The sequence below is a fragment of the Equus caballus genome, chromosome 5 (assembly GCF_041296265.1).
Source record: "Equus caballus isolate H_3958 breed thoroughbred chromosome 5, TB-T2T, whole genome shotgun sequence".
Classification (NCBI taxonomy): Eukaryota; Metazoa; Chordata; class Mammalia; order Perissodactyla; family Equidae; genus Equus; species Equus caballus.
In genome coordinates, this window is record NC_091688.1 from 23,138,978 (window position 1) to 23,283,156 (window position 144,179).

The 144,179-nt window shown below is 41.9% G+C and overlaps 4 protein-coding genes and 1 pseudogene across 6 annotated transcripts; 3 read left to right on the top strand and 2 right to left on the bottom strand.

Annotated features, from left to right (window-relative positions):
• The first annotated feature begins 9,354 nt into the window (after positions 1–9,354).
• On the top strand, positions 9,355–15,461 carry SPATA45 (spermatogenesis associated 45). The gene is made up of 3 exons (XM_003364954.5): positions 9,355–9,440; positions 11,340–11,654; positions 15,394–15,461. The coding sequence occupies exons 2-3, from the start codon at positions 11,378–11,380 to the stop codon at positions 15,411–15,413; spliced, it is 297 nt and encodes a 98-aa protein (XP_003365002.1). The 5' UTR covers positions 9,355–9,440; positions 11,340–11,377; the 3' UTR covers positions 15,414–15,461.
• A 6,064-nt stretch (positions 15,462–21,525) lies between these two features.
• Positions 21,526–46,596, bottom strand: TATDN3 (TatD DNase domain containing 3). Of its 2 annotated transcripts, none has more exons than XM_005609807.4 (10): positions 46,462–46,596; positions 43,953–43,985; positions 42,670–42,743; positions 42,165–42,249; positions 33,060–33,122; positions 32,005–32,114; positions 31,785–31,840; positions 30,389–30,501; positions 26,050–26,127; positions 21,526–22,320 (listed from the first exon to the last, which is right to left on the bottom strand). In XM_005609807.4, the coding sequence occupies exons 1-10, from the start codon at positions 46,525–46,527 to the stop codon at positions 22,177–22,179; spliced, it is 822 nt and encodes a 273-aa protein (XP_005609864.2). In that variant the 5' UTR covers positions 46,528–46,596; the 3' UTR covers positions 21,526–22,176. The 2 variants fall into 2 exon arrangements, with proteins under 2 accessions (XP_005609864.2, XP_001488838.3); XM_001488788.6 differs by having other exon boundaries at positions 26,050–26,130.
• A 12-nt stretch (positions 46,597–46,608) lies between these two features.
• NSL1 (NSL1 component of MIS12 kinetochore complex) lies at positions 46,609–79,088 on the top strand. 2 transcript variants are annotated; one of them, XM_001488827.5, is made up of 6 exons: positions 46,609–46,916; positions 49,857–49,935; positions 53,901–54,031; positions 55,549–55,603; positions 75,969–76,036; positions 77,567–79,088. In XM_001488827.5, exons 1-6 carry the CDS (start codon positions 46,683–46,685, stop codon positions 77,843–77,845), a joined length of 846 nt encoding a protein of 281 aa, XP_001488877.1. In that variant the 5' UTR covers positions 46,609–46,682; the 3' UTR covers positions 77,846–79,088. The 2 variants fall into 2 exon arrangements, with proteins under 2 accessions (XP_001488877.1, XP_014595145.1); XM_014739659.3 differs by lacking the exon at positions 75,969–76,036 and having other exon boundaries at positions 46,683–46,916.
• Positions 79,089–83,166: 4,078 nt separating this feature from the next.
• LOC100053756 (serine/threonine-protein phosphatase PP1-gamma catalytic subunit pseudogene) lies at positions 83,167–84,134 on the bottom strand (annotated as a pseudogene).
• A 25,784-nt stretch (positions 84,135–109,918) lies between these two features.
• On the top strand, positions 109,919–121,676 carry BATF3 (basic leucine zipper ATF-like transcription factor 3). The gene is made up of 3 exons (XM_023640749.2): positions 109,919–110,154; positions 112,857–112,961; positions 121,193–121,676. Exons 1-3 carry the CDS (start codon positions 110,077–110,079, stop codon positions 121,376–121,378), a joined length of 369 nt encoding a protein of 122 aa, XP_023496517.2. The 5' UTR covers positions 109,919–110,076; the 3' UTR covers positions 121,379–121,676.
• The last annotated feature ends 22,503 nt before the right edge of the window (positions 121,677–144,179 follow it).

The following is a 144,179-nucleotide window of genomic DNA, read 5'->3' on the forward strand; positions in this document are numbered from 1 at the left end:
CACCCCTGGGTGTGATTTTTACTATGCTAATGGGGCTAGGGTCACTTTCAGTGGACTCCTGGGTGCTAGGGCACATGTGTAAGCCCAGGAGAGTCAGGGGGCCATGGAATCTGGATCTCGGTGGCCTCTATCTGATTCTCATATCTTGCCAATTGGTTAGGGGCCTTATCTTGTCAGGCTAGAGGCCTTGCAGACAACCCTGTCTGGTTAGGCTGGCTCCTGTCTCACTTCTTCACTTCGGGAGGGAAGGTGTGTGGTGGTGGCGGGGGCTGGGGACTGAGTTGTAGGAAAGTAGAGTCAGTAATGAATGTCACCTACTTCACTATTGAGCTCTAAGCTAGACGAGCCAGGAAAGTTTAGGAGGGGTGATGGCAAACAAAACAAAGTAGGTTTTGTGAGTAGGTTCACATTCACGTTGCTGAGGAGGACGCTCTGGGTGGTGAGAAAAGGCATATGGGTGGGAACTGGAATCCATTTGGGGGAAGTGGTCTGCCTGCATTGGGAAGAAGGCAGTCAGGGTCAGGTTGTTGGAATCCTTGAACTTCAAGTTAAGAAGCCTCAGCTTTATTCTCTAAACATTAAGGAACCAATGAAATTTCTTGACTGGAGAAGTAGAATGATCAAAACATGCTTTTAGTGTGCAAGAGGACTTCAAGGTAGAAAAGAGACAAGGCAAAAATACCTATTAGTAGGTAATATAATACATAACATAATGTATATTCATTTGTGGTTGACTGAATGCCCCACATTATTCCAACAAGAATTTGAGAATTCTAGTTAACAATTACAAGAGAGTAAATACATTTATGTAGTCTATGAATGTTTCCAGAATGATTTGAGGCAGCTCACAAGGAAACATATGCACGTTAATTGTGTTTGTCTCTTCCCTGCCCTATCCATCATTACATTTACAATACTGTTTTTAGTATTATCAGCATGAATGTCTCCCCTCAAAAAACTATAAGCTTCTTGGGGGCAGCAACTAAGTCATCTTTGAATCTCCTGCTGCTAGCATTATATCTGGAAATTAATGCTCAATATATATTCAGTGAATGAATGAATATCATTACATCAGGTTCTACAGGTTGTGGGGAATCAGAATTGGCCACCTCAAAATGTGTCTCTATAGCTTGATTATTATTATTTTTTAAAATTTTTTTCCTTTTTCTCCCCAAATCTCCCCAGTACATAATTGTGTATTTTTAGTTGTGGGTCCTTCTAGCTGTGGCATGTGGGATGCCACCTCAGCATGGCCTGATGAGTGGTGCCATGTCCGTGCCCAGGATTTGAACCAGCAAAACCCTGGGCCGCTGAAGTGGAACACGCGAACTTAACCACTCAACCACAGGGCTGGGCCCTAGCTTGATTATTTTTAAGAACAAAAGACTCTGAAAGAAAGTTTGATCTTACCCTAACTGCCTAAAAGAATTTAAGATAAAAACCCTGTCCCCAGGACAGGCCATCACCATAAATAACTCTGGGAACCAGTAGACTGGGGAGGGTCCTTGCTAAGCCCACTCTTATCAAAGTTCTGTTCACCAAACATGTGCTTTTCCATTTCCCTGTGAGGTAGAGGATTTGTCTTCCTCCTCTGCAAGGTTAAGGTCTCAGTCCTGCAAAACTGGCCCCCTCCACTGTTAAAAAACGAGATTCGACTGAGGAAATTTGAAGATCTAATTGGCTTTATTCAATGATTCATTAATCGAGCAGCATCCCATCTAACAAATAGAAGCGTGCTTCAGAAGTTGTACAGAATGGAAGTTTTTTATAGGCAGAAGCAGGGTGGGACAAGGAAGTTATTAGCAAAAGAAAAAAAAGATTGTTTTGAGGGTCTTGTTACCGAACCAAAGTGAGTCTGCTTCTTGGTGAGTCAAAATCAGAGCTTTCACCAGAAGTAGTTGTCACACAAAATAAAGTTTATTTGCTGCAAAAGAGCCCACGGGGAATTATTTCCCAAAGCCATGGCTCCTGGAGCTCAGGAAAGCAGGAGTCTTTTATTTCAGATGGGGAATGAATATTCAAAAGGTAGAGGTGGGGGCCAGCCCAGTGGCTTAGTGGTTAAGTTCACATGCTTTGCTTTGGTGGCCCAGGGTTCACAGGTTCAGATCCCAGGAGTGGACCCATGCATCACTCATCAAGCCACGCTGTGGTGGCACCCAACATACAAAATAGAGGAAGATTGGCAACAGATGTTAGCTCAGGGCCAATCTTCCTCACAAAAAACAAGAAAAAGGTAGAAGTGAGTATTCACTTGTGTAGCCTCAGTTTGAAAAACCTGCTTCCACATACATTGCGTGTTATGGTAATAAGGCTTAGGCTCCTCCTGGGGTGGAGATTTTAGTATTCAAGTGAAGCAACTGTAAGTTGTCTCTTGGCTCATCTGCGAAGGGGCTGCTCTTGTGGTGAGGCTCCATCTAGTACAGTGGTTGGTGCCTGCATCTCTTAACATAACAACAACAACAAAAAACAATTTGGAGAAACAGTTAAATACTTCCAAAACCTCCCTTGGGGCAATGAGTTGGTGACAGTCTTATCTTGCAAATTACCTCATTAGTGCTGATCAGTACATTTCAGACTGATTGGTTTAAAATTCCACTCCCAGGAGAAGCTGAAACTGCAACTATGTTGGGTATTAAGTCTTGGTGGGGCTCAGTTCTCCATTTTGGGCTTGTTGTTTCTTTTTAACATCACACACACACAGATGCCCATCGCAAGCACAGATTGTCACTAGTGCTTCTGATGGACTAGCTATGTGTAGATCCAGTTTCCCACCAACCCCTCTTGAGTTTCAATTAATTTGCTAGAGCGGTTCACAGAACTCAGGGAAACATTTTTTTTTTTTTACTAGATTGTCAATTTATTATAAAAGGATATAATTTAGGAAAAGCCAGATGGAAGAGACTCATAGGGCAAGGGATGCGGGAATGGGTGCAGAGCTTCCGTGCACTCTCTAGGCGTACCACTCCCCTGAATCTCGTGTTCACCAACCCGGGAGCTCTCCAAACCCAGTCCTTTTATAACCACAGGACCAGGAACAGAATTTCCCACCCAAAAATATGCTTCTTTGGTATAAGGATTATTTTGGCTTATTATTTTTAAGAAACAGCAGACACAGGCAAAGCTCTGAAAGCCTAGGAAAAGTTACTCATTTGTCAGGGGAATTTACATTTATAAGAAAAATCTCCATTTGTAAGGGTGCCTTCATCTCTATGCCAGGAAGGAGAGGATAACTAAATCTCTAGAAACTTTTTTTTTTTTTTTAGAAACTCTTATCCATAGAGAAGACAATGACTTAAATGTACATGACAACTTTATCCTTGCTTACTGTGCTGACCTCATCTTAACAACAGGATGTTAAGGTTATTTTTCAGGGGTAGTGAGCCATCCAGGAGCATGTGCAGAAGAGAAAATTTTGATCTGCTAATTGAAACTCATCCTACCAGTGCTTCCGAATACCAGCCTACCTTCCCTGATCCCTGAAACTTTACCCCATACCCTGGATCAGGGAGACAGAGTTGAGAGCCTGCCTCCTGTCACCTTACCAATCAACAGCATAATAAACTGCTTCTGATACCAAACCTCTTAACCTCAAGTTTGAGTGCCTGATGCACAGCAAGGCAAACACTGAGACGTTGGTGCTTGGAGATGGAGAAAGATTTATTTGAATTGGCCAAAATGAGAAGGTAGGAGCCTGGGTTCGCTCAAATCTTCCTTAACCAAAGCAAAAAGCAGGGGTGTTTTATAGAGCTAAGGGGCTTGGCAGGGGGCGCTTCAGAGAAACAAAGGGGTCACTCTTGATAAGCCCCTGGGCAATCTGCAATGGTTCCTGGGGCTGGCCATCTGGTGATCATAAGCTCCCCAAAGGCATTCTCTTTCTTCTGCAAAACGAATTCACTAATCCTTGAGACCCAGTCACCCCTCAAGTTAAACAAGAAAACAGCAAATTGACAAGATTCATAACAAGGTCAAAAGGCAATCATGTTCTTATTGAACATCTACAGTAACCCTCAGGTACCCTATTCACTTCTTCCCTCAAAGACCGGTGTACTACAGTATTGGCTTCTGTGCACATCGAGTGGAGAGAGCCCTTGCTTGGTAACGCTTTGGTGTTTTCATGGAGCCTTCATATCATTACACAGGCAGCCAGCCCCAGTGATCTAGTGGTTAAGATTCAGGGCTCTCTCTGCCACACCCCAGGTTCATTTCCCAGTCAGGGAACCACACCACCCATCTGTCGGCTGTCATACTGTGGCGCCTGCGTGTTGCTGTGATGCTGAAAGCTGTGTCACCGGTATTTCAAATACCAGCAGGGTTGCCCATGGTGGACAGGTTTCAGCAGAGCTTCCAAACTAAGACAAACCAAGAAGAAGGACCCGACCAGCAACTACTGAAAAAGTTAGCCATGAGAACCCTGTGAATAGCAGCAGAGCATCGGCTGATATAACGCTGGAAGGGGAGAGGATGGAGCAAAAAGACCAGGCAGGGTTCTGCTCGGCCGTACACAGGGTTGCTAGAAGTCAGAATTGACTGGACAACACTAACAACAACATTACATAGGCACGATTGATTAAATCGTTGGCCATTGGCAATTGACTCAACCTCTAACCCCGCCCTCCTGGAGGTGGGGGCAGGGGAGCTTGTGTGTACCTGAAATTTCCAACCCTCTAATCACATGGTTGGCTCCCCTGGCAACCAGCCTCATCTGTAGGTTCTTTCCAAAAGTCATGTTATTAACATTACGAAAGACATCTTTATCGCTCTCATCCTGGAAAACGCCAAGGGTTTTACAAGCTCTGTGCCAGAAATGAGGATAAAGACCAAATACATATTTCGTATTATAGATAACAATATCATATTAGTCTAGTAGTAGGTATTTATTAACTACCATAGCAAGACTAATTCCTGATCTCCAGGCTTGGGAGTGTGAGGTTGCTAATACTCCGCCCCTTTGGTCAGAATGTGACTGAATGTGCACGTTGGAGACAATCCCTACAGCAGAGAGGGGAAGAAATCAACCACATTAGTCTACTCGGTGCCTCCCGTATGCCATGTGCATGTTTATCATGCAGTCTTCCTCATGATCTGCTGAGAAATGCTCTGCGTCTTTCTCAGGTTAGCCAAATCCTACCCATCCTTTATGGCCCATGTCAGCTCAATTCCCTTCCTTAGTCTCTTCCCATGACTGGAGCCCCTAGAGACCTCTCCCTCTGTTACCGCACAAAAAGGAGGTTCTCTGACTGATGCACATAAAAAGCCAATAATTATATCACTGGCTTTTGAGAAAAGGCTTTATCCTGAGGTTGACCAGCAAGGAGACAGGAGGCAAGGCTCCCAAATCTGTCTCCCCAGTCCAGGGCTTGGAGCAAAATTTAAGAGGTTAGGGGAACAGGCTGGTATGTGGAAGCACTGATGGGGCAGGTTTTCACTGGAGGGTTTTGAACCCTTATGGGAAGATGTGGAAGGGGTTTCAACACCGGTGCTTCCCAGATAACGGATCCCTCAGCTTCTGATGAGAAGTCTGACTTTCAAGTCCTGGCTGGGTCCCAGTCCTTCGGCTCTGTGGGTGGGGGAGTCTTTGGTTCTAGGTGTCAAGACTTTCTCCTCGGTGCATCCTCTGGCTACGTGACTTGCAATTCTTTTGCTCACTGCCCCTGAGAAACAACTCTTCATCAATCTGTTGATAAGATGGGGTCAGTTCGAACTGGTCCTAATGGGCTCATGGTTACTGCTCTTCTGACCTGGTGGCATTGTTACAGCCATTCTCTGAGCTCTTCCTGTCAATGTTACTTAGCTTTTCCTTTGCATAGTTTATCCCTTATCTAGAGTTGAGCTTCTTGAAGCCAGGGACTAGATCTTATATCTTTTTTTTTTTTTTAACTTGCCTTTATTGTGAACAGTAGATTTTTCTTTTTTTCTTTTTTTTTTTGAGGAAGATTAGCAGATTAACATCTGCTGCCAATCCTCCTCTTTTTGCTGAGGAAGACTGGCCCTGAGCTAACATCCATGCCCATCTTCCTCTACTTTCTATGTGGGACACCTACCACAGCATGGCTTGCCAAGCGGTGTGTAAGTCCACACCTGGGATCTAAACCAGCGAACCCCGGGCCACCAAAGCAGAATGTGCGAACTTAAGCACTGTGCCACCAGGCTGGCCCCTGATATCTTATTTTATAATACTCTCAGTACCTAAAAAAGCCTTTTACTTAGCAGTTCATGCCATACAGAATCACTTGCATCTAACTCAGTAAATACTTTTAGGGAGCAGTGACTAATATTAGGAAAATGGCCATCCCTATTATTGCAAAATTTTAAATTTCAATTTATATCATAAGTTAAATTATTCCCTGTCTCCATCTGAAATGTAACTAAGCACAGTTTAAATTCATGTTACAGTTGGCCTCAATCGTACTTGGCTAGCATGGTATCCTATAACTTGTGTGGGAACAAAGTTAAGATCTTGGTAAGGTTTGAAGTGGGCAGGAAACCAGAGCAAGTCCAGGAGAAAGGAGCTAGGAATAACCTTAGAATATAGCCTGAAATCTCTGCTAGGAGAGTAATCTTTGAGTAAGGAAAAATTCTTGTCTTTTTTTTTTTTTTTAGTTGTTTTGTTTTTGTTTTAATTTAATTTAATTTTCTTTTTTTTTTGTGAGGAAGATTAGCCCTGAGCTAACTGCTGCCAATCGTCCTCTTTTTGCTCAGGAAGACTGGTCCTGAGCTAATATCCATGCCCATCTTCCTCTACTTTATATGTGGGACGCCTGCCACAGCATGGTTTGACAAGTGGTGTGTAAGTCCACACCTAGGATCAGAACCAGCAAACCCCGGGCCACCGAAGCAGAATGTGTGAATTTAACTGCTGTGCCACTGGGCAGGCCCTAAATTGTTGTCTTAATAATTATTCAAATTGGTCAAAAAATGGGCAGAGGATATGAACAGACATTTTTCCAAAGAAGACGTACATGGCCAATAGGCACATGCAAAGATGTTCAACATCACTAATTATTAGGGAAATGCAATGCAAAACCACAATGAGATATTACCTTACATGTGTCAGAATGGCCATAGCTACCAAGACAAAAAATAACAAATGTTGGAGAGGATGTAGAGAAAGGGGAACCCTCGTACACTGCTGGTGGGAATGCAAACTGGTGCAGCCACTATGGAAAAGAGTATGGAGATTTCTCAAAAAAATTAAAAATAGAAATACCATACAAGCCAGCTATTACACTACGGCATATTTATCCAAAGAACATGAAATTAACAATTCAAAGAGATTTATGCAACCTTATATTCATTGCAGCATTATTCACAATAGCCAAGAAGGGGAAGCAACCAAGTGCCCATCAACTGATGAATGGATCAAGAAGATGTGATATATATCTAGATATAGATCTATATATAATGGAATGCTATGCAGCCGTAAAAAAGACAAAATCGTCCCATTTGCAACAACATAGATGGACCTTGAGTGTATTATGTTAAGTGAAATAAGCCAGACAAAGATAAATACCATATGATTTCACTCATATGTGTAAGATAAACAAACACATGGATGAAGAGAACAGATTAGTGGTTACTGGTGGGGGTGGTGAGTGAAAGGGGTAGAAGGGCACATGTGTATGGTGACAGATAAAAATTAGACTACTGGTGGTGAGCACGATGCAGTCTATACAGAAACTGATATATAATAATGTACACTTGAAGTTACATAATGTTATAAACCAATATGACCTCAATAAAATAATTGAAAAGAAGAGGATTATTCAGATTGGATTTCTTACATAACAAATTATCGCACTGTAAAATAATGATAGTGTTACTCTTAGGCACGGCACATATAACTTTCTGAATTAATAGTCTAATATACATTTTAGAAAAAGTCATAATGCTTGTATTGTACTTTATAGTTTATAATGTCCTTTTATCTATTATCTTGTTTAACCCTCACAATAGCTCTGTACTGATATCAGCCCCATTTTACAGTTAAGGAAGCTGAAGCTCATAGATGTGGAAACCTTCCTCCGGGGCCAGCCACAGTGGCGCAGCAGTTAAGTTCTCACGTTCCACTTTGGTGGCCCGGGCTTCGCCAGTTTGGATCCCTGGTGCGGATATGGCACCACTTGGCAAAAGCCATGCTGTGGTAGGTGTCCCACATAGAAAGTAGAAGAAGATGGGCACAGATGTTAGCTCAGGGCCAGTCTTCCTCAGCAAAAAGAGGAGGATTGGCAGCAGTTAGCTCAGGGCTAATCTTCCTCAAAAAGAAAACCCAGAAACCTTCCTCCAGGTTGTACTAGAAGAAGGGAAGATTTGGCTGTAGCCCCTGGCCCTCAGGTGCCAAGGTTGTGCCAAACTGATTAGGTCTCTTGCATTATCTGGGAGCTTGTTAAAAAATTAAAAAAAGGCTGCCGGCCCTGTGGTGTAGTGGTTTAAATTTGCACGTTCTGCTTTCGTGGCCCAGGGTTTGAGGGTTCAGTTCCTGGGTGCAGACCTACACACTGCTCATCAAAGCCATGCTGTGGTGGCCTCCCACATACAAAATAGACAAAGATGGGCACGGATGTTAGCTCAGGGCCAATCTTCCCACCAAAAAAACCCCAAAACAAAACAAAAAACAAAAATAATGAAAAAATACCTTCTTATTCTTAGCAACTGCCCTGTGTTGATCTCAATAGGTTTTGTACCCCAGTCTCCCCGGAGCTGAGTGGTCTAGTTTCTTTAGCTGACCCTTTCTGAAGTTCTTTAGGGAATTAATTTCTCTGGCATTGTGAACTGCTTTCTTCAATACCGATCTTCTTTCTTCTCTCACTAATTCCTATAAAGAGAGAAAAAAAAATTATGACTTTCGTATTCCTGAAGTTTTTTTTTTTGTTAGCTAGAGGCTTCCTCTTCTGAGAAAAAAAAAATGAATACAATAATTCTCCACATAAAATACAAGGTTTTAAGAAGATCAATAAAGGAACTACAATTTACTAAGTACCTACCACAAACCCTTCGACTGTCAGCTCGAGAGGAGCAGGTTCCCATTTGCCCCCAGTACCCAGAACAGCACTAAGCACAGACTAGGTCCTCAAGAAATATTGGCATATGTAATAAACTGATGTCAGGCACAATGCAAAGAGCTTTAGATACATATCTCATTTAATTCCAACTCCTCACCTCCTACCACATACAGACAAGTGTGCAACTTAATTAAAAAGTTATCTTTATCCCATTTTACAGATGAAGGAACTGATATTAAGAGAGCTTGAGTAACTTATTCGAGGACAAATGCTAATAGGTAAATTGTCACTCTGACTCCAAAACTTCTCTTAACCAGGGTTCTATGAATAGAACAAAGTTGGAACAGCACAGATCCACCATTCCATCGCCAGGGTGACATTCCAGTGGGCTGAGCCAAGGCAGAGAACTTCAAATAGGCTTTGGGTTGCTGTATGTTAAAGGTAATTTATAACAACATACCTGTAGAAACAGTAGCATATTTTCTCTATATATACAGTTGATTCTTGTTATTGTGGTAGTTACGTTCTATAAAGTGGCTTTGAACACTGAATTAGCAAATACGGAACCATTGCTCCCAGTGGAAATACAGGGCTAGGTTCCTGTGAGCCTCTGGTCACAACATTTTTGTCAACCAATCAATACATAACCTTGTTTTATGTGTGTTTCTGTTTAAAGACACCTTATTTAATATATACATGCTTAATATTTACAAAGCCCTTTTAAAAGCTATAGTTTTGCAAATTACTTATCTCTATTTAAGAGATTGTAAAACTGGGTGAATTAACCATGAAAATTGACCTGTTCCTATGTCACAGACACAGCCAGTTTTATAGGCATGGGACCTCTACCCTTGCACAAGGCCCTCACACTCACAAGGGCCCTGCACCTGGCTTAACACTCTGCTGTCACCATCTTGAAATTCTCAACGATTTTTCAACAAGGGGCCCAGCGTTTTGGTTTTGCACTAGGCCTCACACATTACATAGCTGGTCCTGGTCACACAGCAAGTAAACAGATTAGTAACTGGAGGAACAAAAATTACTATTTATTTATCCAATTGAACCAATCGTTTTTTTTTCCAGAGTGCCTAATTAAAATATTAAAGTTACCATTTATTGAGGGTTGGCTATATTAAGCTTTCGATATGCATTAGCTCATTTTATCCTTCTGACACTGTGAGTTGGGTACTGTTGCCGTTTAACATGTAAGGAAACTGAGGCCCAGAGAAGGTCACTTAATCAGGGTGGTACAGTTAGCATAGCTTGGATAGGAACCAAGTCTTTTTGTATCCAAAATCCATGCTCTTACTGCTAGACTCTATTGCTTGTTTAATCTTAGTTGATTTCAGTTTTCGGGTGATTTGATTTTTTTTTTTAAAGATTGTTTTTTTCCCTTTTTCTCCCCAAAGCCCCCCCGGTTATAGTTGTATATTCTTCGTTGTGGGTCCTTCTAGCTGTGGCATGTGGGACGCTGCCTCAGTGTGGTTTGATGAGCGGTGCCATGTCTGCGCCCAGGATTCGAACCAACGAAACACTGGGCTGCCTGCAGCGGAGCACGCGAACTTAACCACTCGGCCACAGGGCCAGCCCCTCTTTTTCTGTACTTTTTGTAATGAAATCCCTTTGGATATTTATTGTGAAAGAAACATCCAAAATGTTAATTTGATTGTCTCTGGATTAAGAATGATTTTAGCTTTTCTACTTCATGCTTTTCTTCTTTTTAAAAATTTTCTACAATGAACATTTATATTATTTTATAATCAGAAGAAACAACGAAAATTCCTAAAAGCAAGAATCCACTCATAGTATTAATTTCAAAACCAAAATATATTCTCTTTCAATATCCTCTTTTTTAAAAATTTTTTCTTCCTGAAGAATCATCAAAAAACAAAAAAACTTTAGGAAACAGTAACAAAAGATGGAGCAATGGGGCCAGGCTGGTGGCATAGTGGTTAAGTTCACACACTCTGCTTTGGTGGCCCAGGGTTCGTGGGTTCGGATCCTGGGTGGATACCTACACACTGCACTCGTCAAGCCACGTTTCGGCAGAGTCCCACATTACAAAATAGAGGAAAATTGGCACAGTTGGTAGCTCAGTGCCAATCTTCTTCAAGCAAAAAAAAAAAAAAAAAAAGGAAAAAAGAGGAAGATTGCCAACAGATGTTTGCACAAGGCCAATCTTCCTCACCAAAAAACAAAAAAAGATCGAAGTGGAGGGTGGAGGGTGCAGTGGTGGTGGTATTTTGCAGGAGGAGAAAGAGGAACTGGTAAATACCAGGTCATGAATACTGGCTTCTAGGTTAAGTAGGCAACTAATAGTATTTTTTCATTTGTTTACAGGACAGCAAGAGTCACTTGACAACTGGTTTGTCAGCATAATGGCATCTATAAACAGACCTAGTGAAATGACTAAAAAACGTAAAGCAGATAAACAACGTCTCCTGGAGGAGATCAACGAAAAGCGTGAATCCAACTGCTTGGTGGAAAGGAGCAATGAAGTCAGCTTACTGCGAGTCCAAAAGAGGCATTTCACTGGTGTCTATAAGTCCTTTATTCACACCCAAATCAGAGAGCCTGTCCCCGACAGTGGCAGGAGCTCCTGGGTCACGCTGAGTCTCCTTGTTCACACCGAGAAAAAGCACTTTCCACCAAAAAGTAAGATGTTATGGTAGGACTCCCACTCAATCGACAGGAGGGTTTTATAAGTCAACTTAGGAAGAATTTCTGGGATTGAAAGAGGTTCCTAAGTATTGCTTTGGGACAGTTTAAAAGCAATCTGCCTGAAGGTGAAAGCAGCAGGAATTCTCATTTTCTTGTGCTGACAGAATCCCAGGCTCCACCTCCAGGCTGGCTCATTCAATGGGCTCTCCTTTGGGTCCTGGAATCTGCGTTCTCTGCGGGCTAAAGTGATTCTGATGCTGATGGCCTGAGAACCTCATTTTGAGGTTCTAGATAATTATAATAGACCACTAAAAACTCCAGAGGCCTGCTATCTCATCAATTTCTGTGGCCTGTGCATAAACTTGATGTGCAAAATTGAGATACAATGGAAATGATTTGGATGACAAATATCAAAAAAAAGCCCTGAGAAACAGGGGCCAGCCCAGTGGTGCAGTGGTTAAGTTCGCACATTCTGCTTCAGTGGCCCGGGGTTCACCAGTTCAGATCCCAGGTGTGGACTTACACGCCACTCGTCAAGCCATGCTGTAGAGGCATCCCACATATAAAACAGAGGAAGATGGGCACAGATGTTAGCTCAGGGCCAGTCTTCCTCAGCAAAAAGAGGAGGATTGGTGGCAGATGTTAGCTCAGGGCTAATCTTCCTCAAAAAAAAAAAAAAAGCCCTGAGAAATAATAATAACATGTGGAGGGAGGTTGGGGTGGGGGTTGTGCAGTGGTGGTAGTATTATTTTGCAGGAAGACAAAGAGGAACTGGTAAATACCTTGATAGTGAATATTTGTTTCTAAGTCAAGGCAAGCAACTGAGGGTATTTTTTTGTATTTATTAAAAAAAAAGAGGAGAGTGTAATTATATTAAATACAACCAACAAATGATTAAGTTAGATCAGAAACAAAAGAATCGCCATATTGGAGACTGAATTTCTTTGACGAGGGTGCTGTGACATATTTGCCCCAGGCTCTTAGTAAGTGGTGTAGAGAGGGTGACACAGAGTGGCAGGGAAAACTGAGATGCTCCATTGCATTTTAAAGTTAATCTGTAACAGTCTTGTATTTATTTTACTCAGAAAAATTCACAAGGAGGAATGCCGTCAGTGTTCCTAATGCCAAGCAAATCTGTGTAATCTTTTATTCTGATTGAGTTACTTGGAACTAGATGACCTGAGTCAGAGCTAGTAGGTTAGTTCTCAGCAGTTTAATAGTGGAGGGTAAAACCCATCTCCTGTGACAAACAGTTTACCACTTTACATGAATACACATAGTTTTCTACAAAACAGAGTCTAACGAATATCACTTCCATAACCAACATTAAGGATATCAACGGTGTAAGCCAACAATTCTGGAACATTAAAACAAACCTTTAAATATTGCAAAAAAGCTTTGTGTTCCTTTTAGATAAAGAGACGTGAACAGAAACTCAGCTTTATGATGACAAGATACTGAATAAGTATAGACTTCATTTAAATGTATGGTAATTGGTATGTAAATACATGCTCTTTCTTTATTAGTCTAAACTAGTAGTTCTCAAAAGTGGTCTGGGGACCCCTGGTATCCAAGTCTTTTTCAGGGGCCCATGAGGACAAAGTTATTTTCATAATGTTACTGAGATATTATTTGCCTTTTTTATTCTTGTGCTTTCGTGGGAATACGATGGAGTTTTCCAGAAACAGTATGAAGTGCAATGACATTTCTACACTGACCATTAATGGAATGCGGACTTGTATTCTTGAGTTTTAAATATTTTTCTCAGTTTAAATTTCTAATGTAGTAAATATTGAGAGAGATAACACACATGAACAAAAGTTTGATAGGGTCCTCAATAATTTCTAAGAGTATAGTGGATGCTGAAACCCAAAAGTTTGAGAACCCCTTGTCTAAATAAATGGTAGGTAATTGTTGACCCAGTGCTGTGTATTCTCAAGAGCTTATTACAATTTTTTCCCATGGTTTTCTCATTAATTTCTACTTGAAACTTATGGTCTTTGGTTTCAACTTTAATTCTAATCAAGGATTTAGATATGGACTTCTGGGTATAGAGAAGGATGCTGACATTTTTTTGAGTGCCTGCTTTCTTCTGAATACTGTTAAAGTTTGAAAAGGTCAACAGTAATACCCTTCTATTCCTAATCCGAGCTTACAGCATTCAAGAGATAGATGGAGGTAAAAATGTCAGCTTTGTTCCTGGAAAACAAATCTATATTGGAGGAGTTTGCTCGAAAGCAGTCAAAGGTGAACTCGCCCTAAAAGAGAACTTACCCCATTCTACACCAAAAGTCCGGCCTGCCACAGTAGATTGAGAACAGATGAGAGTTCTGTTCCCCTTCTCCCCAGGCGGCCAGCAGATGCATAGAGAAAACCCTCAATTGTAAAATAAGAACTAATAAGGCGATGGGGCACGACCTCTAAAAATTGATGAACATATTATTTTAGCCGGCCCTCAACAAATATTTAATGAATCAAATAACATCCTCTTCATATAAGATGGCCCTGTTGTGTTCTCTGAATGTTGAAGAACACCAAAGCTCAATACTGGGCCCTCTTCTTATCATCTTCACTTAGTTTCTAGGTGATCTCAACCTAGACAGATTGCTCGTCTTTGACCTGTTACAGGACTTAAAATCTCGTGTCTAGTCTGACGACTCCCATATTTCCACAGGCACTGTTCTAAGTGCTTGGCAATACAGTGATGAATAAAACCCCTGCCTCATAAAGTTTACATTTCAGCAGGTAGAGGCAGATAGTGGTAAGGGGATGAGAGCTAGGGGGAAACAAAGCAGCAGAATGGGGGCAGACAGGACATGCTGGGTAGGGATGCATGGCTGCCCATAGAGCCATATGAAGGTTAGTATCCGGGGCATGTGGGATGACCCAGGACTCCTAGGCTTCTTGAGGTACCCAATGGAAATAGGGATAAGGGACGGAATGAGATTAGTCCTAACGTCTCAAATGGTGGTGAGGCTATGAGTGTTAAAGGTGAGGGAGGTTGGGGATTTTGCTAAGAGCATTTGAAGTTCTGGGGACTCCTCTTTGCTTCTATCAATAGTGATGTGATGACCAGGGAAGGAGTTATCTTAGCTGGCGATGTCCAATCTCTTGTCTTCAATCTTCCACTTGGAGATGTGGATGCTGAAAGAGGGGCAGTCTTACTGAAACATATTAGCCTGAAAAACATGAAACTTGGGTATCTTAGTCAGTTCAGGCTGCTATAAAATTATCACAGATTGAGTGGCTTAAACCACCACCATTTCTTTCTCACAGTTCTGGAGGCTGGAAGTCCAAGATCAGGGTGCCAACACAGTTGGGTTCTTGGTGAGGGTGCTCTTCGTGGTTTACAGAGGGCTGTTTTCTTGCTCACACGGCAGAAATAGCTAGCTAGCTATCTGGCCTCTTCTGATATGGTCGCTAATCCCATTCATGAGGACTCAACTCTCATGATTGAATTACCTCCCAAAGGCCCCACCTCCAAATAGCATCACATTGGGATTAGGGTTTCAACATAGGAATTTTGGGGGGACACAAACATTCAGAACGCTGCACTTGGGTTCAAGTTCTGCTTCTGCCATTGACTACTCTCACGCTTTCAGTCATTTCGTGTTTCTAAACCTTACTTTCCATATCTGTGAAACAGTATTTATCCTCTCTGCCCTCAGACCTATTTTGAAACTGTGAAATGTATTATAAGTTATATAACAAATACTTCTTATTTACTTTTCAGATAATGCCATATTTGGATAAAGTGCATCTCCAGAGACATCCAGAAATACAATCTTTGATTTTCTTCAATGTCTGTCTGAATCATTTACAAATATAAATTATGAAAGAAGTCAAACAAAAGTATTCACTTGATCACCAAGAAAATATTTTATGAAGTCACATAAAACATATTTCATCTTCATTCCATTCCATCATTCAGATTTAGATGTTTTGAAGAGAGGATTTGAGTTATTACAGATACTTTCAAAGATGAATGACCAAAAAGTTCACTTTATAGGGATCTTCTCTTTACTAATCTAAAATGTTTAGTTTATATTTGTTTCTGTAAATCAGGGGGCTATGTTGACCAACCCCACCAATCACGTTGAAGTCTCAAGTTTCTCAGAGTTAACACTTACTCCTCTTGCTTAGTTACATTAACTTACTCTGTTAGAGCTACCATTTTGGTAATTTGAATAAGGACATCCTTGAGAAGGTAATACAAGGAGCCTATAGAGCCTTTTGTTATATTTCATTGCCCATCCTCAAAGTGGGCTTTGCTAGAACCAACTCCTAGCCAAATCCTATTTGGTTAGTATCACCTCTGTGTCATTGCTTCTTGGTTAGCAGACTTTTTTCAAATTTTAACTCGGCTTGTGTTCCTTCCTGTAGTTTGAGTTAACAGCCTATGCCATATGGCAAGCTGAGCACTGCCTGGCCTGGAACCCAGCTGCTTCCTGGCATTTGTCTTTACATTAGTGAAATATTCACCTTTTATTTGGCTGCTGTTTGCCTCCAGGGAAAGCTCAGATTCATAAGCCAAGGCATTTTAATAATGGAAGGCCTATGGATCAGTCAACTCGCCTAAAATCCTGCCTCAGGCAGGACTGTACCAGGGCACGGTGTGGACGTGATTCATCAACTCTGAGGGCGTGTTAAAAAAGCTAGACTCAAAGCTAATTGTTTGCTTCTCAAAATGGCAAACACCTCATGTCAAGAGCTGTGAAGGTTAGCCTACCACAGTTTCATGGTCATTAACAGAAGACACAAGACTGCTGGTTCAGAGGCAAAGGACTTTTATTACTCAGAGCACAGCAGGCAGCATAATCCTCATGTTCTGATTGGTTCCCTTTGCCCCCCACCCCCGACGCTGTCCCCATCCAGACTCCGGGATAATGTGGAACCGTCCAGATAGATGCCACACACACACAGAGGTTTTGCCTCACAGCTGAAGACCCCTGAGTTTAAGAAACCCAACCTTTGCCTGGAGGAAGACATTCTCTTTATTATACAGGACAGTAAATAAACCTGCCCTCTGCTCCAGTGGCAGACATTACCTTCATCTTTTGAGGCCCTTGGCTATACAAACATCCTTGAAGAGACCATCCGGAACAAAAGCTGTCAGAGCTTCTGGCACAGGACTGAATAAATGTTAGAGACCTGTGCAGAATTATCTCCCAACATTAGCAGCCCAAATAAAGACTATCAAATACAGCATCAACCTTTCTTTGGCTCAATCTAAGATGAATTGGAGATGAACACATAGTAAATGAGTGGCATGTTATGTATAATACAATTAACAATCTTTCTAACCTCATTTCTCTATAATCCCGTCCTACCTCCTCCCCACACACCTCTGGCTTTAAGGAATTACTTGTGGCCTTATTCTGTCACCCCCCCCCGACCCCCCATTCTGTTCACCTGGCTAACTTTAGTTTAAATACCACCTCCTCCTGGAAGCCTGCCTTCCCCCACCCCGTTTCCCTCTTAGGTGGTTTTACTTTGTCCTCCTCTATGTACACAACAGCAGCCTCGGGCTAAAACCAGAAACTCCAAAGTCACAGTATATATTTTGGACTCTGCCCCTACCTGAAATCACAAGTCCAGCCATCTCCCTCAACCCTCCCAGCAGTGTTTCATATCTGGGATGCACGTGTTCCCTCAGTAAACACGTGGGGACCAGCATTTTCCTCCTTTTCTGCTCTGGCTTCCTGTAGAGCTGTCTGCAGCTGAGCTCCCAAGTCAAGGCAGGAAGGCTTCCTGCGGCAGCCCTGGGGGCGCAGAAAAGACTTCAGTGTGGCCCACCACTGGTGCTGAGGCTACCAACATCCAATGCCTCTTCCCTGGAGAGGGTCTTGCGGGCCACAGTGGGGGAACTCCATGTCTGTGCTGGCACGGCAGATGTGTCCAAAGGGAGGGGCCACGCAGAATCAGGAGCCAAGCAGCCATCGGAAGCAGGACACTGCCACCAAGTGAGACCTCCCGAACAAGAAGGGCTGAGGCAATGCTAGGGCTGGATGGTGAATCCAGGGATGGAAGGGGTGCGGGTGGGCGGGTTTGAGGACACTCAGCTGTGAAAGTGTTGCCCAAACCTGCACTTCTCTGTCTTTTCTACAGCGTGACGGATGGGTGAACTAGCTCTTAAAGCGCCAGAGGAGGAGCAGAGACTAGAGGATCTGAGGAAGTTTCTCTTGGAGGTTTTAGTGCAAAAGCTCTTTTAAACTATTCCTCTCTTTTATGGGAGGCCCCTCTTCCTCACTCATGAGTCTGTGAGGCTGTTCTAGAGAATAATCTGAACCACAGGTATCATCCTGGAATTAGACTCACCCAAAGTTTGAGTCTTGGGACTCAACTCTCTTTTGCCTTGAACACACGGTGACAGACTTTCCTGATTTTCTATTTCAAGAACTGGTTTCAAGGTGATGTATCAGGCAAGGATGGCTTGTGGCATCGCCTTTTTTTTGGTGAGGAAGATTGTGCTGAGATAACATCTGTGCCAATCTTCCTCTATTTTACGTGGGATGCCGCCACAGCATCGGTTGACTAGCAGTGCTAGGTCCGCGCCCAGGATCTGAACCTGCGACCCCTGGGCTGCTGAGCTTGCGAACTTAACCACTACACCATGCCACCAGGCCAGCCCAAGACATCTCCTTTTTTAAAGTTATCTTTCCCATCAATGAAACAAACCAAACATAACACAGGCAGTTGAGCTCCTCAAAAGTGAGTCTCTCCTGTCTTAGGGCCCTGACATTTCTGCTCCTCCCTCTGCCTGGGATGCTCTTTCCCCATTCTCAGATCTGGCTCCTCCTCAGCCTGTAGCACCTCCACTAGCACATCACCTCTTCAGAGGCCTTTACTGACTACCTCATCTAAAGCAAACTGAACTCTGCCATGCAAGTAGTATGCAGGCAAAAACAAGTCATGGAATACGTTCCATAAGCTCACTGAAGTCCTTGCTTTTGCCTTGCTACTCAAAGTGTGGCCCATGGACCAGCAGCATCAGCATCACCTGGGAGTGTTTTTTTGAAATGCAGAGTCCCAGGTTTCACCCCAGATCTCCCGAAATAGAATCTGTCTTTTAACAAGATCCTCAGATGACTTATATACATACTGAAGTTTGAGAAGCACTGTGTTTTAAGGCACCCTCACAAATCCCTTTCTTGAATGAGTCACTCCATTTTCTAGCACATGCTTCTCAACTCTGGCTGCACCCTGGGAACATCTGGTGAGCTTTTAAAAAATCCCTTTCCTCAGGCCATGATTCCAGAGATTCTCATTTGAATAATGTGGGTTGGGCTCTAGGCACTGGAATTTTTTAAAAGCTCCCCTGGAAATTCTGAGGTGCAGCCAGGAATGAGAACCACTGTTCTAGCTGCGATTGAATGAGCCTTCCAGTCAAAACCGGGTGACAGGATCCTCTCTAGAGGCTGAATTCCAGACTAGAAGGAATCTTAGGCTTCAGGCACCGTAGTGGGATAGCTGGACCGTATGGTATTTCAATTTTTAGTTTTCTGAGAAATTGCCATACTGTTTTCCATAGTGGCTGTACCAGTTTGCATTCCCACCAGCAGTGTATGAGGGTTCCCTTTTCTCCACATACATCGTAAATATGCTAATTTGAATTTTCGTAGGGGTACAGATTGGTTATTCACTTTAATTTCAATCTAGAATATCTTCTTTCAACAAATCCTCAGTACCTGCTATATTCAGAAATTGTGCTGGTGCTAACATTGTGTGTAATTTGTTTTTAAATACTCCAGGTTAAACAGTATAATACATATGTTTAGTTTAGAAGAGGGAGCCGAGAGGGGAAGGAAACACCAACAGCAAGAGTAAGGAGGATGATCATGGTAGACAAGTGATGAACCAGAGAGAGGGAGAAACCAGCAAAGTGATCACATCAACTCTTGGTTGCATCATAATGAAGAAAAGAGCTGATATTAATTTTTATTTTTTTATTTAAAGAATGCTACAATTCCATCTGATTCTTACTAGGATAAAAAAGGACAAGAGCTGGAATAAGAAATGTTTCTTTTAGAAAGGAAGGTCACCATATACTCACAAGCAGGGAAAAAAGGCCCTTTTTGCCTTTCAGCTGGTAGGGAGGGCATTCCTATTGAATGCAATAAGATTTGTTTTTCCAGACCAAGAGTTTTTCCCTCTTTTTTGGTGAGGAAGATTGGCCCTGAGCTAACATCTGTGCCCATTTTCCCTTATTTCATATGTGGCACGCCACCACACCATGGCTTGATGAGTGGTGTAGGTTGGTGCCTAGGATCCGAACCTGTAAGCAAGCCCCTGGCCACTGAAGTGGAGCATGCAAACTTAACCACTACACCACAGGGCTGGACCCCAGACCAAGAGTTTAGTCATTTTTTCAGAATGTTTACCATTAGGAAATCTTTGGATAGTATTTAATACATTTACAGGCTAGAGGAGAAAAATATGCAATTCAAAAAAACCCCAGTGAAAAGGTACATAAGATCTAATATCCATTTCAGAGGGTAGGCTGAAAGACGAAATAACTGACTCTCAACTACAGTCAGTTGAACTTACTGCCTCCACTCACTTATTTAAATAAAGATATGTGAGAGCATATGATACTGCAAGCCTTGTTTCAGGCCATGTAGAAGATGCAAAAACAAAAAAGTTGGGGTGTTCTCAAAAGGTGTGCAACATTTGAGGCAAAAACACACCCAAGGTACCTCTAGCAAACACGCATCTGTGGTGAGAGTCATCAGACAGGCTTTCCAGCACTTCATCCTTCCTTTACTATAGTACTGCTCACATTGCTTTGAAATTATCTGTCTACTTGTCGATCTTTATTAAACTGTGAACTGAAGGAAGGATCCTATCTTCTTCCTCTCTGGAGCCTAGAGACCTAGACCAGCGGGCAACCCATAGGAGGGGCTCAGTAACTGTTTGTATGATAAATGAAACAAATAAAATGATGGACAAATGAAGAAAATGACTGCACAGCTTAGACGAAGGGATGGTGCCTGGCTGGGGTGATCAGGCAAGGCGAGGTCATTTAATTTGGATACTTAAGGATTTAAGGCGAGACTTTGACAAAGGGAATGTGGGCAGAGGAGGTAGGAAATAGGCAAAAGAATAGCGAGTTGAAAGAGAGCTCGAGTCTGGTTTTAACAGGAATTTCACCTGTCATGACTGATGGGTGGGTAAGCAGCTCACAAAGTGCACTATTGTGCTTCTTAGCTAGTCTAGTTTAGTTTGGACAATCTGCCCCAGAACTAGTTCTGGTTCTTCCGTAAGTGAATTGATTTCAAAATACTGAAGATTATTTAAAATCACTTTGCTTTTTAGGAAGTTAATTTTTTTCTATGACAGATACTTTTTCCAGTATTTGCTGCTTATATAACTTAACAAAATGAAATACTCAGGTTTTGGTATGGATCATAACACCTGGTAAACTACACATAAGATTTTTTAAAAATGTGGTAAAATACACATAACATAAAATTTACCATCTTAATAATTTTTAAGTACATAGTTTAGTGGCATCAAGTACATTCACATTGTTGTGCTACCATCACCACCATCCATCCACAGAACTCTTTTTACTCCTAAGACTTTTTTTTTTAAAGATTGGCACCTGAGCTACCATCTGTTGCCAATCTTTTTTTTTTCTTCTTCTTCTTCTCCCCAAAGACCCCCAACACATAGTTGTATATTCTACTTGTAGGTCCTTCTGGTTGTGCTCTGTGGGATGCCACCTCAGCATGGCTTGATGAGCAGTGCTAAGTCCGTGCCCAGGATCTGAACCGGCAAAACCCTGGGCCACTCGGCCAGGGGGCTGGTCCCATACACCAAAGATTTTCAAAACTTAAAAATATAAAATATTACTGCATGCAAAAAAAGTTAAATACATTTTTAATAAAGCTATTTATATCTTAAACATGTGACAAAATTCAGACTGGAACTTAAAACCAGTTTATTAACTAAATTCTTGGACTTGGTATCTAATGGTGAGTATACAAACCACCAGCCTCAGTAAATCAAAATCTAAGCTCGAAATGAAAACCGTATACATTTTCCCAGTTAAAAGTATTACAAGTTCAGTTTTACAAACTCAGAAAAGAGAAGATTTCTGATAAGAAACCAGACGCCCTCCTTTCACTGGACAAATCCTATGGAAAGTAAAACAAGTGGGGAAGGGCCAACCTTGAGCCTCTTCCACGTCATCACAGCAGCACTTATTCCTTACCTGTTGGAGCACCTTTGCCAGCAAGAATGGTTTCCGATCACGCACTGGTTCTATTCAATGGGGAAAGGTAAGAAGCAGCGGCATTTCCCAAACCCCTGTCAGGACTCTGTTAACTGAAAAGCGGCGCAAGGTGGAATTAGAGCCCAGGGTTTCAGAATCCAAGCCCAGCGTTTTGCTAAGAGAAATATTTCTCTAAAATTACGATCCTCTGCATCCCTAAATAACGGCTTCTGCAGTTGACTCTTAATCAGAACACTTCTTCTTCTCAAACGCTGGCCCTGCAGTCGATTTGGTTTGAAGCTATTTCTGGAGCAGGCGCCGAAGCCTGGGGAACAGTCGCAATGCATTCTGTGTGGTCACTTCTATAACTTCTTCCACCGAGATCCCTTTCACCTGGGCAATATATTCTGCTGAAATGGAGATGTTTTGGGGCTCATTCCGTACCTGCAACAGAACAAAGCAGACACTAAATCAAATATGACACCCAAGGGGAGCAATTCTTGGAGACCACAGATAAAACAGAAAAAAATGAGTTGGTAAAAACAACTGATGAGCTTTCTTTTTTTTGTTGAGGGAGTGAGGGTGGGGAAGGGAAGCAAGGCTGGGGAGAAGGCCCTGAACTCCAGCTTAAAAGCTATGGCTACAACATGGATTCTAAGTCTATGTTGTTCTTGAAAAGAGCCCTGGGGTACTAACAATCGAGGTCCCAGCACCCAGCAGACAGAGCAGTCTGCAAGTAGCGAACACTTGGTGACCGGCCTGACTGCTGGATTAACTAACTGTCCTTTGGTTTGTTGCTTAAGTGAGCGCTTGTAAAGGTCGCTGTTCGGCTGCTTGGCCCCTTCACCTCAAAGGCTAAACTACAGTTTGACTCAAGAAATGCCATCGTGTGTCTGGAAGACTAAATAGATTATGTACTGGCATTTCACTGATTCTAAGATGCATTTCCCCCCTATTTTAACATCTCTGGAAATGATAAATATTTTACTTAAATTTAGTGGCATGTCATAGTATAATTGGCAGTGTTTTTTTCTTTCTTAATGGTCACAAAACACTGACGCATCTACAATCAGTAGCATGTAGGTTTGATGAAATATGTTATCATCATTATTATTATAAGTTAGATACTCAGGATAATAACGTTCAGAGGATTAAGATAACTGTTAAGGTTAAAAAAATAACCTTGATAATGTAGCTTAAGACAACAACAAAAAATGTGCACCAAGATTTATGTTCAAGGCCATTTATCACATTGTTTGTAAGACTGTGTTGGAAATAACCTAATTGACAACATTAAGTAAAATATATTATGGCCACATTCACACACTGAAATATTATGCAATTATTAAACATGATGAGGAAAAGCATATTTATTGACATATACAGATGTTCACCACATACAAGCAAGTTATGAAACAATGTATTCAGGCTAATTCTATTTTTATAAAAAATATATATGTATATATATATGGATATAAAAATGTCTGGAAGGACATAAGAACTTACATTTAGTTAGTGCTTATTTTTTTTTTTTTTTTTTTTTTATTTTTTTATTTTTTTTTTTTATTAATGTTATGATAGATTACAACCTTGTGAGATTTCAGTTGTACATTTTTGTTAGTCATGTTGTGGGTACACCACTTCCCCCTCCGTACCCTCCCCCCACCCCCCCTTTTCCCTGGTAACCACCAATCAGATCTCCTTCTCAATATACTAATTTCCACCTATGAGTGGAGTCAAATAGAGTTCGTCTTTCTCTGACTGACTTATTTCGCTTAACATAATACCCTCGAGGTCCATCCACATTGTTGTGAATGGGCCAATTTCGTCTTTTTTTATGGCTGAGTAGTATTCCATTGTGTATATATACCACATCTTCTTTATCCAATCATTAGTTTCTGGGCATGTAGGCTGGTTCCACGTCTTGGCTATTGTAAATAATGCTGCAATGAACATAGGGGTGCAACGGACTCTTGAGATATCTGATATCAGGTTCTTAGGATAGATACCCAGTAATGGGATGGCTGGGTCATAGGGTATTTCTATTTTTAACTTTTTGAGAAATCTCCATACTGTTTTCCATAGTGGCTGTACCAGTTTGCATTCCCACCAACAGTGTATGAGGGTTCCTCTTTCTCCACAACCTCTCCAACATTTGTCGTTCTTGGTTTTGGATGTTTTTGCCAATCTAACGGGGGTAAGGTGATATCTTAGTGTAGTTTTGATTTGCATTTCCCTGATGATTAGCGATGATGAACATCTTTTCATGTGTCTATTGGCCATATTCATATCTTCTTTTGAGAAATGTCTGTTCATGTCCTCTGCCCATTTTTTGATCGGGTTGTTTGTTTTTTTGTTGTTAAGCAGTGTGAGTTCTTTGTATATTATGGAGATTAACCCTTTGTCGGATAAGTGGCTTGTATATATTTTTTCCCAATTAGTGAGCTGTTTTTTTGTTTCAATCCTGTTTTCCCTTGCCTTGAAGAAGCTCTTTAGTCTGATGAAGTCCCATTTGTTTATTCTTTCTATTGTTTCCCTCAACTGAGGAGTTACAGTGTCCGAAAAGATTCTTTTGAAACTGATGTCAAAGAGTGTACTGCCTATATTCTCTTCCAAAAGACTTATTGTCTCAGGCCTAATCTTTAGGTCTTTGATCCATTTTGAGTTTATTTTGGTGTGTGGTGTAGTTAGTGCTTATTGTGGGTGAGGTTTTGTTCTAAGGTTTTCATGGAAATTTTCATGTAATCCTCAAAATAACTCTATGAGATAAGTGCAATTATTATTAGCATCCTTTTCTTGTAGATAAGAAGGGATCCTAAGCAGCTAGTAAGTAGCCTGACTGAGGTTAAACCCGAGCAATCTGACATCAGCGTTTATGCTCTTAAACACTGTATCACAGTGGTAACCTTTTAGTGGTAGATGGTTCTATTTTCTTGTTTACGATTTTCTGTGTTTTCTAATTTTCTAGAACAAACATAGTTTATTTAACAAAGAGCATATTCAGCTAAAGAACTCATTTATTCAATAAATATTTTTGAGTATCTACTGTGTGCAAATCACCATACCAGAAACTCACAATTTTTGTCAAATCAACTAAATAGAAATATAAAACTGAGTTACAACAGCATTTGAAATTCATTTCTGTTTAGGGAAAAAAATGCTACGTCCTTTTCCTTCTATTTTACACTGAGCAAGAAGGTAATTTTGTACCATTCTGTTCTACATCCAAACAAAAAAATAACTGGAGTTGTGACATCTATTTTCTCATTCCTGTCTTCTACATCCTTACAACAGCCAATGTATAAAAATATGTAACTAATTGGACATTAATTAACAAAACTCACACTGCAATCACAAATAATCATAGTTTATTAGCAATCATATCACCACTGCTCCCAAACCTCTGAATCTTGAGCGCCAGTCCTCTGAATCTGGGAGGCACAGAGACACAGATCTGATGGGAAGTTAGGGCCTTAGTAAGCTACACATTGGGAGGTGACTGCAATACGTACTGTCTAAAGCAAATAAAGCAGATACTGTGGCTTTCTTTCAGAAAATAATTTAAAGTAGTAGCAATATTTAAAATATGACTCTGTGGCCTACAATAACAAAATGTACAGCAAAGATCACATAAATCTATGACTATATCAATACTTGTACTGAAGGAAATAGAGCCTCATTATAACATGCTAATTAAAAGAAGAAAAATAAACATTTATTCAGCATCTAATACATATCAGATACTGCTAGGTACTTTCACATACATTATTTCACTTAATCCTCACTGTCATACTTTAAAATATTTTCTTACTACTTTGTTCACATTTTATAAGAAACAGTTTCAGAGAGATTAAGTAACTTGCCCAAAGTCACACAGCTAGTGGGTAGCAGAGACAGGATTTGAATTCAGGTCTTTCTGACTTGAGACACTGAGCTTTTTACTATACTGGTCTGGCTCTCATTACATAAATTAGGACATGGCCCATATCAAACAATATTCTGTAGCACAACAGTGATATTTAGAAAAGACCTGAAATTAAGTTAACATAACCTCTCAACCTAGAATTAAAACAGGATTCCAATGTATTTACACTGTAAAGAGAAACAGAGCTAAACTAAAAATAGCTCAAAGGAAAGACACAATCTAAATAATGTAGAAATTGGAAAATTTACCTGTTTTTCTGGTCCTAGGGCAGGTGAATCTGTTTCCAAGCAGATTGAAGTCAAAGGCAACTGTTTCACAAGTTTCTGCTTCTTAAAGAAAAGAGAAAGCTAGTAAGTTTAAAACATGAGAAACAAAGACAAAAGAAAAAAAAAAGGAGCATTAAACCATGACAAAGAACATGCCAAGGAATCCTACTCTGCAAGAACCCAAAATTCATGCTTTAATATTCAATTAATAAACGTTCACTCTGTTCCCATCATTCCACTTCTAACAGATTAAATAGAAACATTCACTGCCCCAAATTATCCAAAGCCTCCAGGGACCCAAGGAGTGGTAACTAACAGCAAAAAACGAGGTGCACCCAGCAAGAAAGCCAAACATCTGATATTCGCACGTCCACTGAGAGACCCAAGGAAGAGGCTTCCGTTGGTTCTCCACCACCACACTCAGCGTTTCCTTCAACCACCCACTTTACGTCACTCAAGGCTTCAGGTTTATAAACCCAAAGCTCATATGCACATTTTAAATGTCAGGTTGGGTGGTAGGTAGATGGTTTTATTTTCTTGTTTATGATTTTCTGATTGGATTGTAAGGAAAGCAATTAACTCAATGAGTTTTTTATTTTTTAAATGTTTTAAAAGATTTTATTTTTCCTTTTTCTCCCCAAAGCCCCCCAGTACATAGCTGTGTATTTTTAGTTGTGGGTCCTTCTAGCTGCGGCATGTGGGATACTGCCTCAGCATGGCTTGATGAGCAGTGCCATGTCCACACCCAGGATCCGAATCTGTGAAATCCTGGGCCGCCGAAGCAGAGCGCACAAACCTAACCACTCAGCCACAGGGCCGGCCCCTCAATGAGTTTTATACCAATTCTATTTTTATATACTAGCAATGAATAATTGGTAAGAAAATTTTAAAACCAGTACCATTTAAAACACAATGAAACCTATGAAATACTTTTCAAATTTAACTAAATCTAAATTAACTATACATGTGTAAGAAGATTTATGTAAGAAGATTTATGTCAAAAATTATAAAACATTGATGAGAAAAACCAAAGATCTAAATAAAGAGATACACTGTGTTCATATCAATTATCCCCAAATTGATCTACAGAGTCAATACAATCCCAATAAAAATCCCAGCCAGCATTTTTCGTAGAAATCATGAAGCTGATTCTGATATATATGGAAAAGCAAAGGACTTAGGATGGCCAAAACTATTTTGAAAATAAAGAACTAACTGGAGGACTCCAACTATCTGACTTCAAAACTTAATATAAATCTAACGTAATCATGATAGTTTGATACGGGCCTAAGGACAGACATATGTCAATGGAACAGAACTGAAAAATGAGAAACAGACTCAGATACATGGCCAATTTATTTATTTTTTAAAGTGCTAAAGTAATTTAAGAGAGAAATGATGGTGTTTTCAACAAATTGTACTGGAACTGGACATTTATAGGCAAAAATAATCTTGACTCATATCTCATATACAAAATAGATCACAGACCTGAATATAAAATTAATCTATAAATCTTCTAGAAGAAAACATAAGAGAAAATCTTTGTGACTTTGAGTTAGATAGATTTCTTAGACGAGATCAGGTACGTTCAGGGTGGTATGGCTGTAGACGATAGATTTCTTACATATGACATTAAAGTACAAATCCTAAAAGAAAATATTAACTGTAGCTCATCAAAATTAAGAACTTCTGCTCTTTGAAAGACACTGTTAGAAAAATAAAAGACTGAGAGAAGGTATTTGCATAACACACAGCAGAGAAAGGACGTGCATCCAGGAAAAAGAACTCTGCCAATTCAATAATAAGAAAACAATCCAAATAAAAGGGGCAAAATACTTGAACAGAATTTCATTAAAGAGATAAGGATGTATGGATAGTAAATAAGCACATGAAAAGATATGTTTTCAAACATCATCAGCCATTGAGGAAATGCAAATAAAAACCACAATGAATGTGACTACACGTGTATTAGAATAGTTAAAAAAATCACACCACCAAGTGCTGGCAAGGATGCAGAACCAAAACTTTGCCATATTGCCAGTGGGAACTCAAAATGGTACAGCCACTTTGGAAATCAGTTTGAGTTTCTTATTAAGGTAAATACACACTTACCTTACGACCAGCAATACCACTTCTAGGTACTAACGCAAGAGAAATGAAAATACATGTGCAAACAAAGATCTGTACGTGACTGTTTATAGCAGCTTTACTCACAATAGCCCCAAACTGGAAGCACTCCAAAGGTTCAACTGGTAAACGGATAAACTGTGGAACATCCATATGCATGTCATTCAGTAATCAAAATGAATGGGCTACTTATACACCCAACAATAGGGACGAATCCAAAAGGATTAAATAAAAGGAGCCAGACTCAAAAGCCTATATAAATGATGTCACTTATACGACATTTTAGAAGAAGCAAATCTGTAGGGACAGAAATCAGATCAGTGGTTGCCAGGGACTAGGGGTGGAGGGAGCAATTTACTAGAAAGGCACAAAAGCAACTTTTTGGGATGGTAGAAATATTCTCTATCTTGAATGTGGTGGTAGTTACAAGACAGTGTACATTTGTCAGAACGTACAGAAATGGATACCTAAAAAGGGTGAATCACTATAGATATATTCCTCAATAAACCTGACTTTAAAAACTACAATTCAAAAAACAATAAAACAGATAAAGGATTGCTATTGGAGACATTAAAAAATTTTTTTGGCTACACCTCAATTCTATACTTTCTTTACTTATGTTAGTTTTTGAATACTGGTAGACAACTTACTGTATTTCATAGAATTTAAGGTGCTATTGATGCAACAAGTATCTCAATTTCATACATAATAAGAAAAAAGAAGCGTCCTTTTTTTTTTTGAGTAAGATTAGCCCTGAGCTAACACTTGCTGCCAATCCTCCTCTTTTTACCGAGGAAGACTGGCCCTGAGCTAACATCCACACCCATCTTCCTCTACTTTATATGTGGGACACCTGTCACAGCATGGCTTGACAAGCCGTGCCATGTCCACACCAGGGATCTGAGCTGGCGAACCCTGGGCCACGGAAGCAGAACATGTGCACTCAACTGCTATGCCACCGGGCTGGCCCCCAGGCGTCTTAAAATTGATGAAATATGGTAAATTATCTAAGATTAGTTTCTGCTTCATTTTTTATTGATATAATTCACATACCATAATAGTCACCTTTTGAAAGTATACAACTCATGGTTTTCACTATATTCACAAGGTTGTATAATCGTCACCACTATCTAATTCCAGAACATTTTCATCACCCCAAAAAGAAACCCCCCACCAGTTAAGAGTCACTTCTGTTTTCCTCACCTTTGGCAACCACTAATCTAATTTCTGTCTTTATGGATTTGCCTAGTCTGGACATTTCATATAAATGGACTGATACAACATGTGGTCTTTTGTGTCTGGCTGTTTAGCATAATGCTTTCAAGGTTCATCCATGTTTTAGCATGAATCAGAACTTCATTCCTTTTGAGGACTGAGTGACATTTCATTTGATGGACATATGGGTTATTTCCACTTGTTGGCTATTATGGATAATGCTACTATAAACATTCACGTACAAGTTCGTGTGTGGATATGTTTTCACCTCTCTTGAGGATCTGTCTAGGAGTGGAGTTGCTGGGTCATATGGTAACTCTATGTTTACTCTTTTCAGGAACTGTCAAACTGAGTGGGTATGAAGTGATACTTCATTTTGGCTTTGATTTGCAGTTCCATCTTGGCTAATGATGTTGAGCATCGTTTCACATGCTTATTAGCCATTTGCAGGTCTTCTTTGGAGAAATATCTATTTAATTCCTTTGCTCATTGTTTAATTGGGTAGTCTTTTTATTGCTGAGTTATAATGGTATTTCATATATTCTGGCTACTAGGCTCTTATCAGATAGTATATGATTTCCAAATTTTTTTTATGGGTTATCTTTTCCTGTTCTTGATAGTGTTCTTTGAAGCATAAAGGTTAAAAACCTCTTTTATTGTGGAAGTTTTAAATTTTGATGATGTCTAATTTATTTATTTTTTCTTTGGTTCCTTGTGCTTTTGCTGTCATATCTAAGAAATCACTGCCTAATCCAAGGTCACAAAGGTTTAGATCTGTTTTCTTCTAAGAGTTTTATAATTGTAGCTGTTTTTTTAGGTCTTTGATCCATTTTGAGTTAATTTTTACATAAGTGTGATGTAGGGACCTAGGATTAATTTTTCTAATGTAACTAGAATAGTATCACAAGTACGTAATAAAAGCTTATCTTTTAAAGCGTATTTCACAAAGTGTAAGATGAGGTTTAATGAAAGAATTTACCTGTCCGCTTCTTATGATAGAAGGAGGAATTGAGAAGAAGTACCCAGCTCTTATTCCTTCCATGGCTACAGATGGCCGACCGTCAAATGCATGTAGCAGGACTTTGTCAGCACCTCTCAAGAATTAAAGATAAGTCAGAGTTCCATTTTATTTCCTTAATGAGAGGTATTCCCGTTAGTCAAATTGAGCAACAGAAATCAGAAATTCTAACTAAACGTTGGTCATTATGATATAAAGATGAGGTTCTATGACTTCTAATGGGTGGATAAATGTAGTGTTCAAACACTGTAGAATAAAAACATAGCAAATTCTTAATCTTCAGAATAAAATTAAATAAAATTGAAATATAAACTTTTAAACAATTATTTCAACTTCCTGTACCATCAAATCTTTTCCAGAAGTTTGTGAACTATTAAATTATTGTTCCTAATAGGAGGGTTTTAAGCAGTCAAATAGTCCTTAACAAGAACGCTAGTGGAAGAAAAAATGAGGAGCTAAATGACTCACAAACTCAATAGGTAGAGTTGGCTTCATAAAATCACCTCCAGTTCTTAAAGGATGGCAGCTAAGCCTGCATAAAAATCATGCTCTCAGTGATTCCAAAAGGGTTCAGTACTCATCACTGAGAAATGCAATGCTTTCTAGTTGCAGGCAATTATATTTACTTCACTGTTTCATACTGCTTTTTCAAACGGTAGGTGTGACCATTAGTGGATTACAACTATGAGTTAGGAAATCAATTTAGTAGATCACAACCGACCAGGATGTGTTTATACGTGTGTGTGTGCATACACACCCACAGTTATATATGCTTATACATACATACACATAGATATCCTGCTTGTTAAACTTTTCTGTTTTCTGTATGTTTACATACCGAGTCTCAAAATAAAGTATATTTCTCACTGTGGATAGCACTTCAAAAAGTCTGGAATGTAATGCTATATTTTTCCATTAGGAACAACTGGTGAAGATGACAGTGCATTTTATGTATGATGGCCACAATCCGTATTACCTCATCTTCTGAAGCCAGAAGATGCAGCCAGAAAAAATGCAAAACAGTAACCCAATGTGATTGTATTGGCTTTATTTTTTCCACTCTCTCATTAATCAGCTAGTTAAGCTGATTAAGAAACTGCTTCTAATAACTTTTAAATTAAGGAATATAAATAACTTGATCCAGTTTTTCATTTGCTCTATCCTGGCCTGATAAATAGCATCATCACACTAAAAACCTTATAAACAGTAGGCTGACTTGCAAAATCACCTTAGTTGATTTCCACCTCCACCCTTACTTCATTCCCTTCCCTTTAAAAGTCTAGCTTGCTCTACAAGAACGTGGACTGGAATTGTCAAACTTAAACATTAGGCACATTTCTCTCAGGAACCTAAATACCTTGCTCACGTAAGAGGCTGATGGTGGGTCTTCCAGCTGAGCGTGAGTGAACATTTCTGTTTAACAAAAAAAAATTCCTTTTAAGTACTTAATCTGAAAATATTATTTTTGTTGTAATAAAGTAATTGAGAGAAAAATAAATGTGGAGTTCTACTTCAGGAGAACTGTTATTTAATGTGCTCTATAGCTATTAATATAGAAAGATGATTAATTAACCTACAAAGGCAAATTTAGTCTTTTGGCTAATTGGACCTGTCTGATTAGGACTTGTCTTTGCTCTTCCTTCTGTTCATCAGTGCCAGCAAATCGGGGAGAGAAATCTAGTCCAACCTATAACAGAAAAATAAAACAGAAGTACATGTTTATGTACACAGTCCCCAAAAGATGGACTATGGAGCTACACCGTCCAATAAAAATATAATGGGAGCCATACATGCAAGCCACAAATATAACTTTACATTTTCTAGTAGCCACATTAAAAACACTAACAAGAAACAGGTGAAATTAATTTCAACAACATACTTTTAATCCAATCAATAATTTTAATCAAATATATTCAAAACATTATAATTATTATTATATACTAATATTATTCTTTCAACACATAATCAATATAAAACACTGACTTCTTTCACATTCTTTTTTTGGGGGTTTGAAAAGAGTTTGAAATCCTCTGTGTGTTTTACATTTATAGCACAGCTCAGTTTATACTAGTCCCATTTCAAGTGCTCAACAGCTGCATGTGGTCACCACATTGGACAGTGACAGTTACAGATGACTGCTTCCCCTGGTACTATTTCAGCACGCATCGCTATAGTCTGTATTCTGAATTTAAGTGTTAGTCTTATCTTTTATCTTCAATTAGAAGTGGAATTTATTACCAAGTGATAAAAATGTTTTACAAATATAATTGAAGTTAAAAATGTTATTTAATTACAAACTTTGGCCTATTTAAAGTATGTTTGTATATGCTATTTTAACTAACCAGAGAGATGACTTATATTTAAGCAAAAGCAAAAAAAAAAAAAAGCAAAGTATATAGAAATGTTATTAAAGTAGTTTTCTCCGATTAACATGAGCCTAGAATGAGGCTTTCTATTGTTTCATCCCTACGTTCTTTTGCTTACTGAGGAAGTATCAACAAATTATCATTTAGCTCAACAGGAGGAACGTAATTACCCAAGTTAGTTATCACCAACACCGAATTAAGGACTATTTTCATACATCATATGAAAGCCTGCACGAGAAGTCACTCATCAGCTAAAGGGTATTTACCTCTCCAATTGCCAACAATTGATCCTTATAATTCTCAATAATGGGCAAAGCTACATCCAAATCCTAGGAGAGACAAAAATAAACTTGTTAAAATGAAAGGAGAAGGAAACTGACACTTTATAAACCCTTATTATATGTCAGGCACTATGCTATATACTGGGTCCTTTACATACATTCAATACCTTTAATCAGTTGAGGAACTAGGAATAATAATCCTTCTTTAATGGAAACAAGTAGAAAAATTCCACATCCATTCAACTTACAAGAATATGACTTTTTTTTTGAGGAAGATTAGCCCTGAGCTAACATCTGCTGCCAATCCTCCTCTTTTTTGCTGAGGAAGACTGGCCCTGAGCTAACATCCGTGCCCATCTTCCTCTACTTTATATGTGGGATGCCTACCACAGCATGACTTGACAAGCGGTGCGTAGGTCTGCACCCAGGATCCAAACCGGCGAACCCCAGGCTGCCGAAGCAGAACATGTGAACTTAACCACTGTGCTACCAGGCCAGCCCCTGCACGGCCAATTCCTTTGTAGCATTCAGGTTGCAGTTCACAAGTCATGGCTTCAGAGAGGCCTTCCTTGACTACACAATCCAAGAACCAGCATCCACAACCCCCTATTATATAATCTTGGTTTATTGCCTTCAAAGCTCTTACTGCTCCCGAAAGTTTTCCTGTTCATGTATCTAACTGTTGATGTCTGTCTGCCCCCATCTAGAATCTAGCTTCCATGACGGGAATCCCACTCTACGGTGCTTAGAGCAGTACTTGGAATGCTGTAGGTACTCACTAAACACGTGTTGACTGACTAAAGAAATATGTATTATAAATCTCTACATAAATGAAAGAAACGCTGTTCTGCTATGATCCCCGACATTTTGGGAACTGTAACTCTCTAGCAATTCAGCTAATTTTTTCTAACCTGACACCTCAGGAGAGCTACAGGATAGGCATTTATTTTAACCTGAAGTGAATTAAAAGTAATTTTGTTTCAAAATTAGCAAGGGTAACCCTTGGGTATCCTAATGTAGGAATACAGATTCATTATTATAAAAAATGATAGCCCTCATATCTTAATTTTTTTATAGGTAACGAAAAGTCTTCACATCTTCAAAATAGGGCTATCAATCCCATGATGTGATAAAGCACCTCCCCGATGCTGAGTCAGGAGGCAAGCATGAAATGTAAGACATATTGACTGTTGTGAGTCAGTGAGACCTTGTGGGTAGGATTTTTTTAGAGAGAGTATAAAAGCAATGCAGTTTAATGGATCGAGAGCACTCCTATAGTGATGGTTCTATGTTCAAAGAAGATACTGGGCACTTGAACTCATCTGTTCCCTTATAGTACTGCATCTATGAATTTGTATCTTTCTTTTTTCTGGATATTTTATAGCTCCTTATCAAAGTAATATGAGAGATCTTGTCAAGATGGCGGTGTGAGCAGACGTTGAACTCATCTCCTCCCACAAACACAACCAGGATACAACAATTTTTGGAAGAATTACCCTGGATTGAAAACTGAAAGCTGGATAAGAACCCCCAAGATAAGAGACAGTCCTGACGAAGGCAGAAGAGGCAGTAACTCCTGCTGGAGAGGAAAAAAGCCACCTTTGGGAGCAGTGGATCTTCTCAGCTGGCCAGGCGGGAGCCACCCTAAGGTACACAGCCCTCCCTGGAGGAGTGAGGTCCAGAGCAGGGGCCGATACTGCTATAAGCATCCTTTGGACTCAGCCCAACTGAGACTAGGGTCTTACTGTCTTGCTTTGCTGGCTATTGACTGCAGCGGGGACACCCCCAGAAAAGCTATAGGCCGAAATAAAAAAGACCCGGGTTTTAAAGGGCCCATGCACAAACTCACTCATTGCAGCAAACTAAAATCACCAGAGAGAAGGCTGGCAGTCCTTTGGTGAAACGAGACTCACCTGGTGGACTCTGGGGGCATCTTGGTGAGAGACGGGACCTCTTTGGAAACTGAGACATTGGTGGGGGCCATTGTTCTGAGCTGGTCCAGGAGTGCTAATACGACACCCAGTGGGGGCCATTGAGGTGCATCCCTTGGCCTGTTAGGCCAGGGGTCTGCCATGCCCACTAGAGCACAGATTTAATCCAGTTCAGCCAGGGCAGGCAACCCGCCCTAGGGACTGGCCCCTCCTAAGAGCAAGCCCTCAGGCTGCTTTTCAGCCTGCATTGACTGGGTGCCTTGATCCTCTACAGGCAGGCAAGGGTGTCTGCCTCTGTGGGGCAGGGCCTGTGTGAGGACCAGGTGAACTGTGGGGGGCCCTGGTGGAGAGGTGGGGGCCTCTGCAGTGTGGCATCAGGGTACACTCCAGGGGGTTGAGAAGGGTGTATGGACCAGGACTGTGTTGACAGTGTATGTGGTCCAGTGGGGGGTGAGGCTTATCAGTAGCAGAAGACTTGTGCTTCACAAATAGCCATAAAAAGGATCAGCCCCACCTTCCAAAGCCTGAAACAATTGAGTGCCCCCATGCCAAGGGCCAGCCCCACTCAGCTGCACTCCTAAGAGAACTGACAACAGCCTTGTTGGCCTCAGGCCTATCACAACTGTAAGCCCCTGAGCCTAGCAACCAGCTACACTGGGTACCAACCCAATTAAGAGGAACACTGCAATAAGAGAGTGCTGATAGACTTTGTAGCCAACAGTCCTGAGGCCCCCCAACCCAGATTTACAAACAGCTGGCCAGGGAAGGAAAGATCAGACTCCCTGGGTACCTGCAGTGGGAGCAACCCTGCCACAGCAGAAGGACACAAGTAGCCCACAAAGGGGTCACTCCTGGTTCTTATGGTCTGGTGACGAGAGGGAAGCACACTGCTGGGCCTCATAAGGCATCTCATACATAAGGCCACTTCTCCAAGATCAGGAGACATAGTTGACTCACCTACTACAAAGAAAATAGCACAGAGAAAGAGGCATAATGAGGAGACAAAGGAATACTTTCCAAGCAAGAGAACAGTAGAAAACCCCAGAAAAAGGACTAAGTGAAACAGAAACTAGCGACCTCCTCAACAAAGAGTTCAAACAAAATATCATGAGGATGCTCACAGATATGCGGAGAAGAATGGATGAACACAGTGAGCACATCAGCAAAAAACTGGAAGATATAAAAAAGAACCAATCAGAAATGAAGAATACAATACTCGAAAGGAGAAATTCACTAGAGGGACTCAATAGCAGAGTAGAGGAAGCAGAAGAACAGATCAGCAAGCTAGACGAAAGATTAGAGGAAATCACCCAAGCAGAACAGAAAAGAGAAAAAAGAATTAGACAGAATGAGAACAGTGTAAGGGAACTCTGGGATAATATCAAGTGTGCTAACATTCGGATTATAGGGGTCCCAGAAGGAGAAGAGAGAGACAAAGGAGCAGAAAATTTATTTGTCGAAATAATAGAGGAAAATTTTCCTAACCTGAGGAAGGAAACAAGACATCCAAGTTCAGGAAGCACAGAGAGCTCCAAACAAAGCCCACCAAAGCCCTCCAAAGAGGCCCACACCAAGACATATTATAATCAAAATGTCCAAAATTAAAGACAAAGAGAGAATCCTAAAAGCAGCAAGAGAAAGGCCACAAGTGACATATAAAGGGAAGCCCATCAGGCTATCAGTGGACTTCTCAGTCGAGACCCTACAGGCGAGAAGAGAATGGCACAACATATTTAAAGTGCTAAAAGGAGGGGCCGGCCCAGTGGTGCAGTGGTTAAGTTCGCACGTTCCACTTCTCAGCAGCCCGGGTTCACCGGTTCAGATCCCGGGTGTGGACACGGCACTGCTTGGCACGCCATGCTGTGGTAGGCGTCCCACATATAAAGTAGAGGAAGATGGGCACGATGTTAGCTCAGGGCCAGTCTTCCTCGGCAAAAAGAGGAGGACTGGCAGTAGTTAGCTCAGGGCTAATCTTCCTCAAAATAAATAAATAAATAAATAAAGTGCTAAAAGGAAAAAACCTACAGCCAAGAATACTCTATCCATCAAGGTTGTCATTAGAATGAAAGGAGAGATAAAGAGCTTCCCAGACAAGCAAAAATTAAAGGAGCTTATCACCAAGAAACCAGTTATGCAAGAAATGCTGAAGGGACTTGTTTAAGTGGGAAAGCAATGATCACAAATAGAGATAAAAAAATTATCAAAAAAAACCCAAAACAACAACAAAATACCAGGCAATAAAATCACTTGTAAGGTAAAAATATAGTAAAGGCAGCAGATCAACTACCTGTGAAGATAATATGAAGGTTAAAAGACAAATGTACTAAAATCACCTATTTCAATGATAAGAGGGTAATGAATAGACACACACTAAACAAGAGACTATATATGATGTGAAAAACATAATGCGGGGGGAGGGGAGTGAAAAAGTAGAGCTTTTAGAAAGATGTCAACCTAAAGAATCTATCTACTCAATATAGACTGTTATATACATAGTATATTAAATAGGATCCTCATGGTAACCACAAATCAGAAACCTATAACAAGCAGGAAAAAAAGTAAGACAAAAGAAATCAAACATATTACAAAGATAGCCATCAAACCACAAGGGAAGAGAGCAAGAGAAAAAGAAAGGAACAGAGAAGAACTGCTAAAACACCCAGAAAAAAAAAAAGTGACAAAATGGCAATAAATACATATTTATCAATAGCTACTTTAAATGTCAATGGACTAAATGCTCCAATCAAATGCCATAGGGTGGCCAACTGGATAAAAAGACAAGACCCATGTATATGCTGCATACAAGAGACACACTTCAGACCTACAGACACTCACAAACTGAAAGTGAAAGGATGGAAAAAGATATTCCATGCAAATGGCAAAGAAAAGAAAGCGGGGGTAGCAATACTTATATCAGACAAAATAGACTTTAAAACAAAAACTGTAATAAGAGACAAAGACGGGCACTACATAATGATAAAGGGAACAATCCAACAAGAAAATATTACACTTGTAAATATCTATGCACCCAACATAGGAGCACCTAAATACATAAAGAAATTACTAATGGACATAAGAGGAGAAATAGATAGCAACACAATAATAGTAGGGGACTTTAACACTCCACTTACACCAATAGATAGATCATCCAAACAGAAGATCAATAAGGAAACACTGGCCTTAAAGGACATATTAGACCAGATGGACTTAATAGATATATACAGAACATTCCATCCAAGAACCACAGAATACACATTCTTTTCAAATGTCCATGGAACATTCTCCAGGATCGATCACATATTATGCCACAAAACAAGTCTCAATAAGTTTAAGAAGATCGAAATAATACCAGGCATCTTTTCTGACCACAAAGGTGTGAAACTGGAAATCAACTACAGAAAGAAAACCAGAAAAGTCACAAAAATATGGAGATAGAACAAAACGCTACTGAACAATGATTGGGTCAATGAAGAAATCAAAGAAGAAATCAAAAAATTCCTAAAGACAAATGAAAACGAAAACACGACATGCCAAAATCTGTGGGATACAGCAAAAGCGGTTCTACGAGGGAAGTTTATAGCAATTCAGGCCTACCTTAACAAAGAAGAAAAATCCGAAATAGGCAATCTTAAAGTGCACCTAAAGGTACTGGAAAAAGAACCACAAACATAGCCCAAAATCAGCAGAAGGAAGGAAATAATAAAAATCAGAGCAGAAAAAAACGAAAGAGAATAAAAAAAAAAAGAAAAAATTAATGAAACCAAGAGCTGGTTCTTCGAAAAGATAAACAAAATTGACAAAGCCTTAGCTAGACTCACCAAGAAAAAAAGAGAGAAGGCTCAAATAAATAAAATCAGAAATGAAAGAGGAGAGATTACAACGGACACCTCAGAAATACAAAAGATAATAAGAGAACACTATGAAAAGCTATACACCAACAAATTGGATAATCTAGAAGAAATGGATAAATTCTTAGAAACATACAACCTTCCAAAACTGGACCAAGAAGACATAGAAAATTTGAATAGACTGATCACCAGTAAGGAGATCGAAACAGCAATCAAAAACCTCCCAAAAAATAAAAGTCCAGGACCAGATGGATTCCCTGGTGAATTCTACCAAACATTCAAAAAAGAGTTAATACCTATCCTTCTCAAACTCTTCTAAAAAAGTGAAGAGGAGGGGAGGCTTCCTAACTCCTTCTACAAAGACACCATTATCCTGATACCAAAACCAGACAAAGACAACACGAAAAAAGAAAATTACAGGCCAATATCACTGATGAACATTGATGCAAAAATCCTCAACAAAATACTAGCAAATCGAATACAACAATACATTAAAAAGATCACACATCATGATCAAGTGGGTTTCATTCCAGGGATGCAGGGATGGTTCAACACCCGCAAATCTATCAACATGATACACCATATTAACAAAATGAAGAATAAAAATCACATGATCATCTCAACAGATGCAGAGAAAGCATTTGATAAGATACAGCATCCATTTATGATAAAAACTCTAAATAAAACAGGTATAGAAGGAAAATACCTCAACATAATAAAGGCCATATATGACAAACCCACAGCAAATATTCTCAATGGAGAAAAACTGGAAGCTATCCCTCTAAGAACAGGAACCAGACAAGGATGCCCACTGTCACCACTCTTATTTAACATAGTATTGGAAGTCCTAGCCAGAGCAATCAGGCAAGAAAAAGAAATAAAAGGGATCCACATTGGAAAAGAAGAAGTGAAACTGTCACTCTTTGCAGACGACATGATTTTATATCTAGAAAACCCTAAAGATTCCACTAAAAAATTTTTAGAAATAGTAAAGGAATACAGTCAAGTCGTGGGATATAAAATCAACATACAAAAATTGGTTGCGTTTCTATACACTAACAACGAAGTAGCAGAAAGAGAAATTAAGAATACAATCCCATTTACAATTGCAACAAAAAGAATAAAATACCTAGGAATAAACTTAACCAAAGAGGTGAAAGATCTGTACACCGAAAACTATAAAACATTGTTGAAAGAAATTGAAGAAGTCACAAAGAAATGGAAAGATATTCCGTGCTCTTGGATTGGAAGAATTAATATCATTAAAATGTCCATACTTCCTAAAGCAATCTACAGATTCAACGCAATCCCTATCAAAGTTCCAACAACATTTTTTACAGAAATACAACAAAGAATTCTAAAATTTCTATGGAACAACAAAAGACCCCAAATAGCCAAAGGATTCCTGAGAAAAAAGAACAAAGCTGGAGGTATCACACTCCCTGATTTCAAATTATACTACAAAGCCATAGTAACCAAAACAGCATGGTACTGGCACAAAAACAGACACACAGATCAATGGAACAGAATTGAGAGCCCAGAAGTAAACCCACAAGTTTATGGACAGCTAATATTCGACAAGGGAGCCAAGAGCATACGATGGAGAAAGGAGAGTCTCCTCAATGGTGTTAGGAAAACTGGACAGCCACATGCAAAAGAATGAAAGTAGACTATTACCTTAAATCATGCACAAAAATAAACTCAAAATGGATTAAAGACTTGAATTAAGACCCGAAACCATGAGACTTCTAGAAGAATACATAGGCAGTATGCTCTTTGACATCGGTCTGGGCAGCATATTTTCTAGTCCCATGTCTGACCAGGCAAGGGAAATAAAAGAAAAAATGAACAAATGGGACTACATCAAACTAAAAAGCTTCTGCACAGCAAAGGAAACCATCAACAAAACGAAAAGACAACCTAACAACTGGGAGAGGACATTTGCAAACCATATATCAGATAAGGGGTTAATACCCAAAATATACAAAGAACTCATACAGCTCAACAACAAAAAAACCAACAATCCAATTAGAAAATGGGCAAAAGATCTGAACAGAGATTTCTCCAAATAAGATATACGGATGGCCAACAGGCATATGAAAAGACGCTCAACATCATTAGCTATCAGGGAAATGCAAATCAAAACTACAATGAGGTATCACCTCACTCCGGTCAAAATGGCTATAATTAACAAGACAGGAAACAACAAATGTTGGAGAGGATGTGGAGAGAAGGGAACACTTGTTCACTTCTGGTGGCAGTGCAAACTGGTGCAACCACTATGGAAAGCAGTATGGAGTATCCTCAGAAAATTAAGGATAGATCTACCACACGATCCAGCTATTCCACTGCTGGGTATTTATCCAAAGAACTTGAAAACACAAAGGTATAAAGATACTTGCACCCCTATGTTCATTGCAGCATTATACACAATAGTCAAGACATGGAAGCAACCTAGGTGCCCATCAAGGGACGAATGGATAATGAAGATGTGGTATTTATACACAATGGACTACTACTCAGCCATAAGAAATGACGAAATCCGGCCATTTGTGACAACATGGATGGACCTTGAGGGTATTATGCTGAGTGAAATAAGTCAGAGGGAGAAAGTCAGATACCATATGATCTCAATCATAAGTAGAAGATAAAAACAACAACAAAAAAACACATAGCATTGGAGATTGGATTGGTGGTTACCATATGGGAAGGGGGGAGGGGGGAGGGCAAAAGGGGTGATTAGACTCACATGTGAGGGGGTGGACTATAATTAGTTTTCGGGTGGTGAACATGATGTAATGTACACAGAATTTGAAATATGATGTACATCCAAAAAAAAAAAGTAATATGACATGATAAAAATATGTGAAAACAAGTCACCTTTAATCCTATCAGATCATCACAGCTACTATCGTTTCTGTGTTTTTTCCTCTCCAGTCTTTTCCTTATAGAATACATTTTTACATGGATGTCATTCACAGCAAACAAATCATTTGGTATCCTACTTTTCTCCCTACACTAAATTGCAAATGTTTTCCATGTTGCTACATAAACCTTATAATCCTCATTTTCTAGAAATGTATTATTTTTAACACTCTACAAGTTAACTTATTATTCCTTTATTTCTGAACCTCTAGGCTGTTTCTACTTTTTCTCTATTACAAATAATTCTGCAACAAATATCTTTGTGAAAGAAGGTAGAGTTTCCTTCTTTTGGATTATTTCGTTAGAATATAAATCAAAAAGAAGAGGATTACTGAGTCAACAGGTACTATCATTTTTTTATGGTTCTTGTTTTATACGCCTGTTACCTTTAATGTGACACTTCTTTGGTCTTCTGGTGAAAGTCCTTGAACAGGGTGAACACCCAAGCATGGCAGGACAAACCCATTATACCTAAAAATGTAGAATGAATTAAGAAAGCACGAGTACTAGACAAGTAGACTACAATGTTACTCTAAAGAACAAGTAGAAAAGAATTTCTTTTTAGGGCTGTGTTAATATGATTTTTCCTTTTCATTCTCTTTAAAAATGTATGGTCTTTCATATTATAAATATGACATCATAAGTGTGTCCTTATTAACAACTCTTTAAATGCTTAATAAGTAGTACTCTTTTTTTTTTTTTTTGCTGAGGAAGATTTGCCCTGAGCTAATATACGTGTCAATCTTCATCTATTTTTTAGTCTGTGGGCCACCAGCATGGCATGGCTGCTAAGAGAGTGGTGTAGGTCCACAAGAGGGAACCAAACCCGGTCTGCCAAAGCAGAGCACGCTGAACTTAACGACTAGGCCACCAGGGCCGGCCCAGTAATACCTTTCTGAAAGTTGCATAATCTTTTCAAATTCTCCTGAATGTTCAGCAACCACCACAAGGGCCATAACATTGGCCTGAAACAAAGAAGAATAGAATAGTTAGAGTCTCAAACTATATGTATATCTAATATAGTTAAATAAAATTGTAAAGTTTTCTGTGCGTTTAGTTATCCTTGCTCAGCCAGACTGCATCAATATAATCATAATGGATACCAATGAGTACTTATCATGTTTCAGGCACCATGTTCAGTGAATATAAATGTTACCTCATTTAATCTACACAACCCTATGAGGTAGGCATTGCTGTAATCCGTTGTACAGATCAGGAGACAGAGTTTTGGATGGAGTAAATAACTTGCCCAAGATCATTAGGCGTGTGTAATTCCAAAGCCCCTGCTCCTAATTAAGCTGCCATAGTGAAAGATGGCTGTATATAAAAATGTATTGGCAACCTTTTTTTTTTTAAACATTGGCAGCTGAGCTAACAACTGTTGCCAATCTTTTTTTTTTTCTGCTTTTTCTCCCCAAATCCCCCCAGTATACAGTTGTATATTTTAGTTGTGGGTCCTTCTAGTTGTAGCACATGGGACACCACCTCAACGTGGCCTGATGAGTGGTGCCATGTCCTTGCCCAGGATCCGAACCAGAAAAACTCTGGGCCGTCGTAGCTGAGAGCGCGAACTTAACCACTCGGCCACGGGGCCGGCCCCATGGCAACCGCTTCTGACTATCACTTTTGGGAAGACAGCAAAATACTCGTTATAATGAATTTCATAAACACTTTCAAAAATTAGTAACTTTTTCTCAAACAAATCAAAATCTTTCAGAAAGCTTCTATCATTTATCCAAGTTCTCCAGAATAATGGTAATTTAAGAACTGATAGATGGATCAATGTTCCCTGTTGCTGGTAAGCATGGTGGCTGTGGGAACATGTTTTGCATTCAGAATATCTAGTTTATATCACTGTACTAGCAGTGTGTCTTTGGACTAATTATTAATCTCTAGGCCTTAATTTATAAAGTTTATAAACCTCTATAAAATCGGGATAGTTAGCTAGAAAATAGAAGTTCCTCCAGAGGCTTGTTGTTAAACGGTAAACGAGATGAAGTACAGAAAGGGCTTAGCTCAGTGCCTGGCACACAGTAAATACTTAATAAATGCTACTTATTATCAACTTATTATTACTGAAGTGACATCAATACAGTATATCTGAATTTCAAGCTGTTTTAGCTTGAAATTAGTAGGAAAACAAACAAAAAGGGCTATTATAGTTATTAACTTACTTTCTTGGCTTTTTCCAACACATCGTCCAGATCCTAAAACAAGGGTAAGTAATCACAATTATCTGAGATGAATAAGTAACTGCTCGTTGGCTGAGTAACATCAATGCGGTTGAGGCACCACAAAGAACGACAAAGATAGCGAGGAACAGGCTGGTGGAAAGGGAAGAGCCTACGCTGACCCACCTTCTGTCTACTCTTTCTTTCCCTCAGAAAAATTTGGCTCCTGTTCTTACTCCACTAAAATAGAAACTGTTATTGTCAAAGAATAAAGGGCACTTCTCTGACCTCCTCTTACTCTACCCCTCGGCAGCATCAGCAGCTCCTCACTTGTCACTCCTTCCTCTTTCCTGAAATATTTCCCACTCTTGGCTTCTGCAATACCACTCTCTCACTGGCTGCTAATGTTCAGTCTCCCTAACTGGCTCTCTGTCCTCTACCTGATTTCTGGACCCTATGCTCCTCTCTCTGTACTCACCTTAAGTGATCTCATCCACAGGTTTAAATATCATCATTATATTAGTGAGAGTTATCGCCAGCCTAGAATTCTCTCCTGAACTCAGAATTCACATTTTGAAGCAACTATATGACATTTCCACTTGGATAGATATTAGGCTGCAACATGTGCCAAACATAACTCTTTGTTTTCTCCCCAACAAATCCATTCCTTCTGCCTGTTCTCCCCAACCTCAGCCTTCCCTGTCTCAGTAAACAGCACCACCATCCTCCCGACAGCATCCTCAAGTCCTCTCTTTTCCTCCCTCTCCACATCCAATTCCTCAGCATGTACTATAGATTCTGCCTCTTGGGGCTGGCCACCTCTAAAATATACCTTGAATCCATCTGCTTCTCTCAAACTCCCCTGCAACCACCATCATCTCTTGTCTACATACTGCAAAAGCGCCTAAACTGGTCTTCTGGCTTCCACTCTTGCTCTCCTCTATCCCTTTGCCACACAGCAGCAAAAGAGTTTTTAAATGGATATCAGATCTTGTCACTCTCCTTTTTGAAAAAAAAACCCAAAACCCCAAAAACCCTTTACTGGATCTGCCTTGTGTTTCTAATGAAATCCAAACTTCTCACTGTAGGGGAGGAAGACATTTCCTCTTCCCAAATGTGGGTTCGTCTGGCCGGAGAACGAATTAAATTCACATGAGACAGAATAGCAAGAGAAAATTAAACAAAGCTTTATGAGGAACCATGTCCCGGGGTCTTTCCTCCCGAAGGAAGAAAGGGCACCAAAGAAGTGGGGTGCACAGAGTGGTTATATACCCCCAAACAGGGTGTTTCACATGTGATTGAAATGTCCCTCCCACAATAGTGACAAGATTGCCCTGTCGGCACAGTGCTTGATGGACACAGCAGGTAGTGGTCTGCTATCTCAGAGGGCGTAGCCGGACAGCAGGTAGTGGTCTGCTATCTCAGAGGGCGTAGCCGGAGGCAAGTCTACCCTCTGGAGCTGGGCGATCACAGGTGAGCGCAGCAATCAGTTCCTAGCCTAAGGAAAGATGCTTAATCCTTAAAGAAATGCCAACATGGGGGGTGGGGGGGGGGGGAGTCAGTTACAGGAGGTTACCAGACAAGCACAATAAAACGCAGATTTAAGTCCTTGCCTTTGGCATTGATTAAGAGTTTCTAGAGAGAAGGTCATCTCTTTCTTCTTCCTGGTACAGAGAGGGAGGGACCTTTTAGCCTCCTTCCCTGTCCCAGTTTATCAAAAGCAATCAGCCTCAAATAATCCTGATGCCAAAGAGACACATCTTGGGGTGGCCAATTCCAGGTCCCCACATCACTGACCTGCCTCACCTAGTCCCTACGGACCTCTTCAGTCTTGTCCCACGCCTCTCTCTTTCTGGCTCATCAGGCTCCATCCAGCCTTTTGGCATCTTGAATGCGCCAAATTCTATCCTGTGCGGGGGACCTGCAACCTGCCTGCTTTCCTCACCACCAGAGACCCCCTCCTGGCTTGGCTGGCTCTTTGTGTTTCTAGTCCTAATTTAAAGGTGACCTCTTCAGAGATTTTCCCCCCTAGCAACAGACCCCTCTCTGCGTTCTCTACTATCAGCCTCTAGTTTCCACTGTAGCGGGTAAAACGTTTCGTAACCCCGATTTCGCGTGCGCTGCGTTCTTCTGTTCGCTTCTCTCTCCCATTAGAACCAGGGCACGCGGCGTGTGGGAGCAAGCCCGGGTTCAGGGGCTCCTGGGGAAAGGGGCATTTCAGCCGTCAACAGCCGGGCCACGGAGAGGTGGGGGAAGGCCTCCAGGAACCCGGACCGTAAAAGCACTGTGGATGGACGGCTTACCGCCACCCGGGATCAGAAAGAAAAATCAGAAAGACTGAGGTTAAGTAGGGAGCCGGGAGCAGGTTCCACAGGTTCATCGGCAGGAGCGTGTGTGTGTGTGTGGGGCGGGGGGTCTGGGGTTTCGTCCTAAGGGAGGAGAACAAAGATAACCTGAGGGAAAAGGACGAGGGCCTCCCCGCCCCCACGGGCCCCGCCGCGCCCACACGTACGCGGTCAAAGTCCGGGGCGGAGAGGTGGCAGTGACAGTCCACCAGCCCTGCGCCCACCGCCCCCATCGCCGCGCCGCCGCAGTCCGCCACTCGCCGCGAGGCCTCACCCGGAACGAGGCTGCGGCGGCGGACCGAGTTTCCGGCCGGACGCGAGCTCCTTCCTCCAGTGGGAACCCGCTCTTCCGTTCCCAGAGTCCCCGCCCACAGTTCAAACTGGAAAAATGGCGGGGGCTCCCGAGTTGGTGGTCGTAGCTCCTCTGCGGGATGTGGAGAGAATGGCCGGGACAGACGACCGGGCCTCGGTCCCTGCCACTGCCCGAGAGGACTTCCGTGTGCGCTGCACCTCGAAGCGGGCCGTGACGGAGTTGCTAGAACTGTGCGGCCGCATCGTGCAAAAGCTCGGGGAAGCGCTGCCAGAGAAGATCCGAGAGCCCGCTCTGCGAGATGCGCAGTGGGTACGGGCCCAGCAGCCATCTCTTGTCTTATCACCCCCTCACCCCACACCCCGGGTCTTGGGGCTCAGAAAGAGCCTAGGCCAGGCCTCGGCAGAGTTAACGGTGCCCCGACACTGCCATAGCAGCAGCCTGGGGAATTAAACAGATGCTAGTGTCAGCTGGGTGGTGTTAATTACTTAGACCAGCGCTATCCAGTGGCAATCGGAGAGCTACGTATGTTACTTGAAATTAAAAGTAAGAAGAAACAAGTGAAATTAATTTTAATAATAAATTTTATTTAATCCAATATATTTTAACGTTTGTTAATATAAAAGTGAATGAGATAGTTTATATTCTTTTGTTCGTACTAAGCTTTTAAAATCTCGTGTCTTAAATTTCCAATACATCTCCTTTACCTCCTTTACGACTAGCCACGGGGTAAGTCCTCAGTAGCCATAAAGTGGCTAGTGGTTCCCCTCTTGGACAATACAGACAGATTCTATGAAGAATTCTCCAGGAAAGGGTAATCCTGGCAGTCAGTCAGTCACCGGGCTAGCTTTTCGTCTTTCCTCTTGCCTTTTTAAAAACATCTTGTAAAGAGAGTGAATACATCTTCCTTGCGAGTCTAAAATAGATAAGGAAGCTGTCATCATTATAAACTTCACTAAGATCAAACACTGGCCCTCATAACACATTTCCCCTTCCTTTCTCAAATATTTTGCAAAGTCCAGAAGAAGAGAGTTTTTGGGGGAAGGACACAATAAGTTGAGGGATTGGTGCCTGTCATAAATAAGCACACAATCTATATGTAGGAAAAAAACGTTTAAAGCTTATAATGCAGCACACTTGTGTGAATGACCACAATGTGAATGAAAATAAAGGTTAGTGGAAGAAGGGTGAAGAAACACTTCGTGGGTTGTGATTCTGTATTCCAGTTTTGTATACAGTGGCTCATAATTATAGCGTTCCCTCCTGGCAAACAAGGCAAGAGTAGAGACATACTTCAGGACATTTTTAGTAGTTTTTTGGGAGAAGACTGTTTTGTTGTGTAATGATCTTAGAATTTGCCCCATTTTAGGAAGTACTAAGGAAGTGAGAACGTTTAATTGCCTTAGGGAAAAAGGAACTCAGCTTAATCTATTATACTTTATTTAATGGTCAATAAAGTGAATTAGAAGATAAAGGTTTGAAGACTTACCAAAGGAATTGATTTGTGTTTTATTTTAAATAAGCGAGCAGGTAAAAGGCAGAGGCTGTAATTTTGTTGACATATCTATCTAAAACCACATAATATAGAAGATATGCTAAAAAAATTAGTATTGGTACGTCTGTGCAATGAATATTAGGAAGACAATTTGTATTCTCAGATAATCCTTGGAAGTCTATACGTAAATAAGGATTTTACTTTATAAAATCTTTGAAGTGTAGAATATGTACTTTAACTCATAGTTATATCAGTCATTATTTGATTTAATTATACAAAATGTACAAAATAATTCTCATTGTAAAAAATTCAAAATAGTGTAAAGGAAAAGTCTGTGAATTCTCCTCCACCATCCCTCTTCCTTCCATTCCTTCCTTCCAAAATAGTAACTTATTTTGGAGGGTTCTTGGAGGGAGTAATCCGTCTACACCCTTTTTTTTACAGCTTTACCTCTCTCTCTCTTTCTCTTTCAGTTTTTGTTATTTTTTACATTAATAGTGTCATGCTGATGTATTGTCAGCATCCTGCTTTTTTTTTTTAAACCAATGTCTGACTAATATTTGTCTATGTTATATAGAGATATGCTTCATTGTTTAGTTTATTTTTTATTTTTTTTTTAAAGATTGGCACCTGGGCTAACAACTGTTGCCAATCTTTTTTTTTTTTTTTTTTAAGGATTGGCACCTGGGCTAACAATTGTTGCCAATCTTTTTTTTTTTTTTTTCCTGCTTTATCTCCCCAAACCCCACCTGTACACAGTTGTATATCTTAGTTGCACTCCTTCTAGTTGTGGGATGTGGGACGCCGCCTCAACGTGGCCTGACGAGCGGTGCCATGTCCGCGCCCAGGATCGGAACCCTGGGCCGCCGCAGCGAGGCACGCGAACTTAACTGCTCAGCCACGGAGCCGGCCCCTACTTCATTCTTTTTAAGTGTTGTGTGGTATGGATATATTATATATTTAGCCATTCTCATAATTTTGAATTTAGATTTTGTATTTTTCCCTCACTATTTTATAATTTCAAACAGTGCTGAAATAAACATTCCTAGTACATCCTCTTTATGTTTTTAGGAGAATAGTCCTTTAGGATACAGTACTAGAAGTGAAATTGTTAGGTAATAAAATTTTAGTGGTACTCCCAAATTTTTTTAGTCCTTTATTTTTCAACGTATTCTGAACATTTGCAACCTTACAAAAAATAGACTAATACAGTTTACACCCATGTATCCATCACCCAATTCAACAGTTATCAGAATCTTGTTACACTTCCTATTTTAAAGCAAATCCCAGATCTCATGTCATTTCATCCTTAGATACTTCAAAAAAAAGAGACTAGTCCTTTATAAAGTAGAAGTAAATTTAACTTTCTGTCAGCTTGTATATTTTCTCTCTTGTTAACGTTGACACTCATTCAGCAGCATATATAGTTTTTACACCCTTGAGATTCAACTGAACCCAGATTTGTTAGCTGTTATTTTTTCTTTCCTTTAGGAAGTAGCATTTTTTGTTTGCAAGAATATTCTAAAATTTTGGATCAGATTTTCTCATAGGAAGCATAATGGTTATCAGAATAAATGTATGTAGAATCAGTGATGGAAATGGAATCTTCGTTGAAAAGAATAAACATACTGATAGACTAGTCTGCTACTTTTCTGTATATTCTCTGTCACAAATCTGAAATTGTTACTTTGCCGAAATGTTTGAATTCAGTCTTTAAAGTTATTTTTAGTGACTTGAGTATTGTGAATTTATTGCAGACTTTTGAGTCAGCTGTGCAAGAGAATGTCAGCATTAATGGGCAAGCGTGGCAGGAAGCTTCAGATAATTGTCTTATGGGTATGTGACTTTTTCCTTCTGTCATAAATTTCTGAGTTGTTTTTGTAGCTAAATTTCTTCTGAGTGCTGTTTTTAATCCCCATTTTCAGTGTCACTTCTTTTCTTAAAAAAATCCTTTCCCGCGGCGGTGGGGGTGGGGCGGGGAGAGAAGAGGAAACTCATCTAGAAGACCGTTGAAGTTTAATCTGAGGCAAGCAACACAGTAGGTACCTGATCCTTCATACGTGCTGTCTGGCATTCTCAACAGGACTTTTATCTGATTAATCTTCAAAAGTACCGTTGTCAGTAGTTTATTAGATAGTACTGTAGACTGTCCCCAGATGAATAAACAGGCCCAGAGAATTCCTGTGATTAATACCTTATAAATCAAGTTGTCTTTTCACAAGTGATCCTTAGAGTAGATAGTGAGGTACCCTTGGAATGCAAAGTTAAACTATAAGAGTGCCATGTAAAGGATGAGGTCCATAATTGGAGAAAGCTCCTTAAAAAGACAGTATTTTCCTGTTGCGAGGCAGACTTGACTATACTCTGATTGATTGTACCCTAACTAGTGGTGTTGACATATCTAAAGAAGTCAAAGCTTTAATAGAAAGAAAATGGTCAATGTAGGAAGGAAAAAATTTAGTTGAAAAGGAATGATCAGTGGGGGAAGAGGGAGAATTCCCCAGCAATGTCCAGGGGAAGGGCTACCCTGATAAAATGGCCAGAGTGTTTTGCCCGTCCCCACGGTGATGTTACAGAGATCCGACCAGCATAGCTTGATGTCACTGAGAGCTGTTGAGTTTATCCGGTTATACGCTTCAACTGATTGCAGGTCTTATCAAGTAACCCTCTGTGGGTATAGTTTTTCTTCTCAAAATTAAGATAATACTTTGCCCAGAAGACTTCACTGTCTGATCCTTGGGATTATTATAGTTCTCTCTTCACAGTCACAAAATTCACTTTCCGGTTTATATGTTAAAACAGTAAAAACAGGGCCAGCCCAGTGGTGCAGCAGTTAAGTTTGCAGTTCTGCTTCAGCAGCCAGGGGTTCGCCAGTTCAGATCCTGGGTGTGGACGTGGCACTGCTTGGCAAGCCATGCTGTGGCAGGCGTCCCACATATAAAGTAGAGGAAGATGGGCACGGATGTTAGCTCAGGGTCAGTCTTCCTCAGCAAAAAGAGGAGGATTGACGACAGATGTTAGCTCAGGGCTAATCTTCCTCAAAAAACAAAAAATAGATAAATAAAAAGAATAACATCAGGTTTCCCAAATATTATCAGAGCAATTACCAATTAGTAGGGGAGAGGGATTGTGTTAGAATCACCTAGGAGTATTTTCAAACTACACAGCCTTTTACTGTGTCTTCATCTGACTTCTGTGAAGTCACGTTGTAATTGCCTTATTGTTTGGTCACTGCCTTTAGCAATATGATTCATCTATTTAGAGATTAAGATATGTATTTTCTGACAAGTTGGCAGCCTGGGTGGAGTACAGCTATTTTTTGTCCCTTGTTTCCCTTATAACTATGAGGAGAAGTAGTTGAGAATACTACACTATTACCTTCTTTCATGGGCACCTGATAAATGCCAGGCACTATGCCAAACGGTGGGAAATAGATGAAAAGACATGGTCCTTCCCATTTAGGAACTCATTGTTCATGGGAGGAATGGACAAGGAATCACAATATACTTTGGGAAGTGGGAGAAGATATAACAGAGTAGCTTGTTGTTAAATGCATTTAATAATGAGAGTGTGCTAGGCAGAAAGAAGGTAGTTTTTGAAGCAAAAACCCAGCATGTGCAAAGGCACAAAGGAGTGACATGTTTAGAAAAATATCAGAAGTGAATTGGGAAAACTAATGGCAGATGTGGCCAGAAAGATAAGTTGGGGCCAGATCACAAAGAGTTTTGTAGGATATGCTAAGGAATTGGCATTTTATTCTGTAGGCAGTGGGGAACCAGTGACGGTTTTTAAAGTAGATGGCATGAAAAGGTTTGTGTTCTAGATTGCTAAGTGCTGGCTGTGTGGGGGATGGATTGGAGAAAGGAGAAATTCAAGGCAGGCAGACCTTAGGGAGGTAATTGCAATAGTACAGCAAAAAGATGGTCAAGACCTGTACTGAGATGGTAGAAAAAGACAGGGTCAAGCAGACAGAATTAATAGGATTTGCATCTGATCTAATACATAGGAGCAGTAAGTAAGCTTCACTAGAGCAGAGGGTTTTGTCTATTTTGTTCACTCACATAATTTATAAGTGAATGAACAAATGAGTCAATTTCTTCCTCTCTGCCCTGTAACTACTCTGAAAGGACTTGATTTCAGGAGGCTTGACCAGGCACATTTAAGAATGAAAATGTAAGCTCCTTGAGAACAGGGACTATATTTGTTTTTCTCATCACTGTTTTCAACACTTAGCTTGGCACATAGAAGGCACTCACTAAATGTTTGTTAAATTAATGACGTTCTTCCCCGCTCAAATTGCTTATACGTTTCAGTTTTGTAACTTTATCATTAGGTGGCGCTAAGAAACTGTTTTCCTCCCTACACAGATGATTTAGCTAGGAGACTTCTTTTTTTTTTAATTGATTGTGAAATACTACGTTGTTCCTTTCAGATTAGTGATTTAACTTTTTTAATGGATAAATTAAAATTTAGGAGCAGCTCCTCATTTAAATGAGTATTTGAAATAAGAGATGACGGTGTCTCACAATACTCTCAAAAGAAATAATTTAGTTGGACTTAATGAATATTTGTTACACGAATGAAAGACCATACCTGATGTACCTTATTAATCTTTACCTGATACATACATATATGCTGATATATATCAGCAGTTCTCAAAATGTTTCCAAAAATATGTATCAGGTTTCAGACTTATCCCTAATAAGACTTCTACCCAATAAAATAAATTTGATCCATTTCTAGCATAGATTTGGCATAGCAGAACACTTATGATATAGACCAGTTAAGCTGAGGACCTAGCTCTTTAGTATTTTTAGCTAGTTCATATTTGTTATTCTTTAAAATGATTTTCAAAATAAGGTTGGTATGTCACCTGCATTCATTTTATCTGGGGTGCTTAATTTCTGGTCTCCATCACAGAGACCTCCTGACTCTTAGTTTCTGCACTTCTGACAAGCTCCCCAGGCAATGATTCATTCTGCTTAAGTTTGAGAATCACTATTTTAAAACAGGAAACTATGTGATAAAATAGTTTTAGTTAAGTCAAAGAAACTCTAAAGTCACTGTATCTTTCACTTTTTCCTGTCATCTGTCCAGTTGAGTCCTATTTCAGATCCAGCTACTCCACTCACTGCTACTGTCACAGCTTTGCTTCAGCACATAATAAGGTCAAAACTTGTTAGCATCCCTGATATTAAATGCCCATTACTGTCTAGTTCTTTTATATTTTATCATCCTTCTTTCCTTATACTTTATCCTGTGGCCATTTAGAACTTTCTCTCTTTCCCAAAGGCTCTGTGATCTTGCAGATACTGTTTCTTCTGCTTAAAATGCATCTAGCATTTTTTTTCCCTGCCTTTTTTTATCCAGGGGATTTACACTTAGATTTCAAGGCCCAGCTCAAATGTTACTTTCTCTTTAAAGTTTTAAATTCCCCAGACAGAGTTAGTGTTCCACTTTTTGTGTCCTGATGGTATTTGTTCATACCTCTATTGCATTTATGAAATTGCTTTGCAATTATCTGTCTGTTTCTTCCAGTGAACTGGGAGCTCTTAGAGAGCAGGGATCATGTTGTGTTCATCTCTGTATTTCTCTGATTTAGGCCTGGCTTCCCATAGGTGCTCAATAAGTGATTGTTCACTCAGTGAATGAACCAATCACCAGAGTGGGGGCGTCTGTTAACTTACCATATTTGTTTTCCTTAATTATTTTGTGTTATATAAATTTAGTTTACTTATATTACATTTCCATATAAACAATGTGTTTTAAGGAATTTTTTTGATATTTTTTTCTTGAAATAGATTCCGATATCAAAGTACTTGAAGATCAGTTTGATGAAATCATAGTAGATATAGCCACGAAACGTAAGCAGTATCCCAGAAAGATCCTTGAATGTGTCATCAAAACCATAAAAGCAAAACAAGAAATTCTGGTAAGACCATTTACCTTTAAGATAGTAAATTTTATGTTATGTCTATTTTCCTACAGTAAAAAAATAATAAAGCATAAGATACATGTGGAGATAAATGACATTTTGTTTTCTTTATCTTTCCTACCTCGATTACTCCCTTTCGTCTCTTGTAAGACTTTTTCCTGTTCTAAATCACAGTAGGTTAAAATCGCATTTGAAGAGGGAAGACTGACAATGACTTCATAATTCTGAGACCAGAAAGGAAAAAGAAATTTATCTTCTAAGCCTTTTGTTTCTATTTGTCCTTTGTGTTTGGCACGTTATTTGTATATGTTTATATGTTTTGGAGAACCCTTTAGTTAAATTGATGGTGAAGATTAAGTACCTGTTTATAGTACTGAAATTTGCTTTGTGAACTGTGTGTAATTTGTTTTGCTCCAAAAATCATGACAGGGTGGAAGTAGGTTTGCTGGGAATGGCATTGCCTCTAGAGTGAGAAGTACATTTTGCTTTTAGATTATGCTATACTGTTTGTCTTTAGTTTTTGAAATTAGCATAGTTTCACACATAAATCTTCCAGTTGCTTTCCTTCAAGGAATTGTTTTAGGACAGTAAAGGCAGGTACTTTATCTAAAACATTTTAATCATTCTAAGAGAAAAAAAGTATTTGTAAGCAGAATTTTTCATTTTTTTCTTCCATAACACTTAGTCTTCAAAGAAATAGCCCATTCTATCCCCTCTTCCCTTTAAAGTTTCTTCAGGAGAAACATTCAGAATGTATTTATTTTCTGGTGTCTCCCTCCTTATTACTACCCCTCTCTCCCTGAACGAAACCTAGTAATCAGTGTTGTGTAAAAGCAAGGAAGTTCACAGGCCTAGGCGAGGTGCTGCTCTGGAGAGTTAGAAAGGGATGCAGAAGGGATGGAGTGAGGACACTACAGACAGCTTTGGTAGGAAACCTTTTGGCTCCTGCCAGCTCTGGACAAGAGTGAGAAGGAACATTTTCCTCTTTTTTTTTGCCTGAATTGTGGATCCTGTTCCTATGGTTGTGCTCCCATAGTGCCAGTGTATCACAGGATATACAGGCTTTAGTGTGCTGACATGGTGGTGGCCTGGCCACTTTTCAAAACAGAGTTTCTGTGAGAATATGAGTTCTGAGTTCCAAACACTTGTCTTAAAGTGAACTTTTGAAACACAGTCCATTTATAATATGGAGACTACTCTGTACTTAAACACAAAATTCAATCCCGTGCCTTTAATTTGTTTGATTGCTTTTTCTTACACTTTTTTATTGTGCTATTTCTTAATGTATGCAGTAGGTGGCAATATTGTAAAAGGTATAATTCACACATAGTAAGATTGATCTGATCTTCTTTTCCCCTCCCTTCCCTACAGATTTCAAGACCTAATTCTTTTTTTTTTTTTTTACAAATGATGATACTGCTATGTAGTATGTTTACTTACATTAACTGAAGGAAATGTTTATATGAGGCATTAAGTGGTTAAATTCAATCTGTTTTAATTTATGTTACATTTAGAAGCAGTACCACCCTGTTGTACAGCCATTGGACCTAAAAAATGACCCTGATCCAGGTGAGTCAGTGTTCGTTTGTGGTAGAAATGAAGAAACAGCTGGTAATTTTTACGAGTTCCTGATATTCTTCCAAGGGTGTCAGCAACAAAAGTATCTTCTCTGTAATACTCTAACTCACTATCACTCATCCGTGTTTGGCTCTTCACTTGGAATTATGAGAACTTGCCGTGAACCTACTGACTCAGAATCTCCAGGGCTGGGACCCAGGAATCTGGACTTTATAAGCTCTCTCCTGACTTAGACTATTATAACACCTTCCCAGTCTCTAACTTTTATTGTAATACCTTTCCATCTCTAACTGCTATTATAGTATCCATTCTTTGCATTTTAGCCAAATTATACTATTAAAGCATTCTCTCATGGTGTCACTCCCCAGTGCAATAACCTTCATTAGTTTCTCATTGTTTACAAAATAAAATCCAATAAAAATATAATGTTGAACTTAAGAAGAGAGATACAGGCTTGTTATGCCTTTGAACTTCATTCTGTGTCCATTTACATGCATCCTCTAAAACAAATAAACTTGATAACAAACTTATATAAATCTAGCAACAGAGCTGGCATTGCTGAAAATATGGATTAGACATATTTTTAAATGGCTCTACTCTTGCATTTTAAAATTTGTAACAATTTTCCTAAGAGACCTTTTGGAATATGCCTTTGGCACTTAAAATTACTGTTTCTGAACTATTAGAAAGAAACAGTTAAGACCTTGATTTATTTGTTTGGGATATTTATAGTTAGGGCTTTGAGTACCTTACCTTTGTCGAATTCTGAACTACTTTCTGACACACCCCCCTGCCCTCTCCAGATCTCCTAAACCAATGGGATAAACTGACAGGGGGAAGTACAGGCATAAAGATACTGTGAAGTGGGTTAAGATCACAGCATTCACTGAGTTTGACAATAAAAATTTACCTAGGGCCCAACACTTAATTGGCTCACCAAAAACAATAGTTACCAAAAGGCAGTGGTTGACATATACTTGTTTTTGTTTTGAACAACATAAAAATAAAAATTGAAACTTGTGGTATCGTAATATACTCAAGAATTACTTTTTAGCTAGTTAATTCACCTCTAACGAAAGTTGGTAACCTTTTTATCTTAGGAGGGAAGACAAATTTAGTTAAATGATCCTTTGAAAATCTACGTGATTTTACTCCCACCATTCCAGTCATATAGTATTAGTGGAAGAATCTTCTGTATCATATGATTCTGATTTCAAAAGCAAAGGAATAATTAGAATCTATCTTTTGGATAAATTTTGAGATTTTGTCATTATACGTTTTCATAATGTTTATAAGCTTAGAATGGGATCAGCTCTTTACAGCAAAGTTAACTTATAGTTATTAGTCATATATCCTTGGGCAAGTCTCTTCTACTTTGAAGTCAAAGAAACTTAACTCACTTTCTTTGTGGAGAATCCTAGGGGCCACCCCAGTGGCACAATGGTTAAGTTCGCACGTTCCCCTCCGGCGGCCCGGGGTTCACAAGTTCGGATCCTGGGTGTGGACATGGCACTGCTTGGCAAGCCATGCTGTGGCAGGCATCCCACATATAAAGTAGAGGAAGATGGGTACAGATGTTAGCTCAGGGCCAGTCTTCCTCAGCAAAAAGAGGAGGATTGCTGGTAGATGTTAGCTCAGGGCTAATCTTTCTCAAAAAAAAAAAGCAAGAAGAGAATCCTAGATTTGGAGGCTGATGCTTTAGATGTGAATTCCAGCTCTGTCATTAAATATTACAGAATGTCCTGCCCACTTATCAAGGTTGTGGTTTGAATCAGATGACATAAGAGGCTTTATACACACACTATAACTAAAATACATTAAGTAGTAGTTTATCAGGAGGTGCTATGTAATAATAACCCTATTATAAATCTTAACCCATTTACAGTAGTATACCTTATAATATTACATAGCTTATAATACATCTAACTGGTAAAATCATGAAACTAATTAAATGGCTTGGGAGGAAAGTGGAAAACTTAAATTTGTAAAGGACCTAACAATCTGAATAAGCTGCATGGGAAAACTTTTATGGGAACTTCTTGAAAATTGTTTTCTTTTTGTTATTGGAATATTAAGTGATATCAAATTTGTTTGAAAGCTGACACTTGAAGAAGGTTGTCTGGGTTTCAAAACACAATATGTAGGCAATGTGTATAACATTGATTTGGCAGAGTTACATTAGGAACTTTGGGAGATACAGGGATGAAACAGACAGTTTCTCCCCATAGAGAGCTTATGTCTGAATAGAAAAAATAAGAGATGCACATAAAGTAGGATTCTTTTTTTTTTTTTTGAGGACGATTAGCCCTGAGCTAACATCTGCCACCAATCCTCCTCTTTTTTGGTGAGGAAGACCGGCCCTGAGCTAACATCCATGCCCATCTTCCTCTACTTTATATGTGGGATGCCTACCACAGCATGGTTTGCCAAGCGGTGCCATGTCCGTGCCCGGGATCTGAACCTGCGAACCCCAGGCGCCGAAGCAGAAGGTGCCCACTTAACCACCGGGCAGGCCCCTTTTTTTTGTTTAAGATTGGCACCTGAACTAACATCTGTTGCCAATCTTTTTTTTCCCCTCACTTTTTCTCCCCAAGGCGTCCCGTACGTGGTTGTATATTCTAGTTGTGAGTGCCTCTGGTTGTGCTATGTGGGATGCTGTCTCAGCATGGCCTGATGAGTGGTGTCATGTCCGCACCCAGGATCCGAACCGGTGAAACCCCGGGCTGCAGAAGCAGAGCTCGAGAACCTGACTACTCGGCCATGGAGCTGACCCCTAAAATAGGATTCTTTCATGCCTCCAACTGATTCCTTTCCTGGTTTTTCCTATCTGAATAAATGGCATCTTCTCCTACGTATTGCTTTAGCCAGAAGTCAACCTTGATTCTTTCCTCTCTTGAACTCCTCATATCCAGTCCATCAGTAAGTCCTACAAATTATTCCTTTGAAGTATAATCTCACATTCATCCACTTCTCTTGCTGTTGTCACCTCTATTCCAGGTCACCATCTCTCTAGCCAGCATTTCTACAAATGCTTCCTAGAAGGTCTTCCTGTTTCACTCTTGCTCTTTTCCAGTCCATTCTGTATATATCAGATAGAGTTGATTTTTCAAAAAATTCTTTGAAATATTTCAAACATATAGAAAATAAAAAGTATAACGTAATGAACATCTCTGTACCTACCACCCATATTTAAGGGCTATTCACATTTTGCCAAACTTGCTTCAGACCTTTTTAGGAACTAAAACGTATAGATACAGTTGAAAGTTTCTTTGTACCCCTCTACCATCCAATTTTGTTTAGAAGTAACCGCTATCCTCAAGCTGTGTGGATCCTTCCTATCCATGTTTTTATGCTTTTACTTTATAGGTATATATCCATAAATAATGTATGGCATTTGTTTGTATATTTTTATGTAAATTGTAACATACTAATCATATCATTGTGTAACTGATTTTTTCATTTGAAAGTCATTTTCATATGACTTTATGTATTATATGTTATAAGCTATGCTATATTATAAGGTATACATTGTATACACACATAGCTCTCTATTAATTTAGCTAATATATAGTATTCCACTGTATAAATACACCAGTGTTTATCGATTCCTCTACTGAGGAACACTTAGATTGTTTCTTTTTTTGCTGTTATCAACAGTATTGCAATGAACATTCTTACACCTGTCTCCTTGTATAGTGTAAATATGCCACAGGTTCTCTGGAGTAGATTTCTGGAAGCAGAATTTCTAGGTCATAGACTTTGTTTATGTTCAGTTTTAGTATATTTGAGCTTTGTTACCCCCCCAAGGTAGTTGTATCAGTTTGCATTCCCACCAGCAGCGTATGAAAGTTCCTGCTTCCCCACATTTTGCCAATGATTGTTACTGTCAGGCTTTCTGTTGTTTTTTTTTTTTTTTTTTTTTTTTTTTGCCAATTTGATGGGCATGCAGTAGTATTTAAAGTGAGGTTGAGCATCCTTTCTTATGTTTTGTGACCCTACAGTTTCTTCTGTCAGTTGCCTATTTATATTCTTGGCCCATTTTCCTACTGAGTTTTTTGAACTTTTCTTGTTTTTTTTTTAAAGATTTTATTTTTCCTTTTTCTGCCCAAAGCCCCCCAATACATAGTTGTGTACTTTTGGTTGTGGCTCCTTCTAGTTGTGGCTTGTGGGACGCCACCTCAGCATGGCCTGTTGAGCGGTGTGTAGGTCTGCACCTGGGATCCAAACCCACAGACCCTGGGCTGCGGAACCAGAGCATGCAAACTTACCCGCTATGCCACTAGGCCAGCCCCAGAATACCATTGATTTTTATTTGCTGAACTCTTATTAGTTCTAATGGTTTATCTAGTTTGAATTAGATTTTTTTAATGTAGCTAATCATATCATTTGCACGTAATGATGGGTTTTGTCTTTTTCCTGAGTTTACACATCTTCTTTGTCTTATGTTGACTAGAACCTCCAGTATAATGTTGAATAGTAGTGGTGATAGTGGTCATAATGTTTTAAAATTGTGAATAAATGTTTAATTTTATTGAGCACTTCTTTTGCATCAACTGAAATAAGATATTTGTGTAACCAACTTTATTGAGGAATCATTTACATATGATAAAATACATCCATTTTATGCCTACAGTTTGAGTTTTGACAAATATATACAACTATGAGCTATCACCACAATTAAGATATGGTGGAACATTTTCCATCCCTCATCAGGTTTGCTTGTGCCCGTAAATCATAAGCTTTTTCTCTAACTCTGTTAATATGGTAAATTAACACTGACAGATTTTTCTGATGATTATCTTTGCATTCATAAAGAAAACCTGTTACTCATCAATATATTTTTTACTTTATATATTGTTGAATTAAATTTTCCTATACTTTATTTAGTATGTTTGCCAAACTATATTTGTATCTTCAGTCATAAAAAAATGAATATGTGGTATTTTTGAACATACTGTCCCTTTCCAATTTTTCATCAAGATTATGCTGGTCTCATAAAACAGTTTGTAAAGATAGGGGTTGTTTATTCTTTGAAGAGTTGATTCATCTAAAAAGCAGTCTTAGCCTAGTGTCTGGGGGGGTGATGTTGATTTAACTGATTTAGTATACTTAATGGTTATTGATTTCTTCAGGTTTTTAATTTTTTCTTGAGTCAATTTTGGTAATACTTGCTTTGAAAATCTTTTGATCCATGTGTCCAATATATTGCCATAAAACTGTTTGTAGTAGTTACTTTAATTTTAAAAATCTCTAGTCCATATATGAAGAAAAAGAATATTTTCTTAATAGTATTTATTTGTGTTTTCTTTTTTTCTTGATACCTTTTCTAGGTTTCTTTGTTTTTATTGATCTTTTCGGAGAGTCAGACTTTAGTTTTGCAGGGTTTATTGTTTTTTTAGTTTTCTGCTTCCTTGAGTTCTGATCTTATCTTTAGTATGGTCTTCCTGCTTTCTTGAAATTTCTGTGTTATTTTTGGCTTCTTGAGTTAAACATTTAGTTTATTTCAGTCTTATTTTTTAACAAATGCATTTAAGGCTACAAATTTTTCTCTAAGTCCTGCTTTAGTCCCATCCCCAAGTCTTGACATGTAGAACTTTCATAGTTCAGCTCTAAATGCTTTTTGGTTTCCAAATAAAAGAGTTTTCTTTTACTATCCACCCCCCCCTTTTTTTTTTTTTGCCTGCTATCATGTTGTAGAATTTTCTTTATTCTCTTATTTTTCTTCTTTCTGGTTTGGAAGCTATATGCTATGTTCGTATTCCTTTGGTGTTACCTATAAAATTTTAGCATGCTGTAATTCTAAAATTATCGAACCAAATCTGGAATTATTCAGTATTTTGTGTCCCCTCCTGAGCAAGACAAAGACTTTAGTATGCTGCTCCCCTGAACGAGCACTGTCCCTCCCCAATTCCACTTCTTATTTGTGTCTAGAATTTTATTTCTCTTGTTGCAAAATACATTTAGTGGTTACACTCTTTTGCACTGAATGATTAATGAAGTTTATCAACAAAATATTCCACCTTCTGTAATTACCATTGTTTCTTGAATCTCCTGCCTTCCTTCTAGGTTCACTTTTCTTCTTGCTGAAATGCTGCTTCAGGTACTTTGAATAAAAATCTGTGGGTGGTAAACTCTTAATTTTTATTTCATCCTAGCTCTTGAATTTTGTTTTATTTGTGTTCATTCACCATATCGAATATATTATGCCATTATTTTTGACACTCATTTTCTTTGATAGCTTTATTGAGATATAATTCATATAGCATACAATTTACCCATCTAAAGTGTACAACTTGGTGGCTTTTAGTTTGTTCACAGAGTTATGCTACTAACACCATAATAAATTTTTAAATATTTTCTTCACTCCAAAAAGAAACTCCACACCCTGTAGCCGTTCTCCCCCAGCCTCTCATCCCTCTTGCCCAGTCCTAGGCAACCATTAATCCACTTTCTGTCTATAGATTTAACTATTCTGAACATTTTGTATAGGTGGAATCATGAAATATGTCTTCCTTTGTGACTGGCTTCTTTGAATTAGCATGATGTTTTCAAGGTCCATTCATGTTGTAGCATGTATCAGTACTTCATTTCTTTTTATTGCCAGATAATAGTCCATTGTATGGATATACCACGTTTAATTTATCCACTCATTAGTATACGGACATTTTTTAGTTGTTTCAACTTTTTGGCTATTATAAATATGCTGCTATGTATACAAGTTATTGTGTGGACATGTTTTCAATTCTTTTGAATATATATAGCTAGGAATGGGATTGCTGGGTCATCTGGTAACTCCATGTTTAGGTTTTAGAGGAATATTGAACTGTTTTCCTAAGCAGCTGCACCATTTTACATTCCCACCAGCAATGTATGAGGGTTCCAATTTCTCCACATCCTTACCAACTCTTAAAATTATTGTCCGTCTTTTTGATTATAGCCATCCTACTAGATGTGAAGTATCATCTCATTGTGATTTTGATTTGCATTTCTCTAATGACTAATAATGTTGAGTATCTTTTCGTGTGCTTATTGCTCATTTGTATATCTTCTTTGGAGAAATGTCTATTCAAATCTTTGACCATCTTTTAATTGGTTGTGTATTTTTTTATTGTTGAGTTGTAATGATTCTTTATATATTCTGCAAACTAGTCCCTAATCAGATATATGATTTGCAAATATTTTCTCCCATTCAACAAAGTTTTCTAGTTTTTAGCACTTCTTTTGTTACACTTATTCCTAGGTATTTAAGTCTTTTTTAAAAAATTCTCCCCCCCGCCCCCCCCCCCTTTTTTTTTTGGTGAGGAAGATTGGCCCTGAGCTAACATCTCTTGCCAGTCTCCCTCTTTTTGCCTGAGGAAGATTGTCCCTAAGCTAATATCCATGCCAGTCTTCCTGTCTTTTGTATATGGGACACTGCCACAGCATGGCTTGATGAGTAGTGTGTAGGTCCACGCCTGGGGTCTGAACCCATAGACTCCAGGCTGCTGAAGTGGAGGGCACAAACTTAACCACTACACCACCAGGCTGGCCCCCTAAGTATTTTATTCTTTTAATGCTAATGTAAATAGAGTTTAAAAATTTTTATTTTTGTTTCTTCATTGCTACTGTCTAGTAATAGAATTGAGTTTTGTATATTGATGTTGTATCCTGCAACCTTGCTCAACTCATTTATTAGTTCTAATAGTTTTTTAGTGGAGTCTTTAGATATCTGTGTAAAAGATTATATTGTTTCATCTGCAAATAGAGATAGTTTTACTTCTTCCTTTCCAATCTGATTGTCTGACATTCATTGTTAATGAGAAGTCTCCTGAGAGTCTAATTGCCATTCTTTTATAGATAATCTAGTTTTTCTTTCTTGATTTTTTAGATTTTTGTATTCTTAATGCTCTGCAGTGTTACCACAATATCCACAATATGTCTAGATGTTTATTTTTATTTCTCTAGCATGGTGTTTGGTGTGTACTTTTTTCTTATACTTTTTACATTGAAAATAACTTTATTGCTTTTTCTTGATTATATAAAAATACCTGCACATTCCGAAAATATTAAAAGCATAAGAAACAAGCTTAAATCACATGAAATCACATACCCAAGAGACAACCACTATTAAACATGCTTATGACCAGTGACCAGTGTTATGAAGTATTTCTTGATGCCTACACCTTCAGTCCTCCTGCAGATCCTGTTGCCTTTACCATGGAACCATATTCCAAATCCAGTCACTTCCCAGCAAATCCATCTCTACTGCTCTTACTCATGTCACCATATTCTCTTAGCAGGACTACTACGAGAGTCTCCTCACTGGTCTCCTTCCTTCACATTCCCGTTTTCCACACAGCATCCAAAGGATTCCTGTTAAAGCATAATCAGATTATGTCACTCCCTTTTTAAAGCCCTCCGGTGACTCCCCATTGTTCTCCCCATGGTCTACAGGGTCCTCTCTGACCTGGTCCCTGGCTCCTACTTTGATTTCATCTCTGACTCTGGCCTCTTACGACTCTTGCTTTTGCTTTCTGTGCTCCAGCTACATTAGCATTCTTGCTGTTTCCCCAAGAATGTGCCAAACACACACTGGCCCTGTGCCTTTCATACTTGCTGCTCCCTGGTTCCTATTTGAAACTACCTGTCTGAGTCTCACTTCATTCAGCTCTCTGTTCAAAGTGTTGCCTCATCAGAGAGGTCTTCCCTAACAACCTGTGTCGGATCCCCCTTCTGACCCCCTTGGTCGTACTCTGTACCCTTAACCTGCTTTTTTTTTCCTACCAGTTAACATTACTGTATAATTTCTGTTTATTTTATTGTTTCCGTCTCCCCCCTCCACCACTGAATTGTAAACTCCCTGTGAACAAGGACTTTGTTTTGTCCACTTCTGTATCCTTTAGCTGACAGATCATTATCTGACATAGTATATGCCGGAAGTATTTGTGAAATAAATACATAATTTTACATAAATGGGATCATCTTATACATGCTCTTTTTTTTTTTTTTAGTAAAGATAGCATTCTATTTTTTACTTTTTGTTTTTGGCTATCTCTCTCCTTTTCCATCTTCTACCCCTTCGGATATCCAGCATTAACTTTGTATGAATCCATTTATTTATTTTTTTTCTGCTCATATAATAATATAAGAATACATATGCACTGGACATTCTGGAGCTGTATTTGTTTTACAGAAAATTGATTCATGTGTTCAAATTATCTGCTACTTACTCTTCTAATCTAAGTATATGGTGGAAATTTTCCAACTAAACTGCCATAGATCTAACCTTATTATTATTTTAAATTGTGATTATATTTTAGATTTTGTTATATTTTAATAATTAGTTTTTGTGCTTTTAATAAAGGTAAGCCTAATATAAAATTTTAAGTAATTAGTGGTGTATATATGTCTAGTAGAAAATGAAAATCCACCATAATCTGGCCTCTCAAGTCTACCTGATCCCACACACCTTCCAGCAGGCGACTGCTGTGACAGCTTGCCTTGCCTCATTGGAGGTCTTTGTCAGTGCGTTTATACCCAGGCACACAGGGGCTTTTGAGTTGTTCATTTTGTTATGTAAGTGTTATACAAAAATGTTTGATTCTGGGACTTTTTGTTCCATTCAACAGTGTAACATATAGTTCAACTGCATGCTTTTTATTGGTAATGTCTCCATGCTTTTATTCAAACACACACCCACACACACCCCCCCCCCCCCACAGTTTTATTTAAATAGATTATACACATATTTTTTTGTGTTGGGGAGGGGATTTTTGGTTTGTTTTGCTTGCTTCCTCTTTGCTCCCATCTTCTTCTCACATCTCCATGTATACTTTCAATCTGAGGGCTCCTATCTTCTAGAAAATCTTTATCCTAATCCTTCAATTTTGCTTCTCTATCATTGCTTCTATTTTTATATTATTCGTTTTTATTTCACAATTTATTTTTCTTTTTTAATGTCTGTTACTATTTCCTTTAGCTAGCAGAGGATCCTAAACATTTAAAAATTATTTTCAGATTTCTCTGTTTTTATTCCGTCTACAGTAAGTTCCTCTCCTTAACATTGGTTATATTAGCTGTCTTTCATGCTTACCATTTCTTTATGTATTTTAGAATTTTGATTTGTACATACTTCTTAACTAAAGGTTTTTCATGTGCTTATTTTCCTCTCGCTGCTTTAGCACCCCCTTCCTGTCTAGTAGTTTTGTGGTTGCCTTCCATCTGGTCCAGGCGAGAACCATATCTTAAATTAGCAGTGTGAGCAGGGCCCCTGTTCCACTGTAATATTGGAGATAGTAGATCTAGTCATTAAGTCAGGAGACAGCTTGGTCCAGGCCCAGGCTGGGAGGCCTTATCTGCTTCCCATCACTTCTGGTGTAGCTTTAGATATGCTTCAGCTCCTGGCAGTGGTTAATGGCAGGGTTTTTTTCAGCCTCCTTCTCAGAGTAGGAAAACTCCATCTCAGCCCTTAGTTTCATACAGTGAAGCTGACTCTCCCTATTTCCTGCTCCTCTGAGGGACTTTGAGCCCCTTTTCTATTGTGGGAAGCAAATTCCTGGCTACCTACTGCCTGCCTGTCATCTGCCCACCAGTGGGTCTGCAGCTGTAGCCTGACTTCATAGCTTTTTCTCTTTTGCTTTTTTTCTGGTTCATAGAAATGTTTGTTTTGTATATGCTTCTGGATATGTCTCTTTAATTTTCTATATTTATTCAATGATGTTTTGGACAAAAGTGGAGAGTTTTGTGAACTTCCCAGACCAGCTTGACTAGAAGTCTAGGGTACTCTTAAAAACTCAAATCAGCTTTCATTCTTCTGCTTAAAATCCTGATATCTTCCAATTTTAAAAAATATACTATATGGCCGGCCTGGTGGCGCAGCGGTTAAGTGCGTACGTTCTGCTTTGGCGGCCCGGGGTTCGCCGGTTCGGATCCCAGGTGCAGACTGGCACTGCTTGGCAAGCCATCCTGTGGTAGGCGTCCCACATATAACGTACAGGAAGATGGGCACAGATGTTAGCTCAGGGCCAGTCTTCCTCAGCAAAAAGAGGAGGATTGGCAGCAGTTAGCTCAGGGCTAATTTTCCTCAAAAAAAAAAGAAGTATATACTATAAACTTCAAACTTCTTAGCCTTCCCTTACATGATCTGGCCCCCACCTGCCTCTCCAAATTCATGTCAGGCACTTTCCTTTTTGCTCTAGCCCCAGATGCTGTAGGCCCATCTTTCAGTTCTTTGAAAGTGCCTCACTTTCACACATGCTTTCCCCCAAGTCCTTCTAAGGTTGGCATCTTCTCACTTTTTCTTTCTCATTTAAATATTACCTCCTCAGAGAGATCTTCGCTAACTACTCTAGTTCAAATAGCTTCTCTCCAGTTCTCTTATCATAACACTTGTTTATTTCCTTAATAGCATTTCTTACAGTATATAAGTGTTTGTGTATTTCCTTATTTGTGGTCTCTCTCAAAACTGAAAGCTCCATGAGCTTTTTTACTTTGCATTTGTGTTATATGTGGCCAGCATATAACACCATGTGCAGTAAATACTGACTGAGAGACTGTTATTCATCCATGCATTCAGCATGTTTGTTGAATGTCTGTTATATGCCAGAACTGTTTTCAGTATGGAAGACATAATGGTGAGCAACACAGACAAGGTCCTTGCTCTATGGAGCTTACATTCCAGTGGGAAAAGAAAAGTATAAACAAATATAAAAATAAATAAGTAACTCAGTGCTAGGATGATGTGTTTAGGTGATGGGAAATACTTTTCTGAGGAAGTAACAAGAAGGAATGTATCTTGTGATATTCATGAGGAAGAGCTTTTCAATTAGAGAGAAGAGCTAGAACAAAGTTCCTAAGTCAAGAATGAGCTTGACTGTGGAACAAAAGACCACTGTGGCCATAGTAGAGGGAATAAAGGGAAAGAGCATTACAGGACAGGTCAGAGACGTGGCTGAGGCCAGATAACACAAGCTAGGAGTTTGAAAGTCTGTGGTCCCTTAGGAGAGACGCAGCTCTTCAGTCCTGAAGGAGGTGGTGAGGTGCAGGTGGGAGTGAGTGTGGAGGATTATACACTTGCCACCTAGCAGATTTGCTCAACAGATCTCTTAAAGTTGTACTAAAGAGTTATCTTCTAGAAAGTCACAAATCACTGCTCAGTTTTTGGTTTCATTTTCGCCAGGGATGCTGCTTTCTGATTCATGGTTCTTATTCTTGCCTTTGGTTACCCCTTTGGAAACCAGTACAAGCCAGACATCTATGTTACACGTCCTTGCTTGTTCGTATTTGTAAAATACATTGGAAATAGAAAGGAAGGACTCAGTTAATGCTTTTTTGCTGAATTTCTGAATTCTTGCAGTCCTTTGGAAGTTCATGTTTCCTACTTTAGTCAGTGCAGTGACCCGAAAGCAAAACCAGGTTGATTACTCAATCTTTCATTTCCACTTTTTCATTTCCCTATGTTTTAGAGAGCAAGTGACTAGGGAAGGCAGTGTACTCAAGGGTGCCTAACTTCCACATTTTTAAGAGCAAACTGTTTTGGGGTTTTTTTTAGTATCCTTGCAGCAATCTTCTAATTAGCTGTCTATCAATTAAGTGAGTTTGCATTTGTCAGTTATAATTTTTTTGTGATCCTATTAGTAAAACTAATAATTGCTTCCAGGTTGTCTTCTTTTTTAAAAAGTTCTTTGAAGTCAATTGAAGAGACTCCTTTTATTTTTCCTGTCCACTAAACGTGTGGTGATGACAAGGAGCTATTTTAAGTCTCTCTACAGTAGACTTAATGACACTTCCAGTTCTTTTGCTGACCCTACAAGCAAAGGACTTAGAGGCAGTTCCTCTTCTTTCCTATTAATGCCAACTTGCTTAAGCCGCTGCCAGAAGATTTACAGGTAGTCACCCACTTACAAATGGTGATGTTTCAAAAATTCATGTTTAATATGAGCTTTGGAATTGGAAATGCCTTTCCCCCCTGAAAACAATTTACAGTGGTAATATAAATGGGTAAGTTTCTCTGTTACCCTTTGAAGACTTATTTAACCTATGATGTAGCTGAAATACTACACATTTGTAATGAAAAACATAGGAAAATCACATTTCAGATGCACATTATGCTACATATTTAAATAGGATTTTATGGGGAATAGTTTAGGTCCCTAAACACCTTTGTTTGTGGTGAGAGGGGTAAATAGTGGTGCCATGAAGATGTTCTCATCAAGGCAATAGAGAGAAAGTCATTGGGAATGCTTCTAAAGGAAGCCCGTCCCCATCTCCTGCATGGTGGGGACCCGCCATCTGCATGTGAGACAGTCGTAAGTCAGATGTTTGTATATCAAGAGTACCTATGTGCTCTTATGAGTTATAAAAAGTGAAAAATTAATTTAACCTTGAGTGAGAGTGAAAAGTTTATGTATTTTGAAATTTCTTCAGCAGATGTTAATGTTGCAAAATGCTTTTTTGATGCATTTATAGACAACATATTCACGTATTTAGTGATCGTTGTTAATTGTGTGTTTGTTTTTCCCCACTTGTTGGGGTTTTCTTCTTATCTTTATGTGTGGTTTTATTCCTAAAATTATTGTTACTCCTTAGTTTGCAATGAAAGGAATTTAATTCACTTAACTAAAAAAAAAAAAACAAAGATACTGAAATGTTAATGGTTGAAAAAGATTTAACTCTAGAATTGTTCTATTTTTAATTCTTTACCAGGATAATTTAGTTTTATTTCAAGAGATTTTCATTATGTTGGAGCTAATTTTTGACCATTTGTTAACTTATATTCTAATAGTATAACTCCTGGCAAAGTGATATAAGTTACCTATAGAGTGTGCTTTGGATTCTAGGAGATGTGGGTTCTAATTCTGTTCAATTCTAGATATGTTTCTCAGCTCTCAGTTATAAATAAGGAGATGTAGATAAGGGGACTATAAAAGGAGGCTGATGACACCTGCTTGCCTCACGGGGTTGCTGAAGGTGCTCCGTCAGGTTGATTGGCAGCGTATGCCAGCCTCTGCTGCTATGGGAATGAGCTGTCAGAGGATCAGGTAGGGAAAGCTTTCACCTCATTGTGCTTCTCTCTCCTGAACTCTCTTTTTCTTTTTGTAGCCAAGTTTCACAATATAATAATCTACACTCATCAGCTTCACTTTCATTTTTGTCAAAACATCAGTAGCATTTAGTATTATATTGTTATGACTCTGTAAATGTTCTTCAGTATGAGTCAGGTAATCATTAGTGTATTTTCTTTCTTGAACAGCTTTCCATCCGCTTTGGAATAATTGCTTTATTTTTTCTGTTTGCTTTGTTTGTTATTGTATCTATCACTAAATCTTTCCCAAACACTTCAATAGAACTGTAAAATTCCTTTCAATACGGTAAACACTTCAGGTTATCCATCAAATTCATTTCTGAAACCTTTTCCTTTTTCTTGGAGATATTCCTCTGGGAGCCTTTTGTCTTCCTATTCTAGTCTGGACTGGTTGCTCTCTAGGCCTGCTGGAAAGCTTTCGTCCTGTCTGTTCCCTTCCTCATCATCCTGGGCATTTCCTTTGCTTCTCTTCTGTTTTGAGTCATGTTCCCTGGTTCCTGTGTGTTCTTCTTTCTTGATTTATTCCCTTGTTTTGGTGTAGCACATCCTCTGCCACCCACCGCCTATTCCCACTCACCCCCGGCCACTCAGCACCAAATCCTCTTTTAAGGCAGCTGTTTTATAACATCGTGAAGCTTTTAGTCTCCTTTCAATTTCCCTGTTAGATTAGCCTCACCCTCCTTTGTGCCTCCACAGCACACTCTCTCATAGCCTTGGTCCATCTTACGTGTCGAGCACCTACTCTACATGTCAGGCGTTATGTTCAACACTAGGGAGTCCAAGAGTTGGAGAAGGAGGGTCTTGTTCCCAAGGATGTTCTGAAGGAGAAATAACACCATGGTTCTCACTGGAGGCAGTACTGCCCCCTAGTGGCCATTTTGAAAAAGTGTGGGGAAGATTTTGGTTACCAGAGTAACAGGAAGGAAGAGCTGGCATTTTGTAGTTAGGGGCCAGGAATACTAAATGTTTTCTGTCTCCAGCACAACTTTAGGATATTCCACCAGACATTCATCTGTGAAAATCTTTTTATAATGATCCAAGCCTGGGACCTAACTCCATTTTATACACAAAACCAAACTACTCTTGGCACTTTTTACATTGTCATTGTGCAACAGAGAAGACAGCTATTGTTGTCCATCAGTGTGGGTTTATAGACAAACTTTTTGTAAGTAACATGTATTTCTAAAAAGAAATTAAGAATCCCTTGGATGATAGATTATTTTGTAAATCATGCAATAACAATTGCATGAAGAATATAATTGCCTTACCCTATATATAAAAGTAAGATAACTTCCTAGAATAAATGTTAAAAAAGATTTTGTTCATTATTGTGTGTATGTGTGTATATATTGAGGTATAACATACAGTACGCAGCTTGATACATTTGTAATACACATTGTAATACACATTAATACATGTAACTGCCGCCGTGATCTAGATATACTGAGTGTCTACATAGTTGGGAAACAGGATAAACTTATTTTTAAACAGTATATTAGTTATATTTTCAAATAATGCGGCCATTATGTTTGCATGTATACAATAATTACAATCCGACGTGTCCCCAAAAATCTGAAAACATGAGGAAAATAGTGTATTTATTGTATTTTTTGCGTATTAACAAATGGACCCATTGTTTTAAATTTAGAAGTATTTTACCTGAAAAGACAATTTGAGGTTGAAGAAACGGATAGTGAGTATATTATTTGGTTATGTAACTAACACATTTATCCTGCTTCCCAACTTTACGGACACTGTATAAAATTTCCAGTACCTAATAAAGTTTCCTTGGACTCCTTTCTGTTCTGTATTCTGCTGCCATCAGTGGTAACCACTATTTTGACTTACATCTTCATATTTCTTCAGATATTCTTTCTATCTCTGTTAGTTAACATGTGCGGGAAAGATAAACTAAAAAGGAACAAAGTAAACAAGCAAACCTTTGCAAACAGAGCTACTTTTTATCATCTAACTATGAAAATGTTTTAGATTCAGTTACAACGTTCATACTCCCTTTTTTCAAAAGGCAATGAATTAGTTAGAGCATATCCAACATTTTAATTGGAAAGGGTTTTGGTACAGTATATAGTTATTACAAAAGCAACAAAGCTGATCGGAAATAAAGGTTTGTAAGTCCTTTTAATAGTGTTAGAACCAACGTTAATGAATAGAAACACAAAATCTAGGAATCTCATTTTTTTATTAATAGAAATGATTTAAAATATTTCCTATGGGGGTTGACCCCGTGGCCGAGTGGTTAAGTTCTCGCGCTCCACTGCTGCGACCCTGTGTTTCGTAGGTTCAAATCCTGGACATGGACATGGCAACACTCATCAGGCCATGCTGAGGTGGCATCCCACCTGCCACAACTAGAAGGACCCGCAACTAAGAATATACAACTATGTACCTGGGGGTTTTGGGGAGAAAAAGGAAAGAATAAAAAATCTTTAAAAAAAATAAAATAAAATAAAATAAAATATTTCCTACTGGGGCCAGCCCGGTGGCACAGCAGTTAAGTGCGCACGTTCCGCTTTGGTGGCCCGGGGTTTGCCGGTTCAGATCCTGGATGCGGACATGGCACCAGTCGGCAAGCCGTGCTGTGGCAGGTGTCCCACATATAAAGTAGAGGAAGATGGGCATGGATGTTAGCTCAGGGCTAGTCTTCCTCAGCAAAAAGAGGAGGATTGGCAGCGGATGTTAGCTCAGGGCTAATCTTCCTCAAAAACAAACAAACAAATATTTCCTATTATTGCCACACTTAATATTATAAATTATATTTTTGTACAATAAGACATGTGAATATTAAAATTTTAATATTAAAAGTCTATTAGAAACTTAGTTGTATTTTGGGTTGCTTGTCTTTAATCTTGCTTTGACTCTGTCCGCAGAGGTCAACCGTATATCTTCTCTGTAGTTTCTCATATTCATGTTCTTGCCTAATCCATCCTTCATTCTCCATTGCCTTTTGACACATTGATCTCTAAAGTCTTTTTAAGTGAATGCATATACTGAGAGTACTCTGAATAAAGGTGGAATTCCAAAGTAGAACATAAGTTTTCTGTAGGGTTTAATCTTACACCTTCCTATGTTATAATGTAGGGAATTACTTTGACTGACACTTTTTTTTTCTTTTTTAGGATTGGCACCTGAGCTAACATCTGTTGCCAATCTTTTTTTCTTCTTCTTCTTCCCAAGGCCCCCCAGTACATAGTTGTATATTCTTGGTTGTGGGTCCTTCTAGTTGTGGCATGTGAAACACTGCCTCAGCATGACTTGATGAGTGGTGCCACGTCTGTGCCCAGGATCCAAACCAGTGAGACCCTGGGCCACCGAAGCAGAGCACATGAACTTAACCACTCCGCCACGGGGCTGGCCCCAACACAACACGTTTAATAAGGCCATCATATTTGGAGAAATGCTGTACCTCCTAGTTTTCATTATTTTAACAGCCTGTACTTTTTCTTGGTATGTTATCTGTACTCTATTAAGGTTATTTCTTCTTATCATAGTCACATAAATCTAATCCATTATTTCTTATATAACACTAGTTTTTCTAGTTCTAGCCATACCTCTGATCTTTTCTTTTCTATATAGAATGGCTTGTGATATAAATTTTCTTAAATCCAGATTTCCTTGGTATAAATAGGTACGAGTATCTGAGTACCTCATTATGTCTTCTGATATGGGTGGATCTAGGCATATTAAACATTAAATAATATTCTATTATGATAAACATCTGTTTCTCCATTATATTTCTATTTATGTGTATAGAAATATTATCTATGAGTTTTATTTTAGAATAGCAAAGGAGTTTTACAAAATGTGTTTTGAAGGGGGAGATTGGGTCTGATAGGGTTGAGAAACACTATTCTAAGCAAATTAATGCAGTGAAATCTTCCCGGTGTTGTGCTGGAACACAGCGGGACACAGCGGGACACAGCAGGAGCCTGTTGTAGCAGGGCAATGGTCAGTGCAGGCAAGGGGTGGAATGTGGCAGGGCCTGTGGAAATGCGAGACTGCCCAGGAAAATTCGAGCTGACTTTGAAAAAGTACCGACTTGTTTCGGCATGTTTCTATGTGTCTCTCTCTTCTAAACTGACAGTTCTTTGAGGGACAAAGACCATTTTTCCTTACTCTGAGTCCCTAGTGCTGGGCCTAGTCCATGGAAAATGCATAATAAACATTGGAAGAATGGGCAACTCTCACATAGGTGTGCAAGTTTGATGGGGAGAGGATAAGTGTGGGCCTGGCTAAAAGCCAGACTGCCACAGAGCACCAAAGGATGGATCATTTATTTGCCATACCCAGGAGAAAATAATTGCCTGCATACTTTGGAGGGATCTCCCCAAATCTTAAAAGAATTTAAATTAAATTAGCATATTATTCTAAGGCAAGGGTCCTTAGAATATGGGGGGACTATGAACTTGGATAGGAAAAAGATAACATTGTTATTTTTACTAATCTCAAACTGAAATTTAGCATTTCCTTCCATTTTGAATGCAGGTAATAGTGGTAGTATTAATAGTACTTGTAACTTTTTTTGCTACTAGAAGCCACAAATATTTTCAATTTCAGTTGTTGCAGATATATCACAATATTGTTTATACTCATTATTTTCATATTATGGTAATTATTAGACCTGCCACCGATCTTGGTATTTCAAAGAAGCACATGTATTACCTATCACAATTTTTTAATAATTATACTTTTAAATTTTATTTTAAAACATTATCCTGGAATTCTAGAGTAAGCAAAACTAATGTATAATGATAGAAATCAGATGAGTGGTTACTTCTTGTAGGGAAGATTGACTGGGAAAGGGGCACAAGAGAACTTCGCAGGGTGATGGAAAGTGCCTTGGTCTTGGTGTCCCGTGTCTTGGTATACATTTGTCAAAGGTGATTGAATGTTAAACGTAAGGCTGCATTTCACTGCATGTAAATTATACTTCAATTTAAAAAACAAATACATTAAAAAATATTCTCAGAAGGGGTCCATAGGCTTCACCAAATTGCCAAAGAAATCTCTGGTAACAAAAAAGGTTAAGTGGGGCCAGCCCAGTGGCGCAGAGGTTATGTGCACACGTTCTGCTTCGGTGGCCTGGGGTTCGACGGTTCAGATCCCGGATGCGGACATGGCACTGCTTGACAAGCCATGCTGTGGTAGGCATCCCACATACAAAGTAGAGGAAGATGAGCATGGATGTTAGCTCAGGGCCAACCTTCATCAGCAAGAAGAGGAGGATTGGCAGCAGTTAGCTCAGGGCTAATCTTCCTCAAAAAAAAAAAAAAAAAGTTAAGAACCATTTTTCTGAGGCCATCATGATGCCTTTGGCTTTCCCCTTCTTTGAGTGCCCTTTTTCTCTCAGTTGCTTTTGCTATTCATTTCCTTTTTTTCTAATTATGTTCTCACTTTTTTGAGCTAAGGAAAGTCAGAAAAGAAAAACAGCAGCTATGAAAGAAATCCTTTGCTTGGCTTATTGGCCAATCTCTTGAGGCCAACAAAGCTATGGCCCTCCTAACACAGTTATGTACTTGCTTAGACTTTAAGAAATTTCTGGTGAGAACTACTCTTCTCAAAACTAATTGGTAGATGATTTTGTAATGAAATGATTTTTCTTATCTCCAGTTTTGCTTGGAGTTTTGGTAGGATTGTTATCCCTCTGTGTTATTAAATATGCAGTTCTGTTATGAAGTAGCCATGAACATTTGTAACAAAGATTGGAAGAAAATGAAATGTATTAGGAATCAGAAAAGATCAAGGAAGTAAGGAAAGAAAAATTAATATTACTGACAATCCAGTCTAGGTGTTTGTTTCCCAAAAATTCCATCTGGGTGTCCTCAGTGCAGTGTGATTGTACATTCTAAGTTCAAATATGTTTTACTTGTATAAAATTCAGAGTAATACAAATATCAAATATTAGCCTATATTTATTTTAAAATGTGATGATAGTGCTTGGGAATGTTAAACATAGCGGTAGATGATATATAGAACAAACAGTCTCTCTTTTAGGAGCACACGGTGTTAAGACTACTTGCAGTCAACTCTTGTTATCTGTTATCTTATGCTTATAAGTATTAGTTTTACTCTACTGTTCTAGTATTTTCCCAGTCTTTTTATTTATCTGGATAAATTTAATAGGACACTTGTTTTGATAGATTACAGAGTATTCTAAGAAAGATTGAGCTAAAGTGAATAGTCCTAATAGGTTTTTCTCCAGATAGCATCTGCGCATCTGTTATGAGTTGGTACTAGGTAAAAAACCTAAAATACTGTTTGACCATTTCTTTGCAGCCTCTTGTATGGAAAATTTGAAATGCAGAGGAGAAACAGTAGCTAAGGAGATCAGTGAAGTCATGAAGGTAAAAGCTACACGCTAAAAAATCTTAAAATGACCAATATGTATAACTAGGTATTTGCTTTCAACATCCAGGTGTGTTTAGTCTGTTGTAACAGGAATTCTCAGTCTTTTAAATAGATCTTTAATGAATCTATTAAGTGATAGTAACATTCAGGATAACTACCATTTATTAGGCACCTATTTTGTGCCAGCATTATACCTGGCTGCTTTAAAGGTTGGTTGTATATTTGAGTTCTGAGAGTTAGCAGTCCATCAAACAATTTTGGATAATAATACCAGCTAACATTTAGTGAGCATTTAGTATGGTCAGGCAGCATCCAACTGCTTTACATATATTATATTAGCTCATTTAATCCTTGCAGTAACCCTCTGAGATGGGTACTGCTATTTCCCTGTTTTACAGAGGCTAAGTAGATTGCCCAAATAAATAACTGAGCCAGGATTTAAGGCCTGGACGTTTGGCTCCAGAGCCTATTCTCTCAACCACTATATTATACTGCATATCCAACTTGGAGTCTTAATATTATTACAATAAAATTGTTTATATTCTTGACATTTATGTGACCCAAACAGGAAAACATTTGGATTTCTAGTATATGAAAATTATTTTTAAACTCCTTCCAAATTTCGCCTGTTGTGATAATTTTCTCTAACATTCTTTTGTGGTTTGTATTGATTCCAGGATTTTCTGGTGCTCATGCTTCTCTCTTAGCATGTTCTCTTTTTTTTGAGGAACATTAGCCCTGAGCTAATATCCATCACCAATCCTCTTTTTGCTGAGGAAGACTGGCCCTGAGCTAACATCTGTGCCCATCTTCCTCTATTTTATATGTGGGACACCTGCCACAGCATGGCTTGATAAGTGGAGCATAGGTCCGCACCTGGGATCCAAACCAGCTAACCCCAGGCCGCCGAAGTGGAGCGCACAAACTTAACCACTGTGCCACTGGGCCGGCCCTCTCTTAGCATGTTCTTGATCAGGAATGGGCCAGGCTAAAATCCAGCCTGCCACCTGTTTTGTAAATAAAATTTTATTGGGACACAGCCATGTCCATTTATTTACTTATTATCTATGGCTTCTTTACGTTACAATGACTAAGTTGGATAATTGTGACAAAGATGTAAGGCCCCCAGAGCCTAAAATATTTACTGTGTGGCCCTTTACAGGAAAAATGTGCTGATCCCTGCTCTCAATGATTAAGATTTCTAAAATACTACTATCCTGAAATATGTAATCTCAGACCTTAAATCCTTAGCTCTGAAATTCTGTCTCCTGTTCTGCCAAAGTGTTATTTACTACCAGGCATTATAGGAATAGAACTAATCTTTTTGGTCTTAGCTTTTGGCTAAAATTCCTCAGCCAAAACTGATATTTTAAGGTATAGTCGAATATCTATGATGCGGAAAATTAGGTCTTAGAAAAAGCCTTGACCCAAAGAATTAAAATTTTAGAGTGTTGTGTCTGTCTCTGTGTGTTTGTTTGAGATTAATGTTGCATATGACTTTTTTTGGTTTTTCTTTTTCTTTTAAGTCCTTGCCTGCATTAATTGAACAAGGAGATGGATTCTCCCAAGTTTTAAAGATGCAGCCTGTTATCCAGCTCCAGAGAGTCCACCAAGAAGTCTTTTCCGGTTGTTATAGGAAAGCAGATGTTAAACCTGAGAGCTTTATAACACAAATAGAGACCACGCCAACAGAGACTTCTACCAGGAAAAGCACTGACATAGTCCTGAAAAGAAAGCGAAGTAAAGACTGTCCCCAGAGAAAATGGTATCCACTGCGGCCAAAGAGAATTAATCTTGATACATAAGCTCTTTTTGTTTATCTGAGGAGTTGAAATTAGGCACTATCAGCATTTAGATTATAGCCTAATGCTTAGACAGAACTCCATTTACAACGACAAATAACTCTTTGGTGATTCTTTATAGAAGTATAGTGGCTCTGTTCTGGCATATGATGTCATATTGTGTTTCTTTCCTCGCTATTTCCTCTATAGCCAATGAAAAGAATGGTTTTTGAATATTGGCACAAAGCCCATCAGTGGGCATTAAGAGTGCAAACTTTTGCTGTCCTTAGATGCCATCCATTCTTGGCTGCCCTTCAGCTTTTATGGAATTTCATGAGTAACATATTCTGTTGGGTTTTTTGGATATACGTCTTTCTTAAAAAGAACTGTGCAGCAGTTGTCTGTCTTTAAGTGCTGGCAGTAATCATTAGTCCTGCACAGGAGCCAGTGCAGTGGTTTTTTTGATTTTGTTTTTGATGCTGTTTGATTTATCAAGTTAACATGGAGATGACAAGATTGGTTTTGACGTTGTTACTCCAAATTCAGCTAATTTGGATTTGTAGGATTAATTTTAGGATTTTTAATTTTTGCTTTGTAAGACAAAGAAGACTGTCATTTGTGCAAGACTTTCTCTTAGAAATAAAAATTGGCATGTAGCCACTGGTTCTGGCCCACCTTTTGTTTTCCGTAGACCTTTTAACTTTTAAACATAATTTGACTTTGGGACTAATATTTTCTTTTCAGGATTTCTCATTAATTCTTTTAGATGATTCCAGTTCAAAAATATATATCAGGTTAATGCATTAACAAATTGTCATTGTGGAGTAACTGTAGATGCAGTCACACTGAACTCTTTTACATTTAAGGATGTTTCTATGTCAAGGATATAATCATTGGTAGAAGTCTGAGAAGGCTGTGTTGCCTCTACTTCTAACATTTAACTAGTTTCTTAGAGCTCTTATTGGGTCTGCTGCTCACATTAGTATAGTGTAGGCAGGGCCGTCTAACTTGCCAGCTCTTTCCCCTTTTGATGACTGTGTACCTTCATTCATTTGCAGAGGAATTTGCTAATCATGAAGTTGGGAAATCTGTACTTCTCTTGTTTGTTATATCTTAATAATCATAAATGTCTAAATGTGACAGAAAGTCTGTCTCGGTGAAGAAGACTTACAAAGCCACTTTATGCTCTCTGTATTTTAATGTTACAATTTGAGATCTTTATATTTGTACACCGCAGTGTGTTTTTAATTAAAATAATGTACGAAGACTGAAGTCTTGATACTGTGTGTTTTTAGGAGCTGTCTCAGGCATTCTCAGTCAGCTTTAGTTGGATGGCAGGTCAGGACCCTGCATTTCAGCACATACTAAATTTCACTTTAAAACTGTTTTGAAGCTACAGAGTGTTACTATTCTAATTCAGTGCCTATTTTTAATAGTATAAAATTCTATATGAATTGGTTCACTTCAAAAGCCTGTAAATGAAAGAATTATTAATTCTCCTAGCTTAGATAATTGCATTGTGATTATATAAGAAAATGTCTCCCTTTTTTAGAGTTTAATGACTTAATGTCTTAGATTTGCTCTGAAATATGTCAGCAAAGAAAAAAGAAGAGGAAAAGAAATAGATTAAGCAGATGAGGCAAAAATCTTGATAATGATGGATCTGTGTGATATATTCTTTCTAGTCTTGTGTTTGGAAATTTTTATAATTGAAAAAAAAGTTTATTTTATTTTAAAGCCCCAGACAGTTGAAACTTGAAATCCCTGAGAGCCCAAAGTTTCACTGCACAGTTAGAGCAGAGTTCCAAATGAAATTGGGAAAGACAGTATATTAGTGTTATTAACTAGGGTAGACATGGCTAATGTCAATAGTAACATTGGATAAGTATACACTTTTAAGGAGAGAAATTGAATTTCTGCTTAGACAAAGAACTAGCTAGCTAAGATGATGAAAAGTAAGAAAGTCTGTAGTCGTAGGGAATGTTGAAGGAAGAAACAGAAAATCAAATGTTGACCTCCCTATGATAAAAAGAAGGCTGGCTTGGATAGAGTCTTAAAATTTCTTTTTGACAAAAACAAACACAAAAATATAGCACAAGAAGGTCAAATCCAGTTCCAAGGGGGAAGGGACACCATAAAAGCAGCTGGTTCCTGAAATCAGTGAAGGAAAATCTGTGTAAGTCTGCTTGAGTTGCTGTAACAAAATACCCCAGACCGTGTAGCTTAAACAACAGAAATGTAATTTCTCACAGTTCTGGAGGCTTGAAGTTCAAAATCGAGGTGCCAGCAAATTCGGTTTCTGGCAAAGTCTCTCTTCCTTCGTGTGGGATGGGGGATGGGGGAGTGCTAGTGCCTTCTTATAAGGATATTAATTCTGTTGGATCAAGGCCCCGTCCATATGGCCTCATTTAACTTTAATTACTTCCTTAGAGGTCCCATCTCCAAATACAGCCACACTGGGAGTTGGAGCTTCAACAAAGGGTTTTTGAGAGAACACAAACATTCAGTCCATAACACTAGACAACAGGAATCTTACCCTAGACCTCTTTCTCTGGGTCTTTATGGCTTGGGCTGCATAGAGAACAAAGTCAATAAAATCAGACTTTTTATTTGCTTCAAAATGTACCTATCTCTAAGACTGAGGTTTTTTAAAAGATTTTATTTTTCCTTTTTCTCCACAAAGGCCCCCAGTACATAGTTGTGTATTTTTAGTTGTGGGTCCCTTTAGTTGTGGCATGTGGGATGCCGCCTCAGCATGGCTTGACGAGCAGTGCCATGTCCTCGCCCAGGACTCGAACCGGCAAAACCCTGGGCCACCGAAGCAGAGCGCGTGAACTTAACCACTCGGCCACAGGGCTGGCCCCTAAGACTGAGTTTTTTGCCTTCTGTTGAAGCCTTGGGTTTTCCCTATCTGCCTTCATTCATTTATTCATCCATTCAACAAATACATGTTAGGCACCTACTCAGTTCAAAAGTCAGAGAGGTTCAGAGCATAGTCTCTGAGCCACAGATCTTCTGGGTTCAGATTTCTGCTCTACCTTTATTAAATGCTATTGGGCAAGTACTTAACCTCTCTGTGGTACCGTTTTCTCATATGTATCACGGGGGTGATGATACTACCTACTGCATAGAGTTACTATGAGAAGTAGATGAATTCATAATATAAAGTCCTTAGACTAGTTCTTCGCACATAGTGTACATAGCATTCTATAAGCACTATTATTACTTGGTTTGATAAAGGAAATGAAAACTCATGGGGTAAACATTGTCTTCAAGAAGCTCATATTCTAGTGAGGAAAATGAGCATGTGAACAATGATCAGGCGACGCAGCAAATGCTATATGGATGTCTGCATGGGGAACTTTGGGGAGAAGACATGGAAATCTCATTGAGGAAGTGACATTTGAACAGTCTGAATATTTTAGGCAAATAATCAGGGGGGAAGATTCCCAGGAGTGTGAAGAGAATTTGCCAAGGCAGGTGGTTGGGAGAGAGCGTGGTGTGTTGGAGGACCATCAGATACGTCTCCGTTATGGGTCTCGCTCATCTAAAGAGACTGGCTACAGGTGAACCTGAAGAGATAGGTTCAGCTCTTAAGAACTTTGTACTTCTTAGGATTGGTGATAAGGAACCATTAACTTGAACAAAGGAGGGGAAAGGAAGTGGAAATCTATTGAATCCATTTTCCTCTGTGTAGCATTTACCCGAAAATAGCAATAACAAGAAAGAGGAGGGGCCGGCCCCGTGGCCGAGTGCTTAAGTTTGTGTGCTCCGCTGTGGTAGCCCAGGGTTTCGCTGGTTCGGATCCTGGCACGGACATGGCACCACTTGTCAGGCCACGTTGAGGCAGCGTCCCACATGCTACAACTAGAAGGACCTGCAACTAAGATATACAACTATGTACTGGGGGGATTTGGGGAGATAAAGCAGAAAAAAAAAAAAAGATTGACAGTTGTTAGCTCAGGTGCCAATCTTTAAAAAAAAAAAAAAGAGGAACACTCATGTTTTGATGAAACCAGGAGGTATGTCGGCCCAAACCATAGCATATAAAGAAGGAAAATGTATGGAGGAAAGAATAATAAATTATCAGATCAGGGAGAAATCAAACTTAAATGTCTGCTGAGAGACATTGATAAGAGAAATCCAATTTGCCCCTAGAATCTGGACAACTGAAAAATGGAGGACACCACAAAAGGATGACGTGAGGTGGAGGAGCCTGAAAATGAGCTAGTGTCCTCATCCCTTCCACTCACTGTCAGTAACTGCCTCTGCCAAAGGAGCGTGTGTTCCAGAACAACTGAAAGAGGCCCTAGAGAGTAAGGGTGAAACGCAGAGCGAAAAATGGTCAAAATGAAATTCTGCATTGGAGTGGAAAGACTTGAGGTTCCAGAATACTGGCCGCCCCGCTCACACACTGGGATGATCCTTCTTTCGAGAGACTGAACAACCCCAGAGAAAAGATTTACAGGGAGTGATATTTGGAGGTCCCCAACCACATGCCCAGCTGGCTGATCCAGTCACTCCGTGGTGCAGCCATCTAGTCGCTAAGCCCCAGTCCCTTAGAGCTTCCGGGAGCATTTATGTATTTCACTCTCAAAAATGAATGGGCATACTGAAAAAGTGGAAGCACCCTAAAAATCCATCAGTAGTAGAATGAAAAGATAAATTGTGGCATATACACATAAATACTACACAGGAATTTAGAAAAAAATTATTTTTAAATAATGGCTTTAATCATCATCTTTAGTATACAGTAGGGGAAAGTGTGCTTTAATATACATCATACTAGAGATGCTGGCAAGGTTGGAAGTTACTCCTAATGTTGAGAGCTATAAAAGCTAGTTTGTACATGACAAGACAATGAGAGAAAAAAAGCAATCCCTTTGAAACAAAATTTAAAAATAAAAAAAATATGTTCATAGTGGTTTGTATCAACAGTATGCATTTTGTGACAATAACATGTAGAGATTGAGCACCCTAGGGCTCTCTTCATATCCTAAAGAAAATTAGCATTTACATTATTCATGGGTTGAACTGAATTAAAAAAAGATCAGTTGTACACTTAGCCCTTAGGATAAACTGCCCTAAGGTGTACAGCTTTAACACCATCATTAAAGTTGTTTGCAAAAGGAATAGAGAATCAAAAAACTAAACATTTTTTCATGTGAGTGGAGAGTCTGTCATTTGCTGTTATAACCAGCAGATGCCATTCATCAAGTCAAAAATGGAAGGGGGGCCCCAGAAACACACTATCTGAGCAAGCTGACCAATACACATGGCAGTTTTAAAATGGAGATTATACACTGTATGTTACAAGTCCAAACCAGGCAGTGTCAAGATGACATCTATTTCTTTGCTTGCTTTGTGATCGTACCTTGGAGGTGTTACGGGTCTCGTGGCATTCAGCTTCTTTTTCTCTGCAGGCTTTAATACCTGAAAAGAGCACATTAGTGTTTTGTCCACATTCATCGTGGCACCTGCGTTATCAAACTTGCCATAATAACTGGGTGCAGAAAACAGAGTGACCAACTGCCTCTTTGCAAAAAATTCATATCCATCTTCAGCCACCTGATGGGCTCTACATATAAGATCCAAATCATGCTTAAGGAGAAATTTTGCAACTACTTCTGCATCAAATGTGAAGGACACTGCTCTGTCATTTTCACCCCAGCCTAAGACATCTTTATTGGGGTCAGACCACAAAAGATTGCAAAGAAGACCTTGATCCAGTACATCAGTTGGTCACATAATTCACCGAATCTCCTCCACAGTTGGAAGATCTGGTGATAAACCTCCATGACAGCAGAATATTTTCTCATCCACGATGACTGCTATTGGTAAATAATTAAAGCAGCCTGTGAAAGTTTTCCACAGTTTAATGTTATATCTTCTTTTACATTTATCATAAGATCCATAAATTCTATTGATGCTGGCACATTCGTGGTTTTCTCTGAGAAGAAAAAAATTCTCAGGATGTTTGATTTTGGAAGCCATTAAGAGGCACTAGTCTCTGACGACTGCTTCCCCCTGTCCACATAGTCCCCAAGAAACAAGTAGTTGCTTTCTGGTGGGAAACCACCGTACTCGAGAAGTTGAAGCAAATCATAGTATTGCCCCTGGATATCACCACATATTTTGAGTGGCGCTTCAAGTTCTAGTAGGATAGGCTGGCTGAGAAAGATCTCTCGAGACTTTAAGCAGAGTCCTCTGATTTCATTCTCCTGTAGCTGGACATTCTTGCCAGGCTTGGACCTCTCACTGCCAGCAGCCGTTGGATGACGCTGTCAAAGTTGAGTTTATCTGTTTCCGCCATCACCTTCCCACCCCAGTCCCTCCTGGCGCGGTGTGACCGCTGGCTCGCACCCGGGACTCACACCTTCTTTCCCACGACACAAGCACAGAGGCAGTGGTGGTGGCTGTGGCAGCAACCATGGCGAGTCCCCTGCAATCACCCGACTCCTTGCTCCCTCCTTCTCTCCTCACTGGAACCACGAGCAAAACCCAAAATTATTGATACACACAACAACATGGATAAATCTCAGACGTTATGTTGAATGAAAGAAGCCAGGCACAAAAGAGTACATGCTGTGCATGAAATCACAGAATAGGCAAAATTAATCTATAGTGGTTACTTACGGGGGGGGGGGGCGGATATTAACTGGGGATGGTCACAGAACACTTTTGGGTAAAGGAAATGTTCTTCATCTTGATCTGAGTGGTGCTCACATGACTGTGTACATATGTAAAATTTCACTGAGCTATGCATTTAAAATTTCTGCATTTTATCTAAGTTTTATCTAAAACACACGCACACACACATACAAATTGAGTTTCACCAGATATTTGAGGGAAGTCTCCAACAACAGACCAAAAATCTGTGAGTCCCACAAAGGCAGGAATGTTTGTTCTGTCCTCTGATGTATCCTAGGCACCTAGCATAGTGTCTGGCATATGATAGTTTCTCAATGCATATTGGTTAAGTGAATGAATGAAAACAAACACTAGCACACAAAAACCAAAGAGAAAATAGGATCTCAAAGAAAACAGAGATAAAAACAAAACAAAGTGCCGGAATAATTACTGTCCTCCCAGAGATAAGAGAAGATGCTGCATCTATTTAAAAAAAAAATGCTATTAAAGAATGTTTGGTAGACAAGAAAGAGTTCTTGAAAACCAAAAGTGTAAAAGTTGAAATAAATTCAGTAGGAGGGCTAGAAGATAATATGAAATTTCCCCAAAGGTAAAAGAAAAAGATTAAGAAATGGCAAATTAGAAAAGAGAAGAATAAAGAGAATAAATGCAGAAGGTGCAATGTCTAATTGATATCCTTTCCAGAAGGAGAGCGCAGAAAAAAAAAGAGGAGTCAAAATTATCAAAGAAACAATGCACTTACCGTATGACCCAGCAATGCCACTCCGAGGTCTAAACCTAAGAGAATTGAAGACATGTCTACACAATAACTTGTACATGGATGTTTTTAGCAGCAACCCAAATATCTATCAACTGATGCATGGATAATAAAATGTGGTATATCCGACTGATGGAATATTATTTGGCAATAAGAAGTATGGTACATGCTATAATGTGGATGAAACTCGAAAACACGCTAAGTGACAGGAGTCGCTTACAAAAGACTCTTTTCTGTGACTCCATTTATATGAAATGTCCAGAATAGGCAAATCTATAGAAACAGAAAATAGATTAGTGATTGCCTAGGGCTGGAGGGAGGCAGAGGGTGGGAGGAATAGGGAATGACTACTAATGGGTATGGGGTTTCTCTTGGGGGTGATGAAAATGATCAAAAATTGATAGTGATGGTTGTTTTGTGAATGTGCCAAAACCCATTGAACTGTACATTTTAAATGGGTGAATTGTATAGTATGTGAGGTGTATCTCAAAGAGAGTAAAGAAATAGAAATAATACAAGAAACATTTTCAGAACTGAAGGATGCTAAGACTCCAGATGGAAAAAGCCACTGAGCGTTCAGCATAAGAAATGAAAAAAGACAAGAAACAAAAAACCAAAATCATCCCCTGCCCCAAGGCCATGTTACTGAGATATGTTCACTGAGAGCAGTTTGATAAAGAGAAGTTCCTAAAAGTTTCCACTAAGGGAAAAAAGTCATAAGGAAAGGGGAATTGGGGGCTGGCCCTGAGGCCGAATGGTTAAGTTTGCACACTCTGCTTCCACAGCCCAGGGTTTTCCTGGTTCAGATCCTGTGTGCGGACCTGGCACCACTGGTCGGGCCATGCTGAGGTGGCATCCAACATAGCACAACCAGAAGGACCTGCAGCTAGAGTATACAACTCTGTAGAGAGGGGCTTTGGGAAGAAAGGGGGAGGGGGAGGAGGAGGAGAAGAAGAAGGAAGAAAGAAGATTGGCAACAGATGTTAGCCCATGTGCCAGTCTTTAAAAAAAAAAAGGCAGAGGGGGGAATTGGAATGGCACCAAACTACTAAACAACAATTCTAGAATCTAGAAGTCTCTGAAGCAATACAATCTGGAAATTTTCAGTATAAATGATTTGCACCTAGGATTCTATACCCAGCCAAACTATCAATTAGGTGTGAGGTTAGCCAAAAGCCATTCTTAGACATGCAAAATCTCTTAAAAAAAAAAAATTATCTCCAAAGCATCTAGTTTGGGGGCACTGCTAGAGAATGTGCTCCACTTTAAAGGGTAAATCAAAAAAGAAGAAGTCATGGGATGTAGGAAAGAAAGGCTCCAAGATAGAGAGGAGCAGACTCAAGTCCACAGGACACTAACTATTCAGCAGATCTGCAGAACCGTCTAGTCAGACCAGGCTGGAATATGAACATGTAGGACACCAAAAGAGAGATGGTCAGGAGGAGAAAATATAATTCACAACACAAGAGATAGTTTTAACTACCTGGAAAATTGTATAAAGGAGATATTTTATCATTTTCAGATGTTCAAAGAAACAAATAACGAATCAGGCCATTATTCACTATAGCAACAGCAGAAAATTGCACAAGAAAAGAAATGTAATCATAGTTACAAATTGCCTCCACGGTGTACAATTTTTATATACACATAATAATGAAGACGCCAAATCTGAATTCAATAAATAATTGAGACAGTTGTATGAGGAGGGGAAGAGGACTGGGAATTCATCCCATACAGCACAGACACGGGACAGTCAGAATGGAGAGTGGTCAAAGCACTGGAACAGGGTTCTGGAGGGCCCCCTTAGCTGCTGGGTCCTGCGGAAGTCCAGGGTATCCCAGTGCAGGAACTGGAGCAGCCAGGGTGGCAGGGATGGCGCACGGAGGAAGCTTCCATATCCACCAGTACAGAAGTTCATTTTGCAATAGCGAAACAACTCATATGGTTGTAACTGTGTGACCATCTGAATATCAGCCACGAAATGGGAATGTTGGAGAGTGAAATCTTTGCCATAGTTGAAAGTCAGTGCATAATCTCTAAAACAGCTGAATCAAGAGATAGCACACTATGGATATTATTCAGTAAATATCAGAAAAAAACAGTTAAGAGAGTGGGCAGTGGTTAACTTTCTGGATGAACCTAGGCTGGGAAAGTGGGCCAAGAAACTGATATTTTTTGTTATAAGCCATGATTCTTTAAATAATGTTCATATACTACTTGTGTAAAAATAAATTTGATTTTCAAATGATTTTAAAACTGTAACACATATGCAAGTGAACATGAATTACCATTGACACTGTCTTCCACTTTTCTTATCATTGAGAATTAAGAAACAAATTATACCCCAGAGGCTGTCACAGGGTTTCAGTTCCATTATCTCAGTATATTTCAGATAAAACTTGTAGTTTCTGTTTTTAGCTAAGAGTTTTAGTTTTGGTTTCTTTGGAGTTTTTTTTTTTTCCTCCCCCTGACCATTTGTTTTGCAAATAGATTCTATTATCAAGCCTCTGTGTACAAAAATAAAGAAAAAAATATCTTTCTAGAGAACCACTGAAGGGCTTGTGGGGATTTTATATGAAAAGATTTGGGGAGATTAATATTATATTCATTTGAAGCCTCGGGGGTGAAGAATCCTCCCATAATTCATTGCTGTTATCTCTACGTTGCTTGTACCCTGTGGGCCCTTCGCTAATATTAGTCAAATGAATAAATGATTTCATTTTGCAAATTTCTAACTTGTCACTTCCCTTAGATCACAATCTCAGGCATTAATGACTTGTGGCTTTCGTATTCGTTTTTAATTGAACTTAGAAGATGGACTTACTATTTCGGGGTGGTGGGGAGAGGGGTGGTCAGGGATTGGGATTTAAAGGATTGAGGGCAAATCATTGGGAAACTCGGCTGAATCAGAATTCGAGAGTCTCCTGGCTCCTAACGCTTAAGTCTTGTCCCCATATCCCTGAGGACATCAGAGCAGAGGATGACATTCATATCCCTCAGATTGACTCCACGGTGCTAGCAGATGCATTTGCTCTCTGACCCTCTTTTCCTCTGATTTCTGAGTGACGTGGGGTAGCCGCAGAAAGAAACCTCTCTCCTCAGGGTCCCCTGCTCCAGCTGGTTCCCGTGTCTGTGGAAAATTAGACAAGACTGTCTGGCCTTGTCATTCTGTCTCATTCTGTCATCACCTAAACTGGCCTCATTGAGAGAATGGCTCCCATGCCTTTGGGCTCATACCTAGTCACGGAATTTAAGGCCTTCCCAGCTGCCCCCATGTGTGGCTCTGTGGCCCACATCTGCCATGATGGCCCTGGAGCTCTCTGTCCATTTCTGCCCCTGGTGTCTCCTCGATGGGAATCCCCTCCGTGCCCCTCTTCACCGGTCAGTAAGTATCTGAGACTTGAGCATTTCATTCTTTTCGTTCCTTCAAACTCTTCTGAGGTTTAGTTCCTCCACGAAGCAGCCTGTGGTTACCCTCCCCCTTCAGGGTCCTTGCTGCCCACTTCACCCCAGCAGCGCTCAGTCCTCCCATCCCTGCCCCCTGCAGTACCAGCTGAGTCAGTGGCTTTTTCCCAGGCTCGAGCACGCTTGTTCCTTTGTTCCTGCATCGGAAGCTCCTCTTCTTCTGAGCCATTTTACAGTTGAGCATCTCCACCAGAAGAGTAGGTCGGAAAAGGAGAAGAGGGGAAGATTTGACCTGCGTGTCTTGGTTCATTTCCTCTCCTGTTAAAAAAACTTAGTGGGAAAAAGGTTAAAATAAGTGGGGGTATGAATTCTCTAGGCTTTGTCATATTCTATATCCACCGCGTCTGCCCACCTCTGATCCTGTGAGGGTGTAGAAATTAGGGGATGGCAGGGGTAGAAAAACATTTGGCCAACTGGTAGGACACCTCTCCTCCAGGTTCCACACATCCCAGCTCCAGAGCCTCATGATCACGTTCCCAATCACATTCCAAACAATATTTTAAGATCATTTTTTGTAATCACGCCTTCTTTTATTCTATAGATACTCAGTGAATCCAAACAGTGTGCTAAGCTGTGGGGATATACAGGTGTAAACTAAGGCACAGACCCTGCCCACAAGCAATCTGCCACTCATGAGAGACGTCAGTGGCAGCTGGAAATCCAATAGGGTGGAAGGAAAGGCCCAGAAGAGAGGGGGGCAATCCTGTACTGTTGTGGGGTTCCAGGCTCCCAGAGGGAAGATTAGGGTGAAAGTCGTGGGTTTTGAGGTGTCTGTGGAAATAGCTGCTTACAAGAAATTGTTTTGTCTGGTTTTGGAAACTACAATGGAGCACTAAGAAATTCCTGTAATTTACTGGCAAATCTTAATACTCACTTCAATTTCTCTTAGTTATAAGCCCAACCCAAGAAGTTTTCTTTTAAAGGAAATTATCAGATTTGATGAACAATTGCTTCTCTAGAAATATTCCATACTAAAACAAATCCTCATTTCTTTTGTCTTCACACTCAAAAGGAACAAAGGTTCAAAAACATAAATAAACACTGCACAGCTGTCTGTGCGTGATGGACTCTGTGAGCCCCACCCTCCACCCCTAGCACTCCCAGGCTTGCTCTCCCGGAAACACTGCAATCAGTTTGCTGGGGGCTTTGCCCTGGAACCCCTTTCCCTCCCAGCTCTTATCCAAGTCAGAGAGAGAGGAAACAGAAGAGGGACGGACTGAGATGTGGCCAAGAAAGGGACGATGATCAAGTTTGCCCCATGTTGTCTGGGAAGCATCGCACTCTCCGGAGATCTCATCGAATGGCCTAGAAGATGTGCAGATAAGCCTGTGGTTCCCTTCACTATTTAATGCATCAGATCAGAGCCTCAGAATTCTCAGAAACCATTTTTCTAACAATACTCTTTTTCTCTTTCATATCTCCCTATAAATCTGATTTGAAAAAATTGTTTAAACAAACCCATAATGTCAGATTTGTGCTAGCTGCATGAGCTCACCATTTATTCTACTCTTGGTAGTTCAAGATAAAAGAGTACCCAAAGAAAAGGAAAAGATGAAGCAAAGTCACGGCTGTAACAGTGTAGCAAATTTGGGTGAAAAGCCATTAATAAATAGCGTGAATTATAAAGCTGTTTAAAGCAGCATATTTTTAAAACAAGCACACAACGAATCCACTATATGCCCAGAATCGTACAAAAATACTTTCTTATACGTGTTTAAATGGAGTCTTATCACCTTATTTGCTGAAGGTAAGAGTGATAAAATACTAGTAGTTGCCCTCTGTTGAGTGATTCCCATGTGCCAGGAACACGCTAAGAGCTTCACAAACGTCATCTCATTTAATGCTCAAAACAACCCATGAGGTGGGGCTGTTACCATCTCCATGCTCAGGATGCAGAGATGGAGGTGAGAGAGGGTATGCACCGCTACCTATGCCCAAGTCTGCGGACTACACCCAGCAGAGCGACATGGCCTGACTCCAACCCCACCTCCAGCCTCTTCCGGTAGTACACAGTAAAGGCCCTTGCCCTGGGTCTCAGATGTCCTCGCTGTTACACCGCAGCCACCTCTCTCTCTCTCTCTCTCTCTCTCTCTCTCAATCTTTTTTTAGTGACGTATGGTAACAACAAACATTTCTAAATTTCCCAGGAGTGAATGAACAGCTAATATTCCCAGGTAACAGCAGCATCTAAGAAACTGCCCAAAGTGCTTTCAAGCAATTGATTATCTTAAGGAGATTCAATATGTCCTTTTGCTGTTAATTGCTTGGGAACTGTACATCCTCATAGCCAACCATTCCTTCATTGTGGGGAGCTAACAGTCCTGCCTGTTCAGGATTACGGTTAGAAGAAATTCTGAATGGGCAAGCTCTGAAATAGTAAGGTTTCAAAGCAACCTCCAGACAGTCAAGTCATCAAGTTTTTTGGAGAAATATGTGCGACTCATTTTATTCATCATCCTTCTCTTTGGTGGCATGTGTATGATGTTAATCTAAATTATAAAAGAAATAATTTTAGTTTTCTCCTCGAAATTGTATGTTTTCCAAATTTATGCACTGTCTGTTACAAGGTTAATGTTTTGAAAACATTTAAACGGACTTATTTTTGTTTCCCCAGTTAAACCTTGTCCCCTCCTGGCCTTCTATGTCTAAGGCTGAGCTCTGAGGAGAGGAGCACGGCCCTGCTTGGAAACAGAGGGCTGTGGCACAGCTGGGAGTCTCCAGGCCAGTCCTGAGCGCCATATATAAATTTTTTTCTGAGGAAGATTAGCCCTGAGCTAACATCTGCCAATCCTTCTCTTTTTGCTGAGGAAGACTGGCCCTGAGCTAACATCCGTGCCCATCTTCCTCCACTTTATATGTGGGACGCCTACCACAGCATGGCTTGCCAAGCGGTGCCATATCCGCACCCGGGATCCGAACCGGCGAACCCCGGGCCACGGAAGTGGAATGTGCGCACTTAACCACTGGGCCACTGGGCCAGCCCCTGGGCTAGTTCTTTTAAAGGCCTATTGCTACCATAACTCTGCTTGATTATGAAATTTCTAAGCATTTGGTTGATCAAAATATCTTGAAGCCACTTTGGAAGATCATATACTCTTCTCCTGTTTTCAGGAATTATAGGAGGTTTTTTTTTGTAATCAATTGCTGCATAACAAGTCATCCCCCCAAATAGTGGCTTAAAAAAAACAATCAAATGGTTATTTGCTCAGAGTTCTGCAATCTGAGCTGGGCTCAGTTGGATGGTTCTTCTGCTGGTCTTGCTGCTGGTCACTCACGTGGCTGCATTCAGTTGGTGAGTTGGCTGGAGGCTGGGTTCAGGTGGACTTGGGATGGCTAAGCGTCTCTCTCTTTCCCTCTGGTCTCAGGGCCTCTCCTTTTCCAGTGGCCTCTCCACATGACTTCTCCAACATAGTAGCTGGATTTCTTACATGGTAGCTCAGAGCTCCCCAAACCACCAATGCAGAAACTGCTGGGTCTTCATGGGCTTAAGCCTGGAAGCAACACAACATCATTTTTATTACTTATTATTAGTTTTTTTTTAAAGATTGGGCCTGAGCTAACATCTGTTGTCAATCTTTTCTTTACTTCTTTTCTCCCCAACCCCTCCCAGTACGTAGTTGTATATTCCAGTTGTAGGTCCTTCTAGTTCTGCTATGTGGGACTCTGCCTCAGCATGGCTTGATGAGCAGTGCTAGGTCCAGACCCGGGATCCAAACTGGTGAAACCCTGGGCCACTGAAGCAGAGCGCGTGAACTTAATCACTCAGCCATGGAGCTGGGCCCTACTATATTCTATTACTTAAAGCAGGTGACAGGCCAGCTCAGACGTAAGAAAGAGTAGGGGTGGGGGCTACACAAGGGCATGAATGCTGAGAGGCATGGGCCATTGTGGGCCACCACAATGGTCTTAAAAACTTTCAATGGGCACTACATCCCCTTTGTCTAACACAGTGCTTGGCTCACAGTAGGTTCTCAGTTAACATCTGTTGAATGACTACTACCGAAGCATCTGGCTAATGCTGCACATATAAGCAGCATCACTGGAAATGCAGATGTTCAGGTTCAGAAGGCAGAGTCTGAGAAATTACCTGCCAAGTCACACCTGTAGCCCTAGCACTTATTGGCTGCTCTGATGTGTTGGGGTCATTTGCACATCAGTTAGACACCATCCTGCTTCTCGAAAGGCATCACCTATTCTTATATCTTTCCTGAGAATGTACTCAAAACACACATTAAACTAATAGATAAGTTGCACTATTCAGGTTCTGTGGAAACAAAGGGGAAGTTCTTTGAGGAGAGTGGTTAGTGTGGAGGGAGGCGAGGAGGTTTCATTGTTCTAGTTATTCAGGGAACACTTCCTGGAAGAGGTGGTTTCTGGAAGCCTATGAATGATGGGAGAAGATAGAGGTTGACTGGGTATATTCTGGGCAAGTGATATGACCTTAAAAAAAATCCAAGACACAAGAGCCAGATGGATGAAAGGGGTAGTGAATAACCATTCACAAACAATGGAGGGCCAATTTGGGAAGGTGTTGGACAGAAGAGTCCAGCCACTGTCTGCAAAAGCTTGGCAGTGCCCAGAATTCTCAAAAGGTTGAGCATTTACTGAGTCTGAGACTCACTGTCCTTTCACCACTCAGGCTCCCAGTTACTCACCCCCTCTGGCTTCCCAGTTACTTCTAGAGGGGTTCAGATTGAGGCACAGGACGAACAAGGCTGTATCTCCCAGGTTCAAGGGTACCAGGGTGCAGTGATGCACAGCCTCAATGCCGCCATGTCTAAAAGTGACTTCCTTGGAAAGAAACAAGGAAGCCAGGAGGAGGAAACCCGGGTGAATCCCAACTGCCTAGAGCTCCAGTCCACATTGAAAAGCATCTCCTATGAAGCCTGAGCTCCTTGAAGAACATAATCCTCAGGGTGGGTCCCTCACCAAGGAACACATTGCAAGGGGCAAGGACTGTTCTTTGGGATCATTCTTTTCGTGATGAATGTGGGGAGCGGTGAGTAGGAAATGGGCAGGAGGCCTGGGTTGTTTCCCTGCTTGATCCACCACCACTGAGTAACCCACGATTTCCTGGAACTGCCTTTACTGTTGGTGGCTCTTATTAGGAACTACACTCTTGAGTCAGACAGCCAGTAAAGCTTGCTAAATATTTTCCATGTGCAGAATCCTAAGCCAAGCCCCACGAAGAGATACATAAAGTCAGAAGGGAAAGGAAGCCCCCAAAAGTCATCTGATCCAGCCCCCTGCGATCAGGAAGGAGAGTGTCAAATAACCAAGTCAACGAGTTGTTAGGAGAAATAGGCCTTGCTGTCAGCCTCTGAGAAGGTTGCAAGGAGACCTCAAAGTGATCAGATAATTGGAAAATGAGACTCAAATGCCAAGGAGGAAGACACTTGATTGATTCACTCCAGAGAAGAGCAGGCTGAAGGTGGAGTGTGCCAGTTCTGTGGAAGATTCTTAGGCAGACAAGAGAGGCCAACACTTCTCTGCCTCTGCTGGGGAGAAAACCAGAGGAAACGGGTTTGAAGAACAGCTTGTGGAACTGAAAATAAACATGAAGAACTGCTGATCGTCAGCATTACGAAGTCCTGGAACAGTGAGGGTGGGTCCAGACTTTTCAGTAAAAAAAAAAGAGCAGGTATAGCCTTGCCTGGATAAGAACAACAAAGATCTAGAACAATCTCACCAAGGTCCTTTTATGTTATTGCTGGGTCAAGGGATTATGGATGGTAACAATAAGTATTTTAAGGATTTATTAATTTAATGTATAGTTTGTTATAAATTATCAATGATAATTATTTTTTTAATTTTTCTATAATAAATGTTTCATTTTTATAATTAGATGATAATCTTTATTTTAAAAAATGTCTCCTAGTCTTCTGTGACTTAAAAATTTATAGTTTGATTTTTAATAAAGACTGGAATTTCCTGGTACACGAAATGGCACCCATATGAGATATAAAAATTCAGGGCTACTTTTCTGTAGGTAAGTTTTATGAAACTTGCCTGGAAATTCTTACTTTAAAAATAACATTGGTAGGGGCCGGCCCCATGGCTGAGTGGTTAGGTGCTCGCGCTCTGCTTCAGCAGCCCAGGGTTTTGCCAGTTCGGATCTTGGGCACGGACGTGGCACCGCTCATCAGGCCGTGCTGAGGCGGCGTCTCACATGCCACAACTAGAGGGACCCACAACTAAAAATATACAACTATGTACTGGGGGGCTTTGGGGAGAAAAAGGAAAAATAAAGTCTTAGAAAAATAAATAAATAACACAGGGAATTATCTAGACTTGTTTTTTTAAGTCTTTTTATATTATACAGTGTTCTGAAACTATCACCTAGCTTGAAGAAATTTAAGTTCAAAACTCAGTGGAGTGTTGCCCACTTCCACCTACAATAAAACAAGTCAGATTTCTTAAATATCTTTTTTCAGTTGTTTTGCTATTGACAGAATAGTTCGTCTCTCATATCCAACTGACATGTGTATAGAATTCACTTCGCAGTATGAATTTATCAGTATTCTGAATCTGTTGTGTAGGTGATACATGTTTCTGTTCAACAAATTGGCAGTCTGTTTAATATACCACTTTTGGTGAATTTGAGACAGAATGTTAACAATAATGACCGTGAGCTAGAATATTAATAAAGAGAGGCACTTTGCCTACAAGCCAAGAAACGGATGGGAAGAAACACAGGACAGTCCTGGCCTGAACCACTGACACGAGGCCACCCAGTAGTTTCCTGGATGTGTGCATTGTGACACCAAGTCATGCACCTGTCCTATGATGGATGTTATAGGATAATAGGAAAGGGCAATCACCTCCAGTTGGAATGACCAAGAAAGTCTCCACAGAGGGAGCATTTGAGCCACATTTTAAACATAAGTAGGATTTTGGTTGACCAGGACCTCTCAAAGCAGAGGGAAAGGCATGGGCAAAAATGTGCAGGCAGGGACCAACTCAACAGGGGAAGAGCGAGGCACTGACACAGCTGGGTTATTTAAGCCAGAAGTACATCACATAGGTTTAAATGTTAGGCTAAGGTTTAGAACCATATCTGTCAGAAAATGGGGAGTCATTGGAGGTTTTTGACCCAAATATGTGTCTAATTGCTTGTGGCACTGTGCCAAGGGGAAATACACAAGGAGAATTACCCAGAGACGTATTCCTGGCTTCTCTATTCAGATGCATCAGCAGGGGTCACTATGTATGTAAAAACAAAAACAAAAAACAGAAACAATAGAAAAAAGCAATACGTTTGAATAATTGGTAAAGTCACAACTACATGTTTTAAAAAGTGCAATTAGGGAGGAAGGAAAATATTTAATTTGATCCTCAATCTTACTAGTACTCAGTGAAATGCAAATCAAAACCACAAGAAGATAACATTTTCTACCTAGCAGACAGGCAAATGTTAAGATATCTGACAATGATTGATAGAACAACTAGACAAAAACCAGCAAGGATATGGAACTCGACAACACCATCAACCAACACAATCAAATCGACATTTATAGGACCCTCCATACAACAACAGCAGAATAAGCATGCATTTCAAGTGGCCATGAAACATATACCAAGATAGACAATATCCTGGGCCATAAAACAAATGTCAACAAATTAAAAAGAATTAGAATTATATAGAAAGTATTCTCCGATCACATTGGAATCAAACTAGAAATCAATAACAGAAAGATAACAAGAAAATCTTCAAACACTTGGACTAAACACTCTTCTAAATAATCCATGAGTCAAATAGAAATTTTAAGGGAAATTTTAAAAATACCTTGAACTGGGGGCCAGCCCCATGGCATAGTGATTGAGTTCCCCATGCTCTGCTTTGGTGGCCCAGGTTCGTGGGTTTGGATACCAGGTGTGGACCTACACCCTTCATCAGCCATGCTGTGGCAAGGACCCACATATAAAGTGGAGGAAGATTGGTACAAATGTTGGCTCAGGACTAATCTTCCTCAAGCCAAAAACAAGGTAGATTGGCAACATATGTTAGCTCAGGGCTAATCTTCCTCAAGAAAAACAAAAACAGAAACAAAAACACTTTGACTGAATGGAAATGAAAATACAGTGTATCAAAATTTGCATGACATAGCTAAAGCAGTGGCAAGAGGAAAATTTATAGCACTAAATGTCTCGAGTTCTCACCTCAAGAACCTAGAAATAGAGCAAAATGAGTCCAAAGTAAGCAGAAATAAGGAAATAAGAAATATCAAAGAAATTAAAAACAGGAAAACAATAGAGAAAACCATTGAAACAAAAAGCTAATTCTTTGAAAAGATCAACAAAATTGATAAACCTCTAGCAAGACTGACCAAGGAAAAAAGAAGATAAAGATTACCAAAATCAGGAATGAAACAGAGAATATCACTAGAGAAACTTTAGACATCAAAAAAAGTGATAAAGGAACACTGTGAGCAATTATACACACACAGATCTGACAACTTAGATGAAATGGACCGATTCCTTGAAAAACATGAACCACCACAACTTACCCAATGTGAAATAGATTGTTTTAAAAGGCTTATGAACTACTAAAGGAGTTGACTTAATAATTTTAAAACTCCCAAAAAAGAAATCTCCAGATCCAGATGGTTTCACTGGAGAATTCTACTAAATGTTTAAAGCAGAATTAACACCAATTCTGTACAGTCTCTTCCAGAAAATAGAAGATGAGGCATTTCCCATTTCATTTTATGAAACGATACCAAACGAGACAAAGGCAGCACAACATAAAGAAAAATACAGACCAATATCCTTCATCAATACAGGGAAAAATTTAAAATATTAGCAAATAGAATTCAGCACTATAAAAAAAGTATTGTACAGCATGACCAAATAGAGTTTATTTTAGGGATACAAGACAGGTTCAATATTTGACAGTCAATCAATATTTTTTACCATATTAATAGATTAAAAAAGAAAAGTCACACAATCATATCAATTGATGCAGAAAAAGAGTTTGACAAAATTCAACAGCGATTCATGATCAAAACCCCTAGATATACAGGAATAAAGGGGAATTTCCTCAATTTGATAAAGAGCACCTACAAAAAAACTACAGCTAACATTATACTTCATGGTGAAAGACCAAATGCTTTCTCCTCTAGGATCTTGCCGGAACAAGGCAAGAAGATTTGCTCTCACAGCTCTTATCCAACATAGCACTGGAAATTCTAGTCAGTGCAGTAAGGCCAAAAAAAAATAAAAATAAAAAGCATACAGATCAGAAAGGAAGAAATGAAACTGCTCCTCTTTGCAGATGACATGATTGTCTACATAGAAAATCCCAAGGAATCTACAAAAAATCCCTAAAACTAATAGGTGAGTTCAGCAAGTTCACAGGGCACAAGATAAACCTCCAAAAATCAAATGAAGACAATGGACACTGAAATTTAAAATATAACGCCATTTACAATCACTCAAAAAAGAAAGGAGAAAGAGATGTTAACCTAACGAAACACGTACAGGACGTGTGTGCTAAAAGCTGCAAAACGCTGATGAAAGAAATAAAAAACCTAAATAAATGGAGAGACATACTGTGCTCATGGATTGGAAGATTCAGCCTAGTAAAGATGTCAATTCTCCCCCAATTTGTATATAGATTTAAGGCAATTCCTATCAAAATCCCAGCAAAATTTTTTTGTAGATATACACAAGATTATCTAAAATTTATATGGAAAGACAAAGGAACTAGAATAACTAAAACAATCTTGAAAAAGATGAAAGTGGGAAGAATTAGTCCATCAAGCTTCAAGACTTATTATATATCCGTAGTAATCAAGACTATGTGGTATTGGCAGAGAGACCAACACATATATAAATAGAATAGAACAGAGAACCAAGAAATAGACCCACACAAATATGCCCAGCTGATTTTTGACAGTGATGCAAAAGCAATTCAATGTAGGAAAGATAGTCTTGTCAACAAATAGTGCTGGAGCAGTTGGTCATACATGGATAAAAGAAATTTGAACATCAACCTAAGACTCACACCTTACAGAAAAAATTAACAAAGATCACATGCTTAAATATAAAATGTAAAACTATGAAACATTTAGAAAAAAATAGAAGAGAATTTCAGGATGTAGGGCTAGTCAAAGAGTTCTTAGACTTGATACGAAAAACATGATCCATAAAAGGAAAAACCGGTAAATGTGACTTCATCAAAATCAAAAATTTTGTTCTGCAAAAGACTGTTAAAGGATAAAAAAGACAGGCTACAGAGGGAAAACATTTGCAGATCACATGTCTGACAAAAAATTGGTATCTAGAATATATAAAGAGCTGTCAAAACTCAACAGCATAACAACAAACAATCCAATTATAAAAAGACAAAAGACATAAAGAGAGATTTCACTGAAGAGCATATGCAGACGGCAAATAAATACACGAAAAGATATTCAACATCACTAACCATTAGAGAAATGCAAATTAAAACCACAATGAGATATCACTACCCACCCATCAGAATCACTAAAATAAAAAATAGTGACAATGCCAAATGCTGGAGAGCATGCAGAGAAACAGTATCACTCATACATTGTTGGTGGGAATTTAAAATGGTTCAGTTACTCTGGAAAACACTGGCAGTTTCTTAAAAAAATGTACCATTCAATTACTATATGACCCAGCAATTGCACCCCTGGATATTTTCCCAGAGAAATGAAGACTTATGTTCACACAAAATTTTGTACACAAACGTTTATAGCAGTTTTGTGCATAATAGCCAAGAACTAGAAACAACCCAGGTGTTCTTCAATGGGTGATGGTTAAACAAACTGTGATCCAGGCATAGCATGGAATACTACACAGCAGCAATAACAGCAACAAAAATGCACTATAGATATAGGCAACAACGTGGATGGTTCTCCAGAGAATGATGCTGACTGAAAAAAAGTCAATCTTAAGAGATTATATACTGTATGACTGCATTTATACAACATTCTTGAAATCACAAAATTGTAGAAATGGAGAACAGACTGGTAGGTTAATTTGAGGAGGGGCTGGGCCAAGCATGAGAGAGCTGTGGTTTTGACTACAAAAGCTATTGGCAACATGGGTGATCCTTATGGTGATGGACATGTTCTGTATCTTGACTGTATCCATGTCAACATCTGATGTGACACTGTATTATAGTTTTGCAAGATTTTACCATGAGGGAAACTGGGTAAAGGGCACATGGGATCTCATCGCAAGCGAATCTACAAATATCTCAAAATAAAAAAGTTTAGTAAAGAAAAACAAGAAAATGATAAACACAAAATTTAGGATTGTGGGCAGGAGGTGGGGGATGGAACAAAGGGGAGCGTAGAAGTAAATGAAAGGGTTTGTTGTTGTTCTTGGGTTAGGCGATGGGTGTCGAGATGTTTGTTATATTATTAATGAATAAATAAATAATAAATAATTAACAAAGTCCATTCATGAACCAGTGATGACAGATTATAAGGAACCAAGAATAAAGGTTAATTCCATTTTAAGTACCTGAGGTCTATTGGATGGAACTAACAAACTAGGTCACTCGTTTGGAGAGGCTGACTTTGGGCCATTGTCTTACACAAACCTAAGGCTCTCTTCTGCCCTAAACAAGCCAAGAGCATGGACAATTGTTAAGAAAGAAAAGAGATTTCTCAAAACAGCCTCAGGCACCTATCTTGAGTGTTTGGGGAATACCAAAGCTATTATTCTCCTTCTAATGAAATCTAACGCATTGCCAGTGGAAGTCCTTCATAGTTTATTTATTCAGCACATGTGTGACCAGTGTTGTGAGCCCAGCTCTGTGCTAGACTCAACAAGAAGTTGGAGATGCTGCCAAGGAAACTACAAATCAGTAGTAGATAGTGATAGATACTGTCAGAAATGAGAGAAATTATTTCTTAAAGTGAGTCACAAATGTCTTACTCATTGCTTTAAAGAGAATAATGAGCAATCTCTTCAGATACTAGGTTATTATAATTCCCATAGTATGCCATAATTTAGGGCTGTGCTAGATACTAGCCCTTCACAAATAGTTAAACCCCTATTTTACTAGGGGTCTTTCCATAGGAAACAAAGTTGGGGGAAAAAAGAAAAGTTAATTACTTAATTTTTGTGTGAAGTATGCTAACATCATGCTTACATAAGTCATTAAGCACACTCACACCTACTTTGATGGCATGTGTTGGGCCTTCTATGGGGGCAACCCTTGTGATTCACATGCTACTTGTCCCAACGTAGATCTCAATCAATTAAACCTTTAGTAAGTGCACGCTCTGCCTGAGTTTGAATGCTAATTCTGCCACTTTTCTGGGTTACCTGGGCAAGTTCTTTAGCTCTCTGAGCTTCAATGCCCTTATTTCTAATGCTGGTTATTCCTATAACTAGGCACTGGTTTGGGAATGGGGAAAGAGTGATGAATAAGGCCTCTCACAGGGCTATTCTACGGTTCAGATGGAAGAGGATGTGGTGGGGGCGGAAATGAAAGGACAGAGGGATTCCAGAGATGTTTGGAGACAGAGGCAGAAAAGGATTTGCTCTGAAGCTAGTGAAATGTAAACTTCAGGCCCATCACTTAGACCCTTCGAAGGCCCTAGGAGGGGTCATAGCACTGTGTTCATGGGGTCATATGTTTTTGTAAAATTTGCAAAGAAAAATATTTTAACTGCAATTAGTTAAGATTGTTGTCTCTTTCCACTCTGACTTCCCCTTTGACGTGTTTCCTCTCCTGTCAGTGGCAGTGCGGTGACCATAGCATTTTTGAGAGAGAACAAAGGGGGTAGAGTTGGTATATATTTAGTTTGGGAGTATTGAGTTTTTATTGCCGATCCTGCTGTAGGAATGGCTTCCAAGATTCCCCTAATACCTACCATGCCAACTCACCCGGCATGGCGATGCGAAGGTGCAGAGAAGAGGTTATTGTGATATGAATGTGTCCTACAGTGCCAGCACCAGAAGTAAGCGAGCAGTGGAAGTTTGAAATGTAGAGTCAAGGCTAGTCAATGCAGATTCTTCCAATCATTGGCTATGTAAAAGTGGAGGATTCAGTTCTCGTGGAAGCAGGGTCAAAAAGGAAGTTCTCATTGTCTGAAATGTATCTGACAATGCAGCTGACACAATTACACATACATAGGCTTATTGATGGGAATCAGACAAAACAGAATTGACCAGAATTTCTGTATTTTCAGGGAGTGAGAAGCAGGTGTATCTCTGTGTAGAACCACAAGATTTATGTCTCTCAACTATCAGTAATAAAATAATTTCAACCAAAGAAAAGATTGAATGATCTTTCTGTTCTCTCTATAGAAATAACTTTCAAAAGCAATGTTATATGAAGAAGTAATCAAAGAGTAGGCAGTCAAAAAAATATATGGAATAAAAGCACACGGAGTATGTTAGCCATTAATGAAAAAATATGCCATTTTCTGAATTTTTGTGGCATTTTAAGGTTTATTTTCTTATAAGTAAATTTTAGTTTTAGCACCATCACCGTCAGGTTCCTATTGGTTCTGTTTCTCTGCAGAACACTGACTAATACACATATATCTCTTTTCCACATTTTTTTAATGCAAGTATATACACAAATACGCATTTATGTGAATGAAACCATACTCTAACTTGCTTTTTCACTTAAGAACATCATAAACCTCTTTCCATGACAATAAATATGCATCTACATCATCATATTAAATATGCATAATATTCCATTGTAGAGATATACCATGGCTGATCTAAGTAAGTATCTATTACTCTGTTGGTTACAGTTTTTCCATATGTGTAAACAACATCGTTATAACTATCATTGTATTAGTCTGCTCAGGTTGCCATAACAAAATGCCACAGACTACGTGGCTTAAACAACAGAAATTATCTATCCAAAAGGATATAGAGATATATACATAAGAGGGGATTTTGTTATAGGAATTGTCTCACGTGTTATGGAGGCCGAGAAGTCACAGGATCTGCCATCTGCCAGCTGGAGAACCGGGAAAGCCAGTGGTGTAATTCAGTCTGAATCCAAAGACCTGGGGAACCAGAGGGGCTGCTCATGTGAGTCCCAGAGTCCGAAGGCCTTAAAACCAGGAGCTCTGATGTCCAAGGGCAAGGGAAGATGGACGTTCCAGCTCAAGAAGAGAAAGGGGGGCCCGCCCGGTGGCACAGCGGTTAAGTTTGGCAGCCCGGGGTTCACTGGTTCAGATCCTGGGTGCGGACATGGCACCGCTTGGCAAGCCATGCTGTGGTAGGCATCCCACATAAAAGTAGAGGAAGATGGGGATGCATGTTAGCTCAGGGCCAGTCTTCCTCAGCAAAAGAGGAGGATTGGCAGTAGTTAGCTCAGGGCTAATCTTCCTCTAAAAAAAAAAAGAAGAGACAGAGAATTCACTCTTCCTCTGCCTTCTTGTTCCATCTGGGCCCTCAGTGGACTGGGTGATGCCCGTCCACATTGCTGAGGGTGGATCTTCTTTCCTCAGTCTACTGATTCAACACTAATCTCTTCCAGAGACCCCCTCACAGACACATCCAGAAATAATGTTTTTTCCGCTATCTGGGTGTTCCTTCGCCCAGCAAAATGAACACATAAAATTAAGTGTCACAATATGCCAAAATATTAACAGAGTTATCTCTGAGTGGGTGGGGATAATGGGGAGTCTTTTTCTTCTGTATGTTTTTCAATTGATTCTAGATTTTACTATCATGTATGACCAAGGATCATAAAAATAGTTAGGTAGCTAACTATTAGATGCCAGCTATCTGCTTAGCTCTACCACGATGTCATGATGGTTGAACAACAGGGCTGGAATTAGGAAAGTAATTTTCTCATTCTAAAAAGAGGCCCAACAAATTTAAAAAATTGACAAACACCAAAACATCAGAAAATTAAGAAAAACACCATATTTTTATTAATGACCTTCCTGACATACCTCTAATATACTTTTTTCTGCATACTCTTTGTTCTCCTGTTCATAAGACAATGATTCTGTAATATAATTTTTCCACAGTTAGACTAGAAAGATAATTCAGTCTTTCCGTGTAGTGGATGAAAATTTGATTTAAAAAATATTCAGATAATTTCTTTCAGCCTCACAGTGCATTATTGGTAATGTCATGTCATGTCATTTTTTAGAATTGTTGTCAGATTTGGAAAACCTCCAAGTTTTTTAATGTGTGAGTTGTAATATGTCAGGGCAGTTCATGTTCTCTTTTCCAGTGATTCATCTTAAATATTCCTAGAATTGATGACACTCATTAACCAATCTGTTAACCAATTTGTTACCAATGTCCTCATTGTAGTAGTATACTGTTCTCATCAATGTTAATATCTCAGATGAGAGCAGCAAGAATTGTAAATGTTTTCCCATTATGGTTATATGATCCACTCTACCTCATTATTGGATCATCAGACAGTAAAAGAACCTGTTCATTGCTTCCATTTGTTTTTCTTCTGAATGAATTATTGATTGTAATATAATCTGAAATTTATTTTTACAATTTGCTTATTGATGTCAGAAAATTTTCGATTGATTTTAATGGCTTATTTTTTATCTCCTTTTTACATTTCATTAATTTTATATATTTTTTCTGGTGTGTGTGTGTGTTTTTGCTGAGGAAGATTAGCCCTGAGTTACCATCTGTTGCCAATCTTCCCTTTTTGCTTGAGGAAGATCATCCCTGAGTTAACATCCATGCCAAACTTCCTCTACTTTATATGTGGGACACTGCCACAGCATGGCTTGATGCATGGTGTGTAGGTCCACACCTGAGATGCGAACCCATAAACCCCAGGCTGTCAAAGTGGAGAGTGCAAACTTAACCACTATGCCACCAGGACAGCCCCTTCTCAGTTTTTTTAATACATAAATAAATTTAAAGCTGACAAAGGATGGTGCCCTTCATCCACGATCAAATCAGGAGTCTGTACTTTCTAACTTTCATCGAAAACGTTCCACAAATATTTCCAAACACCAGTTAAAATGTCATAATCAAGCTTTATCAAATATGCCACTCCCATTAACAAAGAGAACAAACCTCCTTACAGCACATTTGTAAGTGTATAAGTTGTATTGTTGATTTCATTCCTGGCAGGAGCGAATGCTGTTTTGACAGGACATAGCAAGAACTGAACGTTCTATTTATAACTTTACATGTGACGATCTGAAGAATTTTCAGAGATTAACTTCTGGGGCCATATCTTTCAAACCTTGCCTCTCTTCTGCCATCCATGTAGGTTTGGTGGCTGGCAGTGTAGGAATGTTCACGTCTCAGAACAACGTACCTTGTCAGGTGAGTTAGCACAGTGGGCAGTGGGCATGTTCCTGGAAGCCATACAGCTAGCAATAACATGACTAGGCGGAAATGACTGCAAACCACATACATGTATCCCAATATATAATATAGCTCTGAATAAACTTTCCTTCCCAAGGTCCCCCAAATGCCCACAACCACTTTAACACCACCAGACACAAAGGGATTGAGGAGACGTTGCAGAGAAAACAGACAGTGGTCTTAACCATCTACGGTTAAATTATTCCACTTTTGCAAATTTTATTACAACCTATCACCACGTGAACACTTTGCTAGGACCCCTCTGGGCCTTGGAGGGGGCCTGTGCAAGGGAGGGGCCTTGATGATTACACTCAGTGACTTCCTGGCAAATTTCCCTCCGCCTCCATTGCTGTCAACATCTTCCAAACGCTCACTCCTGCTCCCCTGGATTATTGCCACCACCTCGTTTCCTCCTCACCCTTTCAGTCTGTTCTTTACACAGTGCCCAAAGCGATCCTGTGAGAACTTAAGTCAGATCATGTCACACCTGTGCTCAAAAGTCTCCAACGTTTTCCTGTCTCAATTTGAGTAAAAGCCGCTAGTTCAGATGGCCCTGCATGACCTGGTCCTTTGCCTGTCTGACTTCACCTCTTGGTAACCAGCCCTTCCTCACTCCACTCCAGCCATGTGAGTCTCCTGCAGTTTCTGGAATGGCCAGGCACACTCCCATGGGGCTCTTGCCTTTGCTGCTGTTGCAACCTGGACCACTGCTCCCAGATGTTCACATGACTCCCTCTCCCACCTCCTTCAGGGAAACCTGGCTTGACCTCCCTATTTCAAAATGCACTCTCCTCGCCCCCTCCACGACTCCTTATTTCTCGTTCTTGTTTTATATTTCTCAGTAGAATCTGTCACCATCTAAATACTTTTGTTTATTGTCTGTCTCCCTCCCCCAGAACGTGAGCTCTGTCAGGTGTGGATCTGCTGTATCCCAGTGCCTAGAACAGTGCCTGACACAGTGACGGACTCTGGCAAACGCAGGGGTCTCTGCCTTAAACTTTTCTTTCTCTAGCCCCACCAGAAGCCCGCAGGACCACCTCCTGAGAAAGAGCAGCGATAGTTCCATTCCTGGAAGGCCAGTTTCCCTAAAAGAGAAAAATAAAGGTTAACTGGTGGCAGTGTTTTCTAGCATTTGAGCAACTTGTTTTTATAAAGAACTGTCTTCTTGGCGCCGGCTCCATGGCTGAGTGGTTAAGTTCGCGTGCTCCGCTGCTGCGGCCCAGGGTTCGGATCCTGGGTGCGGACATGGCACCGCTCGTCAGGCCACGTTGAGGCGGTGTCCCATGTCCCACAACTAGAAGGATCGGCAACTAAGATATACAACTGTGTACAGGGGGGGTTTGGGGAGATAAAGCAGGAAGGAAAAAAAAAAAAAAAAGAACTGTCTTCTCGTAAAGTGAATCACCAGAGGATTTGATCACTGAGCAATAAACCTCTTACACCTCCTCTTCCTGCCTCCGAAGATGGAATCCAGGGTCATCGTGGTGGTAATAGGAAATTGCCAAATCATGTAATATAATTTATCTTCCCCAGTTCAAAGGGAAAAAATACAAATAAAAAGTAGGCAGAAGAAGAAAAGGAGACATTTGGAATGTTTGTTCTTGCTTATCTTTTCTTCATTTTCATTTTTCTTCCTCCTTTGACTTAAGGAGAATAAAACGAACCAGGAAAAATTACAGAAAAGTAAGAAAACAGGCTGTAATTAGAGCGTTCCACTTGGTCAGAGAGGTGCTGGCATTCTGGTGTGACAAATGAGCTCAGGGCCAGGGAAGACAATGTCACTTGTAAATATAAAGTGTTTGAAGACGTGAACACAATAAAACAATTTTTCAAAAAGTTTAAAAAGACAAGTAAAAGTAATTATCTATAATCCTACCACCAAGACAGAGAATTTAGCATTTTGGTGTATTCCTTTCCAATTTTTTCTTATATGTGCACACTTTCTCATTGTGGTAAAAAACACACAGCATAAAATTTACCATCTTAACCATTTTTAAGTGTGCAGCACAGTAGCGTTATGCACACATTTTTATATACATGTTGTGCTTTTTGTCTTGATTTTTTTCTCACTTTACCTCATATTAAATAAATCTTCCATGTGGCAAATTTTTCTGCCATATAGTTTTGAAGATTCAAAATATTCTACCTATGACTATAACATTTTATTTAGCTATTCACCTGTAATTGGAAATTTATATTGCTGACAATTTTCCACTCAAAAATATTATTATGAACTTCTAATGTATATTGTATTTTTTCTCTTTAGTAATTTCAATGATCTTCCTAGGATGACTTTCTAGGGAAAACTCAGTCAAAAGTAATTAGTTTTGCATACTTTTTGCAAGTTACAATAAAGTTGCTTTCCGATAGCTTTGTACCAAGTTACAATAATGCCAGTGAAATATGAGAGTATCAATTTCACCAGTCTCACCTGCATTTGACACAACTTTTCATCTTGCTAATTTAATATTTTAGGTTTCTTATTTTAATATGTATTTTTCCTCTATCTATTTTCCCTGATTATTTCCTCTGTTGAGAAATGCCAGTTAGTGTCACTTGTTCAGTCCACCTTTAGGAGATTGTCCCAATATTTTTCTTATTCCTTTTCAGGGGCTTATATATCAGAGAGATGTTAACTCTTTATCATATTTACTGTGAATATTTTTCCCAACCTGTGTGTTTTTAATTTCTGGTCAATACTGCCATCTAAAGCAATTTAACATTCTTTTTAAATTCAGATCTTCCAATGTGATTTCTCCTATCACATCATCTTAGAAAGTTTTCTCCATTTTGTCTTATCGTCAGGGCTTTAATAAAAGATTTAACTCTACTTTACCCCCTGATTTTATTTTCTATATTTAATTATTCAATCTACTCATTTTGTATTAAATAATTGTGTATGATATGTAGGTCAAATCGATCTGTTTCTTAAACGCTAACTAGTTAACCAAGACTCTTCTTTTAAATATATTTGAAGAAACTCTTGAGTAACAAAGACAGCAGGCTTATGGCTATATGGCTATATGAAGAGTTCTTGTGTGCTGGGGGGAGGGTTCAAGCTCCTTGGGTGGAAGGTGCAGCCCCAAAGGACTTGGAAGGCGGTGTTGCTCAGTGAGAACAGGAAAGTGGCGATGACCAGAATGCGGTGTGGGAGTGCACCTAAATGTCCGCTGTGTTTTTACTTTGCCCTTTGCACTCATAAACAACATTGCGGAATGAAAGCACTTCCGAAAACTCAAGACTACTTTATCCAGAGGTCTCCCTATCTTGGCAGAGTCCTGTTAAGTTGCCAAGAATGAGGGCTCTGAGGCAATAAATTTCCTGAGCGCTTGTGCATGGAGCGATGGGCTAGGCACCTTGTGGGAGCCTGTGTGGGATCCAAAGTAGTGGCCCAGGGGCAACCATGAGTTATGTTGAAAGACGAAAAGGATAAAAGAGAGAAGAGAAGAGAAAGGCAGATAACCGAGCATGGAGGTGGCTCCGCTGTGCTGCCTTGATGGTGTGGGGTAAGGCAGGGCCTCTTAAAGGGCTGCGCCCACCCTTCGTCCTCCCGCTGCCTTGCACCTCCCCCCTCCTCTCGCGTGGCTAGTTGAAGACCCTGCTCACACAGACAAGAATCTCCACCTTGCTTTTCTGCCCTCTGCCCGGCAGCCAAGTTCAGCAAGCTGCGTCTCAAAGCTTTCGCAAGGGTCTTAAATCCTAGCTCCGTGCACTTGACCGGGAGTCTGAAGTGCCCGGCCCGCATCCCTGCTGCTGCCCACGAGCCTGAAGGCTTAAGCGGCCGCCCTCGGAAGGCAAGTCTCATCTCGTGGTCTTGGTTCCCACCCTCCCACCTAGCTTCGCGGTTATCTTTCTTTCGCCGGGTTCACGGTATGCAGACCACAAACCCGTAACCCGGTCGTTGTTTCTTTGCTGGGACCATGTACACAACTGCTTGACTTCGCATCCTTTAACTGGCAGGCAGGTGGAGAGGAACGCGCGGTACCTCTCCCCCGTCCCCAGTTTGGCATGAAGTCACTCATCTACCACTTCAGTCTTGAAAAGGAGGAAAGATCTGGCCCATTTAACTTTAGCACGGCCAGTCCAGATCCCCGAACCCCTCAGTAGTGACTTCCACGGTGGCAGATTCGCTCTCAGGGAAGTCCGGTCACTGTTTCTCTCCCGGACAACCTCCTCCTCCCCACCCTCCACGGAGGGAATTCACCCTCGGGGCCGCCCCACCTTGCTCCCTCCCACCACCGGGCGGGACCAGTGAAGGAAGAGCAGGTGCTCCCCGCAGAAAGGCCCTGGGGCGCCCTTGGCTCTCAGGGTGCGCAGTGGGACTCGGTAAAGCCGGCTGCCCCCTGCCCTGGCCTGCGCCTCCCGGGCAGGAGAGCCGAGGGCCGCCGGAGTGAGAGCGGCGCCGGCATGACTGATCTCCGCGGAGAAAGTCCCCCGAAACTGTGACCCCTGCGCTAGGAGGAGGCGGGGCTGATGCTCAGGAACATGCTGTGATGGGACCCGGGGGAAAAAACCACCAACCCCAAACCACCCACTTGTGTTTCTCAACCTGAGTTCTCCGAGAGCGGCTGAAAGACCCCAAAAGCTGCGCCGCGCCTCCCTAACCCGCGCCCGCCCCAGCGTCGCCTCTTGTGGGTGGGCTTCGCGTTCTCTCCAGGGTTTCGGAGCCACCACGTGACTTCCACGAAGAGTGGGGCCCCAGCGGAAAGCCGCGACAGGGGTGGGATTTGGGACCCCGAAGTGTGGCGAAAGGGCGGGGAGAGGAGGAAATGAAGCGGGGGTGGGAGAAGGAGGGGGCGGGGCAGACTTGGGGACGGGAAGGACCGCGGGCCCGGACCGGGGGGTGGGGAAACCCGGGCGACGCGCAGGGGCCGCACGCGCCGGGAGAGCGGGAAGCCCGGGGGGCGGGGCGGGGCAGAGGGCGGGTGGCCGACAGGTGCGGGGGCGCGAGGATGCTGGCGGCGGGAGAGCGCCGGTAGGCAGCGCCCCGCGTGCAGGGCGCGGCGGGCCGCGCGGCCGCTCCTCCGCGAGGCTGCGCGGCGGGGCGGGCCTGGCCGGAGTAGCGCCCGGCATGTCGCAAGGGCTCCCGGCCGCCGGCAGCGTCCTGCAGAGGAGCGTCGCGGCACCCGGGAACCAGCCGCACCCGCAGGTAGTGAACTAGAGGCTCGGGGAGGACCGCAGGGATGCGGGGGGGAGGGCGCCGGGGGGCACGAGGGGCTGGGTGCTGGGTTCCCGGGTGGTGAGCGCTGAGGGCGGGGTTGGAGGGCGCTGCGGGAGCCAGAGACCAGCGGGAACGGGGGCGCGAGGACGGTCTAGGGGCCCGGGCGCACGCACAGTGCCCGCGGTGTCCGGGATGGTGACCCAGCTCCTGCGCCCCGGGACGAGGAGAGACTGGAGGGAGCCGACGCCTGGGTGGGCCGGGCACAGTCCACGCTCCCCTGCACGTGTTGTCTGCGCTGCCCCGGGTGTCGCGCCATCCTTTCGCCGCCGCCTGCTGCCATCTCACTGCCGGCGCGCGTGGCCCTTCCGGCCGCTTCGAGGGGGGGCCAGGACGCGGAGAAGGGAAATTCAGCCCGAAGGGGCAGCTGGTGGCCAGGAACTCCCAAATCTACCTTCCTCCGGCTGCCGCCCGAATGGGGAACTCGGGACCGATCAGCCTGGGGTGCAGGGTAGGGGCTGCAGTGGCCGGACTCCACCCCTCCGAACCCCCTGCGCTGGTGGAAACCCCTCGCCCGCATCCAGGCCTGCGCTGTCCCTGGCAGCATTTCCAACTGCGTCCTCTGAGACAAGGTTGCCCGCAGGAACAGCCGTCCGAGAACATCCCACTCAGCTGCTTTGAGATGGAGTCCTTTTTTTCGTCGTTAATGCCCTTCTTCCCATCTCGGTGCCTGGTCCATAGTGTCATCGGGTGACGCTAGAGAGTCACACAGATCTGAGTTTGGGCCTCGAATTTGCCATACGCAGGATGAGTAGCCTTGGGCAATTTGCTTAACCTCTCTGAGCCTCAGTTTCCCCACCTGTAAAATGAATATAATATCAACCTCTCATGATTTTTATGAGGACTGATTGAGATATGGTTAATAATATCTTAATCCCCGCTTCCTGTCTTCATTAAATGTTTCTGCTGTGCTGTCAGGTGTGACCATATGCTGTGATCAGTCCAGTTTAGCGTCAGCTCCCAGAGAGCAGGATGCCGGCTGCTTCCTTGTGTCCTGTGACTTTCTGATTATGAACAGAGAGGCGTCATTTGGTGACAGGCACTATGGGGGACTCCATAAAAAGTAGTCACAACCTCAACAGAGGTTATTGAAGGCATACAAGGTGCTAGGAGCTTGAGGATAAAATCTCATTTTCTCTTCTGCCAGGCCCAAGCATTAGGCTGTTAGAATGCTCCCCACAGAGACTACTGACTGTTTGTTCAGGGGGTGTGGATCTGCAGCGCCCAGGACAGTGCCTGGCACATGGCGGGGACTCAGTTAGTACTTACTGAAAGAATGAATGAATCATACAATAAATGAGAAAATTGAAAATTCAGAGAATTGAAGCTGCATCCCCAAGGCCATGTGACAGTAGAGACAAAACCAGGAGCTGTGCATTTCTACGGCTAAAGTTCTGCCCTCCACACCACATTTCCCCGCTGTGGTATTCTGGTTATGTTTCTGAAGATGTCTTTGCCTCTGAAGGGCTACATTTTAACACCTTGTGTCTGTTCCCTTACACGCTGTCTCCAGGCCTCTTCTATTTATGTTATTGCTGTATATGTTATTTATTCTTCTCCTTTTCCAGCTTTATATTCTTGCATATGCTGAAAATTCTTTACCTGCTGTAACTTGGGGAGATGATATGTGTCCTTATTTGGAATACAAGACCAGATAAAATGATAACTGAAAATACCCATTATTTTATGTTATCAGTATTTGCTTTCCATTAATATGAATAATTGAGTAGCTTTCCTGTATTTGTATCCCACTAACCTCTGGGCTTTTAAACTCTTTAAAGGTAGAATTTGCACCCCCGACCCCTTAGTATCTTCTCACAGGGTTCTGGAAGCAAATACTGCTGTACTGCTCCATTTGCTATAACCGAATGAAGTGTTTTTAGCGTGGTAGGTGTATTTTTCTGCCTGTGTGTTTCAGGATAACTCATGAGGGATTTGGCTAGGTTTGGTTAAATCTCATAGATGGCTAAGAGCTTTCAAGACACATCATAAACTTGCTCTCTGATTCGCTCTGACCTGTGAAAGAAAATGCCAGTCAAGCATTGTTGAAATGAGCGTATTGTCTGTGGTGTTTAAGGTCATTTGGTGTGTTGGTAGCGTTATGTGGTTGCAGTTAGTCACGTGTAATCGTGGTTTGTGAACAGTATCAAAAGTACCTGTTTGTGTGTGGTGGTGTGAGGCCTGGCACATAGTTCCAGAGAACCCGTGCCTTCTGCCTTTCCCCTTCTCAGATGAACACTGACACCACAGCTCTTCCAGGCACACACCCTGTGGGGTGGAGTTTTATGAACGTTGGTTTGGAGTCCAACAGACCTGAGTTCCACTTCCCATTAGCTGTGATACCTGGAGCAAGTTCCTTAACGTCGCCGAGTTTCTTATTCCTCATCTTTTAAATGGTGGTCACCCCACACACTTCTCAAGGTGGTTGCGGGGATTAAGAGCTCAGCACAGCCATGGCACGTGGTGAGTGCTCCTTAACAATGGGCTACTGTTCTCCCACTGATGTAGCAACAAGCACCCTGTGACTACAAATAAGATGGGGAAGCTGGATGAGCAAGGCTGAGCGAAGAGAGGGCAGAGAAGGGTGAGGCGAGGGGCCTCAGCGTCACACCTGACCGAACACTTTCCCCCAGAGCCCTGAGGATGATGACAGGAAGGTCCGAAGGAGAGAAAAAAACCGAGTTGCTGCTCAGAGAAGTCGGAAGAAGCAGACCCAGAAGGCCGACAAACTCCACGAGGTGAGACTGTGGTTGGGGCAGAGCCACGTTAGGGCCACAGAGAGGAGCCGTCTTCCACCCTCGCACTGTGGTGGTGGCCCTGAGGTCACATCCTGGTCATCAGCCATTGGGCCACATGCGCGTCTAATTCTGCTGTGTGCTTCCAGCCCAGCGTTCTGATTCTTCATTCACTGGCACCTTCCTTTCTCCCTCCCACGCAGGTTGTGTCTCACGCTCGAGTTTCTTTCATCATAAATCAAAACAAAACGAGACCGCCTCTGATCCTTATTCCCTTTCAAGCTGGTGCCTCATTTCTTTTCATCCCTCACTTTCCTGCCCCTTAAAAAGAGACCTGCTGTCTCCATGTCCTCAGTTCTCCTTTATTCCCCAATCCTTTGTGATTTTGTTTCCGCTCCCCTCTCCCTACCCAGTGTGCACACACACATGCACACACATACTCTCTTCCTATAGCAGCTGCTCTCACTGAGGCCACTAGTGCCTGGCACTGCTTGATCCAGGGGCTTCTTTTTAGTCTCAGCATCCTTGACCTTTCTGAAACATTTGACACCATTGTCCCTCCCCTTCTTGAAACCTCCTTTCAAGGTCTTTAGCTTCTAAAAGACCACATTTCCTACTTCCCCTGACCCTCTTAACCACTTTTTTTTCTCAGTTTCTTTGTTAGCTTTTCTAACTGTCTGTTTTCTTAAATGTTGGTGTTGACCAGGGTTTCAGACTTGGCCCTTTTCTCTTCTCACCCAGGAAGATTTGATCTGTTCTCCCAATATCAGCTCCCAACATTGATTACTCTCAGGTAGGCATTGCTTACTCCAGGCAATGCCTCTGTCCTGGGCCCTAGACCCTGTATCTCCAGTGTCTGCTTAGATGTCTCCCAGTGGGTCTGCTGCGGGCTCCTTGCATGCAACAGAGGCATCGTGGAGTGTCTGCTTACCCTGAGACTTTCTCTTCTCACTGCCTTCAAATTGTAGTTAATGGAGCTACCCATCTTTCTTATCATCCAAATCAGGAACCTGGGATTTATCCTAAACTCTTCCATTTCCCTTGACCCCTATGCATAATCCCACATAATCTCACAGCCAGCACATGGGAACTGCTCCATATCAGGACCTGGCATCCAAGGGTCTGTCCAAGGAATTGGTGACAGTCCCATGCTCTTGTCTTTGCACAAGTTTGGTGTGAACAGTTAAGGATTTTCATCTAGGTCTCTCCTGCCACGCTTTCTTGTCATGGATTGTCTCAGCAAGGCCAGTCTGGGAGCGTTGACGGCATAGGAGATTCTGCGATGTTATGCAGGGGCAGGACAATCACTGAAAACCCTTTAACAATGAACAGAGAACAGATTTAGGATGCACAAACTCTGAGGAGAGGTGACCCACTGATAGAAACTCATAGCATGGGCTAGGTTATAAATGTCAGATTCTTTCCTGGAAGTAGGAAGGCTGGGCCCTAGAAAGGGACTGGGGTATTCAGACTAGGGTCAGGGAAGATCCTCCCCAGCCTTTATTAGTTCTGTAAAATGTCCACAGGAAAGTTATGATGCCCCCTGCCTCCTTTCTTCCTTCCCCCTTGCTCCTGAGGCAATCCTAGTTCTAGCTTCACGGTCCCGAATAACCCTCAGAGAGCAAGTTTCTTGCTGCTCACACTTAGTGTGTGGCCCTGGTTCAAACCTCACGTGCCAGCTGGACAGCCAGGGGCTTTCCTCTCATGAAGCTTCTAGTCAAGCCAGGTGCATTAACATCAAGAAACACTAGAGGATACTTCGTTGTAAGTGCCGAGTGACTGTGTGTAGAGGTGACTGAATGACTTGGACAAGGTCTTTCACGGAGCAAGATCTAGTAGATTCATTCCACAAATATTTATTAAGCACTGCCGTGGGCACAGCATTATCATAGGTCACAAAGAGGAGTAAACTCTCATTCCTGTCCTTGGGAAGCATAGGAGTTCCTGAGGAAGACAGATTCATTTCCTATGGCTGCTGTAACAAATTATGACCAATTTGGTGGTTTAACAACAACACAAACTCATTATCTTACAGTTTTGGAGGTCAGGTGTCTGATGGGTCTCCCTGGGCTCAAATCAAGGTGTTGACAGGGCTACGTTCCTTATGGAGGCTCTGGAGAAGGATCTTTTCTTGGTTTTTCCAGCTTCCAGAGGCTTATGTGTTCTTTGGCTTGTAATCTTCTCCCATCTTCAAAGCCAGCCTTGGTCAGTTGAGTCTTTCTCTTGCTGCATTACCCTAACACTATTTCCATTGTCACACATCCTTCTCTGACTCCTGACTCCTTCTTTCACTTATAAGGACCCTTGTGATTACATTGGGTTCACCTGCACCATCCAGGATAATCTCCTCGCATAAGGTTCTTAACTTCATCACATCTGCAAAGTCCCTTTTGCCGTGTAAGGTAACATATTCACAGGATCCAGAGATTGCATGTAGACATCTTTGAGGGCTGTTATTCCACCTACTACAGAAGGTAATATGAATACTACAGGGTCAGAAAAGACCAGTCTCTCTTAATTTCTGTCATTGTTGGGTTTGATAACCAAATGAACCAGGTGCCCGGGAAACTTGGGGGTGGGGTGCCCCATTTACTCCTGCCGAATCCCTCTGAGATGTGTGAAGGGCCTAAGATGAAGGGCCCTTCTGTAGGGTTCCTAGCCTGTTCTGCTGTCTAGAGACATGACTAATTATGCCAAGTGCCTCTTCCAGAAATGGGGCTGATTGAGCTGAAGCCCAGTCCCTCTGGGAAAAAACACTCCCTTCTTCTCTTTCTCTGTGGAGCTAGAACAATGGATCAGGATCTTGCACCACTGGCAGATCACCTCAGCAAGGCCAGTTTTGTTGAGAAACACAGTGTCAAGGAGGCCAGGACAGTGGCTCCATCCAGATACAGACCTCAAAGCTGTGGCCCACACCTTTACTGTCACTAGCTACACACAAGTGTCATTGGTCACAAGATTGTGTGAGGGAGCAGGTGGCTGGCTCAGGAAAACGGAAATACATGTAGTGGAAGAAGAACATCATCTCTGGACTGAAGGGCACCACACGAATCATCCCTTCCCTGTTAATTCCTTGCCTCCTTCCAGAAGGGCATCATAGTTATGGGGATCTATGTTCTGTATGGCCAACATACTAAAAAAAAAAAAAAATAGTAAACACAGGGAAAAAAAGTGGCTATTTTTCAAACTTTGAAAAAATCTCCATATTGAGAGTGGGTATCTGGTTAAAAAATGTGGTGAGGAATAATTTTACTGTGCTCTGGTGAGTTGAGGACAGAGCACCTGGCACACTGTTGTGGGTCACAGCAGAAAGCCCCTTGGGCCCCCTGGTTGCTCCCAGGCCACATCTAGGATGGGGAAAGCGGAGAGCTGGTCATAGTACATGGAAACTTCCTCAAGCCCAGAGTGAGGCCAGCTAATTGGGAGACACCCAAGGGCTCAGAAAATGGCCACCTGATAGCCATGGCTGCCTGCTTCTCCCTGGGGAGATGAAGCCATCAAAAGAGCTTTGAGTGAGGCCTCTATCCCACAGATTCATCTGTCCCATACTGTAGGGTAGTGTTGCTAAATATCTCAAAGTACCTCAAGATTTTTGTTTGCCTTTCTTGAATACCATGAAGGGGAATATTTAGAGCAAGGGCCTTGTTTAAAATTCCCACCTTTCTCTCCTACCCACCTTGTTCACTCACCCCAGCTATTCCTGAGCCTCTCTCACCTCCAACACCCTGAAAAACCTCCTCCAGTGTCAGCTCTTGGAAGTCTCCCGGCTGCCTCCCTTTCCTCCCAGTTCTCCAACTCCAGAGCCAGAGGAGCTGTCCATCAAGACGGGGCCTCCCGGGAGGGCAGCGCTGGGGGAGGGCCGAGTGGGCCAAGCCAGAGAGGCTGAGCTCACTCTCCAGTCTGAGTTTCCCCTCAGGGCAGTGGTTCTTGGACGTTGGACTGCAGTGATGAGAAGCGGTTGCTAATGAGTATCTGTGTACCTCAGTGTTCACGGTGACTTTTCAAATCATCCCTTCAAAGCGCTTACACCTCTCATGGGGATTTTGACCCCTATTCATCTCTGAACATTAGGCACACGCCTGAGTCCACGTTCACAAATGGGAGCCCAAGGGAACAGTCCAGGTCTTTAGACAAGCTCAGCAGTGGCTCAGAAGTGGGTCAGACTGGTTTGAGCCAGGCACCCCAAGGTGTAAGACTGAGAAAGAATTTTGAGTCAGAAAAGGAAAGAAGCGATGCCATCCTCGGGAGCCCCAAATGTCACAAACTGACAAACTTCTTGGGCAATATGGTTGTGGGTGTTGCCACGGTGTTTTCAGACATTGCATATTCTCAGAGAATGCTTCATGTCAGGCCCCACTTGGTTTAGAAACTGATGATGACACTAATTTGTACAGCCCTTGCTGGTGACACAATTTTTCTGCTGGGAAGTGTATTAGCTGAAGGCTTGGGAATAGGCTTATTGTAAAATCCTGAGCTCTTACAGCCCTTGGCTTCTGGTAACCACCATGGGGAAATTTGGGCCCAGATACTGCCAAGCAAGAGCAGAATTGCTGTCACGGCATGAGAGTTGCAGTTGACCTTGAAATCAGCAATCATGTCCCAAGTCTGCATGACCTTGGAAAAGTCACTGTACCTCTCAGGATTTCAGTTTTCTCGCTGGTGAAAAGGGGTCTGCGTGTGGCTGTGACCTCCTGATGGCCTTTGCCTCCCTCTCATTTCTTTCCCCACTTAGTTCTCATGTCTGGTTCCTGGTACCCACATTAGCTTCTTTACCAGTCTTTGATCTTTTCCTCTGCCTCAGAGGCATCCTGGACCCTGAATCCTCCCAGACAGCCCCTCATCCCTGGATCAACCTCTCTTAAATGCCCCGATCAGGGCTTCTCAACACTGGCATTGTTGACATGTGGGGCCGGACAATTCCTTGTTGTGGGGGGCTGTCCTGTGCTCTGTAGGATGCTGAGCAGCATCCCTGGCCTCAGCCCACCAGATGCAGTAGCATTGCCTTTCACTGTTGTCATAATCCTAACTGTCTCCAGACGCTCCAGATGTCCCCTGCAGACTGCCCAATCACCTGAGTTGAGAATCACTGTCCTAGACAGGTTAATATCTGAGGCAGAACCGAGATTTGCAGTGATTCCATCACCTCTAATTTTTGGGTCTCTATTTTGTGACTCTGTCCTGGAAAATACCCAGAGCAGGCAGCAGGGTAACCTCAAACGTCCTGGGGCAGAGGATTCGAAACCCAGCAAGATTTGGGCTAACCTGATCATCTCTTCGGAAATCACAAAAGGTCTAGTGGCCGCTGCTTATTTTTCCCAGGTGTTAAGTCCAGATCATTTCTTCTCGGTGTGGAGTGGGTCTTCCTCGTTCCCCTCTGCTCCCTCTCAGTGTTCTCTCACCTCCCCTTCCTCTCCTCCCAGCTCCTCCTTGTATTTTCGTTGAACTGGTCTCACCTGAAGGAGATTTCGACTTCTCTCCTTTTTATTCCTCAGCTCGATAAAAGTCCCTCAGCAGATTGATGAGTAAAACTTAAATTCCAGGAGAGAAAGTCCCTACAGAGAAGGCCGACGAGGGGCCTACTGGGTGACCTGTGCCAGCAGCCCGGGGCCTCTCTGAACTGGGGTTTGGGGAAAGCATGGTCCCTTGGGAAGGCTTTAGGCTACATGGCCCTCATGGAGTCCAGAGATAAAGCTCAGAAGCTCACAGTGGCTTGCCACACAATTCAGTAAATACAGAAAGGCAGTCTGGAACATTCTGCCACAGGAAGAGAATTTCCTATTCTTTGGAATCCAATTGACATGTTAGCTCATTGGAACCATTCAAATCTATTCTCCCTTTTCCTTGGAGGTGAAGAGCATTTCCAGTTGCAGGGTGGGGAGTGTGTGTGTGTGTACGCGCTACACAGAGCTTCAGCCTCTCTCACTCCTCTGCCGCAGGCGGGCTTCCTGTGCTGCCTAGGCCTCCAGCCCTATCCTTCCATGCAGACCCTCCCCTTGCCCCTGGAGGGCTTGTTGCTGGTTTGTAGGTGGAATTGTGACTCTGGGACTAGAGCTTGTCAGAGGCTGGAGGAAAGCATTAGGAGTTGGGATGCTCGGCCTGGAGGAGGGCTGCAGGCAGAATGGGGCCAGCGCACTCCTGATGCCAGATTGACCCAGGATGGTCTGCGTGGAGAAGCTGGGAGCCCTGCTGCCTTGGAGGGTATTCCACACCACCCCGAGAGCCTACTGAGGCATTGGGGGGTGGGGAGGCAGAGGCAGAGGCAAGGCTCAGATGGCCTCTGAAGAGCCCCTTGTTCTGAGACAGAGGAAGGTGCCTGGAGGATAGATGCACATAGAGGCTGGCACTGGGGCCTGTCAGGCGGAGGTACAGGAGAGGGTAGCAGAGGCCCCTAGGTCCTATGTATTTCTGATCTTTGGGGAGAGACCTTATTTAATATAAGTAAGATAGAATATGATACCAGACAGTTTAGAACACAGAATGAGAGATGGGGTTCCATCAGGTGCTATGATCAGGGAAGCCTTCTTGGAGGTGGTGGGCTTGAGCTGGGCCCACACAGAAAAGAAGGAAGGCAGTTCAGTTGAGGAGAACAGCATTAGCAAAAGGGCAGAGTTGAGAATTTGCTTGTGCCTTCAGGGCCTGTAAGAAGATCAGACTTTTTTGGTGATATTTCTTAAACAATACCAGTAAGAGAAAAGATGTAATGGATAATAAGCGTGGGTCCCTAATTCCGGAAATGCGTGGTGTGCATGGTACAACAAAGCCTAACCATGTGAATCAATCTAAAAATGATTGAAAACAACATTTCAGCAAGGTTTAAATGAGATTGTCACTTTAAGAGGGTCTCTATTGGTGTACCAGAGGGCTCTGCTCTTGGCCAGGTATTGTAGAACTTATTAATGACTTGGATGAAGAGAAAGAAGACCTGCTTATCAAGTTAGTGCACAGCTTATAGCTGTGTGGTATCACTAATCCATGAGCTGACACAATCAAGACTCGAAAAGATTTTGCTGGGCTGGAAGATGCCTAAGCAAACAGGGTGGAATTCAGTAGAGTGTAAAGCCTGCCCTTAAGCTTCGAAACATCCATCATAGTCCAAGTACAGACAGGGAAGCAGCAGGTGCAGACGAAGCTTGCACTTCTCTGCAAGCTCAGGGAAAATCCCCAGAGCGAGGTGGCTGTGGGCTTGGGTGCAGAGCCCACACATCTGTCGTCTGCACAGTCAGGCCATCCCCGGGATCATGCGCTACGTTTTGGGAATGATATTTTCTCAGAGCTCCGGGCAAATTGGAGCATGTGTTGGGGATGGCTTCCGTGAGGGCAAAGGGACCAGAGGTCCTAAAACCCAAGGAACTCAGAGGACCTGAGACAGCTGAGCTCAGAGGACACCTAAAGGGAGGTGGTATGGGCCTGTCTCCTAATGTTTCAAGAACTGTGATGTCGAAAAGTATTCATTTACTCTATGTGGTCCATAACTGGAAGCAAGCCCAACAGGTGGGTTTGAAGGAGAGAGATTTTGGATTAGTACAAAGAGGAGCTTTCTAGGAGAGCAGCTCAGAAATGGCAAGGACTGTCCTTTCAAGGAGAGTGTGCCCAGCATGAGTTGGATGTTGGAGCTAAAATTACATAGGGAAGGTTTCTGCATTGTGCGGCTTGGACTAAGGGGTTTCCATGATCCCTTCCAGTTCTAAGGCTCTATAAACTCTGATATAGTGGAAGCTTAACAGATGAATGTTGGAGCAAAATCAAGGCGAGGGGTATTTTCATTCATTTACTCAGCACTCCACAAATGTTTGTTATATGTTCTAGGCACTGTTCCAAGAGCTGGGGTTGTGGCAGAGACCTTTAGAAAGCAGAACAGCAGTGGGAGGAGGGGGAGCTGACTGCAGAGGGGACGCGGGAACTTTTCAGCGATGGAAACGTTCTATGTCTTGATCAATAGAGTTGTTTACGTTCGTCAAAACTCATTGAATTATACACTTAAAGTAGATCTGTTTTATCTAAATTACACCTCAATAAAGTTGATTCGAAAATCAAAGTCCTCATGAACCTTTTCATCCTGGCGGGAGGAGAGAGGCATTAAGCAAAGGCACACGTGAGTGGCGGAGGCGGGCACGGTGGACCGGAAGGCTTTCCTGGGAAGGAGACAAGCATCTCGGCCCTGGTGAGATGTGCCGGGAGGACAGAGGAAGGGAATGTGGTTTCAGAAACAGTTTTGCCCATTCTGTCTTCCCCAGGAGTATGAGTGCCTGGAGCAAGAAAACACAGTGCTGCGGAGAGAGATCGGGAAGCTGACGGAGGAGCTGAAGCACCTGAGTGAGGCGCTGAAGGAGCACGAGAAGATGTGCCCGCTGCTGCTGTGCCCTATGAACTTTGTGCCCGTGCCTCGGCCGGACCCCGTGGCCGGCTGCCTGCCCCGATGAAGCCCAAGGACCGTCCTCCTCCGCCCAGCAAGGAACCTTGGTCTTTTCCACACCCTTACATCTATGTATAGGGGGACCTGTGGCAGGGCCACCTCCTCGGAGCTCCGGCCGTGTCCTCAGCTGACTGGGCTCAGCCGGACGCTCCCGCAGGCGCCTGACTCTCAGAGCCTTGAGCGGATCCAGGGAGGGTGACCACCCTCAGGAGTCGCTTCTCATCCACTTTGGCAGCTAGTAGGTTCCGCTGTTATGCAGAATCACTTCCTCTAGAATTTGGATAATAAAGATGGTTGTTATCATCTCTCCTTTTGCCAAGTTCTTGGAATTTAGAGGCACAATACATTCCCTCTTCCTGAAGAGGTCATCTTCTGTGTTTTTGCTTCTCATAGGTCTTGCTTACCCCTCCTCGTCGTCTCCCCTCATTCATCTTTGGGGGACTGCAGAGCAAAGGCCCATGGGACTTCCCTGCCACCCCAGCTGGGTCTCGAAGGGGCATACTGGGAGTGACTTGTTCTTTCCTTTGTTTTTTTAAGATTGGCCCTGAGCTAACATCTGTTGCCAATCTTTTCTTTTTTTTCTTCTTTTTCTCCTCAAAGCCCCCTCAGTACATAGTTGTATATTCTGGTCCTTCCAGTTCTACCATGTGGGATGCCGCCTCAGCATGGCTTGATGAACGGTGCTAGGTCCGCGCCCAGGATCCGAACCTGCGAAACCCTGGGCTACCGAATCGGAGCACAAACTTAACCACTGGGCCACCCGGCCAGCGCCTGTGCTTGTCTTATGCTTTGCGTAGCCCTCCATCTTGGTCAATTCTCCCACCCATACTGGACCATCATAGAAGATTTTCGATTCCAGGCTGGTTTTCCCAACTGCTGTGTACACTCCCGGGTCACCTCCCCATTCCATAAGTAGGCATAGGATCAGGGGACAAATTTTCTTTATATTAGTCTGAAGCACAATTGAATGGGGGAATCTGTCTCCTTGTTTAAACAAACATTTGGGTAGATGAGGAGAGGAGAGCAATTTCCTTTCAAAAGTCCCATCCAACTGTATTCTTTAAGGAAAAGCAGAACCAAGCCAAGTTGATGGTGGCCCCAGCGAGAAAAGCAGAATGGGAGAGCACTCCCCATTCCTCTCCAATTCTCTTTTTCCTTGGAACAAAGGAGTTCTGGAGGGTGGAGCCATCGCATCCTAAAGGAAACAAGAAACGGGAACAGAAAGGAAAAGTGCTTTGTTGTAAATGTACATGTTAAAAAAGAAGAAAGGAAAAAATAAAGAAATAGAATGCAGCCCCTCCCAGGGGTGATGGAATTGCTTTTGGCTACTCCCACAAGCCTCCTGTTGAAGGCTCCCTCTGCCTGCCAGAGCTCTGCCTGGTCCCTAACTCTGCAGGCTGACGGGGGCAAGATTTCCCTCCTGTGAGGCATTGAGGCATCGGAAGGCCGCTGCTAGAGAGCAGGGCTAATGCCTGCAGGCAGTATGAAGCCAAAGCTTCCAGAATGCAGCCGCCTGGGGGGGGGAGGGGGCGGGGGGATGGTGGAATTATATAGCACAAGAGACTTTATTTTTTTGAGGAAGATGAGCCCTGAGCTAACTCTTTTTGCTGAGGAAGACTGGCCCTGAGCTAACATCTGTGCCCATCTTCCTCTACTTTATACGTGGGACGCCTACCACAGCATAGCTTTTGCCAAGTGGTCCATACCTGGGATCCGGGCCAGCAAACCCTGGGCCACTGAGAAGCGGAACGTGCAAACTTAACTGCTGCGCCACCGGGCCGGCCCCCTGCACGAGAGACTTTAAAATCATCCAGCCTGACTCCTTCACTTTGCAGATGAGAGGTGCATCAGGGGCAAGAGAGTTGCTCAAGGTCATCCATGGGCCCATAGCAGAACCAGGTTGCCACCCCAGGTGGTCTGACTCGTGATCTGCTGTAGAATTGATAGCCAGGCTGAAGCCGTGCCACAGGGGGAGTTACGACAGGGTCCTGCTCAGCTGACGTCTAAATGTGGCATGACCCCCTGTCAGCACCTCACAAGGCTGGCCAGGACTGCACGGTCCAGACGAGCAGACCGTCCATGAAGGCTAGACTCAGAGCCACGTTCCAGAGGCTTGGGTGGCTGTGAGTATGAACACACAACGTGTGTGCCTCATACCTGCAGGCATCGTGCTGCTGTCGTCTTTCAACCCCAGCACTTCTGTCCCCAAAGGGAGCGCTTTGCACTCTGGCTGAGTCTCCGCCTGATCCTGCAGTACTTCCGTGTTCTCCTGGCTTCAGACCTCTCTAACTGTCCTGACTGCTCATCTGTCTGACACTTAATGTCACTGCTGTTCATCTGGCTGCTCCCCCACTCCACTGCTAATCACAGGGTGTCCATGCCTGCTGGCCCCCCTGGCCTGAGCCCCCTGGCTCCACACAATAATTCAGGGAACACCCTCCCATTTAGGTGCTCTGTGCCCCCTTTCTTGGAGTCCCCCTGGATCCTCTACTCTGGCTGGGAGTCTCCGGAGGAGGGGTCCATGGAGGGTGATGGGGCGGGCTGTGTCTTGGAGATGATAGTGTATCATTTTCTGCCACAGTCTGCAGACCAGACCTCAAACACAGAGCGTCATCCAGCTATAGGGAGGCTGGGAAATGAAATTAACCATGTGCCCAGGAGGTGGAGGAACTGGGTTTGGTGAATATCTGTCAGTGTCTGCCATAAGAAGACCTGGCTTTTGCTCCCACTGTCTCACTGAAATGGTCCCTTAGAGGGGATGTCCCCAGTAAGCCCCAGATGCTAAACCAAATGGGCGAGTCTCAGGTTTTATCTTCCTCTGCTTCCCAACAGCCTATGACACTGGCTTCTGCTTGTCTTCCTCTCTCTACTGCTTCTCAGTATAAAGGGGCTCCTCTTCTTGGGGCCTCAGTCCTCACCTATCCCTGGGCTGATAGCTCCCACATCTGTGCCTGGAATCCAGCTCTCTCTCCTGAGGGCAGACTTGTCTACAGTTGCCCATCACGTGTCTCTGAGAGGACATCTCACAAGCATATCCCACTTACCATGTTCAAAGCTGTGCTCAAATCTCATTGTATGCCCTTCAAACATGCTTCCAATCTGTTTTTACCTGTTTAATAAGGGGCTCCATCATCCACCTGCACAGCATCATATTTGACTCCTCCAAGCCCTTCAGTTCTTCTTCTCAAAAATCTTGCAGATCCAGCCACTTGGCTCCAATGTGCTAATTGCCTTATCTGCTATCAAGCACTCTATTCAGATTAGCTGCTCATCACAAGGGGTTTCCTCCATAAACTGTGTATTCATTGAGGTTGAGCTCACGTTTAGGGAGAGTTAGGCCTCCACTTTTGATGTCAAAACAGTACATTTGGAGTCAGGGAACCAAAACTAGGGTAGCCCAGGGTGGTGAGTCATGGTGCTGGGGCCAAGAGAACTGGAGACGTGACGAGAGTTCTGAAAATCAAATGTACCCTGTGCCTGGCTGCTAAGAACATTCTTATCAAGATTCTAGTAACATGAGGGGCTGTCTCAGCTCCCCAACTCCTACTCTGAAAAAGTAGAAATTCTGTGTAAATCTGAGAAACTATATTATTCCTGGAGGGACAACCGTGTGAATACAATGGCAACAGTTTGCGTACAACCAGGCAATGCAGATCCCTAGCAACTTGTCTGCATTAAGTCTGAGAGTGACTGTTTTTTGGGCTGAGGGGAGGAAGGCAGGCTGAGAAAGGAAGGCCCCTTCGGCATAGAAAGTGTCAAAGACGAGGAAGCCCTTCCTTCCCACCCACGCAGCCACACCACTTCCTGTCCGCAATCCCGCCCGGTATTGCACCAGCCCAGCCTTGAAACCTGGGGTTTCCATCACTGCACCAGGCCCCAATTTTGGCCCCAAATTTTGGTTGAGAATGATGACTCTCACGGTCAGGAAAGCGAGACACCCAAAAGCCCCTCTCCTCTTTCCCATCAATACTAGGGTTTCCACAGTCCTGGTGTACTTACCCAGGCTGCGGGCCCTGCCCTAGCAGGAGCTAGAAGAAAAGGGGCAGCCCCAAATGTCACTGACACATCTTCCCTCTCATGATATCCAGGAAGTCCTGACAGAGTCATCCATGCTACGGCAAGAAGGCTTGTCACAGAATGCCAGGGAGCAGAAAGAAGGAAGAATGGAGAGGAGGAAGGAAGGGAAGGAGAAAGAGAAGGAAAAAAGGAGAGGGAAGGAGGAAGGGAAGAGAGTGATGGGGATCCTTGAGCTCTGAACTAAACCGTCCCTGCTTCTGGGGAAGTTACACTGAATCCCCAGGAGGGTATGCTGTTGGAAGCCCCCTAATAATGACACATAACTTGAGGTGTCAGAGTGGAGCTGGCCAAGGCCAGAGTCTCTGAAAACTGCTCTATGGTTGGAGTCAAGGGACCGTTCCTCAATTGCCCACTTGGAAATTGACCACCTTGATGAAATTGTCCCCTCCATCTATTCGGGAACACAAGAGATCAATGTAGTCACCACTGTTGCCATGGACATCGTCACCGTTAGCATGACCCACAGTGAAAGTCTGTATTCAGCATGTGCCAGTGTGTTTGGCATGACATGCTTGAAGAACTGGTGTCCTAAGTCTGGGGCTGTGTTCAGGGCAGACTTTGCCCCTGGAGACAGCTCACCTGCTCATTTGAGTGTTCTAGCATGACCTTTTCTGGTACGATATTCTTAAGAAGATCAGAAACGTCATCACAGATCAGACCAAAGGCCACAAGCCCAGAAGTCCAACACAACACGGGGGAAGCATGAGGGAGAGTCCGGTGTTTGCATTCTAAGACACCATCCCGAAAGGCCAGAGTTGTTCTTGGAACTTCCCTGATTTTCCTTAATAACACACTATTTATCTATCCATCCACTTATCCAGACTCTTCTTGAACTGGGTTAAGTTCTCAGTCACCTTGTGCCGGGCATCAGCTTCTGCCCCGCTCTGAAACCACCCTCAGCGCTATCTGAATCCAGGGTGACTCGTCCATGAGCCGAGCAGGTGCCCTCGCCCGGGGGCATGGAGAGTGGGCCTGTTTTCCCAGCATCCCTGTGCTCACCGAGCTTCCTCAACAGCCTTTCCTCTAACCCAGTGGCAAGGCAAAAAAGTACCTTCCAAAATGTCACAAACCCACAGGGCTCAATTCGCCAGGCAGTACTTTTTGATATTGAGAAAGTAAAAGAGTTGGAGAAACAGCAGTGGTGGCCAGCTCCTGACGCAAAAGAAGGGAAAGAACCAGGGCCGGCCCGGTGGCACAGCAGTTAAGTCCGCACGTTCCGCTTTGGGGGCCCGGGGTTCTCCGGTTTGGATCCCGGGTGCGGACATGGCACTGCTTGGCAAGCCATGCTGTGGTAGGCATCCCACGTATGAAGTAGAGGAAGATGGACATGGATGTGAGCTCAGGGCCAGTCTTCCTCAGAAAAAGAGGAGGATTGGCAGCAGTTAGCTCAGGGCTAATCTTCCTCAAAAAAAAAAAAAAAAAAAAAAAGGAAGGTAAAGAACCAATGAATGCACCGCACTGCAGTTCTTGAACTGTTGCAGTGAAATTGCGAATTATTAGTTAATTATTACTAAAGTTTATTTGTAGTTACTTATTTTAATTAATTTATTATTGCATACACCAATACATTTATTTGTGAAAATAATTAATGAAATATTTATTTAAAAGTAATAAGATAATTATTAATAATTATTATTACTAACTTATGAATTAGCTATTGTCAAAAGAATTAGTAGTTAAGTACCCATTGTGTGTATGGGGGTGTGGGCAGGACCAGCAAGGGAAAGATGCTCCCTGCACACATCCTAAAGGGCTGCCTTATCATACAACTTCTGAAATCTCACCGTCAGACCTCAGTTTGAGCAGAGGAAAATCTAATGATTTTCTCCATCTGGTTCAAACGGAATACCTCTGCTTAGATTGTACGTAACTACAGGACAGGAATCATGTTTTATCTATCCATATATTCCTGGTTGCTTAACAAGGGGCCTAGCACATGGTAAGCACTAAAAATATCCGTTTGAACAATTGATTGAATGAACGGCTCCTCCTTGCCTAAGCCCTCAACCTCATTCCAGCTCCCAGTGGGGGATCAGAATTGGCCACCCCAAAATGTGTCTCTTTGCCTGGATTATTTTTAAGAACAAAAGACTCTGAATGAAACTTTGACCTTCCCCCAATGGTCTAAAAGAATTTAAGATGAAAGTTCTGTCCCCAGGACAGGCCATCACCATAGATAACTCTGGGCATTGGTAAACTGTGAGGGTTCTTACTAAGCCCACTCTTATCAAAGTTCTTTTTACCAAACATTTGCTTTTCCATTTTCATGAGAATTGCCTTCCTCCCCTTTGAAATCCCAAACCACTACCCCCAACATCCTCCTTTGTCTTTGGCTGAAGGTGATATTTAAGGTGGCAGCTTTGGCCATTCTGGCGAATTGCTCAGTTTTCCTGGGTTTCTCCCATGTATACATGTTATAAAGCCTTGTTCGATTTTCTCCTGTTATTCTGTCTCACATCAATTTAATTCTTAGGCCAACCAGAAGGACCTAGAAGGTAGAGGAATGTCTTCCTCCTCTACACCCCCCAAATCACTTAATGTTATTTTATTTGTGATGTAAGTTTCTCATTGTTGTTTCCCTCTTCTAAGAGCATGGCCCTAAACTACCTCCTTTCTTCCTATAATTCTTCATCTGGGTTGGTCTGCCTGCTGTAAATTAGGAATTCCCATAAATCAGCAGTAAAGTTGCTTCATAAAGGCCTTGTAACAATAATGTTGAAAGTGACAATAGGTTGATGATGATGAAAGTGGAGGAGTGGGGCAGAAATACACACAGGGAACAAATCTCTTTAGCTGTTATCTTTAGTTTTATTCAGATGTAAATATAGTTATTCTATTGTTTTTCAACAATCATTACTACTTCTTTAATATTTGCTTAGGGTTGCTTAACTTACCAGGTGCGCAGAGAGGAGTTGGCTACACAAATACCTGAGCCCCTGGCCTGGAGGGAAAAAAGGAAGAAATTTAGCAGATTGGTCTTCTAGGGAAAAAGTTCCAGGGAAAACTATGCATTGTCTAGGGGAGAGTCCTCAGTTTATCCAATTATCTTTCAATGTTTAAGTGATTTGACAACTCAGGAAATTGTAGCTAATTGATAACAATGCAAAATAATTCTTATCTATAGATATGCAAATTATGTCCTATACTTAGACAATTTGCTTTCCTCCCTCCCTCGAAAAACCAGTTTGCTTTCGTTTGCTCATTCATTTCGATATTTCAAATCTGTAAATCTGCCTGTTTTTTGGATTTTCTTTTGAACTGCTTATAATTGCTCAGCTCCACCATTGATTAATCTGCTAATTGCATATCTGAGTAAGAGCCATGATTTTGTCTTTTTTTTTGAGGTTTATCTTACACAGGGTCAAACGATCCTAGTATTGTTGAAAGATGTTCACCTCCTGTGGACAGAGACACTGAGAAAACAGGCAGTATATTGACTTTGACTGTCATCCCCAAGGAGAGGTCTTCAGGACGCTTCTCCTCTTCTGCTGTCCTGGGCTGTGTTGTCCCGAATCAGGTCCTCAGATTTGCTGTTCCTTCTCCTTAATTTTTCTCCAACTCCTAAGCAACCTTTACGTCACAGGCTAAACGTCACTTTCTCCAGCAGCCTTCTGTGATCCCCGACAAATTTGATTAGATGCTCTGACTATGTGCTTTGCTTGACTCCGTCCATGACTCATAGCACACATCCATTCTATTGTTGTTACTCATTTATATAAACGAATATGCAAACGAATGGATCCTGACGTGAAAAATTCCACAGTACCTAGTATCTACCCGTTCTGGTGTCTGACTTTGGTGAGAAAACTTCTTGGGCTGAAACAGAATCTTTGTGAAAACATTTCCTTTTCCTCTTTTTCAGTGGACACATCACCTTTTTTTTTTCCTTTTTTGTGTATTTTCACATGCTTGGAAACCCGTACTAACACCTGTTTCACCATTTTTTTTTTCATGTTTTCCTCTTTGTCTTTTTTTCCCTCCTCTATCCTCTTTAAGAAGCTACAGAGCCCACAAAACTAATAACAGATAACTGAACCTGTATTTGCAAATAAATGCTTTGAAGGCAGTAAGATCCTGACAAATTTCACCTCGGGCTGTTCTCCAGCAGCTCTGGACACTTCATAGGCACAACAAAAGAGTGGCTATCTCCCAGAGGCCACCCCTGGAGTGACTGAAGCCAGCGTGCACAGATATTCCCACGCGCTTCCCTGAGTCATCTGACCCCGTAGAAAGCCAGGAAAGTAAAAAGCCTGAGAGGCCCAGATCAGACGGAGTATATCTGCGCACCTACCCAGACTAATTCTTGGTGTTAATAAAGAGAAAGATGATGACACATTTCAGAAATATCCTGACCCCCTTTCAAACCCGGATTTCAGAAAGGCTCTGTGGTGCACTTCCATTTCACTCCAGGGCCATGCAAACGTGGTTGGTGGTCACTGGAGGTTCTTTGTCTTCCAGCTTATTGGGTGAGAAAATATGGAATCCTGTGTCTGTAAGAACTGAAACTGTCTAGAAACAGGATTTGATACCCTGGGGAGACGGGAGACTTCCCTTTTGCTGTTCAAGTTTCGTCTTCAGTTATCAGGAACTGAGCTGGGGGCACCAGGACTCGAAGCGGCAGGAGCGCAGGTCTGTGAAGTTGCTGCTCTCTGGAGATGAATACACCGTTCTTTCTTTTTGAATGTACCTCATTGCAGTGAAAAGTACGTTTTAGAAAGTCCCTCGTTGACTCTGCATGTCCCAGGGGTTCGCTGGAAGAGAGGAACACAGGTCTAGTCCCACGTGCTGGCCAGTCCCAGGATTCCCCAGTGCTGCCCTTCGTGAGGCACAGCGCAACTGGCTGGAGGTGGAGCCCAGGCAGCAGGGAGCACAGCGCCAAGCCCGGTCTAAGCTCAGCGAGAGAGCAAGGTGACTGACAGCAGAGTCAAGGGACCCTACAGTGAAAGGCTTTGAAGGTCACGTGATCCAACCTCCTCATTTTACTTTTGAAGCAGTCAAGGCCCAAGATGCCAGTCACATGTCCCTCAGGACGATTGGTGTGTGGCAGGGTCGGGCCTGTCAGGAATCCAAATATCTTGACTCCTTGCACTGTGGTTTTCCTGCCCTTCCCCAGTTGCCTATGCCACTGCCTTACACAGGTTGTGTTGGTGTATCTTGCTTGCCCCCCAAATGCCTGATCCATTCTCCACCCTTCTCTGCCTCTCTCTGTGTCCATGAGGCTGACCCCCACATATTCCATCCCCTGCTCCCCTGATGGCCAGTTTCTAATTGGCATTAGCCAGTGGGAGGCACCCGTAGGAGACTGGAGAGTGAAAGGAGAGAGAGGTCGGCTGGGGTACGTCTTGACTGTCCCTCTCTGTTTCGGAGCCTCGCTCCTGGCAGTGGCTGCATTCCTCCGTGACTGTAGCCTCTCCTGCAGTGGCAGCCCCTCCACCACATCTCATTTCCCCTGGCTCCCAGTGGTACCGTCCTCTCCCTCTGCCCTTTCAGGCTTAGATGTGGTAACATCTCCCCACTGTTATTGTCTGTCCCTTGAGTACCAAACAACCTTTGCTGGTTCCCTTAATCCTGCCCACATCCCTGTAAATTGCCTCTTCACTGAAATCTCTTCAGTGGAACAGTTGGCGTGGAATCCTGGAAGCTTATTGATATGCTGGCCAAATTTGCTCCTGTATTTTTTTCAGAATTGCCCTGTATCAAGTTGAAGAAGTTCACTTCTATTCTGAGAGTTTTTATCATCAAGGAATATTGAATTTCTTCACTTTTTCTGCATCTATTGAGATGATTATTTGATTTTCGAACCTTTTATTCTGTTAATGTGGTCAGTTGCATTGACTGATTTTCAAATGCTGACTCAAACTTTCATTTCTGGGATGAACCCCATTTGATTGTGGTACCTTATTCTTTTTACATACTGCTGGATTCAATTTACCAAAATTTTGTCAAGAATTTTTGTATCTACGTTCACGAGAGATATTGGTTTGAGATGTTTTTATTGAACTGTTTTTGTCAGATTTTGGTATATAGGTTTGTTTTTTAAATTAAAATTTAATTTTTAATCAAACATATGCATAATTTTAAAAAATCAAATAGTGCTGGATGGCTTATGGAGCAATTAGAATTAGTTCCAACTACAAATAACAGGAAAACCCACGGTATGTGTGCTTAAAAATATATATATAGGGTGCGGCTTGGTGGCATACTGCTTAAGTTTGCATGCTCCGCTTAGGCAGCCTGGGGTTCGTGGATTTGGACCCCGGGCGCTGACCTACACACCACTCATCAAGCCATGCTGTGGCAGCATCCCATATACAAAATAGAGGAAGATTGGCACAGATGCTAGCTCAGGGCTAATCTTCCTCTGCAAAAAGAGCAAGAATGGCAACAGGTGTTAATCATGGCCAATCTTCCTCACACACACACACACACAAAAAGATATATATGTTTTTCATGTAAAATCTCTCTGGGAGGAAGGAAGGGGGTCAAGCTGGTATGGAAGCTCCATTGTGTCATCAGAAACCCAGGCTCATTTTCTTTTTCTGCTTATCTTTAGTCACTTCATATTCCAAGTGGCTGCTGGAGCTCTATGCATCAGGACCATATTCCAGGCCAATAGCCAGGGAAAGAGAAGAAAAGAAAAAGGGTGTTTGTCTCTCAGTTTTACAGACCCTTTCCAGAATTCCCACATGACCTTTCTAATTATGTTTCTTCCGCCTTCATTTTATCATACGACCCCATCTAGTTGTAACGAAGGGTGGGAGACGTAATCTTTTAGCTAGGTACGTTGCCTAGGATTCCATTCCTAAAGAAGAAAGGGAGGATGGATACAAATGTTATGCTGAGCAAAAAAAGCCAGGACACAAAAAGAGTACACACTGTATGACTTTGTTTATACGAAATTCTAGAAAAGTCAAATCCAATTCATAGTGACAGGAAACACGTCACTGATTGTGGGCCGGGACTGAATGGGATGGGGTACAAGGAAACTTTTTGGATGATGGAAATGTTCTGTAACTTGATGTCGGTGACGCTTATATGGGTGTATACATTTGTCAAAGTTCATCCAAATGTACACTTAAAATGGATGCATTTTTGTATATAAACTATACCTCAGTAAAGTTGATTTTTATACGTATGTAAAATCCTAGGACTATAACAAAACTACTCTTAAATTTTATTCATTTCTGTCAAGTCTTCTTTTTTTGCTAATCTCTACGTGGTTGAAATTGGAACACACGTAATGACTTTGGATCTTGTTTTTTTTCACTTAACATTACATCATAAAATTTTCCACATTGCTCCATTAATCTTCATCATCACCATTTAAAATGACTGTATAATCCTTCGGGAATTGAAAATGTAATATATAAACACAGTAAAAAAAAAAAGGAAATTCAGAAATGCCAAATAGTAAGCAGTAAAAACTAAGTCTTCCCCATAATTCTGACTTTTAAGTCTCCTTTCTTTGAAGCAGTGAACAATCCAGTTTCTAGTATGTACTTCCAGAAATATTCTATGCACATACAGACACGTATGTGAACATCTCTCCCTCTCCTTTTAGACACAAATAAGACAACACCATATCCTTTCTTTTCCACATAATGCATCTTGGACACCACCTCATGTTCACACATTGAGACGGACTCCGTTGTTTTAACCACTGCATTATATTCCACAGACAGATGTTTCACAGCTTACTGAACCAACATTGATAAACACTCAGTTTTCTGAGTTTTTTTTCTCCTGTACATAGCACAAGAAGTAATGTTAAAGTTGTGACTCAGCTACGCAGTGACAGCAGACGCTGCGTCCCAAAGGAAGTGCTGGACTGTACAGAAAATTTACCACAAAAGTAGCTGAAACCTGGTTACATGACCACTGAAACCTCTCAGCCACACTGAGGACGTTAAAGGGTGGTGAGAAAAGAGATTGTGAAGGGCTTTATCAGGGCTTCCTCCATCCCCTAAAGTCAAGAAAGAGGAATGAAACAGGTGACTCAAGGGGCTCAGTGTAGGTCCCTGCCGTCTGCGGGACACAGGGAGCTGGTGTCTGACTCCTGCCTGGGAAAGGCTGAGGAGGAGAGAAGTACTGGAATGCTGCCCTAAGGGAGCGAAGTGGGGCGGCGGCTGCCCGTGCTCATCCTGTGGGCTCAGGTGTGTCCAGGGAAAGTCACACAAGCTTTCCCGTGCAGCTGTTGGTGAGGGCTGTCTTAAGTCAGTGCCCGCCTCGAACCCGCCTTGTCTCCCTCTGCTCTGTCAGCTGGAGGCTCAGAAGGCCGGCTCTTATCTCGTCGCCCATGGAACACAGCCCGGTTCTCTCATATTCTCGGCACAAGTCAGGAGCAGACAAGCCAGGACCTCTGAATTGGGGCTGGGCCCAGCTCTCAGCCTTGTTCCTTGCCTTTGACCACCCACCCTGTGGGCTGGGCTGAAACAGAGAGCCTGTGGTTCGCTGTGCTGATCCTGGAGAGCTCCGCTCTTCCCTTCCTACCACCTGCATCAAGACAAGTGCCCCCTGGGCTTTGTCCTCCTCATCGCTCCTCCTGATCCAGAAGCCAGCTGCCAAGGTCACGACGTGGACACCCCTCTGTGCGATCTGTCCCTGTTGGCCTCGGGTTGTCCTCGCTCTGCTCCCCTCACCTTCGACAAGGCCCAGGGCTGGCTGTCCCCAGAACACGGCACATGCTGAGAGAGGACCAGCCCCTGCAAGCATCACTGTAGGCACAACTCTGCATGGAAAGTCACTGCCCATGAGGACAATATCCAACACGGCGCTTCTCAACCTGTAACGTGCACTGCAAGCACCTGGGGAATCAGAACCCCACATCCTGACCCAGGAGATCTGGGGGCTGAAGAGTCTGGGTCCTAACAAGCTCCCAGATGATGCTAATGCTGCTGGTCTGTGGGCCAAACGTTGAGTGACAAGGACTTAGTAACTGCCAAAGCCAAAGTGATTTTTAAAAAGTCATTCTTTGGGGTCATCTCATTAGTTCAGAATAATGAGGTAGAGAGAGCAGTCTGAATTTTTATTTTTTATTTTTATTTTTATTTTTTATCTGTTTTTTAGTGAGGAAGATTGGCCCTGAGCTAACATCTGTTGCCAATCTTCCTCTTTTTGCTTGAGGAAGATTATTGCTGAGCTAACATCTGTTGCCAATCTTCCTCTTTTTGCTTGAGGAAGATTGTCACTGAACAGCCCACTATTTTGTATGTGGGATGCTGCCACAGCATGGCTTGATAAGCAGTGTGTAGGTCCACGCCCAGGATCCGAACCCGAGAACCCTGGGCTGCTGGAGCAGAGTGTGCAAACTTAACCACTATGCCACCAGGCTGGCCCCTAGTCTGAATTTTTAAAAAGTAAATTATTTAAATATTCTAAAGCACAAGGGCTGTTATTTTTTCAAGCATATGTATTATCACTCAGTGACAGATGGTTGAAAAAGAAAGTCCCGTGAATCTGTTCCAACGAAGAGGGAAGCATGAGCTGAGAGACACCGGTCTGTTTTCCTGCTAAATGCAAGGGCCTCGAAACAGTTTGAAAATGCCTGATTCTCTCCCATAGGCTAGGGTGCTACAACCGATTATCTTATGTATTTTTTTCTTGACAACAAGGGCCATTCTTAGGGTTTTTCTAGCCCTCATTTAGTGCATTCTCATATATGCATTGAATAAATGAACAAATAATTGAATTAGTTTGCTTAGAAATTAGTTTCCTCATAGATTGCACAAAAGTAAACTTTGGTCCCACCACTATGTCATCACAGTCGGTGCACTGTCCAGATTAATGACACTTTCCCCAGACCTAACCCAGGCCAGCATCAGTTTCCTTCTCGAACCCCTGCACGCCCAGGGATTACTCTGGGTTGGGTGGATGTGTTTTCCCGAGCAAGGCTGAGCAATCATTTTTGCTGCCCTGCAATGACAGACACCTGGGGACAGCCCATTTATTATCACCAGTCCCCACCTGTGTCAGGCAGGGTGAGCGTGGGGGTGCAGGAGGATTGGCAGGGAAGTCAAGGGGCTGCTTTTAGAGGCTGTTGAGGACATTGCTGCATGGTTCCTCTGTGAGTCATCAAGGCAGGAATGAGCTTGGAGGAGCGGGGTTTTCCTGCCAGGTTTTGGGTTCCCTCTGGGTGTGAGCGAAGCAAACAGTTCTGGCAGCCAGCCCCACAGCTACTGCCTCATTTGCATGGCTGGGTTTTGGAAGGCGTTTTTCTGGGGTGTTTAGACCCATACGTACTTTCTGCCTATCTATGCAAGTGAGGAGTTGTGGGAAGTGATGAAGGATCAGTGAACTAGATTTTTGGCTCATTTCTGCATTTCTACCAGAGGCGCTGGCTGCTCACACAGTCACAGCCACGAAGTTGGAGCGTTTAACCGGGTTCTGCCTTGTGAAGAACTTCATGTGCGGCCCTCGGTGTCGGAGAGGGGAGGACATAAAGGGAACTAGTAACACAGCCCTGGCTTTTGAGGAACTGACATTTTGAGGCAGGAACAGAAGCAAAGAAAGATCTTGAGGACGCTCATGAAGGAACTTCTGTACAAATGGGTTTGGGGGCACAAGGGCATGAGGGTGGTGACCACACAGAGAGCAGAGGTGCTATGACCTGGGGGAAATCAGAGTGAATTAGCTGTGTCCTCTAGGGAGCTACTTAATCTATCTAGGTCTCAATTTCCGCCATATAGGCTAATAATTCCTGCCTGCTCAGTTGCTTTGAGGATGAAATTAGATAATGAATAGAAAATGCCCAGAACAGCAGCTGGCTCTAAATGGCATCTGTCACAATAATGATTATTGTCAATAAGATGAAATTAGGGACTAACCACCACTCCATCTTGCATGTTGAGCTTTCCCACTGCCTTTTCTACTGTGGGGAAGGCCGGCCCGGAGCTCCCTCATATCCTCAAACTTTGGGTTTTCTTTGGGATTTACCACACCAATGAATGGCTGGACGGGAGCGCAAGGTGCCATCTGCAGCCACCAAACAGGACAGACCAGAATGAGGCTGGGAGGGTAAAACTTGGGCCTTCAGCCTCACGGACAGCATAAGTCACCTCCCATCCTCAATCAGCTGGCTGTAGTGTGTTGGCAGACTGAGAGGCTACATGGCAAGTAGTTAAGAGCACAGAGCCAAAGTGGGTTCAAAGCTCAGCACTGTCACCAGTTGTATGACCTCGGACGAGTTATTTAACCTCTCTGTGCCTCTGTTTCTTGATCTGTCAAGTGGGGATTTATAATAGTGTTTCCCTGGGGGGGTTGTGAGAATCATAGGAGTTAACACATAGGAAGTGCTGGCAACAGCGTCTGGTAGAGAGTAAACATGAGGTAAATGTTAGCTATTCTTATTTAGTGAGATCCTTGGGTGTGAAATTCTGGGTTTTGTCACTCTCTCTGATAATTTTTGAGGGGGTGACTGGCCCGTGTAGGATAGTGTGAGGTGGGGGGGGGGGGGGGGGTTGTGGCCAGAAGCCCAAGCACAGCTAGGTGGGCAGGCAGAGCCCTCCCCTCGCCCTGGCCTGTGGGTCTTCAGGAAGGGGACGAAAAAGATGGTGGCCAGGAAGGAGGGAGGACGACATGCCTGTCTAAGGTCAAGCAATTCCGCTAAAGGACTCTCACTAACTTCCTAGGAGGATCCACCGGGAGCTTGGGGCCCTGTCCAGGATGTCATCTCCTGGTTCTGCAGATGGAGAATGGCTGTGTCTGCATGACCCTTCTGGGGACCACGCCCACCAGCTGCAGCCTGTGCTCCCCAACCGGCTGGCCAGGCCCTCAGCACGGAAGTGGGGGCCTACACCTCACCATGGCTCCGCCTGACTTTTCCAGCCGCTGTTTTTCCTTCTTTCCTTTTCCTTCTTGACTTAAAAAAAAAAAAAAAAAATCATGCTGTGTCATATCTATTTTTGTAAGCCACCTTTGGTTGTTCTTGGAATTGGCAGAGAATAAATAAATAAACTAGTTCCTGGAGTTCTCATTTACCTTTCTTGAAGGTTTTACAGCAGTGATTTTCAAACATATTTTTTTCTGAGCAATCCCTTTTTAAAAATGAAATCTTTCACAGAAGCCCTACATACATATATTATATATATATATCTTGCTCAGGTCAAAGCAGGGAGAAGGACCCCAATCCCCCCAGCCCCTGGCCATCCCCTGGCCTAAGGCAACCTGACCAGGCCCTTCCTCTCAGGCCTGTTTGTAAACAACCACTCGGCTCCATGGAAACCGCACTGCAATACCTAGTATGTCATTTAGATGTAAAGATAAGGAAGTGAGATGGTTTCCTATGACCTTTTGGACAATTTTCTAATTATTGGTGGACACTAACTGGTAAAGAATGAGTATTACTTAATATCTTACAAGAAAGAACTATCGACCAAAACAAAAGTTCTGTTTACGCTTCTATTATATAAGATAATCATTGTGAGTTTAAGCAACAATTGGGCCTGAATTCCTCATTCCTCAAAATACCTCCACTTTCTCATCTCTCTCCTTGGAGATTTAACCCTCTTTCTCCTCAAATCCCAGGTCCTTCATGAAGCGTCTTGTGATGCACGTAGCCCAAACCCTGTAGCACGTCGTCAAACACAGGCTGCTCTGTGCTAGGATGTGGCCCTGGCTTGCCTGGGGAGGGGACAATGTGGTGTCTGAGTCACTTTGCACCCGTGGTCTGCCCGCACTAGGCAGTGGGCACCCAATAACTGCTACTATTCTCTGATTTTGCCTAGTACCTGACATAGCGCTTGCTTCCAAAAAGACCACACTTTGTAAATAAGCCCCCCGAAATATTGTGGGCCCTTGGCACTATACTGGTATATAAGGCTACCACTTACCAGCTCTGTGGACTTGGGCAATTTACTTCACTTCTCGTGGTTTAGTTTTCTCCTTTGTAAAATGGCAATAATAATAGGCTCCAATTTGCAAGATTAAATGTTAGCTATTACTCGTTTTGTATGGCACAGTTAAAAATAGGGCCACGCCAATGATAAAATCTTAATTTCTACTTGCACTCTGATCCAACTTCAAATCTAGTTTTCCATATTATTGTTGGCAAAAAAAACGGACTTCCTGTTTCAAAAGAAAAGCACGACAAAAACAAACGAAACCAAACCAAAAGCTCTTCCGAGACATCCAAGGACTCTTGCCAAACACCAACTTGATGAGTTCACAGTAAATGAATCAGAGACACCCGGTTTAGATTTCCTTCTCAAAGTCCCAAGAGGGAAACAGAAAGGCGAGGACTTCAGAGAGCAGCTGGCTGTGCCAGCCCCACTCCGCCAGCTGAGCAAGGGCTAGACGTCCAGGAGCCCCTCAGACACCCCCTTTCCCTGGGCTCCACTCGCATTTCTCATTTGAATGTGTCCTCCCCCCAGAGAGTGGCTGCCGTCAAGCAGCCCTGATAGACACCAGATAGCAACCAGGGCACCCCAAACCCAACATTTGGTTATTGCTTAATCCTCACCCTTTATTCCATTCATTCCTGGCTGCAGGCAGGTAGGATTTCTAAGAAAGATTTGGTGTAGAGGTGGTAGATTTGCTTTCTGTGGATGATGTTTTCCAGGAAACTCAGCTAGCTTCCTGAGAGATGTCATACCCTGGAATGTTCCCGGTGGCTGGCAGGGGAACTCTGGAATGACTCAAGTCGGGACCTGAACCAGGAAAGGGTGGGTTATGGCCTAAAACCACACCCTCCTCTCACTTTGTCAAACAGCATCCGTTTTAATTACAGCTTCAGCTTCCTGATTTGGGGGGCCTGTCCTAGATGAACCAGAAGCTCTTTCCACCCCAGGTCACCCTCACACCTCCAACACCCGCATTTGCATATGTGGTTTGCTTTTTATTGACATCCAAGTAATCATGGAACAGCTTCAGCCGGGTCCTCTGATGGAATCTGAGTCGGATCACAGCTTCTCTGAAGATCTTGAGACCCAGCTTGGTGGAACCCCAGAGCCAATCTGTCAGACAGTCAGTCAACACACGTGGAGAGATTGTGCACTGCCAGCAAGGCCTTTTGCCAGGCACTGGTTAGCACAAGACAGAGAGAGAGGTTGAGGAAGACCCGACTCTTACAGAAGTCAGGAAAGACATAAATAGAAACCCCAAAGAACTCCAGACACGAACATCTACAAACCGTCTTGTTGACTTGTGTGGCCATGCACAGCAGAGGCAAGAGTTTCACACTGTCTTAATCTGGCTAAGGCTCCAGAGGCCGAGTTTCTAGAGCCGGGTTCTTCCTCTCTGCCCAAGCAGGCCCTTACATGGAGCGCACAGGCTCTCTAATCCTGAGTGGAAACAAAACAAGCTTTGGCACCACCCCCCACCCCTTCTAGACATCCCCCCAGTTACAGGGAGCAGAAGGGGCTTCCTGGCCTAAAGGAGAATGTAAGGCTATGGCTCTCATCACTCAAAAACTGCCCAGAAAGGGAGCACTCAGCGATTGCACCAGCAGGTCTATGTAAGAGGGGGCGCTCAGCGATTGTACCAGCAGGTCTATGTAAGAGGGGGCACTCAGCGATTGCACTAGCGGGTCTATGTAAGAGAGGGTGCTCAGTGATTGCACTAGTGGGTCTATGTAAGAGGGGACACTCAGCGATTACACTAGTAGCTCTATGTAAGAACCCACCTCCTGAGAGAAGATAAGATGGAGATAAAATTGCAGCCAGAGACAGTGGTTTGTGGTGCCCACTATGACCCACTGTAATTACAGCGTGTCAGACAAGGGCCTCTGGGGGTGTGTCTGAGCCTAGAGACCTATAAGACAGCCCTCTGGCCCGGGGACATCCTATATGAAAACTCAGCTAAAAACACAAGGATGATCGTATTGAACGTCAAATGCCTGGTGTACACAGTAAGTGTCAGAGGAAAAGAAATAATAATGGTAACGTGGATTGAGCACCTACTATGTGTCAAAGCACTATTCTATGCAGTTTATATATGTTTAATTTTTCCAGCAACCCATGAGGTGGGTACCAGTACTATTCTCATTTTATCCATGAGCAAAGCGAGGCTCAAGGAGAGTAAAGAACTTGCTCCGTGTCACACAATTTTTAACAGTAGATCCAGGGTTTGAACGCAGAATTCTGCTTCAGCCAGCACGCATGTGCACAAACAAACCTGTGTGTGTTTTTCTGAAGTGATGGGAAAGGACTTCAGGAAAGAGAGCTGACGGCACACACAGGACTCTATTTGTAACTTATTTTTGATATAAAGAAGGAAACGTCGAGGGGTGAGTTTTAAAGCAGGAGCATGTCTTTCAGCGAAGAGATCGTTTTGGATGTGCAGTTTTGCAGTATTTAAAAACCTCAAATTGTGACCGTGTTTGAATTGTCCCCTGAGAGAGCAGTGGGCTGGGACTGGCTGGCAGGGCAGGGGAGGAGCCGAGCGGGGAAGAGGAAGGGCGGGCAGGCTGGGGGAGAAGCAGCTCTCCTGGGTGCTGCCTGGGAGTCGCCACGGAGTCCCAGCGCCGCGGCCGCGTCCTGCGCTCCCTGATGCGGCCTCCGCGCCAGGGCGAGGGGGGAGGAGGGAGGGGAGAGACTCCGCTGGGAGGTGGGACAGCGTCCTCAACACCCTCTTTCCGCGCCCTCGGGGTCTGGTCCTTCGTGGGGCAGCTGTGACCTGGCGGGTCCCGTCCCCCAAGAATGCCCTGTCCTGGTGCTCGATCCTCGGAGAGGGTTTCGGGCTGGACCCCGAGTCTCCTGGGCCACAGCGCCATCTTGTGGCCGCTGACAGGTCCTCTGGCTCCGATGTCCAGCGCTTTCGCCACCTGCGCCGGTGGGTTCAGAATGGCTCTCTCCTGGGGCAGGGAGTCGAGAGGGGAAGTGGGCCTGGGTGCCCAGACCGGGACGAGAGTCGCCTGGCTCTGAGAACTGGCTTCTCAGCGGGTAGCGTCATGGAAGGAATGATCCTTAGAGCTGGGCAGGCCAGAAACCTTGCTTATGAACTTTTAACCCTGAGCATCTGTATGCCTCAGTTTTCTCATCTGTTAAAGGGCATAATAACGCTGGGTGGAGAATACATTGAAAGTCTCTAGAACAATCCCTTCGATTAGTAGGAGCTCAGCACATCACTGATGGTGTCACCATCCTGAGTGGCCACAGCAGGTCTCAGTGCTGCTCCAACTCACACTTGGCACATGGAGGGGCTCTGGGCACAACGCAAACGGGTAGTGATGCCTGCTTAGTCGAGCCCAATAGTGGGAAAGCCATAGTGCCAAATATTTGCCTATTTTCGTAAAAGATAACAGACAGTCCAGTTGGTCTTGCAAACCGTGTAAAAACAGCTGGCTATTTTATTCATCACCCCAGGGTGATGCTCCGTTGTCACCAGTTGCTCCTGCCTCCCACATCTGCTTGCAGGAAGCCCTCTTGGAACAAAACCCGTCCCACTTCTGGGAGGCACCGTAGTTGGGAGGGGAAATGGCAATAGTGCAAGGCGTCACTCAAACCCGGAGTTCACTTGCCAGGTGAGGACATGGGGCAAGTCACTAACTTCTCCAAACGCCTGATTCTCATCTATAAATCAGAGATATCAATCCCCACTTCCTTAGGCTTTATGGAATTAAATGTCATGTCAAACACTTAGCACAGTGGATTTAGCATGCTTTAGCGTCACCAGAGAACTTATTAAAATACTAGTCACTGGGCCCCACCCAGAGTTTCCGAGTCAGTACATCTGGGGTGAGGCTCAAGGATTTGCATTTCCAATTTGCATTTCAGGAGATGTTGGTGCAATCTGTCCAGGGACCACACTTTGAGAAGGACTAATCTAGCACGTTCTAGACCCTCGGTTAATATTCATTGTCATTCCCCAACCACCCAAGTACAAATCAAAAGGGAGAATGAGGAGATATGGGGGAATATTAGCCCAAATCCAATCAATAAAAAGCTACAAACCCAACATCTACCTAGTAATCAGAACAGTTCCATTTAACAGATGCTAATTGAACGGCTTCTCTCCATTTCTTCCACAGCTTCGTGGGGCAGGGCCCCCGCTCACAGGCGCCCTCCCTGCTCAGCCTGTGTGGGGGAGGGGAAGAGCACTAAGTGCATCGACTTTGGGACGCCAGAGTTTCCTCCTCCAGCCCCAGATCCGTTTGCGTTTTTATGGTTAGTGGAAGGAACATGACCTTTAGAGCAAAAAGATCTGATTTGAACCAACCCCGGATCGCTGCTACCAAAATAGCTGTGTGGTCTTAAGGAAGTCTCTTCACTTCTTCGCCTATGTTTGTTTCCTCATCTGTACAAACAGTCTGAGGAGGACCCACCTCCCAGAACCGCTGTGCAGGCCTGGATGACATCTGTGTGTTCAAGATGCTGGCACCTAACAAGCACCTAATAACTCCATTTCCTTCTTTGACACTTATCCGTGGCCTATAGGGTACCCTGGGGGCACACAGGCCAAGAGCCAAAGTCCCCGCCTGCTGGGAGCTTCCACCCCACGCCTTTGTCCAAACAGAGGAATGGAGAAGGTCTGAGATGGGATCTGGCTGGGGCCGTGGAGTCTGGGAGGTGAGGCTGCTGGTCCCGGGGATGGGTGCCCGGTGTGTGAACTCTGTAGCAGGGCCGCTAAAGCCAGCTCCATGCCAGCTGGGCTTGACTCAGAGCTAATGGCCTGCTAATGGTTTTCAGAGCTTTGCCTCGGAGGTGTGGAGAGCCCTGTGACTCACCACTGTGCCAGTCAGGGAGACTGCAAGGTCCTCCATCCAGCAGCCTCTGCTCTTGGCACCTTTTGTTTCATGTTCATTCATTCATTCCACAGACACTTGTCAGGAACCCAGGGCAAGCTGGGTTCACAGGCCTGGGCGAGGAAGACAGACTGGAAGGGGGAAGACTGAAGGGGAGTTACCTCCCACCCATCCCCACCTCTCCTGGCCAGGGCCTGAGTGAGGGGGTGGTGGTGGGGGACTTGGAGCTTTCCTCCAGGTGCCCAAGGCTCACCCCCTTTCTCGTAGGGTCACAGGGAAGGCCTGATGAAGCAGAATTTTCTGAGGTTAATTGGTCTGGATTTGGCTCCTGCAGGAACGCAGGATGAGGAAGGAGGTGGCATCAAAGATAGTGACTGGGGTACTAAGAGAAGGGGTGACCCTGACAGACATGGCCATGGAATTGGCTTGGAGGAGAAGGGGATCAATTTGGTTTCAGTTTAAGTGTTTTCTTGAGTCTCTTTTCTCTTAGGAGATGAAAAGAGTCAAGAAGCCCAGGGTGGAGATATTGATGGATCAAAGAGAAGATTTAAAGAGGGAAAATGCTCCCATGGACCCTGCTCCCTCGAGCCTTCCTTCCCTGTTTCTCCATCTGCTATATCTCCCCTCTTCCTCGAGACATCCTCTCCACTCTCTTGTCTCTTTAATGCCTCCCCATCCCAGACTATCTCTGAAGCTCCCACGGAATAAGTGAAAAGTACAGTGACACTCAAACCTTCTCCCCTACCTCTGGTCCCACCTCATGACTCTGTGCTGTGACTCGTGAGCTGTTAGTGGGACCTCAACGCTGACTCCAAACCCCACTCAAATCCTCCTGAATAGAGAAGTTGTTCTTAGAGGTCTGATCAAAGGCGAATTGACAGGTGGTGACAGTTAAATGACTTGTCTAAGGGTATCCGATAAAGATTACTTCTCTTCCCCCTTTCCTCCTCCAAATTTCCCTGGAGGTCCCAGACATTCCTAAGATCCCCCCTTGTCATCTCTGTGGTTATAGACCAGCTTCTGACCTCTTGCCCAAGTTCCAGAGCCTAGAAGT

Coding starts and splice junctions, on each gene's coding strand:
- SPATA45 (XM_003364954.5), top strand. CDS start 11,378: ATGGCATCTATAAACAGACCTAGTGAAATGACTAAAAAACGTAAAGCA. Junction 11,655..15,393: donor AAAGCACTTTCCACCAAAAA/GTAAGATGTTAT, acceptor TTTACTTTTCAG/ATAATGCCATATTTGGATAA.
- TATDN3 (XM_001488788.6), bottom strand. CDS start 46,527: ATGGGGGCGGTGGGCGCAGGGCTGGTGGACTGTCACTGCCACCTCTCC. Junction 32,115..33,059: donor AATTGTTGGCAATTGGAGAG/GTAAATACCCTT, acceptor TTTCTGTTATAG/GTTGGACTAGATTTCTCTCC. Junction 26,131..30,388: donor CTATCATAAGAAGCGGACAG/GTAAATTCTTTC, acceptor CTTTTCTTTAAG/AAGCAGAAACTTGTGAAACA.
- NSL1 (XM_001488827.5), top strand. CDS start 46,683: ATGGCGGGGGCTCCCGAGTTGGTGGTCGTAGCTCCTCTGCGGGATGTG. Junction 46,917..49,856: donor CTCTGCGAGATGCGCAGTGG/GTACGGGCCCAG, acceptor AATTTATTGCAG/ACTTTTGAGTCAGCTGTGCA. Junction 49,936..53,900: donor TTCAGATAATTGTCTTATGG/GTATGTGACTTT, acceptor TTCTTGAAATAG/ATTCCGATATCAAAGTACTT.
- BATF3 (XM_023640749.2), top strand. CDS start 110,077: ATGTCGCAAGGGCTCCCGGCCGCCGGCAGCGTCCTGCAGAGGAGCGTC. Junction 110,155..112,856: donor GGAACCAGCCGCACCCGCAG/GTAGTGAACTAG, acceptor ACTTTCCCCCAG/AGCCCTGAGGATGATGACAG. Junction 112,962..121,192: donor AGGCCGACAAACTCCACGAG/GTGAGACTGTGG, acceptor TGTCTTCCCCAG/GAGTATGAGTGCCTGGAGCA.